General features: G+C 37.0%; 1 protein-coding gene across 4 annotated transcripts; it reads left to right on the top strand.

The window, feature by feature from the left end:
- The first annotated feature begins 13596 nt into the window (after positions 1 to 13596).
- Positions 13597 to 128074, top strand: ptpn13 (protein tyrosine phosphatase non-receptor type 13). Of its 4 annotated transcripts, none has more exons than XM_066710750.1 (49): positions 13597 to 13917; positions 35814 to 35933; positions 47711 to 47880; positions 48655 to 48720; positions 48944 to 49129; positions 51582 to 51675; positions 59008 to 59577; positions 68768 to 68863; positions 69800 to 69896; positions 70506 to 70725; positions 70928 to 71002; positions 71728 to 71902; positions 72313 to 72463; positions 73589 to 73727; positions 73876 to 74028; positions 74577 to 74759; positions 76269 to 76431; positions 76893 to 77319; positions 80063 to 80169; positions 80795 to 80851; positions 83417 to 83506; positions 84352 to 84459; positions 85305 to 85436; positions 90891 to 91336; positions 96226 to 96354; positions 97137 to 97230; positions 97856 to 97941; positions 99010 to 99172; positions 100755 to 100969; positions 104049 to 104147; positions 104509 to 104921; positions 106773 to 106950; positions 108542 to 108697; positions 108831 to 109002; positions 109717 to 109927; positions 111425 to 111516; positions 111936 to 111997; positions 114147 to 114302; positions 117391 to 117547; positions 119392 to 119457; positions 119783 to 119889; positions 119990 to 120045; positions 120313 to 120398; positions 122742 to 122890; positions 124224 to 124314; positions 124783 to 125120; positions 125756 to 125971; positions 126498 to 126560; positions 126997 to 128074. In XM_066710750.1, the coding sequence occupies exons 2-49, from the start codon at positions 35819 to 35821 to the stop codon at positions 127072 to 127074; spliced, it is 7653 nt and encodes a 2550-aa protein (XP_066566847.1). In that variant the 5' UTR covers positions 13597 to 13917; positions 35814 to 35818; the 3' UTR covers positions 127075 to 128074. The 4 variants fall into 4 exon arrangements, with proteins under 4 accessions (XP_066566847.1, XP_066566846.1, XP_066566845.1 ...); XM_066710749.1 differs by having other exon boundaries at positions 120301 to 120398; XM_066710748.1 differs by having other exon boundaries at positions 96226 to 96369.
- Positions 128075 to 130719: the final 2645 nt, after the last annotated feature.

The raw sequence follows: 130719 nt of genomic DNA, 5'->3' as shown, positions 1-130719 counted from the left end.
TATTATAGCGTTTTCATTTAAGTTGTGTTGGCTGAGTAGTATATTCTCTTTGTAGAACAAATTCATAGAAATGTGAAATAGAGAGGTAAACAATTAATATTCGTTTGGTTGTATTACTTTATTTAAATTTGTATTCGAATTATGTGTATTTGTAAATATTTTATTATCAATCTCTATATATATTTAGTAGTATTCAAGTTGGAAAACCATCAATAAGCAGCTGTTATGTGCTATTTAGTATTGTGGCAAGAAAGATAGTACAGCCACAGTGCTGTAACATACATATATAACGACAAGAGAATGGTCGTAATTCGAGACCAATGTGGATCATATATCTTATGTTAAAATTCATGCATTTAACGAAGCTTTCTACGCATGGGCATCAAGGCATTCGCTGAGCTGCTCGCGTCAGCGCATTGTGATATAATTTACATGTAAGTCAGCCAGGGGCTTCAATTCCTGCAAGTGAAAGAATGGTTATAACACTTAGCAACAAGTAAGAGGTTGCATTATCTTATCTTATAATTGTCTATTAATACTGGAGATGGATACACATATTAAGGTTGCCCATATCGAGGGCGGCTTGTTACAATATATTGTAAAAGCCTAAGTTTCAAAGCAAAGGAACACACTGCTTTTAATTAGCAGGAAATGCTTTTTTTTTTTTCATTCATCTTTATTCAGACATGAGTCAACACAGACAATTCCCCCTTCAGATCCACCATTAAGTCCAAGGCGTGGGTCCTCCCGGCATGCATCTGTCCCAATATGCTAATTGGACCGGAGACGGTGCTACAATATCATTCTTTTTTTACATATAATTCGTTACAGTTGAAGTGTTCAGGAGCAGTGTAGGTAAAGTACCTTGCTCAATGGCACGACTGCAGTGTTCCCTGTGTGTGATTGAACCCACAACCCTCTATTGAGGCGTCTAGAGCCTTAACTACTCCTCCACACTGCTGCTATTGTGTGTGTGGCAAAGAGGTGGCAAGATAATGACACTAATTGTGCCTCAGAAGGACATGATTCACTGTCTGAAATCTCCTCTCTATTTCTTTTTTTCTGCTTCTTTGCCTGTTCTTTGGGCACCTCGCACCGTTTTATTTTGTTATCATTTCTTATTGTCATTTCTCTCTTTCTCAGCTGTATCCTATCTGTCTGGTATCACACCTTGACCTTAGAAAAATGACACTATTTTATGACTGTAGTCATACTTATAAACTACATGTATGGGGGTATTTTCAAAGCTTTTGGGAAATTTGCAGACCTGAAGCTAATTTGGAGTAAGAAGAGGATCACATTTTTGTAACAAAATGTTTAGAAATTACCCTTATAGTGACAATTAACTATTTTAAACACCTTAAATAGAAGGATCTTCATTTTCTAGGGGGCCACATTGTCAAAAAAGTTAAGAGTAGGCAGGCCAGAAACATTTTATTATTTTATTATTTTAAAGCAACATAATACTTATTAGGCTATATGAAGTAATGTTAGTATAGTTACATCATTTTGCCATAAGAATACTACTTTAACAGAACACTTTAACATAATTGTTGTACTATCAAAAGACAGTGCACACAGTATCATTATTACTATTAATTTAGTAGTGTTAAGCACTTGTATTGCTCATACGGCATAATGACCCTCATTAAAGCTAGTAAATGAATGTAATTTTAAAACAATAGAGCATAAACAAATACAAAAAATACACTGTCCATACATTACATTTGTCATTTGAATATCTAAAATAGTCTAGTTTTATATTTCAGAGCAAATTAACTAAAATAAATACAGTACAGTATACATCATATACTCACAGCTGTTGAGTTGTGACTGTCCTTCTTTCTTATTCCAAAAATGCATTGAATTCCTTGGGGCACATGAATGCATCACGATGTGATAGCGAGTCTCTTAGTCTCTGTAAAATACCTACAGTCACTGCCCCTACCTGGCAGGATATCAGGAGTCACCAGGCTGTTGATGTTTTTTGTTTTTTTTGTTTTAGCCATTATGCCAGTGTAATTACCATAAATAAAACATGTATTTTAGTTTGAATTTATCTCCTCCACTAATGGTCGCCTGAAAGACTATCAAAACAAAGGTACTTTGCTGTCCCTTATGGGCCTGATTTGGACTGCAGTCCAACAGTTGAAGAGGCCTGCCTTAAAAAGTGCATGTGTATGGAACATGACTCAAGTCTCTAAGACTAATATTATCATATATAATATTATCAAGAATGGAACTGGAGAAGGCGGCTGTATTCTCCAGTCCTGGAAGGTGAACCATTTGCAGGGCGTGGATGTAATGCCAACTTATTCAACCAAGTTGCAGAAGACATAGTGGTAAGGCCTGGGAGGCCTCTGCTAACAAGCCCAGGAGCCTTTGAGACACCCCATACAGTAACCCTGCTCCCAAGCCTGAACTGAGAACGCAGCAATCTGAACAGCGGTGATGGACACTGTCATGGACAAAGAGTCCAGACACAGCCCCAGAAAAAGTATCTGTTGACTCTACTCAAACAGCTCTTCTCCTGGTTGACATTGAGGCTCAACCCCTGGAGATGTGCAAGGACCAGCCCTGTATGAGCCATCACTTGCTCCCTCAACTGGCACACAGCAGCCAGTCATCCAGATAACTGAAGACCCTCATGTCCTGAAACCTGCACTTCGAAAAAGTGCAAGGTGAAAGAAAGAGGCCTAACAGGAGGACACAGAACTTGGATACCCTGCCTTGGAAAGCGAAGCGAAGAAACTTCCTCTGACCTGGATAAAGTAAGCATCTTTCAGATCCAATCACTGGGTCGAATCACCTGGGTGATGGAGCATTCATCACCTGCAGGTGGAGGTTCAGTGACCACAGATCCAAGATGGGGGGAAAACAGACATCTTTCTTGAGCACCAGGAAGGATATTCACACATATTTTCCTCATACTGTATCTAAAACAATTAGACGCAGATATTCAAGGTAACAAACTTTTTTTTGTCATCCTGGAAGACACCTCTCCCAGCACGGAAGAAATACTGCATCGTGGGAGGCAGATGATTGCTCAGGACTGTAATGTATTGTGCTGCATCAACTCTGCCTTCTAATAAGAAAGAACATAAGAAAGTTTACAAACGAGAGGGGGCCATTCGACCCATCGTGCTCGTTTGGTGTTCATTAATATCTAAGTGATCCAAGGATCCTATCCAGACTATTTTTAAATGTTCCCAAACTTTCAGCTTCAACCACATCGCTGGGTAGTTTATTCCAGATTGTGATGCCTCTCTGTGTGAAGAAGTGTCTCCTGTTTTCCGTTTTGAATGCCTTGAAGCCCAATTTCCATTTGTGTCCCCGGATGTGTGTGTCCCTGCTGATCTGGAAAAGCTCCTCTGGTTTGATGGGGTCGATGCCTTTCATGATTTTGAAGACTTGAATCAAGTCCCCATGTAGTCTCCTCTGTTCCAGGGTGAAAAGGTTCAGTTCCCTCAGTCTCTCAGTAGGACATTCCCTTCAGACCTGGAATAAGTCTGGTTGCGCTCCTCTGAACTGCCTCTAGAGCATTGATATCTTTCTTGAAGTGTGGAGCCCAGAACTGTACACAGTATCCAGATGAGCTCTAACTAGTGCATTGTACAGTCTGAACATTACTGTCCTTGTTTTAAATTCTACACTTTTGACAATATACCCTAACATCCTGTTTGCCTTTTTTATTGCTTCCTCACATTGCTTGGATGGAGAAAGTGAGGAGTCCACATAGACTCCTAGGTCTTTCTCATGTGTTACTTCATCTAGATCTGTACCTCCCATAGTGTAATTATAGTGGATATTTTTGTTACCTGCATGTATTACCTTGCACTTGTCCACATTGAATTTCATTTGTCAGGTGTCGGCCCACAACTGAATGTTATCTAAGTCCCTCTGAATAGCCTGTGCTGCCGAGATTGTATCTGCTGAGCCACCTATTTTAGTATAATCTGCAAATTTGACAAGTTTGCTAACTATCCCAGAGTCCAGATCATTAATATAGATTATAAAAAGCAAAGGCCCTAGTACTGATCCCTGTGGAACTCCACTAACAACCTCACTCCAGTTAGAAGCGACTCCTCTAATTGACACCCTCTGTTTCCTTACATCAACCAGTTCATAATCCATCTACTTACATTACCCTGAATGCCTACAGCTTCCAATTTGATGATCAGCCTTTGGTGTGGAACCTTATCAAAAGCTTTTTGAAAATCTAAGTATATCATATCATATGCTTTCACATGATCCACAGCTGCAGTTGCATGTTCAAAAAATTATAATAAATTAGTAAGACATGATCTGCCTCGTCTAAACCCATGTTGACTATCTCCAAGAATATGGTTTTCATTAAGATGCTCCTCTATTTTCTGTCTAATAATTTTTTCCAACATTTTACAGGTGATGCAGGTGAGACTGATTGGTCTGTAATTTCCTGGCTCCCCTTTCTTGTGGATTGGTATGACATTTGCTGTCTTCCAGTCAGTTGGCACATCCCCTGTTCTAAGTGTCATTTGGAATATTTGAGTTAGCGGCCTATAAATAATTTCCCTCGTTTCTTTAAGTACTGTTGGAAATATCCCATCTGGCACAGGTGATTTGTTTGTTTTTAATTCTGCTAGTCCCTTTAGTACCTCCTCCTCATTTATCCTGATCTCTCTTAGGGTTTGACTGGACTGATTGTCAACCTGTGGCATGTTATCTGTTTTTTCTTTTGTAAAAACCTCTGTGAAATTCTCATTTAGAATATTTGCCACATCTTGTTCGTTTTCCAAGATACCTCCATTTTTGCCCTTTATCTGTTTCACCTCCTCCTTTATTGACCGCTTGCTGTTGTAATATTGAAAAAAGCTCTTTGCATTGGTTTTAGCTCCAAGAGCTATGTTTCTTTCTATTTCCCTCTTTGCTTTCCTGATCCCTTTCTTAAGATCTCTTTGCAGCTCAACATATTCTATGTATTTTTTTTCATCACCATCCATTTTGTATGCGCTATACAACATTTTCTTCCTCTTTATATTTTTTTGCATACCTCTATTAAACCATTTTGGCCAGTGTTTTTTGTTCCTCAATTTGCTAAGTTTTGGTACAAATTGCTCCTGAGCCTCAAGTAGTATATTCTTAAAATATACCCATTCATTTTCAACTACCTCTGTATCCAGTGTGCTCCAGTCTACCTCTTCTAAGTGCCGTCTCATACCTTCAAGGTTTGCTTTTCTAAAATTGTAGACCATTGTTTTAGACTTGGACCTTGTTTTTTGAAAGAATGCCTCAAAGCTAACCATATTGTGATCACAATTTTCCATTGGTTCTCTAACTACTGTCCCCCTGACTCTATCTTGGTCATTTGAAAAGATCAAGTCAATACATGCACTCTCTCTGGTTGGTTCCCTGACAAATTGAGTTAGAAAGCAGTCATTTACCATCTCAACCATTTCTATTTCTGCTTCTGTAGTCCCCACTGGGCTTTCCCAGTCTAAGTTTGGGAAATTGAAATCCCCCATTATAACAGCCACATCCTTGCTACATGCAGTCCTGATTACACTGTATAATGCAGCATCTTTCTGAATATCTGAGTTTGGTGGCCTGTAACACACTCCTACCGCTAATCCTCCAGATCTCTTGTTCACAAGTTTCACCCACAAAGATTCTGTTCCGTTACTGGGATCTAATACAAGTTCTTCTGCCTCAATGTCATTTTTCACATATAATGCTACCCCACCCCCTCTTCGATTTTGCCTGTCTCTCCTAAACTGTGTGTATCCTTCCAACTTGTATTCATCCCCATCATTTTCTGTAAGCCATGTTTCTGTCACTCGTACAACATCATAGTCACCTGCCAGCACTGTGGCTTCCAAGTCTAACATCTTGTTCCTTATACTCCTGGCATTGAGATACAAACATTTCAGGACTTTCCTACTAGCAGTTTCCCTTGGTTTTCTTTCCTTAGTGGTACATCTCCCATTGTCAGAGCTCCCTGCCCCCCTGGTTCCTAGTTTAAATGATTCTCAATTTCTCTGCACATACGCTCTCCCAATACATTAGCCCCCGTTCTGTTTAGATGTAGACCTTCCGGTTTGTACAGGTCCCATCTATCCCAGAAGAAAGACCAATGCTCCATAAACCTAAACCCCTCTTCCCTACACCAAGCTTTCAACCACGTGTTAAACTTTCTAATCTCTGCCTGTCTCCCTGGCTATGCACGTGGTACTGGAAGTATTTCAGAGAAAACTACCGTGGAGGTTCTGCTCTTTAGTTTTGTTCCTAACTCTTTAAATTTGTCTTGCAGAACTTCTGTCCTACCTTTTCCTATGTCATTGTTTCCAATGTGGACCATGACCAGTGGATTCCCCCGGCTTTGGCCAGTAGCCCGTCTACTAGTTTAGGGAGATCTGCAACCTGAGCACCAGGCAGGCAAGATACCATGCGGGTCTCCCTGTGTGATCTACACCTCTAAGAATTGAATCTCCTACTATAACTACCTCCTTCTTCTGGGGGGGAGTGGGCACCATGGTGCTCTGGTGCTCAACTGCCCCCCCATCACCCTCTGAGCTGACACTGTCCAACTCGGTGTCCAGCAGTTGGAACCTGTTGGGCAAGTCAAGCTCTTGGGGTGTCTCTAGGGGTTGTGCACACCCTTTTCTGTGGTTACGACCTACTGTAACCCAGCAGTTCTCTACGCTGTCCTGCTCTGAGGTCTCAACTCTCCTAGGTTTTGGCGTGCACACCATCTCTCTCATGGGCTGATTGACCAATTCTTCTATATCCCTAATACAGCGCAGATCGACAAGCTGAGCCTCAAGATCACGAACCTTGATCTCTAGGATTTCAACCTGCCGACAACGTTCACAAATGAAGCCTTCTTGGATGAGTTCATCCAGGAAGGCAATCATTCTTAATGGATTGAATAGACCCAGGTCATTGCCGTTCGATGATGATGTCTTTCTATCTTTCTCCCAGCCTGATATCACCTCCGAGACAGTTCCTTGTGAGACTGTGAAGTAGTGGCTTTGGAGGCCTTGACAATAAGCCACTACTCACGATCAAATGTTTGAAAAAATATAGGCTAAAAAAAGTCACAGTGTACAATTATTCCCTTTTATTGACCATAACGTCTCTCAAAACATGTTAAGATTACACAATTTATATATATATATATATATACAGTGGGGGGAAAAAGTATTTGATCCCCTGCTGATTTGTACGTTTGCCCACTGACAAAGAAATGATCAGTCTATCATTTTAATGGTAGGTGTATTTTAACAGTGAGAGACAGAATAACAACAAAAAAATCCAGAAAAATGCATTTAAAAAAAGTTATACATTGATTTGCATGTTAATGAGGGAAATAAGTATTTGACCCCTTCGACTTAGTACTTGGTGGCAAAACCCTTGTTGGCAATCACAGAGGTCAGACGTTTCTTGTAGTTGGCCACCAGGTTTGCACACATCTCAGGAGGGATTTTGTCCCACTCCTCTTTGCAGATCCTCTCCAAGTCATTCAGGTTTCGAGGCTGACGTTTGGCAACTCGAACCTTCAGCTCCCTCCACAGATTTTCTATGGGATTAAGGTCTGGAGACTGGCTAGGCCACTCCAGGACCTTAATGTGCTTCTTCTTGAGCCACTCCTTTGTTGCCTTGGCTGTGTGTTTTGGGTCATTGTCATGCTGGAATACCCATCCACGACCCATTTTCAATGCCCTGGCTGAGGGAAGGAGGTTCTCACCCAAGATTTGACGGTACATGGCCCCGTCCATCGTCCCTTTGATGCGGTGCAGTTGTCCTGTCCCCTTAGCACAAAAACACCCCCGAAGCATAATGTTTCCACCTCCATGTTTGACGGTGGGGATGGTGTTCTTGGGGTCATTCCTCCTCCTCCAAACACGGCAAGTTGAGTTGATGCCAAAGAGCTCAATTTTGGTCTCATCTGACCACAACACTTTCTCCCAGTTCTCCTCTGAATCATTCAGATGTTCATTGGCAAACTTCAGACGGGCCTGTACATGTGCTTTCTTGAGCAGGGGGACCTTGCGGGCGCTGCAGGATTTCACCACCTGTTGTCACCTTCTCACCAAGGTGCTTGGTGATGGTTTTGTAGCCCATTCCAGTCTACAATCTTGTCCCTGACATCCTTGGACAGCTCTTTGGTCTTGGCCATGGTGGAGCGTTTGGAATCTGATTGATTGATTGCTTCTGTGGACAGGTGTCTTTTATACAGGTAATGAGCTGAGATTAGGAGCGCTCCCTTTAAGAGAGTGCTCCTAATCTCAGCTCGTTACCTGTATAAAATACACCTGGGAGCCAGAAATCTTGCTGATTGATAGGGGATCAAATACTTATTTCCCTCATTAACATGCAAATCAATTTTTAACTTTTTTGAAATGCGTTTTTCTGGATTTTTTTGTTGTTATTCTGTCTCTCACTGTTAAAATACACCTACCATTAAAATGATAGACTGATCATTTCTTTGTCAGTGGGCAAACGTACAAAATCAGCAGGGGATCAAATACTTTTTTCCCTCACTGTATATATATATATATATATATATATATATATATATATATATATATATATATATAATAAGAAAAAAACATTGTATGTATTTAACACATTCCTATTTTTGTATCTGGTGTTGTAAAACATATGCCATTTTCCAGTTGCCCATACTGTACGTGTACATTAAAAATGCCAAATGTGTGCCTTTATTCTTTCAATATTGTAATTATAAAAAACTGCCAAAGGCTGTATCTGAGTGTCCAGTGGACACATTGTCATAGTACAACTAAGGCTAAAATGTAATCCCATCCATATCATGTTGGTAAAATGTTAATGTATTGTTTTCTGAGCTTGCTAAACTAGTATAATATCTATTTACTGTATAGTTATGTAATTGGTTTTCGTCAGGCATTCCTCAGTGTGTTCATAAACTGATTCCACTAATCTGCCTCAATGTAGAGAAAATAACTAGACGGATTATGTTTAACAACCCCTCATAATCATTATTATGTGTGGTAAATGAAATACATGGCAAACTGGCTTACACTAATACGATAAACAAGTATATAATACAATATTATAAATAACCACAAGGGGGCACCCATGAATCATACTATGTGGGCAGAGGACTATGCATAACTAGAGAGCGCTTCACAGCTCCGTCACAGAAAGGAAGGAAGTACTCGAAAGAAAATTGTTTCCTGTGCTGAATGGAAAGTCGGTTCCCAAACAGTTGTAAGTGTGAAGTGCTTTGAAGTTGAATGTTAAATAATGAAACATATATGGAGATTTTTATTTAAACCTTGTGCGTATAAAAATATCAAACTAAAAAGCAAGGGAAACAGTGCGTTGTAAACACAAACAAACTAACTTCAAAGACCTAATTGACAATGATTGTAAGAGCATTTTCCTTTTTCTGATTAGTTTAGCTCCTGTTCAGAGTCCTGCCAGTATGATAAAACATAAGTGTAGTCGACATATGCGTTCAGAAATATTGAATGAAATAAAAGTAATTTGGATTTACTCTGTACAGTTAATGCTAATCCCAGTTTTGAATGGCGCTGGCTTTGAAATTGGTGACAAACTACGTCACAGTTGTGTTTGATGAGACGAATAGACGCATGTGCAATTGTTCCATAATTACACTGTAGTACTAATGAAAACTTAGGAGCTTGTTACATCTTGTAGTCCTAAAGTACAGTGGTTTTTCATGTTAAATCTGCCCATTTTTTTATCTTGGTCACCGAAATCGCATTAAATATGCTAAATCTAGGTTTGTGACGCACTTTACATGTTTAGCAAGCTTCCACAAAGTAACACCAGAGGAACTGTTAGCTAAACTTAAGTAATTAAACCTTTCTTGAGCTTCCAATATAGGCACACTTTCTGAGTCTTTAGGAAAGCAACTCCTACTGTATTACACAGCAAGCAATAGTAATTGAACTGAGAACAGAATTGTGCTGTAGTATTTAGCTTTCTGTGTATTTAGCAAATGATATACTATATCTTTCTTCCATAGCTCAAAACAAGCCAGACATTGAAATATTTGTACTAGCTTATATTCTGGCCTTCTCGGAATTAAAAATGCCATGAAGATGGGTTGTTCTTAAATTTAATACTGATAAGATTAATCTCAAAAACAAAACTAAAACAAGAGGTGCATCTTATCACAAACTCTACTATCAATAAATGAATGATTATCCTACTTCTAATTTGCACAGTATAAAGACATCCATGTGTTTATAGGATAATTGATAAGTAATTTAGCTTAGAACAAAAGCCAGGAATATTAGATTTGTGTCAGATGTATCTTAAATAATGTGGTAGGTAGGGAAATGTCTCTGTAATTGATTGTAAATCACCTCTCAGTTATTTTGCATAATTGCATTATTTTGATACATTAAACAATTTGGCACTGACATCTACAACATATACTAAAAATGAACTGAGGGCAGATAGCCTATATTTTTCTTTTCTTTTTTAAATGCTGTAGGGCTGAAAACAAAATTTTTGTGGTCTAGTTTAAAATAGCAAGCATGGTGCATTGCCTGGCAAGGATTCTGTGAAGGGAAATTTCAGGGCTTAAGCAAAACAACAGTCTCAATGGCGACATTTTGTTCTTACCAACCCTGCGATTTGTGGTATAAGAAGAAGTTCTTCTACAGTTAGTCATGAAAGTAATGCATATGTCATAACTTTGCTGCAAGGACTCTACCTACCCCCAAATTAACTATTCTAACCCATAATTAAAGCTTAAAACATCATAGTGGTCTTTTACTAATCTCACTAAATATCCGTAAATCTGTAGCACACCTAAATTCTTCCACATTGATTATTGTGAAGATATGTTTTTCATCTTACCTGTAGATTTGTGCACCCCCCCACCCCCGTATTTTAATTCACATCATGTCCATGTGGCATTTATCTACTAGTTCAATAATAACATTATGATTCACCACAAGCACCATCATAAAGATCACATCACATTTCTGTGCTTGGGGCATAATATAGTACAAAACTGGTATAAACCATAATAAAGAGTAAACTTGAATTTGGTGAAATAAACATATACATGCAAGTAGTGTGGGACCACAGTGTAGTGATACAGTAAGAATAAAAAATGTCTCTGTTACCCTTGACCTGTAAATCAAAAGAACAGCAGAGATAAAGGAGTACAGTCTTTTAAGTGGTAAACCTTGGAATGCTGGAATGCTGCTGGATACAAACAAGAACATGTTGATCCTTGAGCTGTATTGGTGAACCTTACATTTGTAAATAATTTAACTTGTTTACATTTTGCATGACTGAAATGAATTGTCTGTGTACAATGTTACTGGGCAGCAAAGGTGATTTGCAGGTATTAGTGATTACACAGTGATATGAGAAAAAACTGTCTGAAAAAAAAAATGTTACTTATCTACATCTAGAGCTCCAGAATGCAAAACGTGGTCTGTAATATTTTAAACATTCAAGCAAGTATTCTGTTATGAAAAATACTTTTTTAATTTGACGAAAATGAAAGCAAGGTGACTTGGGGTGGGCCTTGGAGTCTGTGTGTTCACCTCCCCTAACCTTACCTGTGGCAACATGCTGATTGTAAGTGTACAAGTTAGTAAATATTTGTCTGTTATGTGCTTAATATTGTAAATACAATAATCAGTAAATATGTCACAAGCTAATGTGTTTATTATTTGTGATAGTATACTGCAACTAAAAGCTTCACCTCCAGAGGCTGTAATTACACTATGACTCTTGCAATGCATTTGAGGCATGTATTTATTTATTTATTTATGATTCGTGATGGAGCTTGTTGCTACCACTGTGAGGCAAATTAAGGTTTTTAAAATGCAGTGAAGCATCTACTGGACTTATGAAAAGGAAGGTCCACACTACATAATCAAGCGAGAACAAATACATGAGTTTCCCCACCAAAGCCATTCAAACGATACACTGATTCTCCAACAGGAGTTTATGTACAACCTTCCTACATTAGTGTTGCAGTGTGATTTCTTTCCAGGGTGTTGGCGCTGGTGTGTGTATGCATGCGTTAATGTTCAGATGTGGGACCACTCACGTTCTCCATTGGGGGATGGTTGAACATAGTTTTTACAACTGGACATATCTTTCTTTCTAGAGGTGATATATTTCTGACCGGTTCACACATGATTTTGATCAGGGGTGGCACTGCTATGCCACTGTTTTAGATCATGCTTTGTTTGATATACATATTGTTTCCAGATGATTCATTGTAGAGTGTCTTGTGACCTTTAATAATAATCATGGTGATACAAATACCATGCATTAACTTAGTACTGCTCATCATAAAGTGGTTCACCTCATCTACATCTTAAGGTTGTGCCTAGCAGCCCTGCTCCACTAGCAGCACAACTTCATGACGTATAAGATGGAGGAAGTGAGGAATTACTAAACCAGTTATACCTGGAAACTGAGATAGACCAGTTTGAGAAACCCTCCACTGGAATTTAGCAGGTAAAGGCAGTTTGTATCCTTACTCTTTCAAATAGTTTCATGGCATTTTAACTGCCTGTGTTCAGTCGAATAGATTACACAACCTACGTGTAGACTCCCCTGTCACTATGAGGGGGGGGACATTTGTGGTAAGAGTTCCTTTCACTTCTCAACTAACAAAACTTTCAGCTGCAATCCAGGATTTTCCATATTGTTGATTAGAGCCAGGCTTGCATTTCATCAGAGGGCCAACGATAAGGCATCAAGGTAGCATAGCTCCTGTTGTGTATGTTTACAAATAAAGGTAAGTTTTGTGTCTCTGTTAGCATTTTTTTGTATTACTTAAAATGTCTAAATTGCAAAAGAATTCCATAGTCCAAAACCCACAAGAAAAAACAACCTGTGCTTCCTGCTGTCTGAGACTTATTTCCATACCCTGAGAATTGTAAGCTTGGTCTGGAAAGAAAACCAAATTTCAAATATTTTGCATACTCCCAAGATCAGTTTTCAATCCATGGTGCACTGGTGTTGGGGACAGTGGAGAAGATGGCAGGATTTAGGGACATTCTCTCTTTGGATATTAGGACATTTCGCTCTTTACATTTAATTAGTTAACGTGAATGAAAGATTTTCAACAGTGTTCCTTTCCTGGAGGAAATTGTGATTGAATGTGGCTCAGTAACTCCCTCATTCAATCTGAGAATATCTCTATAGCTCCTTAAAGCATTTAACCACACAGAATAAACCCTGCATCCCATTTTAGAAAACCAAAAGCTTTCTGGCTTATGATGGGGACTGGGGGATTTTTTATTATTATTGTTATTATGACTGGAAACTGCAGGACAACCAGAGTTTTGACGATGAGTGTTTCCTCTTAACTTCAAATGGTCATTCAAACAATTATTGCAGCATTAAAGTATGCATGTAACTGCAAAAGATGCTTTAATGTTTAATGCTTGTTTACAGTTCAATGAAGAATGCATGCGAAGCTGCTGCAGTCACGCAGAGAGCTGTGCTCGCGCTGCGTGCTCCCCGGCGCAGGTCTCTATAGAAACGGGGCGCCGCGCTCAGCCAATGAGCGGCCAGAGCGGGGTCAGGTGACCGGGCGGAGACGCGCAGCACGACGGGCTGTCGGACCGCACCGAGAGGAGAGGAGGAGGAAAGAAGAGGAGGAAAGAAAAGAAAAGGAGCCACACGGAGGGAGGCATTCGGCGATAGGCGTATTTTCTGTGGACGCGGCGCACAAGAGCACGTCTGGAGAAGCCGTGGATATTTAAGCGGAGAGTTTGTTTTTCCAGGAATAAACCTGTTGCCCGGTCGCCAGCCTGGCTCTCGCATTTCAAGATGTTGCGGTGCGGAGGTGATGCTGCTCTGCCTCGTCCGCTGGCGCTGTCCGGAGCCGGAGCCGGAGCCGCGCTGTAGCTCGGCGGGAGTGTTGTGACCCAGTACGAGGTAAACGGCTCTTGCGTGTTAACCACGAGTGCTGAAATGAGCGCCTCCCTGAGCTGAACCGAACCCGTGTCCGGTCTACAACAGCATTAAACTAATAAAGCGCCACTAAAACTTTAGGGCCGTGAAAGTGAAATTGCATAGTAGAATATATCGGCTGGTCTGATGGTGGGGTGTTCTGGGTTGAGGTGGCAGTGGCAGCAGCGCGGCTCCTCCGAGTTGGGCTGGAATGCGACTTTCTGCAGATCCGCATTCATGTTGCAATCATTTTGAGCCTGGCTGGGTAGTGGAGCTGAGCAAACCTGCGTAGCACAATGCGTTTACAGAGGCATCGAGATTAGGTTCGTATATTTTATACGCTTGGTAATTGGATGAACTTAAATGTGAGATGTGTAAATGCTGTGATTTCCCGTGTGCGTGGGTTGTTGGCTGTTCCCGTACAGACACGGTATTCCGCGAATTCTGCAATCGACACTCCAGCTGAGTCGTGCTGTGTTTGTATCGCAGCTCTTTAACGTTGAAGCATGTGGGAAAAGTCTGAAACTAGTTGTCAGGACACTTTAATATATCAGCAGAAAATTCAGTTGATGTCTAACTAAATGTTTGTCAGCCACCGAGACCGAAATATTAAGAACAACACATTGCGTTGGAAAGTAATCAAAACCTTGGAAGTTTCCGCCAAACAGGGCATTAATGTTCATAATCAAACTTTATGTTACCGAAAGTGCTCCAAACAAAAGTCAGAAACCCATAGATTTAAAATGTCTTTTTTTATATAATATGAATGCGTATGATTACGAATCACGTATAACTAACTGGGTTTAGTTAAAAATAATACTAAAAAGTAAGTGCTTTGTTTTTGGTTGTTTATTCTAAGAAGAACATGCAGATTCCACAAATAGAATGAAGCTACAACTTTAAGAAACTGTATATATTAAAAAAAAAAAAAAAAAAACTTGGCTAAAAGAACCAACCAGCAAAAAACAGAAACGAAGCAACTTGTTTTGGCAGAAGTGCAGGCACAGACTTACTGTGATTCATTTCAGTGAAATCTTGAACGTGAGGGTCAGATCACACACAATTTCTACATTCCAGTTTGGCATCACTGTATTACAATAACAAATCAAAACAAAAACAACTATTAATTAGTTTTAGAGTCTATATGCGGAAATACACATACATATAGCCTACATATGTGTAATTGAAAAGTCTGATGGCTAAAACAATGGATGCAGTTCTGGATGAGATCACAAATGACTATCCCAGGGTCAATTGATAAGAAAGAACTGATTCATCTTTAAAAGATATCCTAGACACTGCTCAACAAGTATTAGAAGTGCTATGTGTCCTTATAGTTTCTCTGAACAACATTACTTTCTTATTCTATTTCAAAATATGAAGTCTCATAAAATAGAAATAGGCAGGCAGTTTTTATTTTTAGATTGTAATTTATCAATGCAGTGTTGTGGAAACATGTTTATTAAAAGTATGTAAGTATTCAAAAATAAACATGTCTATTCAGAGAAATGCACACTATATATATTAAAATGATATTTGGTATCATGTGTTCCCTCCCCTGTTGTGCAGCATTCCTAGTAAAAGCAAAACACACTGCACTGTCATTACACTTTTAAGACAACTTGTTTAGTAGCTGTTATAATATAAGAGTAGTCAAACTATGTTCTGGAAAAGGCAATTTGGATTTCAACTTTGAGATTAAGTTTATTCCATATTTCACAAAGACAACATAGTAGGAAAGCAAATGACCAAAACTAATTAAATTGCTTCATACAATAATACAGTAATATTAATAATGCCAGTATTCCATGGGCTAATGAGAAACACTATATACAAACTTCCATTTATTTGTTCAGACAATTTTGTGAAGCTATTGTTTACTTCTTTCAGGCATGATCTGAACTACAACTTCTCTAATTACTCAATATTCCATGCATGATTAGCTTAAATGCTGTGGCCACTGGTCCAGATTTAGGACAAAGCTTTGTTCTTGTGCCAGCTGGTCTCCCATATGCACTAAAATCTCTGGCCATAATGTAGTTCTTGTTTTGTTTGCTGGTTTCACAAGATCATCAGTTGTTCAGAATATGTTGGCCCAAGCCCCCATAGTATGCAGTTACTGTAGTGAAAATATGTATCTTTGATACAATGAAATGCATATTTCCAGACATAAAAATGCATACCAATTTTATGTTTGTTATGCATACTTATCAGATGTCTCTGTAACCTACATGCATGTAAGTGTTTTATAGAATAAAAATCAGGTGATTACCTTGTTTAGTCTTCAGGAGAATATCCATGTTCTTGCCAATATCCTAATGACTTCTTCCAGTATCTCACTGGCCAACTATGCACACCATTTCAGATTCCCCCATTCTTGGGATCCTCCTGTTTGTGACATGACTGTATGCAGAATTATTTTCTTACAATTAGTAATTATGTGACTGGTTTGTGGATCAGGGTTTATATTTATAAATATCCCACATTTTAAATGATTGGTAGACCAAAAGCTTGTCAGATCAAACCCCTAGATAGGGATGGTGAACCTTTTTTGGCTAGAGTCCCATAGTCTGGTATGTTTAATATATATACATGTCGCTGGGTGCCAATGATTAGTTAGGGAAGTAAAAGTTTATACTACACACAGGGCCTACACAGCAACTTTTTAAAGCAACTTTTTAAAACAATATTTAGTTTTATTTTGTTGTAATTATTAAGCTAACATACCAACAATACAAAATAAGCCACCCTCTCACCTCCTGCATCCACTGCTAAGTTAGCAGAGGGATGAAGGGGGTTCACAGTGAGGGGAGGTTAGCACTGACCTCCCCCCACTTTGAACCCCCCTCATCCCTCTGTTGTCTGGAGAGCATGTGAGCTCTTGTCTGCTAATGGGACTTCTGCGGCTCAATATAAAGCTGAACAAAGTGAGGCAACAAGAAAAATCTGACCAAAAGGTTATAAATATGCAGATTCTTTTTATCCCTCATTAAATTTTTGCTGACAGATTATATATTTTTTGTAAATGTACAGATCTAAAAAGCAATAGTAATAGCATTTCAACAGGTCAGTCATGTTTGGAATATGTCCCTTTTTATTTTGCACAATGAGAATCTTTAATCCTCATTCAAATAAAATCAATCAATCCTAATTGTATAGACAATTCCAAAGCATGTCACAACAAAAAGAAAAGTCCATCATACAATTAAAAACTAATTTCAATATTGTAATTTTGCTTAAGTGCAGTAAAATGTATGAATCACATTTCATCAATCAATACGTTTGAGAATTATAATGCTAAAATACATTAAAAGAAACAATCGCAATGCATCATACTGCAGCAGAGGGACGCATGTTTGTTGTCATCACACGTATACTCCTCATTTGCCTTCTATCAAACTCCAATCACAGCCACCTGATTTGAGTCTGCCCCCCTGTGAGCCCTACACAAAGTCCCACAGAAATGTTGATTGCCTTGCCATTACAATACAATACGTAGAAGTCTGTTGATTTGGCTGTGTCAGTACCACTTCTATATTTTGTGTTTTGTTTGCAATTGCACTCAATCATTACTAGTGTACCTTCATTTTTTTTTTCCAGTTGATATTTATTTAACCAGATCTACTGCCTAATATACTTCGTGTGGCACAGCTTTTAAGAAAATAAAAAATGCTGTGGTGTCAAACTACCCGAGATAAATGTGTATCCACACCATGTACTCTACCTATCGGAGGCATAATTTATTTACATTTGTGTATTTGTTGGACAATTTACTGCTTTATGAAGAGGAGTCCTGGTGTTAAGTATTTCTCCAATTAACACAGGATAACGGTAGCAAAATACTTCTTTCCCATGTGTCCAACTAACATGTCCATTGCTGACCTCAGTTACATTGGGACAGACTTCTTGTCTGTCTTCCTCCTGGTCCCAGAGTACAGCACAGCAGCACAAAAGTCATCATAACATTAAAACATGAGTATTCAGATAATAACGTTAGCGCTACTGGCGAGGCCATCCTTGCAAAATTGATTAGGCTAATTCCATATGAAATCAATATATATATATATATATTTCATACGTTTACCTTTGGATTAAATGGTTTCAATGTACATTTTAGTCCTTCCTGCCTATGAGAATCAAGTCTTCAACCTGGTTTGTAATCCCCTCATGCTTACATGGTCATAATTTCCTCTGCAGGTAATACAGAATGGTGTTGTGTGTGATTTCAAGGTCTTTACATATGGCTATCTTAATTAAATCACCTGATTTTAAATAAAAAAACATTTAATTTAAAATGTTTCACTGTAAAATCTACTGGATAGGCAGGGCATTATTGAACACATCCGTTAGATTTAGGGCATCTGTTCCCACTGAGTGGCAAGTTACATTACAGAGTTTAGGGTCTTCCAAACTACATCATATTGGGAATAATTTACTTAATATGATAGCAGTAAATAATATAGGCAGCAGGAGCATATAAATGAATGAGGCCCAACTCATTAAATATTTTGAGGGCAACCAAAAATATGAACAAAGCTGAATTTTGTACACTGAAATTCAAGAAGGGTCACACTAAGAATGCATCTTCTATTGCCCAAGTAAATGCTCATTCTAACGAGCTGTAACAAATCACACCTTTTGTGTGTTGTTGCTAATGTTGAAATCTAGTCACCTTAAAGGAATTCAGCACTTATTACCAGAAATAGGAATAATCTGAACACGTAGCATGTTTTGGAATTACAAGCTGTGTGCAGATTTGTCTTCTGCTCTGTAGAAATCTCCTGTCACATTAAAATAAACACTTAAAAGCATACAAGTTATTACTTTTTAAATACTTTTAATCAGCAATAAAATTGACTTGAATTTAAAGCAGACTATTATGTCTATTGTATATAGAGTGATTCAGATTGTTATAGAAAACATTTCTTACATAAAATTGATTTATTGTATTAGTTTTATTAATTTTGTTGTGGAAAATACATGTAACACCTTTATTAAGACACAAACTAATTTTGTAACTAAGAATCTTACTAGTGAGTATATTTAATCATTATGTCAAAGGATCTTTCAGCCACATCGTTATTTTTCTAGCTGCTTAAATGTATAGGCTAGTATTTGCAGGTAGAGCTATTACTACGTGTGGTGGGGGGGGGGTAGATGCAAACAAAAATGTAAACATGACAACCCTTATCACCTGCTATGCACTACATCTATTTAAAAACTGCCTGATACTATTCCAGGTTTAATTGTACACCTTAATATTTTGTCTCCTTTTTTTTGGCAAAAGCACCACAAAAGGCAATGGAAGAAATGTATAGTATGGATATTGTACAATGTTTTTTCTTCCTTTCTGTTTGATCTTTCTGTATTTGTGATTACACTCAAAACTGCATTGTGCTTGCAGAAGGGAAAAGTTACTGCAGTTGGTGAAAACATGGATTAATAAAGCCAAGCACTATTTTTAATGGTCCCCATAGCAACATCTCAATTAGAAGAATGGGTGGGTGAGGTTAAGGATGAGTGCTGGTACTGCAGTAGTTAGCTAAACTTGACATTTCTAATCTTGGAAGATCCTGTAATATAGAACTCTGAAAATGTACTTGGATTTACCTGAACTTTGCAAAAGATCTGAATCACTACTTTGCTGTTGTTCATAAGTCATGTAACCCACAAATGTTGCAGAAAAATGCGAGATAATACAAATAATCTAGGCTTCTTATTTTTCTTCTTATTTCTTAGCAGATGCCCTTGTCCAATATCTATCTATATTTTTGAGTCTGAATTGCAAACTGTAATTTTCTGAAAAAAGTCAAATATTTCCATGACTTATAAATATTTTGGTATGTTATATATAATTTGGCTAATTAAAAATGGTATGGTGTGTATTGAGTGAGAAGCTTAGTCCAGTGGATGGAATTCTCTTCCCAGAATCATAGTGAACTCACTGCAACTATGTTATGTCTTTGACCATGGATGTTGCCTGAGCAGGACACGTGAACACACATTCAGCTTTTTCTGTTCTTTTTTGACATTAAACTATATACTGTAGTACATTTATGGTTGATAAAAACTTTTATTTTACTGCAATATCATTGCCAACATTTCTCATTTTTAAGATTTGAAGGATTATGCCTGTAATGTATAGGCCTAATTAATCTTCTGGTGCTAATTTTTTAATCTTTTAGTTTATCAATTAAAGTTTAACATTTATATGCTGACAACATTCCAAATGTACCTTTAAAAAAAATAGCAATTGTTCATCACATTTAAAAATGTTCATTTAGGACAGGACTTAAGTGCGGCCCGGGGGCCAAATGCTGCTCTCGAGGATGTTTTGTGTGGCCCCCCAAAGCCAACTTCAACCCACCCCTTTTCTGAACCTTTACTATATTTGTACATTTTCTGTTACAAATTGCACGTGTGGTTTGGAGGGAAAATAATAAAACAACAATTACAGTTCATATATGTTCCCTGACAGAAATGTAAAGGAAATTAAAAGGTATGATTTGGGACATATTTCATTTTCATCTGTGGTTAATTTTCTGTTGTGGCCTCCCCCCATCCCACGCAACCTCCGGAAACTGTCCCTCCGTCACCAGACATTGGGAACCCCTGATTTAGAAGGATTCACTTGCCAGGATGCATGTTTAAATGTTTCCATATGAACATGCTTTTGGTATCAGGCTGATAACTATTTCTAACTATTAACAGATAGGCTATTATGTAAATGACATCATAATGTTTATTATGTTTAATTTTGAAAATAAATACTACTGTGAAATTAGTTTTCTCCTTGACCTTTTTTGTTTATTTTTGTGAAAAATAGTGATGTTTCCAGAGCCCTATTTATATAATCTGTTCTGTAGAACAAAGTGAGATTAAGAATATGTAAACAAGAATTATATTTTATTTGAAGGAGACTTCAACCAGTTATCGATGTACATGTGAAAAACTGACTGAAAATGTGTTAAATGATCATTTGTGGTGGATAGATAACTAGTTATGTGAACATCAGTATGGAAAGCGTTAGAATGAACATGTACCAAAATTAGTAATATCATAAACTTATTATCTTGTTCCTGTAAACATGAACTACTGATAATATAACTTTGACAGTTTCAGTATTGAATCGTTGGAGTGTCCACATCTTCAGGGTTATCCATTTAAGCTGTTTACATTAACATTGCCTGGTACACTTCAGGATTTGTACAGGTCACTGTTTGGGCCATTTTCATGTAATACCTCTAGGGGAAACCGGGGATTCATTCCATAGGAAATTAAACTCAAATGCTTGACTCCTGTGATTTTGATAATATTTTGCACATATGTTTGCCTTTGGGAGAAATTGTTAGGGTACATTTTAGACCTGACTGACCTTATGTTTATGAAATGGCCTAGGTAGTAGGTCATCAAAGTTCTACCTGATTTGGTCCCCTCTCAATTTACATCCTCTTAATTGTTTCCCTGATTTTAAAGCAAAGGTGGTTTTAGTAAAATTGTTGTCATTCTACTAATTGTTGTATAATAATAACATAAAACATGTATTTGACCTCATCCAATTTATATACATTGTAGCTTGGACTACATTTCCAGAATTGTTTCCTTGCCACCCCTTAAATTGATACTGCCCTCACAGTACGGAGTTCAATGTAAAGAATATAATAATTGCAAACAAAAACAATGCTTATTTGTTGGAATGAAGTATGCTCTCTGGTTACGTTATAGCTGGATTGGATTGCTGTATCTTTAATAGTCATAGTAATTAACCAACCAAGGTGGCCCATTAACACTAGTGACTGAAGCAGTTGTCCCAAACAGTAGTCTTGGAGGGCAACAAGACTAAACAGCTTTGTTAATTCCTACTGTAGTAATCTGTTTAAATAAGTTTGCATGAAGAGTGGTTGCAATTTTTTTTTTTTATATATATATATATATATATATTATATATAAAAATAAATGTTTAAATCATTGTGTTAATGTCTGTTTGATCTTTTGCAGTAAGAAAGCAATTGCACAATCCCACTTTATTGGAATGACAGGAAATGGTGGTTTATGGATCTTGGCCAGTGATTTGTTGAATTGTTCTGTTGTCATATGGCCAGGATAATTCAGAAAGGTATTTTTTTTTATTTGGCCTCTTCTGTGTATTTTATTACAGTTATCAGAATAGTGGATTTTCCAATAACCTAGATTGTTGTAAACATCTGTTCATATTCTGCCTTGATACTTCTACTGTTGTGAAACATTATTTGAAAGCAACGAGGTGATACATTTTATTATGGGATATGACTCCAGATGTTTCCATCTTTTTAAATGACTAAGCAGAATCTGGACCTTTTACCAATCATAGTTTACATAGCTTATTTTTTAACCCTGAATTTGCTGACTTTCTTTAGCATTAAACAACATTACAATTAACCTCAGTAATTCAGTATGATCACATCCCTGTTGTTTTCCAAGCAGAAAGAAGAAAAGAGACTGACTCTACATTTCAATTGAAATCTGACACAGGCGTATTTAGGTAGCTCTCATTTTTGCTTAGTCAAATTTAATCCCTTAAATCCAGTGCTTCCTATACTGCATTCGCCTCACTCACCAGGATTTTGGAATACTAAACATTTGAGTCTAAATGGTATAGCAACTGATGATGTGCATTTTTGTGAAATGGACACATTAATCCACTGGCTGCATTATTTTGTATAATAGCTGTGGTCATATTTTTAATAAAATGCTTTAGACAAGCAAGATATTTAGCTCAGTTTTATTTTCTTAATACTTTTGGAATGTGGATCTGCTATGTTATTAGCTCTGCATAACAGCAGGGCAAATTCAATGCAACATATCAAGTTTCCATCCTCAAATATGGAGACTTGTACTGTCTTAGTTTAACTTTTTTTAAAGGGGATTTCAGTAAATATAATTTAAAGGAAAAACAAAGTCAATGTGGAGTTTGTTTTGAGATTCAATCTCAAATTCAGATGTTAGTTTCAACTCGCTGCACCTTGAGGCCATACAGTATAATTATATATTAGTGGTATGATGCATGATTTTAATCGATTATGTATTTGTTTGTAATTTAATAATGGCACTCTTACTATATGATATTCTGTAATATGAACTCTACAGTAGTGTTGAATGGTATACCGCAAATTAGATGCGTTACCATACTAAAAAAAACCAAAAGGGTCAATACTAGACTTTTTGTTTCATTCAGACTTCTGTCAAATGTCTCTTGTCCTAATGATTGAGATAATTAAGTTTGTCTAGTTATTTCTCTGAATCGGTGAGTTATTATTGAGGGGCGGGGCAAATTGCATATTGTCGGTGGTGCCTGTGGATCTGGTTTAGCATTGGCGAAAGAGCATGTGCGCTTGTGTGTTAGTTTTTTTTTTTTTGTACACGCATATGCATGGGCAGGCAGCACCATTTTTCATTCACTGAGAAAATGCATAGATTTATAAGATCGATCTCGGGATTTTAAGAATCGATATCAGATCATCCAAACCAGAATCCCAATTAATCGGCAAATCTTTTTAACCAGCCCTAATTTATATATATTAAGAACATAAGATCATAAGAAAGTTTACAAATGAGAGGAGGCCATTTGACCCATTGTGCTTGTTTATTCAGTCTATTTTTAAATGTTCCCAAATCTTCAGCTTCCACCACATCGCTGGGGACTTTGTTCTAGATTGTGATGACTCTGTCTGAAGAATTCTCTCCAGTTTTCTTTCTTGAATGCCTTGAAGCCCAATTTCCATTTGTGTCCCCAGGTCGGTGTGTCCCTGCCTCTAGAGCAGCGATATCTTTCTTGAAGTGTGGAGCCCAGAACTGTACACAGTATCCAGATGAGCTCTAACTAGTGCATTTGTACAGTCTGAACATCACTGCCCTTGTTCTACACTTTTGACAATATACCCTAACATTGTTTGCCTTTTTTAATTGCTTCCCCACATTGTTTGGATGGGGAGAGTGAGGACTCCACATAGACTCTGAGATCTTTCTCATTAGAATGACATTATAATGTACAGGGTTTGTACAGGTGCCTGAAATCTTTGAAAATGCTTGAATTTTAAGGTGGTACTTTCAAGGTTTTGAAAATGCTTGAATTGTGTTAATTATATTGAGCTAAATTTGCTAATTACTGTCATAATAAATTGTTAATCTGATCAAATTAATTAAGAGGATATAGTTTGAGTGAGCCAGTTGATTGCTTTACGGTGTGGCCAGTACAACTGCTGTTTGATCTGTCGGTATGTTTTGATGTGGCTGTGAACCACTGAATGACGGGAATGAGAGAGAGCGTGGCATCAGCGCCCAATATAGCAAATTTGCTGGGAGGCTGCCGTTTTAATGATTGTCTCGAAAATGATAAATATAAACTATGGGTAAGACAGGTCCAAATCTACGGACAGTATATTGCAAGTTCCGCAAGAAAGAGATTCAAGTTTTCTCTACGGGAAAGCCAAAGGTAAACCACAATTTCCCTTATTTTTTAGATGTGAGTGGCCCTCTAGACCTGTATTTGATTGACAATTACTCTCTGTACATGTTAATTTATCTTCATTTCATTGTGTGTGTGCACGCACACTAGGGGTGGGTATTGGCAAGTACCTTGCGATACGATCTATATCACGATACACATTTCGATTAATTACGATATCACAACCAAATCACAATACTTGCTGAAAGTGCTAAATAAAACCAAGTAATATTAGGCTATACACTTCAAAGGACAATCTTTATCTAATCCCCATTAGCAACCCCTAATAAAAGACAACCACACAATTTGAAATTACTAAATTACTATTTCCTACATTTAATATTAAGGATTGACCTTCAGGACAGTTTAACCAGTCAACACAAAGACTTTAGCAGTGTACAATTCTGAAAAATACATTATTAGGGAAACCTTAAGCAACTTATTATTATTATTATTATTATTAATAATAATGCTGACGGTGATTTCTCCAGTAAGACCGGGGGGGGGGGGGGGGCTGACGGTGTTTTCGGATGATGTTTTCACACGTCAACATAATATAATCGCGCAGAAATGCCATTATGGGAAATAATCAGAATTGGATCAAAAGACCCGGGGCTATTACTAAGAGACCCGGGGCTTAATGCTGATGGTCTGAAACCATCGTTTTCCACAACGCTATATGGGCGCATGTCTTTGCAAATGAAATATACTACGGACTTTTTCTTTGCACGCTCTGATCCCGGACGTAATTTTGCGGTGTGCATTGTGTCTAATCGTTGTTGCATAGGATCAACACGTTTCGTTGCCTCGGTTTGCCATACCTCAGGATGCTGTCTTTATAAATGTGCACGCAGATTGGTCGTGTTTCCAGAATATTTGATTCTGGTATGGCTCGTGTCCAAATCATGGCTGTCTGTTTTTTTGAGGAATCCAAAATGCGCCCATACATTCGATTTACATGTCGCAGGTGCTGGTCGAATTATCTCTGCCATAATGGTGTTTGTGATGTTGGCTGATTTCTAGAAATGAGTGTTCCTGGGTAAGGGGGACCAGAACTCCAAGCGGCTCCCCTGCTTACTGCCATCTATAGGATTGTGCTTAATACTACATGCGTGTTACTTCAACAGCAAACCTCATTTCTCGCATATTAGCGGCATAAAAAAATAAATAAACATCAATTCTAGAGATCAGAGTATCGATACAATATTGTGAAATAAAAAATTGCGATTCTACATTAAATCGTTGTATCGGCATAACACTAACGCACACAGATGGGGCTAGTGTATAAGTGTTCATGCTTTTTGTTAGCCTACTCATGTTTTGTTCTGGTATACCATGATAAGATTACTCAATTAATAGAACTAATTGATAATATATTGTCTTTTGATATATATTTTTGGATATTGCTGCCTCAAAAGAAAAAAGTTTCAAGACAGTAGTTATTAGGTATGGGTAATCTTGCGATACGATATCATTACAGACAAAGAAATTAAACCTATTTCAAAGAAGCCTATTGCTTTTATAAGTGATTCCAAAAAATTTCAAAAATAACTTGTCATGGTACATAAATTATTCTTAAATTATTAACTTAAATTAAAGAGCAGAAACACTCACATTTTTGAATGACTGTCAAACTGGCATCTTGCAATTTACCGTTTAAAATTATCCAATATTTTTTTGGCTTTGTGTACAGCCTATCAAAAGCTTTGTGGGCACTCTTTTCATTGCATTTTATCAGACCATTCCACACCTCCAAGTCAATATCCACACCATACAGTTTATGCACTTTCTAGAATGGAAAAATTTGGGACCGCAAAATAGTCTAGAAATCTTGCGTTGCTGTGAAGCTTTCATTTGGTGATCTTGCTAAACTTTGGACCATAAACTGTAGTGTTAGCTTTGTTTTTGACTTTCCTAATCTAATGTCCTCTAATGTCTGGAATGACTACTGTAATGCAATAAATCCACAATTTTATATACAGCTCTCGAAAAATTGAGACCACTCCAAGTTCAGAAATCAATGTTAAGTGGTCTCTTAATTTTATGCAGAGCTGTATATATACAAATATATACAGTGAGGGAAAAAAGTATTTGATCCCCTGCTGATTTTGTACGTTTGCCCACTGACAAAGAAATGATCAGTCTATAATTTTAATGGTAGGTGTATTTTAACAGTGAGAGACAGAATAACAACAAAAAAATCCAGAAAAACGCATTTCAAAAAAGTTAAAAATTGATTTGCATGTTAATGAGGGAAATAAGTATTTGATCCCCTATGAATCAGCAAGATTTCTGGCTCCCAGGTGTCTTTTATACAGGTAACGAGCTGAGATTAGGAGCACTCTCTTAAAGGGAGTGCTCCTAATCTCAGCTGGTTACCTGTATTAAAGACACCTGTCCACAGAAGCAATCAATCAATCAGATTCCAAACTCTCCACCATGGCCAAGACCAAAGAGCTGTCCAAGGATGTCAGGGACAAGATTGTAGACCTACACAAGGCTGGAATGGGCTACAAGACCATCGCCAAGCAGCTTGGTGAGAAGGTGACAACAGTTGGTGCGATTATTCGCAAATGGAAGAAACACAAAATAACTGTCAGTCTCCCTCGGTCTGGGGCTCCATGCAAGATCTCACCTTGTGGAGTTTCAATGATCATGAGAACGGTGAGGACATTGAAAATGGGTCGTGGATGGATATTCCGGCATGACAATGACCCAAAACACACAGCCAAGGCAACAAAGGAGTGGCTCAAGAAGAAGCACATTAAGGTCCTGGAGTGGCCTAGCCAGTTTCCAGACCTTAATCCCATAGAAAATCTGTGGAGGGAGCTGAAGGTTCGAGTTGCCAAACGTCAGCCTCGAAACCTTAATGACTTGGAGAGGATCTGCAAAGAGGAGTGGGACAAAATCCCTCCTGAGATGTGTGCAAACCTGGTGGCCAACTACAAGAAACGTCTGACCTCTGTGATTGCCAACCAGGGTTTTGCCACCAAGTACTAAGTCGAAGGGGTCAAATACTTATTTCCCTCATTAACATGCAAATCAATTTATAACTTTTTTGAAATGCGTTTTTCTGGATTTTTTTGTTGTTATTCTGTCTCTCACTGTTAAAATACACCTTCCATTAAAATTATAGACTGATCATTTCTTTGTCAGTGGCTGACGTACAAAATCAGCAGGGGACCAAATACTTTTTTCCCTCACTTTTATATATAGTTTTATTTTCATGTAAAAACAGCAATGTGTGTGTAGATACACCATCAATACTAATTTAAACTTTTTCCTTATGTCTTGCCATACAAAACATGAAACCCCATTTTTCACAACCCCTCTAATGTCATCAGTTCTGTCTGCATGGAAAGGGTAAAGGCCTTTGCACACTGGATCCGATGATGCTTCCGAATTTTACGTGTGTGAAAAAGTGTACATTCCTATTTCACCTATAATTTGCAAAATTGACGCACCACTGTCATATGAGGCATCAATTTTTGCAATCAAAATAAGTTCGATTCGATCTAATTTTACATGTGTTAATGACATTGACCAATGAAAAATGAAAGGAGGACATTGCACTTTTTAACTAGCAGAATTCTTCTAGAATGTTCGGTATGGCACAGATCTACAACACAAAAGTGACATCCATTATTTTTTGACCATTTGCACTTAAATAGTTGAATGCTGAACCATGCTATCTGCTTTTGTGTCTTTATGGTGAGGTTTAGTTTGTGTGTGATAAATGTTAAAACGTTTATTTAAATTTTTTGTATACATGTTGAGGAGGTAAAGAAACCGCTTGTGAGACTTATCTCAGCGCAAGAAGGGTGAAAGGCTGTGTACCTGGTGTGGTTTTAATGGATCCATTTCCTTGACATACAACTTTTTGGATGACATACTACAGATGACGTATCCGATCTGGTGTGCAACGGCCTTTACTCTGTATATAAATTACATTCTCAGACTGAACTACTTTGCCATTTGTGTAAATGTTATAGAATATTATTGCAGGGAATTGGACCAATGTTTTTTAAGTGTAGTATATCAATGCCTGTATTTAGTAGATCTTGTGTAGAGTGGCTAGTCATGTAAATTTAAAAGGCAGTGCTTCATCAGTGTGAATTATTTTTTTTTTATTTGCTAAATAACTGAAAACTTTACAAACAACTAAAACAAATTGGCACACTTCCTGGAAATTTGCTGACTATTCTTTGACATATCTCATGAGTTTAATTGATAAAGGATGTGGTGCAGACAGATGTTAACATCTATAAATGCCATATAATACCATCATTATTTAAACTGGAATTTTAGAGGCACAATGTTTCAAATCCATTTTACAGACTACAGTCTATTTACAGTATATCTTGATGAAATTCTGTTCCGCATTAGTATTTCTAAAAACTATAATTGTTAAAGACTACTTTTCATGGGCCTCACTTTTGTGCATCTCTGGTATTATTCTAATTACAATGAGCCTTTAGAATGACTTGAGACAATTTACAAAACTATGTTTTGAATCTAGGTTTGTTGTCAAGGTTTATTCACAGTCCAGGTCTTTGAAGTTTATTCAATTTAAATGTTCTTTTAAACACAATTGTTGATGTAATTTTCAATAAATGAATTGATATTTCCTTTAATATTAATGAATAATGCCTTTCATGTTTCTCAGCAGTGGTTGTTTACCATATGTAACTCTTTCAGTGTGACAGATTTAACATATCCCACATAATTTGCTAAAGCGACCTTGTTCTAGACTTTATGGGTCACTGCAACTGCAGATGGGGAGCTGGAACAACTGATTACATACCCAACAAACTGACAGTCAAATCAATCACTTGCTATCATTCTAGTGTTTGAAAATTGTAGGTAAACCGAGGAGAGGCTTATTAAATCGGGGATAACAATATGGTGAGGCAAATTAATGGTTTTTGCAGCACATTTTCACTTCTCTGATTATTGAAAATAGGATGAAGCTGCAACTGTCTCAGATTATCCTTACACCAGAAGAAGTCATCCAGTGTCATACCATCTCCTTTGAAAATGGGCCCTTTATTTCTCTTTGGCTCAAAATTAAGATGAAAGCTTAACATGTGGCCGAATGAAAATCTTGTCACCTTGTACCTTGTCAATACTGGGAACACAGAATAAATGTAGCCTTGATGAACTCAAAATCTAACATCTAACATGTCAAGTAATTCGTTTCCAGACTAGCTGGTTTTTTGAGTTGTTTGACTTAAGGAAGATAAGGAAGTTTCTTTGTAAATATACACTGATAATTTACAGGCAATTGAGAACTGTAATGTAAAATAAAATATTTGCATCTCGGTATTGTCAATTATTTTGAAGACAAAATATCACTTTTCTACTTCTACTGCTAATTTTAAATCAACTCATGTTATTGTGCTAGCTATACCGTGTGGTTTCAAATGTAACACGTATAGCTTATTTTTATATTAAATTTAGACTGTTTTTTCACACACTTTGTCTCCCACAATTCAAGAGCTCTCAAGTAATTGAATACCAACGTCCATTTGAATATTTGTGCCCATGCCTACTCTCCATGGCTACCATTTAAAGAGACTATATGTATGTATGTATTTATTTATTTAGTTTGTGTGTATTGAAGTTTAAAACCATCTGTGAATGCGGCTCTGGTTTTTAATACGCATACAGATGAGGAGTTTATTTGTATTACAGAAATGCTGAAAATGCTTATTTTCTACCATTGTATCTGATTTAATAATTATAATTTATTTGGTCTCTGAAAACAAAGCGTTCTAGTGATTTATATGTATTTGTTTTCACTTTCTAGCTGCCTTTGTTGAAGGCCCGTAGCAGCTTGTCTGAGGCAGGTATACTGCAAATTTAAAGTTGCATAGTCTGGTTCTGGTATGACAAAGAGAACAAACAACTGAACAATCTGAGTGCATTAAGGACTTTGGGTTCACATAGTCTATTTGTGCCTTTGGTTTTAAAAATGAATAAAGGAAGTACAAACTGAAAACACATTTTGTTCTACTATGACAGAGTTATGTACCAGTTTAAAAGATGGACTGATAATCAATGGCAGAACACAAAATCATAAATTGTTTAAATAAATGAATTTACTTCAGGTGTTGCTGTGCAGTTTTGGAGAGATTGTATCTCCTTGATGTAGTTGTTTGCACATCTTGATTTTGCCAGTGTCTTTGTGAGTGAGTCTGAGATATATATAGATGAGATAGAGATAGATATATGAGATCGAGATAGAGATAGATATATGAGATCGAGATAGATATATAATATATTAGGGCTGTCAAAATTAACGCATTAACGCAATTCCATTTTAATGGCACTAATTTTATTAACACGCGATGAATGCAGCGCGCATTTTGACCCATAGCCTAGCCCGTAGTTGGAGAAATGGAGATGCAGCCATAGCGAGCCATAAGACAGGAAAGGATGCAGAAGCAAAAAGAAATGGAGAAAGAAAAAGTTCTTGTGAACGGAAAATTCATATACAAAACGATGTCTGATGGTTCTGTCGACAAGACAAAAGTTGTCTGCATTTATTGTCGATGTGAATTAAGTTATCACCGCAGCACGTCGAGTTTAAAATATCACTTGATGGCGAATTCAACTGATGCAGAGCTGTCCTCCCCCTCGCCAAAGGCAGAGCACACTAGATCATTTGCCGCGGAGATGGATGGGGACTCCACAAGCAATAGACTCACCACAGCGATAACTAAGTGGGTGGCTAAATAACTAAATGTACTTACACAAGCCTGTTTAAACTGCTCAGTGCAAAGAAAGAGAAGTAATGGGAACCTGGTATTTCTATGTTATTTTTTTCATGTGTGTAATAGACATGAACAAATTATTTGAAAAACATCTATGACCTTTGAAACACGTCTAGTCTTCATGCTCTATGTTGAGTATAGTTTCACTAATAATAACATAGACTTGTATAAAGCATCCGTATTTGTCCATGCCCATGTTGATTAGAGTAAGGTACATTTAGAACAGATAAAAATGTGCGATTAAATTGCGATTAATCACGAGTTAACTCATGACAATCATGCGGTTAATCGTGATTAAATATTTTAATCATTTGTAAGCCCTATTATATATATATATATATATATATATATATATATATATATATATATATATGTATATGTATATGTATATATATATATATGTATATGTATGTATGTATGTATGTATGTGTGTGTGTGTGTGTGTGTGTGTGTATATATACATATATATATATATATATATATTATATATATATATATATATACAGTGTATACGTATTTTTAAGTGTTGTGATATGTTTTTTAATTTGGTTGTCCTAAAAAGGCATTGCACAGTCAAAAATATGATGAAAGCATTTTTCAATAATATTTAAAGATTGAAATGTGAACATTTCATTTTAGGATCAACTGAAGATAATGTATTTTCTGCATGGAATAAGCCAATGAGGCCTATTATGTGTTTGTGTTGTCATCACAGAATGTGATCAATCTTTTTTTTTTTTTCTTATGGAGTATAATTTAAGCTTAATAACAGGTTCAAAGTAAAATACACATTTCAGATTTGGTTATTGGATTATTTAAAGATATTTAGCTGCAAATGGTTCAGCTGTACAGACTGATGTAGGCTAGTTCAGTTATGATTCAGTTTTACCAGAGTATGGAGTCATATTATACGGACTGGCAGTACATTTGTTGAACAGATTGGTATAGGCTACATATTATACCAGTGCAATAACTGAAATGGTGTTTAACTTGAGGGAAAGAAAATTGTGGAAGAGGTATAGGGAGCTGGAGCAGGAAGCGGTTGCTTAAGTATTAGGTTAGCTAGTTTGTCAGTTAACTGGGTTTACCATCTTAATTTAAAGTGTAAATGGCACTATTTCTAAAATCACGGTTTTATGTGTATTGTTGTTGGTTTAGTGTAAAAGTAAGAATCATACCACTCTTCCAGATCTGCAACATACTTTGCTGTGCATTTGCCAATTGATGCATACCAGCACAGATGATTGGCATGATCAAGTGATGCAAAAGTTAGAATGCATTGCAATCAAAGAGATTGCTGCAGATTAGGCTACCTTTTTTCTTCCCTCCCTTTTTGAATGTGGGATTGTCTATTTGCACAAACAATCTCCACTGTGAATTAATCTCTTCTGTTGGAAAGTAGAAAAGAATAATGTAGACTTCACGGTTTTTCCACAGTCTTGGACACAGCAACACTTCATGTCGTTTACTATTTAGAAATTAGGCCATGAAACCCTAACACTCGGTTGTTTAGTAGTCTTTATGCTGTCTAGAAAGTTATTGCACAACCAGTGTTGTCACGATACTAGACTTGTGACTTTGATACCGATACCAGGTTTAGTATCGCAATACTTGATACCGTTTTACAATAATACATGCAACCTTCACTGGGGGAGGAATAATTACATTTGTTATTGTTTTATTCTGCTTGTATGAAATGATCACTTAATAGGTTAATCATTCTAGGATACATGAAAAGCATTCCTTCTAGTTTAAAGCTGTTGTTAAAATACACAAAAGCTGTCCTAAAATTATATAAACAATTTCCTTTGTTATTGAAAACATCCATGCATTCTGTATATTTGTTATTTTGTTCCAGCAAGACCTAAAGAAAAAAAGAAAAAAGATTGGCTTCATGTACCTATGATTTTTTTTTTCCTCATTAGAATACCCCTTTTTCAGACCCATTCCAAATTCCAATTATTTTTGCCATTGATGTAATAGGTTCTACTGGAATTGAAATGTATTTGAAAAAGGAATTGCAAACAGAATTTGGAATGGAAAAACTGAAATGGACCCCAACCCTGCAAGTTAACTGATATTGAATAATTTGATTAAATTTTAAACATTTAAATTAATAATTTAAATATGTCTCATTCAGAATGCAGTAAAGTATTAACACTGGTGCTTTGCTGCCTGTCTTCAATATTTAGGCCTAAGTGTATGCTCACCTAATGACTGTAATCTTGGCCTGTCACATTCATACACTACAATTAAGAGGTTTGACTGTGTTATTGACTGCAAGGCTGTACCTTCAGGTTGCAATATTTTGCTGTTGCTTACTGCTGAAATGAGGTCTTATTACCCTGCTATTTTAGTGCTTGATTTCTGTCTTTGCCTTGTTTTGTCTGCCCTGCTACCAAAGAGTATTTTATAAATTTGATGTACACTGGACTATTCTTGCAGCCAATGATGTTTGATTTGACCCAAAATAGCATCCACCTATACAATAATAAATACATTTAAAAAAAAAAAAAACTTTAAAACATAAAAAAAAACATTCAAACATATAACATAACATAGACGCATCAATTCAAAATTAATCATCATAAAGTGCATTACCAAGTGCAATCTACATGCAAAACGATAGCTACACTATCGCCTTGTTCGTTGTAAAACCTAATTTCTGCTGGAATAAAATAGTTCCCAAAATACTTTTAGTCAGGTCAACTAAAATGTCAGTCACATTTTAGTCATGCAATTTTACTTAAACCTTTTGTTAGTTTTAGTCAACTAAAATTACATTAGTTTTAATCACATTTTAGTCATATTTAATTTGGTCATATTGACCTAAAACCTGCATACATTTAATTCAGTTTTAATTACTTTTTTAACTTTAGAATTAAGATAATTCTAAGAAATAAACAATCAATATTTCATTGCATTTGATGTACTGCCAGACTGCAGATTTATTTCTTCCTAGTACTGAATAAATGGTTACTCGCAATTTAGGTCAGATATTACCTGTTTTCAATTTTTAAATTTAAAAGTAAATTGTTTTAGTGTTTTTTTTTTTTTTAACCAAACCATAAACAAATGGTATTTGAAGAAAGAAATGTGAATTTTGGTAACTTAATTTAAATAAGCTCAGGGACTGTATTCAGCTTATTACCCATTTAATTTAACATTTAATTTGACTCATTAACATTCTTTGCTTAAAAAAAAAAGGGTTTGAACATTTTTATTTTAGTTCTTGAACATTGTTTTTGTTAAACAGCCTTGTTATAGTCCCTTTTCATCTGAACACATTTTAGAAGCGAGACAAAAGTGCTTGAGCTGTTAATACGCAATAAATGTGTATATAATTCATTGTTACACAAGACTTGTCCATAGCACACTTCAAAATAAATTTGAGAAGATATAATAGTAAAAGATCAACTTCATGGAGCAGCAATGAGAATTCTAAGTTTGTCTTGTTGAAGCTGACAAGACGGGGATCATTTTCTCTTTTTAGCTGTTAATTCTAACCATATGTTGGCCGCCCACAGAAGTTCCCAAATGAACACTGCAGAACAGAAAATTTGACTTTTTGTGTCAAACATGTCGGGGTGGGAGTTTATCTTATCACATGTATGGCACTTAACCTTTACAAACTTTTATTTTCATTCTGGATCAAAGATCCATTACTATAAACTTAGTCTGAAATGTAGTATATTTACATAACTGTGGCTGCCAATATTTTATATGTATTCATTCCAAAACAACATGCCTTTTACATATCCCTTTTACAGTGATAGTCTATATAACTTCCCATTCAATGCAGACACTTAATTGGCCCTTTTTAAGAAGGCCGGGTTAAGAATTCTGTGCTGGAATTCTGAGACGAGCTTATTTTAAAATATTGAATGAATCTACACGCCTGTGATTTAAGAGTTATAAACCATTTACGTCAGCTTATAAAATGAAGATTTTTATTGATTTTAGTGTTACCACCCAAAACATGCTATACATCCTCTTAAGAAATAGATTTAATACTTAATATTTCATACTTTTTTCGAAGACTGAGTAACTATCTAAATTGGATTATGATGGATTGTAAAAAAGACACAGAAATGGCATAATGTATTTATTAACTATGCAAGTGAAAGTAGTTGCGGTTCCACATTTCCTTTTCTTTGAGTTACACCACAAACAAACTAAATGGCATTTGGTGCTAATAAAAAATGCATCTCGGGGTTTCTGTACCACAAACAAATCTGTGGTTAAAGTTCACTTAGTCTTTCGTTCAGTTTTTGGGACCATTTTAAATAATGCAATTTGAAGAAAACAATAGGCAGTGCTATGAAAAAGTGGGTCCTGCATGTTTCGGCTCTGAGGTAAAGATTCTGGAGTCTGAATATTTCCTTGTCTTCATCGTTCATTTTGTTTTCTCCTTTTTTCCCCTTGTTCTTACTTTTCTCTTTATTTTTTTTATAAAAACAAACCTGTGTAGTCAAACTATTAAAACTTAAAACTATTAAAATCTATTAATTAAAAAATTACCTACACACATGTAATGGAAGGTTACAGGTGGAGATTGGTGCTTTTGTAAGGGAATTTAACCTGGAGAATGGAGATTAATTTCCCAATGTTCCCTCATTTAGGAAAGATGCACGTTTCCCTGGCAGAGGCACTGGAGGTGCGTGGGGGTCCGCTGGAGGAGGATGAAGTCTGGGCCGTGTTGAGTCAAAGTGCTGAGAGCCTGCAGGAGCTTTTCCGCAAAGGTAACTGTACCAGACGCAGAACATCACCACCGCACTCACTCAAGTGGAACAATTGTTAACAAATGTATTGTGCACATGCAATGAAACTACTGCACTAGAAAAAAATCAAATTATGGAAGCTATATTTTTAGTGACAACTTTCCATGTATTCATTGAATTTAATGCAGTTAGAAAAGGAGCTTGGTTACAGTGAGATTAATGGGAGTTTTTGGTAAGGCAGGGTTCCCAGGTTCAAAGCTTTGAGGATTTGTTTACTAGCCAGGTACTTCTACATTAGTTCTAAACTTCCAGAAGTTCGCTGGAAATGATCGGTGAAAAAGTAATACTTTTTTTGCATTTGTGGTAGATTGAATCTTCGGGCCTTATTCATTAATTCTCAGCAATATCAATTGAATTGACAATTTTCAAGTCCTGTTTTGTGATGATGTCCTGATACAATGTGCCTGTTGGCAGTCTATCATTCAGCAGCAAAGTATACGAACACATAGTAGTCAATTCTACCTACATTTTAAGTGGACCTATTCTGTAACCTGCTAATCAGAGATCATCATAGACCTGATAGTACTGTGACATAGTATGTAACGAACTAAACATAAAACTACATTTCTTGTTATCCCACTAATGATTACTTTTTAGTTTTATTCTACCGAAGAAAACATGGATGACAATTTAAAGTCAAGTAGATTAATGAATTGTAAACAGGTGTCAGTTGTCTTAAAATCAGTTATCTTAATATAGTTAATGTATAGGTGAACTTAAAATCATACTTATTTTGTGATTACATTTCATGCACCCAGCTCAGCACTAAAGAGGGAAAGAAATTTAGTCTTATATTTAAAGTAGAAATACAATGTTTTCCAAATGCTGAATACCAATGAGTTTTAATGAGCTCTAATCATGATGTCATCTCATCTTCTGTAGAACAATTTGATAACTTTCTACATCAGAAAAAAGTCACAGATCAATATAGATTGGCTTGTCTTATTTGTTTCTTGTTTGAAGCCCCAGTTGAGTTAGTTTCCTCCATTGAGAACTAAATAAGTAGGCCTATATCATAATATATATTTTCCAGAACCCTAAGAGACTGCTTAGTCTACTTACAGTGCCTTGCGAAAGTATTTACCCCCCTTGGCATTTTTCCTATTTGTTGCCTTTCAACCTGGAATTAAAATTGATTGTTGTGGGTTTGTATCATTTGATTTACACAACATGCCTACCACTTTGAAGATGCAAAATATTTTTTATTGTGAAACAAACAAGAAATAAGACAAAAATGAAAAGCAAATACAGCTCAAGTCTCTTGGGGTACGTCTCAATAAGCTTGGCACATCTAGCCACTGGGATTTTTGCTCATTCTTCAAGGCAAAACTGCTGCAGCTCCTTCAAGTTGGATGGGTTCCTCTGGTGTACAGCAATCTTTTAGTCATACCACAGATTCTCAATCGGATTGAGGTCTGAGCTTTGACTAGGCCATTCCAAGACATTTAAATGTTTCCCCTTAAACCACTCAAGTGTTGCTTTAGCAGTTTGCTTAGGGTCATTGTCCTGCTGGAAGGTGAACCTTCGTCCCAGTCTCAAATCTCTGGAAGACTGAAACAGGTTTCCCTCAAGAATTTCCCTGTATTTAGCGCCATCCATCATTCCTTCAATTCTGACCAGTTTCCCAGTCCCTGCCGATGAAAAATGGATGGTGTTCTCGGGGTGATGAGAGGTGTTGGGTTTGCGCCAGACAAAGCGTTTTCCTTAATGACCAAAAAGCGCAATTTTAGTCTGATCTGACCAGAGGACCTTCTTCCATATGTTTGGGGAGTCTCCCACATGCCTTTTAGCGAACAGCAAACGTGTCTGCTTATTCTTCTTTAAGCAATGGCTTTTTTCTGGCCACTCTTCCGTAAAGCCCAGCTCTGTGGAGTGTACGCCTTGGACAGATACTCCAGTCTCCGCTGTGGGGCTTTGCAGCTCCTTCAGACTTATCTTTGGACTCTTTGTTGCCTCTCTGATTAATGTCCTCCTTGCCTGGTCCGTGAGTTTTGGTGAGCGGCCCTCTCTTGGCAGGTTTGTTGTGGTGCCATTTTCTTTCCATTATTTAATAATGGATTTAATGGTGCTCCGTGGGATGTTCAAAGTTTCGGATACTTCTTTATAACCCAACCTTGATCTGTACTTCTCCACAACTTTGTCCCTGACCTGTTTGGAGAGCTCATTGGTCTTCATGGTGCCGCTTGCTCAGTGGTGTTGAAGACTTGGGGCCTTTCAGAAGAGGTGTTTATATACTGAGATCATGTGTCACTTTGATTGCACACAGTTTACGTTATTTAACTAATTATGTGACTTCTGAAGGTAATTGGTTGCACCAGATCTTATTTAGGGGCTTCATAGCAAAGGGGGTGAATACATATGCATGCACCACTTCCGTTTTTTATTTTTTAGAATTTTTTAAAACAAGTAATTTTTTACATTTCACTTCACCAGTTTGGACTATTTTGTGCATGTCCATTACATGAAATCGCCCCAGAAATCTATTTAAATTACAGGTTGTAATGCAACAAAATAGGAAAAATTGCAAGGGGGATGAATACTTTTGCAAGGCACTGTATAGCTGATGCTGGCCCAGCCTATTGATGTAGCTAGCAGTCTTGTTAAGCACAGATTACACACAATTTTTGTTCCTTGGTAGTAAGTGTTATTTCCTAATTGCTTATGCCTCAAAAGTATAGAAAATGGTTATTATTCCCCACAAACTTTGTTTTTGTGACCAGGACAGTGATATTTTGAAATGTAATTATTTCCAATGAGAAAACTGGCGCATTTGTGTCTTTTCGTTCACATAGTCAGAAAAAAACAACGCATGAATTCAAATTAACATGTATTTATACTAAAGTAATACAAAAATGACTACAGAAGATTTAGAAGTGAGTAGTTTTTTGAGATTTACGATTGAACTCGTAAAAAAAATTGTTACACGGTGTAATCAACAAAAATGTGACTTACATAATTTACAGTGATTTGTACTTTCAAATATAGGGGTATAGCTTGTTGTATCTAAACATTCCTCTCCTTAATGCATATGATCTTGAACTTGCAGAGAAAAGGGGGATGTTTATGATGATCTTGAAGCCTGAGTAGTATATGTTGTACATACTTTTTGGTAAAGCCATATGGAAAAAAAAATATAAATCATAATATACAAGGCAGTTATTGTTAGGTATAGGTTGTTTCTTAACACAAAATAATTCACTCTCTGGCAGAAGTTTTGATCAAATTCTTGAGGAATATAAATAAGCAAATTTACTGAAATAATCTGGAGATATTTCAAAATCTAAGTGATATTGTTTACTCGTATAGAAAAACAACAAAATAGGTCCGACTAACCACACAGGATTAAACAAAAAATAATTTACTCGTAATGATCCAAGAAAACTGTTAACCAGATTCATACAATTTGTAACCCAGCTAATTGATCTCATCTGTATACCATATTCTGGGGAAATAACCAGGACACTTGCGTGCTGAATCCATATGAACAATTCCATATGATAATGATTACCATGTTGATTTTGTAGCAGATATTCAAACATCTTGCATTCCTCCATCATTTGGAAGTAATTTAGCTAATTTAAGAATTTTGATATACCTTAAATATTCTTAAAGGGAAACTTTCAGATTTTTAAAATATAATCTCAAAGCAATAGCGTGAGTGATCTGTTATTGGTTCATATCAAGGTATATTGTGTATCAGTTTGTTATATAAGATTTTTTCATTAGTCTATTTGCATTTAACACAGTTTCTTTCCTTATGCATTTAAAAGCAGTGTATAGGCCTATCTGTGTGTGTATCAGCCTTTATTAACCCGCTGCTGTATGAAGGCTTCCCCAAGATATTTCCACTTGTATATATATTTGATGTATATTTTTTTATATATTATATGTAATAAGAGATCATCAGATCAGCATTAATTTAAAAAATGCATGCATTACCCACTTGACTGCTTCTGTAAAACATTCCACCTACAATTAATTTACTTTCTGTAATGAGAAAATGCTGAAGAGGCAAAAAACAAGATGCAGACATCAATAAATATAAATGAAATCGTCTTGGTAAGTTTGGTTGTGGATTACAGTGTGGTTTCCTTCACTGAAGTTGAAGTGTAGAGATTAAAGAAATGTATATGTGGGTGAGATGCTGGAACCTGATTTGATCTAACGGATAAGGATTGTGAGCTTGTGAATCATAATGCAAAGCACAAAAAAGATTGCTTTGTTAAACATTGGCTCCATTCATATGCTGGTGATATGAGCTGGTTCCAGCTTCTTTGGGATTAGATTCATGCTCAGTGAAGAACTTTACACATCTCCAATTGTGTGTCTAAAGTCTGTGTACCAGTCCCATAGCTGTCAGATGGAAAAACAAAAAAAAGTTAAGAATTCAACCATGATCGGCCTGGCAACATCAGGCAGATCTGTACTTTTTTTTTCCATTAAGTGTTTAATGAAACCTCAAGGCAATAAGGCACTAGCACAATTCTATTGTATGAACCCACACAATTAAAATAGATATTACTTTTTCAGTTTGACTTTTAGATTTAATATTTTCCTAAAGATACCCATACAATAAATGGGTTAACAGGAAGGGCAGTGTAGTTGGGCTTGAGAACGTTTATGATTGATTCCATTTAGATTTTGTGGGTGTGTATTGTATTATCCATTGTACTGAAAGGCTCAGACATTGTTGATGTTATTGAAACACTGGTGCAAGTAAGCTCTGATTGACTAAGAGCTAAAGACTTTAATAGTTTACATACCATAAGAGTTAGACATTGTGCTAGTTTCACACTTAAGCTTATACATTTCTTTGCTGTACTGTAACTTTGAATAACAGTTGTGGCATGACACGGTAAAACCTGTATGAAGGGTTTTGCAACAAACACATTTCCTCTGATCATGCTACTGCATTGGGCTACTGAAAAGTACCTCATAGTTATTTTTCAGGACTGTCTAGTAGGCTACATTTCAGTACCAGTCTAACCACTTTTAAATTTCTACAATACCAATATTGGAAATGTCCAAAAGCAGTACTCAAGTACTTTTAAAAGCCACATAACACATTAACCTCTTTTGGAGCCTGTTCTTGGAGTACCCATGTGTCAGCTGAAATGAAAACCAGCAGAGAGAGAGGTCCTCCAGGCTACTGCTATAGAGGATCCTTTAGTAATACTATAGTTATGTTTTTTTTAATAGGTTAGAATATCATCACAGCTCATTTACAGTTAAATCCATTTATTTCTGATCAGCCTGTTTTCATTCTTTCTTCAGCATTACACTTTCATGTGAAATTCATGAATGCTGATTCAAGAGTAGGCTGTTACTTCTGAATGTTTCTGCCTTGTGATAACTTTGAAATACCAAGCAGGTCAGGTCATTTTAGCTACCAATCCCCAGATAATTGTAACCATAAAATACTATTGTGGTTTAAAACTGATGTACATACATCTGGTATGCTAGATATTGTGCCCAGTATTAGAACCAGCTGTTAAAATAAACTTATCTGGAAATACTAAAATTTGCAGATGATGGTGGAGCCATGTGCATTTTCCTTACTAACAGGCCACAGCGATCCAGCAAAATCCAGATGTAGATCTCTGCTTTTTCAGAACAAATATAAAAAAGATTTAAAAAAAAATGATCATCAATGAATGTTACATTCTAACAGAAAGATGTTTTGTTATTAGTATATAGGATATGGTCATGCAGTGTGACTGCTTATTTACTTTCATCCTGCTAATAAACAAAGGCACAGCACAGGTTTTGCACTTTCAGATCACTGTTTTTCCATGATCTTCACTCAGTCTGGAGTAGAGTTGAGCTTATTTTACGCTTGCTTACACTTCCTAACAATAGCTATGTTTCCATCCACTTATCGAACATGTTTTATGTGAAAATTCTGAAGTTCTCATTCAAATTATATGCGCATTTTACAAGCCAAGGTGTGTTTCCATCCAAACTGACTTATAGTGATCAAAATATGTAAAAATATTTACATAATTTCTCGTAAAAGCACTGTCACATGCATTCTTTATTGTCGAATAAAATATTGGAAATGTTCAGTGTTTCCTAAAAGTTTTTGTGTGTAGAAATATTGTTGACACATTTCGACCTGTAGCCATTCCTGATGGCTGGCCAGTTAGCTTAAGTTCCACAAAACATCAGATTTATTAATTTTGGGCAAGTCGATTGCCACAGTTCAGGTCATCTTCTGCAGACAACAGCACAGTAACAAAATACTTTGCCATGTGATCGTGATGCAGGCAATGGACATTTCAAAATGCCCAAGCCAACCTTTGAAAGATTGCGCTGAGTGATTGGACCCTTTGTTGGCCTGAGAATGCCAAGCCTGCAGTTCTCCATTTTCAACCAGAAAGTGCATAGCCTTTGCTCTCTAAAAGTTGTCCAGTTTCAAAGAGTACAGAGTGGTGGCAGAGACGATCGGAGTCCGCTAGACCACCATTCACCACTGTGTGCACTGCCATATGGGGGACACTGAGCTGTAGCCCCAAAATGTCTTCAGAAGACAAATCTGAATTAAAATATTCGTATGCAGAGAGAAACATTCAAAAAGACAAACCCAACATAACAAATTTACTTGGCAGGAGATAAGATGACTCTGTGGCAGGTATTTGTTATTGCAACATAATAGCTAATTACAATAAAATTATTAAACAGTGACTTTTAATTGGCCTATTATTTTTATTATAGTAGGCTATTGACAGTATAGTAGGCTACTGAAAGCCTGTAATGAGGTTGTAAAATGATAGAATACACTTACTTATAAATACAACTAAAAGGACTTCCAACAACTTCTTAAATCCCCCACTTCACATTTAGGAATTCAGCAATATTGTTTTATAAAATAATGTTTCTTCTCCGTTTACCCTTCCCAGACACCTGAACAAATCATAACGCATGACTGCAAACTTATTCAAAAAGGCATCAGTAATCGGTAAAACACGTTCCCACTGGCGTTTGTCGCATGACCGACTATATCAACATATGAAAAATCCACCTCTGTTGAATGAAAAACTTTGTCGATGTTTACAAAATTCAATGGATGGTGAATTTGCGGTTTCCATCAAGCCTGTCGTAAAGGTTTTTTTTATTGGACAGGACTTTTATCGCAAAAAATGCCTTGATGGAAACCTGACTAATGTGTAAAATGTCCCTCTTCAGCATATGTGAGCTAAGCCTATTTCAAGTGAATATGGCGTTGAATAGAGTTTTCATTCTTAAATTCTGTATATGGGCTGTTGTCAATATTTTTTCACATGCATATTTAGACTTCCTAATTTAAGATACAATTTTTTCTGTACTTTATCCTACCTCCACATCCCAGATGTGAATGACAGAGAGCACTCCTTAGCCTATAGCTGTCTTCCTTGTCTGTCCAGAACCTCTTATTTAAGAGCTTGTACAGGCTTGCCAGTCTGATCCTGTGACCCGGTGTTCTGGTAGGCTCTGGGGAAGTGGGACACACTGGAGCATAAATCTGTGGGGACACTTGTTCATATGTAACCCGAAAAAAAGGATTCTATTTGTTACATCTCCTGAGGTACATCTAAATTCATGGGCATTTTATTCAACTCAATTTGCGTATATACATTTAATTTTAGTTTGAATGGTTACAGAAATAAACGTAGGAGGCCATGAATGAGTGTCACACAATGTAACCTACATCACACTGGGGCTTTCACTAACACATGTTGCACTTCGCTTTGTCTCTCTGCTGCTACTTGGCAACTCTTAGAGCAAAAATAGCAGCAAGGAGATTACATCAAAATTCCCAGAGCTTATTTCTAATTTTACTGAACTTGAGTTTTAAAACTGTAATTATTTCTTGTAACCAGGTTATGAAAAATTGGCAAATATGGTAGTTCATGTTTTGTTAAAAGTTTGTCCTGCTATCCCACTAATTTAGTTTTATATGCTCTTAATTCATTAAGGATTTGTTAATTGATTGGTTGTCATTTCTTCTTGGTCAACCCAACCCAAAATATTCTCTGGGTGGAATGGAAAGCTGTGCCTCTCCAGGAACAAGATGGTTTTACTACAGTTTAAATTGGCCTAATAATCTTGACCCCACAGTTGCAGCCAATACTGTTACTGTGGCTAAGGGAAGCTCTTAATCTATAGTTCAACTCTGTTCCACCAAGCATTAGTTATGTATTTTACGTATTTTAAGAAGTTTAGGTACTGAATGTTTTGGAAACCCTCATTTTGATTTAGCTAAAATATATTTACATATGTGGCTTAGATCTCTGATTGAACTACACTTCTTATAAATCTTTAAATGAGAAGAAAGCTACGAAGCTGATGTGATCACTTGTGTACCCGTATGTATTTTAACACTTTGGAAAACTGACTAAATGTTATGGTGAGGGCATGTACACCTATCAGCACAATAAATCACCATTCGCACAGCTGTTCAGATTTCTGACTTAAATACCTTGGACAACTCTGTACAGGCCAGTCAAGTTCTTCCACACCGATCTAAACAAACCATTTCTGTATGGACCTTGCTTTGTGCACGGGGCATTATCATGCTGAAATAGGAAAGGACCTTCCCCAAAATCTAGAATGTCATTTAAATGTTAAAAACTAAATATGTGGTCAATGACTTTAGAAAGACACAGCCTAGCCCCACCCACACCACCATTAGTGTTAAAGAAATTGAACTGTTATTGACAACAAACACTCATTCCATGTGTACAATGTAATGATGACCTTGTTTTGTAGAAGTTTTATTGAATCTGTTTTAACCTTTTGCATTGTTGTTTGGTTTGGTAATTTGACAATCTTTAACAAAAACAGACATGGCTGGCTTGTTAGAGTAGCCAGTAAGGTTATCAGGGTGAGTCAGGTCCAGCTCATGGTCATTAGGAAAGACAATGCTATTCTGGACTGCACTGACCACCCTCTGCTGAATAACTTTTGAGCTTTTACCTTCAGCACACCGCTTAAGGGTGCCCATAACAAGAACTAAGAGATCTAAGGACTTGTTTATATTGGTGGCTATAAATATATAAAACAGACTCCCTTGCCTCCATAGATTTAAACTTTTGCACTTTAGCCATGCCACTTATGCACTTTATTTTTTGTCTTGTCTTATGACTGTTTCTCAATGCCCTCTGTTGTTGCTCCTAGACATTTCCACATCACAGTGATAGCACTTCAAGTTGACCAGGGCAGCTCTAGCAGGGCAGACATTTGACAAACTGATTTGTTGGAAAGGTGGCATCTTATGACAGTGCCATGTTGAAAGTCACTGAGCTCTTCAGTGGCTCTGTAGATATTGGAACATTCTGGTAACTCGGTACATTGTTCGTAACTATGTAAGGTTTCCTGCCAGTAGGAAAATACATCGTGTAGCTGTCATATTTTCCTTCCTCTTCAAATTTTCCTACCTGCATTGGAATGTTGTTCCAAAATATAAATATGCAAAAACCTTGGAACACAGTCCAAAAAGGATTGTAGTTACATAGACTACTGTTTCACTGTACAGTGTGATTTAAAGTGCAACACAGAAATCTAAAATGTTCAGTGGTACTATAATTAAACTTAAATACATGTGTAAGTAAAGTATGAATACAGTTATATTTAGGTCTTCAAGATGTCAGTTGTCTTGAATGTTAGTTAATTTTTACCATTTTTCTATTATAAATAACCATTTTTCAGTTTCTCTATACATACAAAAGATATAAAAGTTTGATTTTCATGCTTCTAAAAATGAATACCTAAGTGTTTATTCAAATGCATCCTGTACATAATCAGTATAGATATTTCAAGCATTTTAAGTAAAGAGCACAATTCATTACTTGCCTAGGTTTCCTTATTCTATTGCCCTATGGACCTGCTCACTCACATTTGAGTGATTTACAAATTATATCATTGCCAAATATTACTTAACGTGTTATTGTAAGACTTGATGGGTTATTATACATCATCCCTCACCTCTGAAAATGTATTTACCAGATGTAGGGGGAAGGCAGTACTGACCTATACTACCCAGTAACCCAGGTCTCCTTTACTTTCCAAAATGCTCAAAGGGGTACTTGAAATTAGATTATATTTTCACATTGGTAATTAATTGAAAATCCCACTTTGAAAATTACTGAGCAAATTGTTAACACAACAAAAGCAAATGGTTGTAAGTAAATGTATGTAAAGTGGTGACTTATTGGGCAATGGGGATCTAAGCATCTAAGGTATTTAGTTTAACTTATTGTTCCAGGACAGCAGTGTTTATTTGGTCTTTGTTTAAAACAGTCAGTCTCAATCTAAAATCTCATTTTGAAAGTACCCTTGAACACTGGCTTTTTTAAATAATAATTATATAGTATTTCAAGGTTTCTGGTCATAACAAAGCTTCTCACAAAATCCACATAGCATCTCTCATTTTTAAATGCTATGTTGATTTGAGGAACTCTGGTGATCTATGGAAACAGCATTTTATTACATTTCAAACTACTACTTTGAAATGAGGCCAGGGTTGGTGTCAATTCAATTTAGATTGAAATTAATGGGCTAATTCCAACTCAAATCTTTTTCAATTGATCATTTCCAATTTGAAGTCTTAATGAGTCTTGTAATTCAAATTCATGAATTGGAATTGTGAATGTTTTAGTCTTTGGAATTGAATTGGAATTTTGACATTTTAAGCTAGATTTGAAATTGTGATTTTCATTATTTCATACTTCAGAATTTGAATTGGAAGTGTTTTTCATGTGCCTTGTTTTAATCGTTTTACCCTTTTTAATCCATTATGAATCCTCTATAATGTAGTTATTATCTGATCTTAAACAATTTTATTTTGTAATTGTATTTATCAAATTTTCAATGATTTAGACAATACAATGTTTACAAGACAATGTTTTATTATTAAAATTACACAGCAATGCTTCTCAGGTCAATTTTTCCTGGCCTCCTTGCAACTGAGGAATTCCTATTATCTGAATCTCAGCCAATGAGTTCCTCATCCACCTAACAGACACTCATACAAGACAGTGTCCTAGTCCTGCCCTCTTGTTGGGAAGGATATATCGCAAGAACCATCTCAATTACTTGCAATTACCCACTGTTTTAAAACTTACTATATAAGGACCTACCTCGCTCTCCTTGTTTGTTGGTGTGGAAGGATTGTGGTGGTTTTGACTGTTTTTTAAGGATTGCTTATGTTTTTGACTTGGACTGATACCGAGAACCCTGATTTTGCGATTTAACCTGGACTGGCTGAGGACCCACTGCCTACTGATTTGGACAAACACTTTCACAATGTCAGAGAAGCCTCTGGTGTTTGATCACTTTGAAAACTTAAGTTATGGTAACAAAGAAGGAAACTGTTAAGGATTAAGGAATTGGTGTGGTTAGAAATATCGAATTGGAATTGAGCCAGCAGAATTGATCCGAATTTGGAATTGAGAGGAATTGAATTGAAAAGGAATTTAGGAAAGTGTTTTGGATAATTATTTGATGGAATTTAAAGGGATAAAGAATTGATTTGGAATTGAATTTAATTAGTGGAATTGACCCCAACTCTGAATGAGGCAGATCCAGACATTTAGTCAGGGGAAGACTGTTAATAAAGCCCAGCTGTAAGGAACCAGTGTCCTGAGTAGGTAGAAGCTTGCGAATGTGTATTGAAGTTTGATGGATATACCATATTTCAGCTGGAGCTTCCTATGTGAGGGGGAGAGTGTTAACCTTACACTTGATGCATTTCATTCTAGCTGACCCATCTGCCATGGGGTTTATCATCTCCCCCTGGTCTCTGCTACTTCTTCCCTCTGGGAACATCTCCTTCACGGACGACAATGTCACTACACAGGACCTGCGAGCCTTCACTGCCCCAGAAGTCCTGGAGGGCATATCCTTGTCTTCACTGTCAGACATCGAGAAGGTACACGACTTGACTAGGCTAGAGTAAACTTCTACAATGTTACAGTGGAACATTCAAATTAATAGAATAGCTTATTTTATTCCTCTGGCACTGAATATAAGGATCAGCTTACAAGAATGGAAAAAAATGAAGTTCCAAACATTTGTCAAATGGATTGTAAGTGAAAACTCTCAACTCACTGTTAAAAATGCTACCTATACATAATTAAAACGATAGGTCAGAATGTATTCATTTAGAAGGACTTAAGTTAACCAAACTATAATGAACTTTGAAGTACTTGAAATGTATCTGTTAGGAGTAAATATGTAACCAGTCAAAAACCACAGAAAGCATCATACTGAACCAGTTGTTCCTGTTATTGTGGAATCTTGCCTTTCTGCATAGTTTTACTTTACTTTTGTTTTCACTATCTTTGTCATGTCAAGATGAAGATTTCATCAGTTTTGCCAAGGGCTGTACTAAAAAAATAAAATGCTTTACCAGACAATTCCATAAGATTCTTAAAATTGTGCTATATTTTGGATTTTCATGTATACCAATAGTATCATAAAACATGATTAACTCACTTTTCAACTTCACTTGATTTAGTAAACACTTTCCTTGGTTAAAAAGGCATTAGGGTCAAGAATCCTTAGTGGTGTTCCATTATTCCAAATTAATGGTAGTCTTGCCTCTCTTGGTAGGATGGTATCCAAGATGTTATAATGATTCTGTAGTTAGGTTAATTGTGTAGGTTTTACCTTTACATCTAATTAATTTACATATTTATTACAGATGCATATTTACTCTCTTGGGATGACCCTGTTTTGGGGAGCAGACTATGAGGTACCGCAGAGCCAGGTAAGATAGTCTTTCCTAAGTCAACATTGAAATTTGAATCTTGAATTGAAGCAAGTTACTGTTGGCATATTTGTGTTATACTTCCAAAATTAGATCTTTGGAGAACCAAGCAATCTGATGTAATTATAACAATTAATCCCAAAATTAAAATGCTATGTGTATAGGTATCCAGAGAGCCTTGAATAGAAACTGGTTAGATGAACTGTCTCTTTGCCTCTTTCAGCCAATCATGCTGGGGGAGCATCTCAACAGCATGTTGCTGAGCATGTGTGAAGATGTCATTCCTACTCGAGTAACTGTGCGCAGTGTGCTAGATGCCTGCAGTGCTCATGTGAGGAACACCAACTGCGAGCCTTCCTTCTCCTATGTCAGGAGGCTGGTCCGGCTGGTGTTAGGCAGCCTCTCTCAGGTAACGCTTCTTCGATACATACATGTTTTCTCATCCTGCCTCTTTAAATCCTTCTGAATATACTGTGAAACTTATATAACATTGTACAGAAGCAGCAACACCTTTTAAGAGCAACATTTCTCCTGGGGGCATTTCCTCTTCTCGCAAATAATTATCATTGTGTTGCCATTGTGTAACAGCAAAGTTGGTGAAGTTGTGACTTCAGTCTCAGCTTACTACTTAATGATCATAGTGATTGTTTTGACAAAACATACAAAATGTCAAGACATCTCTTGTTAATGTTAAGTATGAGTTTTGTAGGTTGGTTCAAAGCATAATCGAAATGTATTACTTTGTCTGATGGCTCAAAACTCAAAGCAAAACTGCAACATTAACTAAATTCAGATACTTAAGTTTTATATAATATAACCTAGAAATGTAGAACTATTTGCAGCTTTAACATATATGATATCATGTAAAAACTGTTTAAACTGTTTAAGATTCTTATGTGAATAACCGATAAATGCAAATATTTTATTCAGCATCCACTTATATGTATGTAACACAGTGGATTAAATAAACAATTTGACCCACGGGCTATACAGCAAACTAAAAACCCGTACATCATAGTGGTTACTATTCTATTGCATGTGTAGGAAGTTTAGTTAAATCCCAGTCATGTGAAATAAATGCCTTTATTGTAATGTAATATGTTTATTATCATTGTCTGATGATAAACAGTTGATAGCACACCTGTGCACTTGTCATATTTTCTCCAAATAATGTTTCTGTGGCCACACTTACAGTCAATGCAAGAAACCACTGTTAAATGTTTAAACATACATACACGTTTACCATTGTTTAATTTGCATTAAATTCCAAAAAAGTGAAACTACTATATGTAAATATACATTAATTTTCTTCTTCAGATTTGAGGATTTTATTTTCACACCCCTGAATTTTACTATGCTCTAATATAACACAGCGCAGGAATTAATAAAATACATTGAATGTGTTTGTGTGCCAAATTCTCAAATTCGAATAAAATGATCACCCGGATTAAGTAAAAACTTTAACCTTTCTGCCATTTGCCATGATTGATGTTGGCAATGATCTATAGAAAGCATGACAAACTAAACATTTCCATTAAGTAATAACTGACTTTATTATAATAATTACAACAATAATAATAAGGTGCATTTGTGTAAACAGTTTAATTATTCAGAATATGGCTTACTACTTTACACTTTAAATTAAATATTGCCAATAGTAAAAGCTCGCTTTTTAAGATAGCCTTGGGACAAAATTAATGATATGTGACAGTGTGGGGGGGAGGATGTCCACACTACCAGGGCTCTAACACGCGGTTTAAGTGAGTCTAACTAAACATGTAACAGGTCCCGCTCTATTATCTTAACACAAGCAGCATCCAAAACCGCAACCAGTCCAGAATCCGTAATCCAATGTCATCGTCAGAGTCCATAAGCAAAAGTCCCCTTTACCCAAATCAATCCTCGCTCTTCTCAAAACTGCTGTCCTTTGCCTTCCCAACCACGGAAGTCGGGCGCTCACTGGTTTTATGGAGCCGGGTAGCCAGTCACGTAGAGCCCAGCGGAGCAGCTGATGCACCGCTTGTTTCCTCCCCCAGAGTCCGTGGAAGTGCAGGGTAGTTCAGGGTGGTGCCTGAGCACCTTGCCAAGCACAACATCACAGCTAGGAAATGCATATCATCAGAGTTTAACAGAGTTCAGAGTTCCTTTCTAACTTTTGTTAATTGTGCAGTCATTTTCTTAAATTAACAACTTTTAAGCACTGTAAAAAAGTTTTAAGTGGTATTGTTATGCTGCCAGGTAATCAATTTAATCTGTTTATTTCATTTCTTCTAACGTGCTTAGCATTGTTATTATATTATATATTCATAGTATGAATCTCTGCGAGTAATTGTGATTTAATGGGAATCTGACTCTCAACGCCCACTCTGTATATTCATTATTTTAATTCTCATACTATTTTCCTTACTCAAGGCTACACCTTTATTTTAACAGCTTGTTGCTTTACTGACCAGGACATTTTGTTAGATTTAATGAGACCAAACATTACACAATCTTAGAAACATTGAAGACAATGCATTGTTTTCTACATAAATTAATTTAAAACACAAATTTGAGTTTTATTGCATGTTTTTACTTGTTCATATTTTACAATACCATCACTTCATAGCTATTGAAATTCAAAACTGAGAAATATGACTATATACAAACACAAAAGACTGAAATTATCAATGTGTGATGGATGCTGTAGCAGTTCAAACTAGTCGGCTTTTCTAATTATCTCTCCATCACTTCTGATTATTTTCCAGCTTCTGAGCTGACCATATTTACATTTATATAGATGAACTAGTTTGGATATATATATATATTTTTTAAATGAAGTTATGATGTTAATTAAAAACAATATATTCTATTTGTTCCAGCTGGATGGGCTCTTATCAAAAAGTGAAAGGGAGTCATTGCCGGAACGAAGCAGAGAGATCCGAGACCGATTAAAGGGCAAAGGTCTGCCATCAGGTAACCTGAACTGACTCTCAGACACTGTCTATCAGTAGTTCATTAGGAATATTGAATGACCGCAGGAGCCTGCCTGCAGTGTGTGTACAAGCCAATGTGCTTCCCATAGTGATGTGTGGTTTGTGAGGCATACTGTGATGGGTAGAATCTCTCCATTTTACATTTCCTCTTTCTATTTAGTGGTGAGTTCAGTGGAATAGTCCATACAATCAGCTTGAAGCTTTGCCATTTTACCCAGCTACTGTGTTACAACAAATTAGTTTATTTAAAAATATTATTTAAGCTAAATAATTGCTAATTGTTTCAAATTGTGCAAATACTATTGACTGCTATTGTATATACACACACGCTAAAAGTCAAGACTCATTGAGTTTAATTTTTATAAATTTAAAATTGGTTTGGTTTTGTCAATAGGTCTTGTCATTTTGTACTGTTGTCAGTTTGTGAAAGTATTCGTAGCATTGCCTCACCACATCTGGACTGGATTGAAACAAGTTATTATATCATTAAGTAAGCTTACCATTATTTTATTTTTAAGTGCCTTTCTTGATGCATCTTCAGAAAATGTTGCTTTTTAACCCTCCAACTTACAATACAAGTAAAGGAGTAAGTGGAACAATATTTTTCTATAGTTTAGTATAGGTAATGCTTTGGTTTTCTTTAAACTCCAGTATCTGAATTGTCCCAGAATTTGGTAAAGGGGGTGTGTGTTGATATAGTGGCAGGTCATGCATACACTACCAGTCGAACATTTTAGAACACCTACATTTTTCCAGTTTTTATTGAAATTTACACAGTTTAATGTCTCAGTTTTCTCTGAAATTAAAGCATAGTCCAAATAAACAATTGGAGATAAATCATGGAATGGTTTTGTTTAACCCTTAAAATGACAAACCCCTCTGGTACCAGATTCAGCTCTTTAATCCCATGAGTACTTGTGTTGTTTGCCAAGTGTCTAGTATCTCTCCGCTTTCTAATGATGTGAAGCATTCTCTGATGTGAAACCCCCCCCCCCCCCCCCCCCCAGTAAACTGCGCGTTTACCCCCCGGGCGACACGGAAACTGTAAATCAGATGCGTTTGAGAATGAAACGTGTTGGTAGCCAAGAGAATAAGCTTCCAAATGATGTGCGCATTGTAGGAATACATAGTAACTTCTATGCACAGGAGCTGTGAGTAACACTGTCAAATAATGCTTAAGAGGGTGTAGTAACACAGTATATAACTGAAATTTACATTATTTTTTGGTTTTTGGTAACTTAAACTTTTTTTTTTTAACCTGGCAGTTTACTGCTTTCATTTGTACCTTTTCAGGTTATTTACACAAATTTCAATACAAACTGTAAAAATTGGTGTATTCTAAAACTTGTCTGGTAGTGTATACTTCAATTATTAAATTAAACGTAAACAATAGGTCATTTACATAACATAACTGGTTGATTTATAAGAAAGAGAGGGTGTCAATTAGAGGAGTTGCTTCTAACTGGAGTGAGGTTGTTAGTCCCCAGGGATCAGTACTAGGACCTTTGCGTTTTCTAATCTATATATATGATCTGGACTCTGGGATAGTTAGCAAACTTGTCAAATTTGCAGATGATACTAAAATAGGTGGCTCAGCAGATACAATCTCGGCAGCACAGGTTATTCAAAGGGACTTAGATAATATTCAGTTGTGGGCCGACACCTGGCAGATGAAATTCAATGTGGACAAGTGCAAGGTAATACATGCAGGTAACAAAAATGTCCACTATAATTACACTATGGGAGGAATAGAACTAGATGAAGTAACGCATGAGAAAGACCTAGGAGTCTATGTGGACTCCTCACTTTCTCCATCCAAACAATGTGGGGAAGCAATAAAGGCAAATAATGTTAGGGTATATTGTCAAAAGTGTGGAAAAAGGGCAGTAATGTTAAGACTGTACAATGCACTAGTTAGAGCTCATCTGGATACTGTGTACAGTTCTGGGCTCCAAACTTCAAGAAAGATATCGCTGCTCTAGAGGCAGTTCAGAGGAGAGCAGCCAGACTTATTCCAGGTCTGAAGGGAATGTCCTACTGAGAGACTGAGGGACCTGAACCTTTTCACCCTGGAACAGAGGAGACTACGTGGGGACTTGATTCAAGTCTTCAAAATCATGAAAGGCATCGACCACATCAAACCAGAGGAGCTTTTCCAGATCAGCAGGGACACACGCACCCGGGGCACTCAAGACGTAAAACAGATACTTTGTCACACAGAGAGGCATCACAATCTTGAACAAACTCCCCAACAATGTGGTTGAAGCTGAAAATTTGGGAACATTTAAAATCATACTGGATAGGATCCTTGGATCACTTAGTTACTAATGGACACCAAATGAGCACGATGGGTTAAATGGTCTCCTCTCGTTTGTAAACTCGTTATGTTCTTATGTAACATGATTACACAAAATAAATATAGCTGTAAAGTAGTGATGCACTGGTGGTCAAGCAGGTATGGCACAGGAAATTATAAATTAAGAAATTGTACAAACTTGAAAGCGTATTACTTGGAATAAGAAGAGCAAGAGGGCTAACTGATCAGCTAACATTTGCATTCCACGCTGCTAAGAGATTAGGCAAAATCTGCTGCTTTTTTAATGTGTCCTTTATTCAAATACTTAATGTAAAAGATGCCGGTCCTGATTAAGAGAGAACTATAGCCTAAAGGTATGCAAATGCTCACATACTACTCTTAACAATAACGTTATCGGACTTGCTCCGACTCTGCCATCCTAGTTGTCCTCCAGTGAGTTTCCTAGCTAAACCTGTCCGTAGTACAACAAAAGCAACTGTTTAAACTGCATTTAACATTTAACAAATTTGCGTGTGCTGTTTTGGTCTGTGCTCTAATAGTCATCCCATTTATTACGTTTACATTTATGTCATGTTCCTTAAAAAAATATGAAGCAGGATTCTGATCTGTAGAGTTTTATGAATCTTCTGAAAATTATGATTCATAATAGGATAAATCAGTATATGAAACTTAAGACTCAATTGACGGATTTAGGTATAAGGACAGTTAAAGTGTAATAAGTTATTAAAAAAAAAATCTACTTATGTTTATTAATATTATTAATTTTATTAGCTGTTACGGACCACATTTTAGAGCAAGTTAAATGGTCCACCTTTCTTGGCATAGTGCAAGATTTCTGAATAAGTTGTGGACAAATTTTGCCTATATTTATGAATATTGTATTTATTTTTCCTGATCATAGAAAATACTTTCTATTTTGGCTTATAGTTTATATTGCATCATATTAATATTTCATCAAATGTGATTAAGCAAATTCAAGAATAATTACTTCCCTAATGCAAATTGGTAGCATATGAGTAGTTTTTATTTGTGTAGAAATATTAGTGGTATTTGTAAGTGTGTGTGTTTGGTATAATTTTAAATATAGATGGTAGTATTTAATTTTAAACTTTCACTTTTCACTTTTTTCCTCCCCCCTTCTCCATGTCTGCTGACCTTCTGGCACTTCCACGTAGCTTTCACTGCTGCACTAGACTGACAAAAAAAAGTCTGGTTCTTAGATATTTTTTGGAAATTCCATTTGCTAAAAAAAAAAGAAAAAAAGCATCTGCTCTATAGATTAAGCCACCACATGTGGTAATGGAGTGTAGGCCACTGCTGGCTGCTGAGAGCACCATGCTTCCTGGAACGAAGACAAACACTGAAGCAAGTCTTCTGTGGAGGTCTGTAAATCAAAGAAGCCTTTAAGTGACGAGGAACTGAATAAGGATTACCACAGTATCATCATCGTCTGTCTGTACAGCATCTGTGGACTCAGACACACTTGCAGAGTATTAATCTGCATCCAGTTATATTGTTGTGTGTTGAGGATGAGAAAATGTCAGTCCTGACACCAAATATTTTGAAATGGCAAATGTATTAAATGCATAGGCCCCCCTCCTTAAATCTTAATTGTAATTAAGTATTAGGCGTAATTTAAGTTTGTCAAATCTCACCCCACACTTTTCAGATAATGAAAGGCTCAATCATTCATAGACTAATTGAACAAGGTCTATAGGTAAAATAGGTTATATATAAATAGGTAAAATAATAGATTCCCTGTGTTGGCTCAATACTTGTCAACACAATCCCCCCGAAACAAGGTCACTGTATTACAATAGACTATACCTAAATGGCAGTGGAAGAAGCAGACCCTAGTTATCAGCCACCTGAACACGAAAACTACAATTTACACACTGCTATTTTCAGATGAAGCGAGAAACCTCACACCATTCTAGTACTGACTCAGAAGAATAGCACATGCAAATGTGGACACACCCATTATTATTTGCATAAAACTATACCGTTTCCATACTTGTTATCCTGGAAGGGTAAGCTGATGAACTACCTCCTAATTAAACTGTGATTAAACTGTTTAATTAAAATTAACATGGTAGATTGACAGAAACAGAATAATTCTAAACTAGAATGTGTTTTAATTTTGGTCAGTGCTTAACACTCCATGCAACTTTGTTACTTTTTGTGTCTCTCCACCTGTCCTTACAAGATACTAGAACATTTCTAATAGCTTGTTTTGATTTTTTGTTTTGATTTCTGCTAGCCCGTACCATGGTTTTGCAAGTTATGACTGACAAGAATTGTATTTTATTTTTGTTTAAACTTTAGACCATAGCTAGGTTTCTTAATATGTTTTAAGTTCTTTCAGTAGTCATTACCATTCAACTTAGTTATTTAATATATCTTTAGTTATAGACAATCACAGATTAAAAATAAATGAACAGATGAAAAATTAGTAAGTGATTTGTATAGTTTGCTCTGTTGAAAGTTATAAATTAGTTAATCTCAAAATGGCATTGAAGGTGAAACTACCAAAACAAATGTAGAAAGGTTTAGTTTGCTGTTACAAAAACACTGTAGGTTATTGAAAGATACATTACAGCAAAAACTATTGGAAGTGGTTTAACTGTGAAAGACCTAGCCAGTTTTTGAAGAAATATTAGACACATTGTTTGAGTATCCCAGTAAAATCCATCGATAACTGTAAAATATCCAACATAAGAATGGAGTGAAGATGGTAGAGAAATTCAACTACAGTTATATTGTTATAGATTGACCATGTCAGATTCCATTTGACAATTTGAACATTGAGCTTATAAAAAGGAAAGCTTGTTCACTGAAATCAACAACTGCATGTGCATTAAATAATGGAATAAATAAAGATGCCAGGAACTGCTTTTAAATGAAAAAGTCAAATGATCATAAGCAAAGGAAAAGAAAGGCTGCGCAAACCAAAATAACTAAGTGTTCAGTTAGTTTTGTCAAAGTATAAAATGAGGTTTTGTTGGTTGATTAGAAATTATTCAGATGCCTTTCCATACCTTTTATCTGTAGCTATATAGTCTTCCAAAATTCATGAATATTGTAATTGGTATTATAAATAAGTCGTTTTCATTGTTCTTGTAATAAAAACCTGAGACATTATGTAACTGTCTGGATCATGCAATATAATGAACATAACATCCTTCATGTTTTTAATAATTAATTTCTCAAATGTTTTATTTTGTCCAGTCTCAGGAATGTTAATGCTTTTAATCACAGTAAAAGTTGAGCTGGCATGACCATTTTTTCTCTCTCCATAATCTATAATTACTGGAATACCTGGAAAAGTGTTAGAGAACCTCTATTGTACCTTAAGGAGCCAGTTCACCTGACTGACAAGATTGTAATTTTGATGTCTAATAGCCGTAGAAGGACTAAGGGCAGGCTTACTGAAGTGCTTGGTTGTATCTCTTTGCAGGGATAATGGTTTATTGTTCTTGGACTTATTAAACCCATAAATAATCTTTCTTTGAGGAATTTATTTTAGGACATCATGTTGTGAGCTACATATTTTCATTTTATCTCAAAATCCTAGTTACAGGAATGCAGCCTGACATTTATTGGCAGTTTTGAGTATAACTTTTTATATCTTCGGTGTAATATAATCTTACGTTATGTTTTATCATTTACTGGTAAAGGTTTCAAAGACACCTTCTCAGGTAGAATTCAGTCAAAATCCTAATGTATTGTAGTTGTTTAGTACAGTGGTCAGTAGTTCGCTCAGTTGGTAGTTTGTGGTTTATTCACAGGAACCATTCTATGGATATCATACTGAAGCTAAAAAAATGTTATCTGCATTATAAAATTCCTAAAGTTTCTAAATTTGAATGCATATGTCCTCATGTGTTGGTTGGAATGTATAGGTAATGCATTTTGTGTTTTTTCTGTTCAATTATATAATGTTAACTTTTAACACTGAAAAGTGAAACCTTCACAAAAATGACAGTGCTGCATAAATCCCAAAGCAGTGCTCTATTGAAACATCAAATCCTCATTCACTGAAATAGCACTGCTTTAGACTTTCAACAGCTGCTATGGTTTTGGTGCAGGGTATGCTTTTAAGTGTTAAAACTTCCTAATAGAATTGTTTTATACACTTTTCTCCTGTCTCATCGACCCATGTGGTGGCAATTAGTCAGTTTCTCATGTAATTTCATTGAAAGTTTTTACATGGTCTGATTGGCACACCTTTTGCACCACTATGATTTCCTCAGGGAGCAGATGTATTGGTGGAGTACAGCCCTTTTGTGCAATTGTATCTCTCAGATGGAATTTTCTGCTTGAACAATGTCTAAAAACCTTTCACGGTTACTGTAAGCTTGTCTGGCATTATCTGAGACAAGTCCAATCACACTATTAAGTCCACTTCAAAAGTGTGTAAGCTTTTCACAATGTCCTATGCCTCAGACAGATTTTTTGTTCAAACCAGGAAAATCTGTATTAGGCCTATACCAGGAATAGTATCTGAACTTATATAGTATAATAACGTACTGCATGAACCACACTACTAGACTCACTTTGGTTATATAAAGAGGGGAGAGGGGCCTGTTCTCATTGTCATTCTCATACTATATGTTAAACTCTGCACAGAACGTGAAGGGCAAAAGCCAGGAACAAACAGCCAAACAAAGTGCTTTTTAAACCTTGGAAAACATTGTTAACTACATACAGAGGAACTGATTTAATCGGGTTTCTTAAGAGATGTTAACATTAGTTTTATTTATAACTTTTTTTGCAGTTTCATAACATTAATAATAATTGGGGATTGCAGCAGATTGTTTAGAAGTTCAAGTTACTTTATTTTAAAATATATTATCAAAAAGTTTCCTGAAATATAAATCTTTCACACGGTCTGTCATTTTTGACAGACACCACAGGAAAGCTTATATGTTACATTTTATTTAAAACAATGATGTAATCATTGGAATGACAGATGGTTCTGGTTTCTATCTGCAGGGAGAAGTGCAGCCACCCGAGTGCTGGAAAGGTATAAAGCCCGGACTAGTGAACAGACTGCCCTCAACAGAGGTCTTAGCAGATCCATGGGTTCCCTGCCCATTAATGATATCCTGAAAGGGGAAGAGGCAAGAGTTCTACAGTACACATCCATGGATTACAATCCAGGCTATGAGGACATGCCAGAGCACTTTTATCAACCCCATGGCAGACAGGCTGCTCTAGAGAGGAAACCACCAGCCTATCGTGGAGATTTGGGATACCCCAGGAAAAACTGGTCCTCCTCTGTGGATTTGGTGGCATTTGACCCGGACATTGTCAGACAAGGTGTGATGGAGGACGCATGCCGAGGCAGTGCCATCTCTCAGAGGTCGGAGATCAAGGCCAAATCTGCATCCAGAATCAGAGAGGCCAGGCACTCTGACTTTGTTAGCTTGCCAGGACTAGAGCCTAAGAAAGCCCATCATACATCGGCCACCTCTATCAACTTGGCCCTCTCAAATGCTTACGACAGGATTAAGGAACGGCAGAGGAGCTTACAGGTTCTGAGGCAGGCCATGGATGTTGAAGGTGAGTGTCTTGAATTGTCTAGAATGTATCTATTTATTTGCATTTATTAATTATTGGCAGTTAGTATTTAGTATGTCAGTATTACCAGCATTTTTTAAATCTGTTACTTTTCAAAATAGTGACCAGTTTAGTAGTGTGCTGCATGATAATTTTAATTGCATACATTTTTTTAATGAATTGATTACTTTATGTATGTTTGTTATTTAATAATGGCTCCCTTACTAGATGATATTCTGTAATTAACTCATTTGGTTGTCTTACTCTGTTCATTTTCTCTATCCAAATAGTAAGTATTAGCCAAAAACATTACATCAATTTAAATTTAATTAATGAATGAGAATCAGAAAATTCTCCCAGTTCATAGCATTAGGCTACTTGTTTTATAGATGCAGGATCTAACTGCAATAAGGTAACAAACAAAATATTAAAACATTGAAGAAATGTAAACCGGCACAAAACGCAACATAGTTGTGTAAAATTTAAAAAAATCTATAGAAATGTATGTGAAAAAATAAAAGGAGACATTGGCTTAAAGGTATAATTAGTTTTACAAAAACAGTAAACCATTCCAGAAAGGAACAAAAACCAAGTATTGTTGTGGAAATTGTTTCCTGAAAACGGCTCATATCAACAAACTGGAACTTATATATATATAGAAGTGGAGCACCGATTTCTAGGGCTGTAACAGGAAGACTTTTGATATAGATACGCCATTGAAGAGTTTACTGCGGTTATCGGTATTACCGTCGAGTGGGCTTGGCTATTCTGAAGAAGTAGGAGGACTTTGTTTTATTGTTCAATCAAACGGTAGAACTAGATACTACACAAATGCAACATAAAGGTAATATATTAAATGCACAATAAAACAGATATAAAGATTTAAAAGGATGTGTAAATAGTTTTTTTAAGTGTTATAGTTTCAGACTTAAAATCCCAACTTTAAAAGGAGTATTTGAAGAACTATAAGTAAATTAATACATTTCAATGTTATGGTTGTTGTTTTAAGTTTTAAAAACGTATGCTTTCAGTTATATTGTGTGTGGAGGTTGTCTGGCTTTACCGATCGCATCGGAGTTGCAGTGTTTCACTATTCATTTTGAAAACAATTCTTAAATGGAGCCTAAGGTATCCCATCAATTTGTCACGCACTTTTCATCAACAGCTTTTAATCAGCAGCAATAAGGTCATGACAAAAGATTGTCATCAAGTTTTTATTTTGGAAATCACTCCTTAAGCTGTGCTATATTCATAAATAACAGATACAGTACATATTCACTTACAAATTTACATACAACCTCAATAGAGCCATTTATACATCATGAATAGCTGATAAAGTATATATTCATTTCAGTAGCTACATAAATAAAATCTCATCACTGATGGTCTCATTTGATTTAGATCGAATACTTCTTATTGTCCTACAATAATTCCACAACAACGATTAATTAAATCCTACAGTTTCCCATGACAGTTGTAGTCTTTTCAACCCTTTAATCTCACCCCTTTTTAACTCCAGCTACATGGGTCCTCGCAGGCTTCCTATAGAAAACTACCTACTACCAGGCATCACTGTCAGTTTGTTTACATGGCGTGCAGTTCACGTCTTGCACACTTTAGTCATTCTGCACAGAATCTGACCATTTAGCCAATGAATGCTCAGACTTCCCGCAGAGTCTGTGCAGAATGACTAAAGTCTTCTTGTTGCATCTTATGTAATAAATAGCTCTCAAGTTTTCAAAACATCAATGTGAGATTTGTCACTTGAAAAAACGAGATGTATTAGATGAGCATGTGGGTGCATGTAGTTTGTTGAGCAGGGGGGTGGGGGTGCATAGCATAGTTTGTTCAAAATGCGTGATGTTTTTGCAACAAGGCGTGAGGTAGAGCCTCAATGCACGTGACTTCAGAGCTATGTATAAAATGCACACATCCTAGCATAACAATACTAAATACTGAAACAAAGCCAAAATAGCCCCCAATGATACCAAAATGAATGTCTATAATAGGAAAATAATACCCTAATGTATTTTCCTGTTTATGAGGCTATACTTACTATTGGTCACCACTCTTAGGTGGTATACCGTTTACTGGCACAGCCCTACCAATGGCTCTCGTATATACAGTACTGTGCAAAACTTTTAGGCAGGTGTGAAAAAATGCAGTAAAGTAAAAATGCTTCCAAAATAGACATGTTAAGATTATATTGATCAATTAACAAAATTCAAAGCGAGTGAACAGAAGTAAAATCTACATCAAATCAATATTTGGTTTGACCACCCTTTGCCTTTATTAAATGTTAATTGAAAAAAATAATCTTTAAAATGCATGTTGTTCAAGTACACATTAGATGCTATATATGCTTCTATGACATACAGTAAATTTGCATTAAGGGCAGCCAATCCAAAGAACTGAAACTCACTAAGGCAAGACAAATCTGTAACAGTCACACTTTGAGCAGGTTAAAAGCCATAGTCTAATTGTTGATTTAAACCTAAAAAGTAAATGACAAAACATAGTAACTAATCAATTAGAAAATAAATCTGACTTTCCATATAAAAATAGCTTATTGGATACATTGTCCTCATTTATATTTGTTTAGTAAAAAGTGAAATAAATCTGTGGTCTATAATAATCTTTATGTTCATATCTAAGAATTATAAATCAAATAATGATATCCAAGAACTAATACTTGATTGTATCGCAATGAAAAGGGCACTAATATTATTGCATATAACATGTAAATTGAACATCTACTACCTTTTGTCCTGACCCTTCCCCCCAATATACATTTTCAGCTAAGGCACTTCACTCGGCAAAGTCTTCTAACAGCCCAGAGGTCTGTAATTAAAGTCATGTGTTGAGGATAATGGAATTCCACACATTGACTCTGCAGTGTTTGGCATAATGTCATGGGCTATAGGCAGGGTTGATGCTGGGTGTGGGTGTGTGTGCTATAAAGCTGAGACTCCTGGGTGAGGCTCTAACACACTTAGCTTGTCTGGACTTGCGTATTACAGCTACAGCTATAAAGCAATGTTTCAAAAGAGAAATCAGTATGTGTAAGGAATTATTTCTATAGCTGTTGTCAAATAACAAAAGCTTAATCTTACAATATGTGAATAACCACAAAGTTAAATGAATGTTTTTTTTAAAAAATCGATGTATAATTACTGAAAATATCTTCAGTTCATATTAGGTCACAAGGGTGTTTGTGTAACAACACCAGTAGAGCTTGATTGCAAACAGACCTTTCAGATCTGCACTTCTGACTAAACAATTGAGTCATATCCGTATGCAGTTACTCAAAATACTTTGCTTTATTCTGAATTTGTTTGAATTTGGCACATTTGTTGCATTTTACATTATTTTGACATTTAGAGAAAATACAGCAGTTTAAATTAAGCCATTTATGCAATTCAGCACAATAAATATGGAAAATGTATTTTCTTGTCAATCAGTTCAAGGAAATTTGTATAAAAATTGAATGAAATTTAAATGGAATTTGTAACTATTGTTGCTTTCAAAATGCCAATTAAGCAGAAAGATCATGAGCCCTTTGCACATTTGTTTCTGCAGATGTTTGTATAATGTGATCTAATTTACCTCCACACCAGCAATCTCATTTAGATGCGCATCCAGCACTGCTACATCATAATAACTTCAACAACTATGTAGGTATTGCAGGCACTGCTGGGCTGCAATTCACTTTTATTCTCCATTTGTTGTCACAGTGAAAATCACTTGCATACTTGGTTTCTGGATGTTGTTTGCATCCAATTTTTCCAGACTGTGAGCCCATTTACCCTGACAGAACCAATCTGATTCAGAAGCACTTTCTCCTCCTTCACTGCTACTGTGGTACTGTGAGCATTGCTGCGCTGTAATTGTCCCATTATATTTGTTGTACATATTTATAAAATTACCTTATTCTTTGTGTGTGTAAAATATGAGAAATATGTTCTATTTAGAGCAGACTGAACTTTTTCTTTCTACTGGTCATAAAGGCCACTAAGAGTCCTAAGAGTTTTAAGAGTTGTGCAGGTCCTTTTTGCATGTCTGCAGTAACTCTGTCAGGATACTTTGCATATTTAGGAACGATCAGGAAAGTACAGCCCTACGGTCTTGGAGCAGATGTGGAGAAAAACTCCAAACACACAGAGCAGAAATGTCCATCATGGTTCTTCTAGTATTATCAATAGGCAGAAGGTTTTGTTGAATGAATTAATTCAAAATAAAAATGTGCTGTACAATTTTTTTTTCTGAGCTCAGTGAGCAGCATAATTGTTATCAAGTTATCAATTAATATTCTTTTGTCTTTGCTTTATTTTCAGTTTGAATGAGGTTACGTACTTGACAAAGTAGTATTACACAATAGTTATTTTCAAATTTGACTGATATTTTTTGAAAAACTGGTCGGTTGAGTTGAGTGACCGACCGAACCTTTTGCAGTCTTTTCTGTACTACTGTTACAGTGGCAAGTCAATTTGTATTTTATCTCTGGTGTAAAATAAATCCTTTCTATTTTTGGGAGGGTAAATTGCTTTTTTTTCAACTGCAAAATTACAAAAGTACACCCCTTATATGGAGCACGGTTGATAATTGATTATAGCTTCTACCAGTCTACTATATCTGCACTTAAACCTATAATTAAAAAAAATATATAACAAAAGAAAACACAGAAATCTTGGCCTGTTAACTGTACATTGCTTAATTCAACATTTTTTAAATGTCTGCAGATTTATGGTTTTCAATGCTAGTTTAAATCATGTTAGTCTTCTAGTTATTCAAGCAGCAGTCTGGTGCAATTACCTCCACTTGAACAAAAGCTTCAGGAAAATACATACCATTCCAATCTGTTGAAAAGGAATGGTAGAACAAGGTCACAATCTACACACAAGTTGATCTAATTGAATGGTTAGTAACTTTATTACTTGTTTTTTTTCTTCTGGTCCTTAATTCAGATTTAATCAGTTTCCATCTACACTATATAGTAGGTATAGGTAATTCCTGTCCTTGCGTGGCAAAAGCGTTTTCTGGTCCCTCGCACCCCCGGTATAATGGTAGGGAAAACACTGATGAAGAGCCAACAACCCACACCTTGCAGCTAGAGTACAGCTAAACTACCACTTCATTGTTTTTGTTGAAAGAAGTCTTGGGCCGTGTGTCCACCAAAGCGTTTTCCGCAGCTGAAAGCGCCGGCTGCGAGGCTTCAGAGCTCTGGAGGCGCAGCGCTGTTTCAGTGCAAGTCATTTGTTGAAGTGCCTGATGTCGCAGGTAGTTTGTGTTGCTAACAAATACTGACTGTACAATGTCAGCACAAGGCAGAGGGAAGACTGAAGCGCGGAGAGAGAGAGGACAGACGACCAGAAAAAAACACTCAGCGTGAAAAAGACGCTCAGCGCCACGTCCCGCTGCCGGTGCGTTAAAAACGTGGCGCTGCCATTGCAAACAATTGAGAAAACACGCCGACCTCAGGAAAAAACGCTTTGGTGGACACACATTACTACATGTAGTGAAGTGAAAGACCTCAAATCTGGTCTTATGATTGTATTGTTATAGTTGTATACTGAAGAGTAAGATACATTTCTGGCTACAGGTTGTTTGAGAGAATCTAGGAACAGGTTGTTAGAGCAAAAATATTGCTATCAAAAGAATTGTTGGTTTCAGGTTTTAACTGATACACAGTAATGAACAAACATTGCACAGTGAGTTTTGTGGTAAAATTGTTCAAATGTTTTCACCATTACATTTAAGGAAAATACTGGACTGGAATGATATGAATTAGCATGAATGGCTTTTGGTAGTTCTTTAAATGGTTTGAAAACTACATCGGAGGAGGAAGTTGCCAAACATTTAAATGACAGCATGTTTACCTCAGGTTCTTTAACTACTCTTCTCTTCAGGGGTTAGGGGTTGTGGGTTCTGTCCTTTTAAAATGAGTCGCAGGGGCTGAGTGGAAGAAAGACAATATAATCTAGAGCTGGTGGGCTGAGCTTCCTTGGGAGCTAAAGAATTAGATCATAACCTATGAGGCATGAACTGGACAATGGAGGATGTACTTTGAAGACATGCCCCCACTTTCTTTACTATCTGGTAATTTTCAGAATTTGTTTCAAAATCCCTTTGAATTGTTTACAATATAGTTTCACAGTCTTATAACCAAGTTTCAGTTGTACAATGTGGTTCAATCAAGATTGGCCTAAGTTGTATAGTTCTGCTTGTTACGACAGTGCTGTGCAGTATTTTGTGTAAGCTAAGTGGAACGAATACCATCTTTTGAACAGTCGAAATTAGTCATTAGTCATTAAATTCTCCTCTCAGATTGTACCTTCTCTTGTAATACATAACCTTCCCTCACAAAAGTGAAATATGTAACCACACACCTTATGCATTCCCCCCGCCGCCTATACAAACATAAACATTTCCTTTGGGTTTAATGTAGCTTTAAAGGAAATCTTTGTTCTAAATTTATAAACTACTTAATTACAGGACATGCTTCAGTTTCTTTTTCAATAAAATGTTTTTTTTGCTCCTTCTTGGATGTATTTGAAAAGTATGAAACCTGCAATTACATGCTCTGTTTACACCTAAGAATGACCTTTTGATGCTGGCATCTTAGGTTTGTATTTAAATTTAGGTGATCTGGTTTTGTCATAGCAATCTTTCAAGTTACTCTATCACATTTGTTATTTACATCTAAATTAACTATGGAGTCACCATACAATATCACACTTATTAGAATAAATCTATTACCATTATCATAGTTTGATCATGACCAAATATCTCTGTGAATGCTGCAGTTTGTGTTTTATTTAAATGCATTCTAATTGAAATTTCACAATAGAAGTTAAACCTGGAATGGATGGCTCTTCAAGAAACTTCACAGATCTGCTTAATGATTAGTAACCAGTGAAGAATGCTATGTATTTCAAGTATTTGGCACGGATAAATATACACAATGGGCTTTCTGGTTTTGATCATTGTAGACTGTAAATATAAAGTTGTTTAAATCAATTAAGAAATAAAGGGTACTATTAAAGTAAAAGTGTGGAAAAATTCAGAAATGTAACTTCTGTACTTCATGGTAGTAAAATGTTTTGGAAGACATTTTCAAACAAATACCATTACATTCTGATGTGTATTTTACCATGCTTGATCTAATTAATTGTCAACGGGAGTAAACATTTACAATGGACTTTTTATAGCAATTTAGCAACAAGTGAGATCAGGCACCACATTTACTCAAATCAGCTCCACTTTCACTCAAATCAGTTCATCAGACATGGCAACTGTTGTCACTGTGGATTGCTGACTTTTGGGCTAGGCTACTCTGAGAACACAAACTCAGTTTTTCTAAAACATTAGGTAATAATGGCAATAGTTGTATACAAATATTGCTGTTGCTTAACAGAATTTGTATTAATTTCACAATTTGAGTCCCCCAAAACTGCCATTTACAATTTTTTTGTGATTTCTGTATTAAAATTAATTATCAATTCCAGATTGTATCACACTTTAATTGGACTTGACCTCTGAATTCCATTTCAGTTCCAAATTCTCCATAACTATTGGATGGAAATACAAAGCAGTTTGATCCATTCGAGCTTTTACCAGCTACAGTCTCTTGTATGCATTGTACAAATGCACATATGTACATTGTTAGTGCTGCAGTATTTAATCCTCTCATGTCTGCCCGTGCAAAATACACCTAATTAGATAAGCAGACTGAAATGCCAAACGTGTTGCTTTATTAAAACATGCTGCATAAAACAAAATTGGATCCATAATTGGCAGTTTGATTTTTATCCTCCTTATTACTTCTGAATTGTTAAAAAGTACACAAAACTAATTTCAGGTATTTACTGTGACACTCACACAATGGGAAGGTGTGATAAATGCTGAAAATCAGGTGGAAAGTAGAAAAGAACATTGTAACCTATTAATAATAAAAGAAGGGCCTAAGTGAACTGCTTTTATTTTCAGAATTCTTCCCATTATATTTTTACTGCCCCCCTCATTTAGATTCAGAACAGTTATGACTCCCGGAGGGATGTAGACCCGAAATGTGTTTTGTTCAGAATATCCGCTGCCAAACCATCCGCTTATTTTCACACGGGGAATCTGTAGAAGAAAAACAATTGAGCTATAGCAGTGTAGGGAGGATTAATATAACTCACTGGTAATGCTGCACACTGCTAGGTGTCCAATAGACTGCTGCACAACAAACGGAGGACATCCAAGCTGACTGGCAGTCCCCAGGGATCTTGTTCACAGTAAACTAGGATGTGGTTCATTTGACCCTTCTCTGTATAGACTGTGGGGACTACTGCGGGGGGAAGGTGGGATTTTAATGAGTCACTTGGGGGTGGGGGGTCCTGTTTTGTTCTGGTATTAATTTGTATTTAGATTTAGGTTATGCTTCGTTACTTATTTTATTCCTTTGGGATTATATCCCTAGGAAAGCAATTGAAATAATATTTAAATTATAATTCAACTTTTTTTTTCCTCTCTTTATACCTGGTCCTTCAGGAAGGCTTTCCTCAAATGCCTTCATAACAAGATCTAATTATAATCTATCAGTGCCTTTGTCCATGGTGATGGTTTAGAAGGGTACATTTTAAACAATGTAAACTGCTTTATACATTTTTAACACTGGGGAAAGCAATACAAATTGGCACTGCTTAAATTGAATTAAGTAGTTTATGTAGTGCAGTGCATGAGTGTAATCTCCGCAATAAAATGGAAAGAAATGCAAGAGACCTACACGAAATGTAACAAAACATACAATACGATATGGAGTATGTGTGTAATAAGGGCATTGCAGAAGACTTCAACAGCTAGGAGGTAGCGTACATGTCAAGAGTAGATTGTAGTGGGAGTGAAGGGATTTTGGAAGGTGGTGAGAGACCAATGCCAATGTTGGGCTAACAGAGTGGCATGGGAGAGTAAGAAGGATGGCACATCTAGTTGTCCAGCAGGTAAAGAAAATAGACAGTGGAGAAGAGAGCAGTCATTCAGGACACAAGTCTTGAAATAGTCTTATGTACGAATGGGGAAACTAGTGTAGAGTGCAAATGTTTCCATAAGAAAAGCTAGAATGATTAAAATGAATGTCCTGCTAGTTACTACTTCTGTCCTGAATTTGATTTTCATGTAAATGGGTTTGATGTAAGGTTTTTCTATGTTTTAGATCCCATGAATACCCTTCATAGATACCAGAGTGATACATACAGCACCTCCAGCGAAAGTCCATCTGTCACTTCTTCAGACCCAGACTACAGACAAGGTAAAGTATTTTGAGATGCACTGAAGGGTTTTTAGCTGACATCCATTTGACATGAAAATTTGGCCATTCAGAATAAACTGATTTGAGGGATAGTTTTTGGGTCATCGGACAATTATCAGTCTGCATGTTTAAGTATAGGAAAAGGAGGGAGCTACAAGGCTGTGTGTGCATCAATGCTGTAATGCTGAGGGGCAGTATTTATTTTGTAAAACAATCTGCAAAAGGATCATGTTATTCGGTTGCATCTTCAAGATAAAAACTATTGTAATCTCCATTTTAATCTCAGAAAAATAAAGGGTTTGCTGAATTGCAACAGCCCATTGCTGCTTTTAGATTTCTCGTCTTATTTTCTTTAATGACCAGAATATATCACATGCTTTACTGATTTAAAACTAGAAAGGGGACACATAGCTACAAATGGTACATTTTATGTGACTTTTTAGAAATGTCAGTTATATTTTATAGAATAGATACAATTGTTGTTCACTAACTACTACATTAATTAGGTCAGTCATATTTGATCTTGTGAAGCTTTTTGTCTGAATTTCATATTCCAGGAAAACAATGACACAAAACATTTCATAGAAATGATGAGCTGTGTTTGGAATTAATTTAATCTGCAACCATTAGTAGTATGTACTGTATTTAAGAAAGGAGTCAACCAGAGGGTGGTTCTGCATTGGTTCTGTGTGTCCATGATGGCTTGCATGTGTGGACGGTCATGTTTTGCATTTGAATGAAACTGAATATTATTAAAGATAATTTTCACATGGTATGTTTGCCATTTGTATGTATACTTACATTCCATTGCTCTGCACTCTTTACATATTCATGAGTGTCAGCATATTGCCAGTCTATGCAATGTGAGAAAATAATTACAGAAGTCTGTATCTAGCTTACATCGTAATATATAAGCCTTTTATTTTATTTTTTCAGGAAGGAGATCAGATGATGTGAGACACTATAGTTCTCAAGCAGGTGTTCCAGAGCATGATGCCATGTCTCTAGCCAGTCATACATCTCTCAGACACAGGTAAGGGGAATGTATGAAGTAGGTTTTAAAAAGAAAATATATCATACCTTTATTCAATATTTTCAATGCAGTTTCTTTAAAGTATACCACAATTCTAGTATTCACCTCTTGTATATGTTCAAATACATTACCCAACCGATCTTAAAAGTCTTTACTTTGGATGTTTTAATTTGTAGGTTGAGGGCTCCCTCTGCTGGGTGATCTGTAATTCATATGTTTTGCAACTAGCTTTGGATTGAATGTAGTGTAGTTCACTGCAGGTTGCAGTACCATAGAGAACTGTGGAAGCCTGCTGGCTATGATGGTGGTCTGCGTACACTCTTGCGGGGCAGTTTCTTTTGGTGGGCAGGCTTTTCAGTGTCATGTTCCCGGACTTGGGAGCTCTCTGCCTTATGAAATCAAGAATATCTCATCTATTTAATAATTAACGATTAGATTGAAAACTGTACTCTTCAACCATGGAACATTAGTTACTCTAAAAAAAAAATGTATATTCTGAACCTCAGTCGAGACATATGGAGGGCAAGGGCAAAAATAAAGTGTAAAATAGTTAAAATCAGTTGAATGAATGCTGAGTAAGTTACAAGATAAATTTTTTTTCCTGACCAGGCCATATGACTTCTCCTCTGAGGAGGGCCTGGTGAGTGCAGAGATGATGCTGAAGAGGCAGGAGGAAGAGATGCAGAAGCTGCAGGCTCAGATGGCCCACAGGCACTCCAAGGTCAGTTTGTACTCTGGGGATGTGTACGGGACCTCCATGCTGGACATCACCCGAGACCCACGGAGAGACGTGGCACTGGAGGACACTATGACTCAGAGGAAGTTCAAGGTACTGTCACTCCAAATATGATACAATCTTCTCACAGTAGCTCAGAATTGTTGATGGAGGCAATCTCAATTAGACTTTTTTTTTTTGGGTGGGGGATAATATATTTCTACAGGTGGTGAAAAGATTTTATGTAAAAAACATTTGCAAAGAATTGGGGAGTTCTAAAATGTATTTAATGTTTCTGAATTTGTTTGATGTTTAGAATTTCTTAGGTCCGGAGTTTTTGAAAATGACCAGCGAACCGTGCCTTTCTTTAGATGTTCCTACATCAATCTTGGTAAGGTTTAGTTATGTTAATTCCTGTAACTTATGAAACGTTGTAAAGGCTTTGAATAAAATACTTTACATTTATATAGTGTCAATATCTGTTTTAATGAATTAAGCCATGTGGATATTGATATGCTTAATAAATCAAAGGAAGTCTTACTTTAAATTAAACCTTAAATCCCTAAAGTGATGTGAACCACAATGTTTCTTAATAAATTATTAATACAATGATCTTTACATATGATATACATGTCAACATTTATATAAACATATGTATTTATTATATGAGGTTAATATGTAAGATTTGAATAAGTTTTAAAAATGGTTATCAGGAAGTGTACAAATGAAGTATATTAATACAACACAATCCCTTTAGTCATTTTGGAACAGCTCGATCTAGATCACAAATCCAAACCAAAATACTAGAATCTGTCAAGTAACAAATTAAATAATAAATAATGTGAAGTACCACTTTCATGAGGTATTCAAAATTAAACATTTTAAATTTGCTCTGAGACAGTCTGAAAGATAATCTTAGAAACTGATTAGGATCTCCTTAAAATAAATTGCAGAAATCCACTATTTCATTGGATTTAAATCTAAATTAAGGGACAATATTAGCAAATTAAATTGAGACTTTATGGAATACCTTCAGGGACTGTTCAAGGGTTATGTTACAGTAAATTTTTATATGACCTGTGTATAAAATATTTTTTCTCTCTTGAATGAAAATAGAATAAAAAAGTGAAGGGAGAAGACATTCGGGGGAAAGTGAACATTGTGCTTCTGAGTGGACAAAGACTTGACCTCACCTGTGACACCAAGTCTATCTGCAAAGATGTGTTGGCTATGGTGGTGGCACATATTGGTCTTGTGGAGCATCATCTGTTTGGCTTAGCATACTTAAAAGGTAACAGACCATTTTTAAATGGCTACATGTTGACTTTACAATTTGAGAACCTCATAGTCAAGTAATGATTCTTCAATACAGAAAGGATTAACCTAAATCAAATAAAGTTTGTGATTTGATAGTGTAATTATTAAAGTTTTACTTCTGGGAATAGAATGTACTAAGTTAATAAAATATATTTAATTGATCAAGTATGTTCCTTTTTCTGTAGCAGCTAAATATATGCTCTATGTATAGACAGATTTAATTGCCTATTGCTTTCCCTCTATTATTTTAGGACTTGCTTTAGTACTAGACTTTTTAAAGTAGATTTAAGCTGGAATTGATCTTAAGGACATCATTGAGCATTGGCACAGTGTTCAGATTCACTATATTGAAATGAGAGAGACCTGTGTTTTGTATCATTGCAGATAACGAGTTTTTCTTCATTGATCCTGATGCAAAACTTTCTAAAATTGCCCCAGAGGGCTGGAAAGATGAACCAAAGAAGAAGAAGCCAGATGTCAACTTTACTCTCTTTTTCCGCATTAAGTTTTTTCTGGATGAGGTCAACCTTATACAGTAAGACTTTTTTTTCTCTCTACACTGTTATGGGGGAAGATATTTTATTATGAAATAAATTGTATATTAAAAAATACAAACAGAAATATCATAATTGGATAAGTCTCCACCGATTATAATACTTGGTGGAAGCACCTTTGGTACCAATTACAGATATGAGGGATAGGGATAGGTCTCTACCAACTTTGCATACCTAGATTTGGCAATATTTGACCATTCTTTATTATAAAACTGTTCAAGCTTTGTCATGTTCGTTGGGGAGCATTGATGGACTGCAATCTTCAAGTCATGCTACAAATGTTTGATTGGATTAAAGTCGGGCCTCTCTGATCAGTCTCCTCCTTGTTTGGTCATCCAGTTTCTGATCTAGCCAGGGTCTTGGTGGTGCCATGCACCTTTCACTTCTTAATAATCATCTTGACCGTGCTCCAAGGAATATACAAGGCCTTTGATCTAGTAATTTTTTTTTTTTTTTTTCCCCCATCTGATCTGTGCCTTGTAACAACTTTGTCCCAGAGTTCTTTTGTAAGCTTCTTGGTGCTTATGGTTTAGTTTTTGAAACCTGCATGAACTGCTGATTTAATCTTGAAATCATGTGAATCTCTCATTGAAACAGGTGTAGGCCACTTAATTTGGTTTCTAAATTTGAAGGGGATTTGTGACACCTGAGCTAATTTAGATGGACACTTATCCAACCAAGCTATTTAAGTTTTTATTTATAATACATTTTCTGCACATTTATAAAATCTCCACTTGGAGGTTGTGGGGTAGAATGTGTAGATAAAAAATAAAAACATTTTAATTCCAGGCTATAAGGCAACAAAAGGTAAAGATTTTTGAAAGGTAGTATCGACTTTCTATAGACTCTGTATATATAGCCACATACACACATCCATGGATGTCTCTAACAATTAATACATTTTTAAAAACTCTTTTTAATCTCTTATTACAGCATGTTTTCCTTCAGTCCTGATATATGTAAGATGCAGAGAAAATAGAATAATACAGTATATAGATATTGTAAATAGTCCGGTTTAAAGGCATGTGCCAATAAATATTAAACTACAAGATTAACTGGTTTTATTTCTCATTACATCAGCTTTGTTTTTTTCATGCTCTGACCAGGCACAATCTCACCAAACATCAGTACTACTTGCAGCTGAGGAAAGATATCTTGGAAGAGAGACTGCGATGTGACGAGGAAAGTGCGTTACTATTGGCATCATTGGCACTGCAGGCAGAGTATGGTGATTACCAACCAGAGGTACAGTAGAAATACATTTAAATTTCACTTATTTGCCATATGCCAGTGAAAGTCAGTGAAATACATATCACACCATTTTCCACAGATATTGTTTGTGCCTTTCATTAGAAACAAGAACAAGCTGACATTTTGTATATTTCTTTCCTAGATTCATGGGAAAACTTACTTTAGGCTCGAACACTACTTGCCTGCCACAGTGCTTGAGAAAGTGGACCAAACTTCTATCAAGGAGGAGCTCCCTAAACTGCATGCCACTTACTTTGGAGCTTCTGAAATGGAAACCGAGTTCGAATTCCTAAAGGTAAGAGACCTTCAAGACCTTAAAAATTGAAGGTTAAAGTTGAGTGGAAATGTAGGTGTTTTGAATGCTTAAAGCAGGATGAAACCCCTTCATGACTTGGTTTCTGAAGAGTTTTTATTTTGTTCATCCAATAATATACATATAGACTGTATGTAAAACAGGCACCTATTTGGACTTTTGCAACAAATGTGATACCCTTGTTCATTAAATATCTCGCATTGTTCTGATAACAGAAGTTGACTGTTTTAAAATATACCTAGATTTGAGTGAGAAGGTTGTGCCAGTGGTGAGTGACTCAGTGGTGCCAATATGATATAGTTTTGCTTATAAATATTTCAGTACTCTTCACTAGAACATAATGTTTTGCAAGAGACACCAGATTTCTAAACAAATGAAGAAAGTGAAATAATAATTCAAGGTATGCAAGCCTATTTTACAGGGCTTTTAGCAATCAAATGTTACAAATAAAAGCCCTGTTGGTAGGTAAACTAGAGGGTTTAACAAGTTCTCAAGCAGACATTCAAGTACATTCTGTCCCTCCCCTCCAGGTGTGCCAGAAACTCACAGAGTATGGGGTGCACTTCCATCGGGTCCATCCTGAGAAGAAGTCCCAGACTGGCATCATGCTTGGTGTCTGCTCCAAAGGTGTTCTTATCTTTGAGGTGCTCAATGGTTCTCGCACCCCAGTCCTCAGGTTTCCCTGGAGAGAAACCAAGAAGCTCTCTTTTGCAGTAAGACTTCACATTGTATCTCTCTCTTCAAATATCTGGTGATTGAGCAAAAAATATATAATAATTGCTTGTGGTTCCTGCTGTACTTTTGGGAACTAGACATCTCGGATATGGCCACAAATAAATAATAAAACTTAAGGACATTGTTAATGTTCAAATAAGTAATGATAAATAAACTGATCAGAATGTAAATATTAGATTGGTTAAGTGCTAGAAGGAAATAAACTACTAATCCCATCTCATTATTACGCTGATCATTACAATGATCCATGTACAACTTGGATGATTTTTTTATTTATTTTTGTGCCCATGGAACATTTTTCTTTGCCTTTTACAGTAGTTTTTTTCTCTAGTTAACACCCTTTCCCAGGGCAACTTACAGTTCTCACAAAATATAAAAAGTTCAATAAATCAGGGTTTCAGGGTGTATTGTTTCATCACTTAAAAGATAGTGATACTGAAGGGATAAAAGAATAATAATAAGCTCGGGGATTGTCTTCCGAATAGAAACTTAGGTAATTACATTGTTGTACCTCAGCATTATTATTAATAATAATTACAATAACTGTGAAATAGTGAATTTTACTAATTGTTTAGACTCAGCATTGTGTAAAATCTGTCTTCAAGTGTGACCCAAAGCAATCGAATGCAATTCAGTTCTTATAACACAGTTAGCTTCTGCTGCTTAATGTCTATTTGAAAATAATTTGTACTGCTCAGTTATTGTCATCCCTCACATCTCGCCTTGTTTAAAACATGAAAGCCCTATTTGACTGGTGCCTGTAGCTATACATGGGAAGAAGAGGGGGCTGAGTTTAGGTGATTTTACAATCTAAAGAAAGAGAACACACATGTTCCACAGCTGCTGCTCCTTAGTCATCGTCTTCTGCTTAATATTATTAGTAACACTAAGGAAACACTGAATTTAATTACCTGAGTTTACATAGTGAAGAAAACTGATGCTTTTGTAGTTTTTTCTTGGCATAGTTTTCACTTCTCGTGTGCTAAAATGCTGAAATGGCACTTCTCTGGCATTCAGACACCATGTTTTTGGAGAGGGTTACACTTTTAAGTATTAAAAGTTGATAAGACAAAATTGAACCGAAAAATCACAGCTACTTAAACACTCTCAACACAGGAGGACATGAACAATCAGTTTGGAAGCTTCGATATTTGTCCTTTCAGGAACAGTAGTGGTAGGTCGGCAACAGCAAATGTCATAGATAACATCAGTGCTATGTACATTGGATAAAAAACAGACACTTCTTAAATATTGAAGTGCACACCATCAGAAAAATTTCAACACGTCTTTAGAATCATTGTAATTTTTAATAGGAAAATGTTAGCTTCTAAGCACATGAAAACACCATTGAAACAAGCTACTTAAAGCTGTTCAAAATCATAATTTAATGATTCACACGTGCACATGTGCTTATACTTAACCTCCTTTACTTTATTCTGCCTGCATATTATTCAGACATTTTTTTTCTTAATTTTATTCTCTTTTAGAAAAAGAAGATCAGCCTACAGAACACATCTGATGGGATCAAGCACTCTTTTCAGACGGACAGCAACAAAACTTGTCAGTACCTCCTTGACCTGTGCTCTGCTCAGCACAAGTTCCATCTCCAGATGAAGGCCAGGCAGAGAAACCAGGACCTCCAAGAGTTTGGTAAGAGAAGAGTGCTGTTGATTCTGAGCATGTTCAGGAAATCTGTTGAGTCTTTCCTTCTGGTTTCCTTCATTTACAGTTGTCGAGAGTTTACATATACTGATGGAAATTTATAATTTCTCAATTATGTAGAGGGGTTCTTAAATTGCTCTACACTTTTCCTACTTAAATTACTTTTCTGTGTAAGGTCTTCAGATAAGTTTCCTATTCTAACTCATTGGCAATGACAAACATCTTGTGCCTAAACCATTTTTTTTTTTTAATCTTTAAGAATGTTTACCTAAAATGCAATGGATTTGTTTGATAGTTTTAAACTTTTACTGTTTAAACACATACTGTATGGTTTTAATATTGTTAAGTGTTCTGAATTGGAAGTAATTTCCCTCTGTTATCTAAAGATTTAAGAAAGTGTGAGCCACAGAACAAAAATACAGGTTTGTTTTATCTTTCCTTCCTTACAGAAAGCTCTCCACTAGGCAGTCTGAACTATGCTGCTGGGTTCAATGCCTTTGGTGGAATGGGGAAAGCGGTCAGCCATGCCAGCCTGGCCCCCAGCTCTGTCTCTCATGCTGACCATCTGAAAAGGATCTCGTACTCTGAGCTTGCCCTGAACAAACACACGCTGGGGAGACTGCAGCTAATGGGGGGACAACCACCCTACCCAAACTTGGGACCTGACCCACGATTGATAAGCAGATCCCACCATAATCTAAGCCAGGTTGCCGAGTCCCCTGAGGCTAAGGTCACCTCCTTCACCAGCCAGTCCCAGAGCCTGAACCTGAACGGGAATAAGCAGCTGGCCAGTGCTGATGGGGGCAGACAGCTGGCATCACACCACAGGGCCAGATCTGACACAGACTCGATCACCTTGGCAAGGAGACAAGAGAAGTGAGTAAAGATGGCAAACTCTTAACATAAGCTGCAGTCTGTTGAGTTGGCTGCCACCACCCTAGCCATGAACTTCACTGGATTTGGAAGAATTGCACAACAACAATACCACCTGCCTGCTCTCCCTGCTGAGTTTGTCAGAGTAGACCGTGCCCTGCATTAATAATATACATTTTATTCTCAAAAACACGGTTGATTCATGTAATAAATGTACATTAAATGAATATAAGATATAAAGTGGATGTAGATTATTATTATTTTTTCTCAATTAACATACTTTACACTTTGACGGAGCATAATAACTTTTATTGTGAAAATGTTACGAAAAAAACGAAAACCATAAAATCCACCTTGGATAAACATTGATACCCCTGAGTCATTTAGTATGTAATATTTTGTTGCTCCTCCTTTTGCAGCAATTACAGCAATTTGTGGTATATACTAACCAGCTTTTTGCATCTTCGAGATGTAATGTTTGCCCTCCTTGCAAAATTGCTCTAACTGCTGTATGATACTTGGAGATGGACGGTGTACAGCAAAATTCAACTCCTGCCATAGATTTTCTATGGGATTTAAGTCTGGACATTGACTTGGCCATTCAAGGACTGCCACTTTCTTGGTTTTAAGTCACTCCAACTTCACTTTGTGTTAAAGTATTTCAGTATGGGCATTGACTCCACAGGTGACTGTGTATGGATGTATAGACTGTTTTTGTTGAAAAATAGACATTACATGTTGGTGTACAAGGAAACCGTAAGATAAACGCATCTCCTCCTACAGTTTAGCTCTGTTCCATACCAAACTTAGCAATCTTTTTGCACTATATCCTGAATGGTGTGCTATTGTTTTTATTGTGGTTTTATGGATCTACTTTTGGACCTCAATGCAACATGCTTTAAAAATGAAAGCAGTTATTAACTCTAAAGGTTGTAAATACAGTCATCATACTTGTTATCATATAGGAAACCTTATGTGCTCTATTGGACTATCGGGCTCTGATGCAAGATGCCATCACATATTGAACATATCATTATGCCTTCTAGGATGCTATTATGGCTAAACATACTATTGAACATTAGTAGGAACTCCTGTATGATGTTTCCAAAAATGCTGTCTGCTTTCTACTAAGAGCTATGCATCATGGGATATTGCAAAAAAAAAAAAGTCACTTATTATTGGACACACATAGGAAACATTAAGTGGGCTGTCTATAAATGTCCTTCAGTTTACTTAAGAAATTTCTTAATTTGGTTTTCACCTTTGAGCTTTGCATAAACTCATTCAAAATTTATCATAGATCCATAAGGCCCACTTTGTTACAAATTGGCATGCATGACATAGTACTACCATAGTCAATGTCAATCAAGGTGGTTGACGTGACCAACGATAACTATTGTATGTGCTGTGTCATACTGCAACTGTGATTGTACACCAGTCACAATGACAGCTTAACATTTGAGACATTTAATGACATTCCTTATGTAGACCGCTGATGCCGTCATGTGGATAAGTTTTGGAATTGCATTCAGCATCTTAAATAACACAGGCATAAAGCTACACATATGCTAGAATTAGTCTGAAAACTAATACTGATATAATGCAGATAGATCACTGATTGCAGCACTTAGTTCTTTTATGAAGCTATTTAAGCTTTTTAACTGTATTCATATTATATGTTGCATGCAGCAGCTATGTTTTCATAGTGTAAAAACTCTTAACAACACAGACGAAGATTCTCCAGAAACTTCCATTCTAGTTTTAATTATTATTTGTAAATGGAATCATGATGGCCTGAACATACCGTGATGTTTGACAACAGTAAACTGAAAATCGATAGATTTTTTTTACAATTAATGGCATTTCCTTGAATTAAAATGTCAAACTCTAGTGTAACAGTGTTTTAAGGAGAATATGGCTGTTAACATTTAATTGCCTGCAAAGTCCTGACCTAAGTGCCCTAGAACAGAGGTTCCCAAACTGGGGTCCGTGGCAAAATTACCCCAAACCCCCAAACAAAATTGCCTTCATGAAAATACCGTCAGCACCCCCGCGCTTTCGTGTAAGACCTCTGTGTAAATACTGTCAGCACCCCCCCACCCCCTGGTGGCAAAGGGGTCCTTGGACAAAAAAAAAGTTTGGGAACCCCTACCCTAGAACACCTTTTGGAAATTGTAAGCTGAAAAGGACAATTGGGAAGAGACTGCATCACCAGCTTTTATAAGCTGCATTAGAAAATGTATAATGGCCAATATTTTCCTAGCCATCTTTTTAGGAGGACTAAAGTCAGATTTAAGATCAAGAACAACAACTGAGATTAAGAGCAATTTAAAACCAGAATTTCATTTGATCTTACACTGTATATTATGTTTTTTAAGTCAAAAGTTTACATAGTTTAAAGTATTTGTAGAGTTCTCTAGATTAAATCCATATTTGACAAATTATGAAAAGGTGATTTATTTTTTTGGACAACATTTATTAAACAATCAGTGGTTGAGTGACCATTTTTAACGAAGGTTGTGAATTATTTCAGATGCAGCAACGTGTGTGTGTGTATTTATGTGTGTGTGTATATATATTTATATTTGAATGTCAAGATGATAACCTGCCTGTTCCTGTAAAATGCATCCCTTATAGCACTTCAGCTATAACTAATCCAATTTCTAAGATTTTAACCACAACTTAAATTACATATTGTTCTGCTCCATTGGCTCGGATTAATTGCTTTTCCTTTCCATTCATTTAGTGCTTTGAGCTCCAAGTCCCTCACAGGCTTGAGCCGGAGCCCTGAAAGAGTGAACATGGAGTCTGACTCTTCCTCCATTGAAGATACTGGACAAGCTTATGTTGTAGGTCAGGACAAAATCTTTAATTTATATTTTTTCTTATGGTAAATTCTGGTCTAGTCTTTGATTTCATTTAAATCCTGCAGTAAATGTGCAAATTGTGTCAATAATTTAACAATTTGTTTTAATTTTTCATAACATGGGATGGTGTGAGTTGTAGGACTTTCATGAAGAGGACCAGCAAAAAATGTATTAGAGTTTGTGACTATTGGTTACTTTCCTCTTACTATATTAAAATAACTTTTTATTTTTTAATCAATCAATGCTTTACCTACTATGAACATTTTCCAAGATTTCTAGTCACAGTGGTTCTATTTCATATGCAACAGATCTCGACTCCAGCAGCAGTTACTCCTTTAGTTTAACAGCTTATAAAGTCTGTATCTTTAATTCAGACCTGTAATACTATTTTTACATAATAAATAAATTACCGTGGCACTGTCAATCCAACATTTGGGACAATGTTTGATAATTTGACCAATATTAATTAGTTAAAACAAAAACATAGTAGATATGAGCCATTCATTTAATTGCAGAACCAGTATATGAATCACTTTTTCAGTTTTCAGTAATAACAGAATTGTACAGACAAGGTGCTGACCTGTGAATCACAATGCTGAATCTTTTTTCAGGCATAAGCATGCACAGTTCTGGCATGCCATCAACCCCTGCCTCTCTGAATGTGAATGGTAGGTTTTAGTTTTTTGTGCGTTTTATTTTATTATCGAGGATTAAATTTCATGTATTCTTTGCGCTGTTGAATATAATCTTGCTTTACTGTCTTCTGTCACTATCTCTCACTTTTCCTTTCTCTACCATCCTTGCAGACATCTACTTCAGGTAAAATTTCTGTTTCTCTCGCTTGTTTGCCTTGATTTTGTTCAACTAAATCCAAAGGACGATAGGACAAGTTTTAGGATTATTGCGATACTTTTGCAATTGGTGATTTGAATTAAAAAATCTACATATATGACATGTTTTATGCATTTTTTAAATAGTTTTAAACGGTTTAATACCTAGAATTCTGATTTAAAAGGGAACCCAAAGATTTGACTAAAGCAAATCAAAATCTGCTTATGTTTTGACTATTAAACACACTTGTTTGGATATTTAAATATAGGTTTTCTTTTTACAAAACAACTATAAAAAAAAAAAAACTGGAATAATTATTGAAAATGTAGTAATCTATAAACTACTTCCTACAAAAGTGGACTTTTTTTCCTTTTTTTTGCTGTTGTGGATTTGTAATTTGGTATTTTGTAACTTAATAGCAGATTTTCTTAAATTCTTTAAGAATTTTCTCTATTTCATACTAGGTGGAAATATTTTATTTGGTTTTCAAATGAAGGTGACACATGAAAAGTGTGTGATCTTGAACTCAATCTTGGGTCAATGAATTCAGAATGATTAGTTTGCTTAATTTGAAAAATCTACCTTTTTCTCAAAATAAATGAAAACAAATCTGATTCCTATGATACTTTCTCAGCATTTAAATGTATCTTTGTGTTCCCCTTTATGAATTCTCAACATAGACTGCATAGAACTTAGTAATTGAATTCCTCAAGATATTTATACATTGCAAATCAAATGATTAATCATACTGATTATCTATATTTTTTTAAATGTAGAATCAGCCACTTAAGTTTATATATATATTACACTTATTAATATTAATTTAGTTTTAAGTAATGCTTTAGAATCTTGGTCGTTAATTTGTAATCACATCAGTTTTTGTTATTCATCACCATTAGTTTTAAAACTATTCTGTAAGTTTAAATTAATAAAACTGTCAATTTAAATCATATTTCCCATTCAAATGTGACAAGTTACTAATACTGAATGAGTTACTGAACTAATTGCTCAGTGAGTATCCTATGTGAAGCTTATATTGCATTGAGACAGATAAATCCTTTTCTTTCCTTCCTTCTCATTACTGAAATAGAAATGTATTCCTGTTATTGTATGTTTCCCCTCTTCACCTTGCACCTTATTGAAGTGTGCAGTGCTTCCTTATGAAATTGTCAAATTTGCATGTGAGTGATGCCTTATAAATGCACTTGCTCTTAAAGCACCAATACATTCTTACAATACACATGGACATCACAAAGGTTGCCTTCAATTCCGAGATCTACAGTGCTATGAATGTGTTGGCATGGAACCATGTACTGTACCAAACTTTTCTTTGTTAGTTAGGGCAGGCACCTTGCTGGTATCGTAACTAAGGTGCAGAGGCTTACTGAGCGACTTTAATATACATGTTCAGTCAACTGAGTAAATAGGGATATTAAACTGTTAGGTAATTATAACATTTTGATTTATGGAAACCAAGGTTACATTCATAATCTAACATTTAATGCTGTTACTGCAGATCACAACTAGTCATTTATTTATCAGTACTGTATCAAAAATGCTTACAGAGCTAGATACTTGTATTGTGGCACTGTTAATGTGATCTGTGTGCTTTGCAGATTTTCTTTTAGAAAAAAACATTCAAAATCTTTCTAATGCATTGTGTGCAGTTTGACATGGTGCATTTTCAGCAAGATCAATTTATACACAAAAATTAACTGGTCTGTCCCTCAGTTGCCTTTTGGATGTTTTCATACTTGTCTAATTAATTGGGCTCTTGGACATATTTACCAGCATGTCTCATTTCCTAAGAATTAATTCACAATGCAGTGTACAACTGAAACATGAGATGGTACCTGATAGAAAATGTATTAAGTTTACTTATTCTGCTAGCTTATCTGCACCTAAATGAATAGTAAGTCTTGACATATGAAGACCTGTGAGACTCATGAAGCACAGAGTGAACAAATTCATCTGAATAGCTTGTATTTTTTTTTTTTTGTTTAATCATGTGATTTAAGATTGCTTTAGATTCCCAGTTATGAGTTGTCAAGAAAGGTACAGTATAACATGGTAAAGGTCAGTAGCAATGAGAAGGAAGATGAGCTACCTGCTTGTGTTTTTCATATTGCCCCTATATCAACTGTCTTGCTGATTTTAAGTATCTTGCATGGTGTTACTTTTGCATGACCATATTCTTAAATCACAATAAAATGTGGCATAACAATAACTTCAACACTCATATGGATTAATCACATCATTTTTGTAAAGCAAATCAAGACCAAGGAGGCCATTGTATTCTGATATAAAAGATGAGAAGCATTGGTTTTGTCTTGCACACTGTAGATCCCTGATTGTTGAAAGGTGGCATGTCTAATACATTTTTCTGTCTTGCATTCAAATAGATTCACTGAAACAGAAGCTCAATGCATTACCGTCTCCACAGAGGGAGATTAAAGTTGTGAATCTGAAGAAGGATGTGAAATATGGTCTTGGTGAGTCTTGTGTATTTTAATGTGACATGTCAGGGCAGGTGAGTTTTTGGACTACAAAATCATAGAACAGGAAATCTATATATTATTAAATAAAATATATTATTGATCATTCAGCAGATGTCTACTTCTACTTAGTATAATTTAGTATAATTAATCATCAACAGAGATTTGATATTCTAACTAATAAAAATAATCTAAAATATATTTTAGGTGGATTGGTTATACTTTGGATATTTCTTCTGGAATCTTTCTTATCAAATGCACAATGAACTAACTGTAGTATAGTGTAGACCCTCCTAACAAGGTGATAGGCTACAATTTTGAGGATCACACTTACATTTTCCATAACATACATGTCTTCATTATAATGTCTTCAAATATATGGATTTCACATGTTTAAGCATCACATTAGTTTTTTTTTTTTTTTTTTTTTTAATGTTTAAGCACTATTTAGTGAGGGTGATTTCAAAGATTTGGGTGCCCTACTGATGAGCAGTTTTTATCATGTTATGTTTCAAAAGTCTTCTAGGAGCATGAGTTAGGCACATTAACTATGCGTAAATGTGGGTGTGTGAAGAACAACAGTCCTCAGGTTTGATTCTGAGATTCTTCAATCAAACAGCAATTTCTTCTCTGTTGTATATAAGTGTTAGAAAGAAACCTCCAAAGTATGATCAACAAAATACACATACAAGTCTGATACATCACGGAATATATTTACATTTGTTATATTTTGGATGACAAAGTGTCTCAAGCTCATTCTATCTGTAGTACACCAGGGGTGCTGTACAGAAAGGATGTGAATCATGCTGAAGGGCAGATTTTCTGCATGCATGCCGTTTCAGGTTTTCAAATTGTGGGGGGAGAGAACACTGGCCGCATGGATCTGGGGACATTCATCAGCTCCATCACTCCAGGGGGACCTGCTGACCTTAATGGATGCTTAAAACCAGGTAGATGGCTTGTCTGTTCAGCACAAACAAGTTTTGTTTATGATTAGGGATGCCAATCCTTGTCTTAGACAGTGGTAGTGTTTATTTTTATTTTTATGGGTCCTACTGGTAAAAATTTACATTTTGTTCCATTACTTAAACATTGAAACTTATGAGAACTCATAATTAGATAAAATAGTGAAAATTATAGCTCTCTGGGAACATGGGTGGCCACGATGTGTTAAAAGAAACAGCGGTGAAAAATGGAGTAAAAAACATCAAGGCAGACAACATTATACAGCTGGTAAGTTGTACAATAATGGGTATAATTTATTTTTCTAAACTGAAATGCATCTTTAGACAACACTGGATTTGTTTGTGATAATACCAGATAGATGATAGGCATACAATCGCATTCTTTGAGGATTACTGTCAACTTCAATAAATTTGAATTGTAATGCCCATGTAATAGCCCTGGCCAGCAAATATTTTTTTCAAAAACAGACAAGCTAGTTGCAACCATTACAAATATTTATACATTTCCAAAGCAGAAAACAACTAGATTTTTATGACCTCCTGACAGAAGCAATCCAACAAGAAATCTTTTACCCTTGAAGTTGCCACCTGAGCCATGCATTCATGTTATGCAGGCTTGTTGAAAAGGAAATGCACATTTCAGCAAACATTGTAGTGTTCAAGAACTTTTTGAAATTGCTCACAGATGTTTAAAATAAGTTTAACTTGAGTTTGCATTAAAGCTGAAAATGTATTTCCTAATGTAACATGAAAGCTAGAAGATATTTGTCAGTAGATTTTCAGTTTACGTCAATATGTAAATCTTACAGATGTGCTTTGATTTCCTTAAGGAGACCGTGTGATATCTGTGAATGATGTGAATCTGGAGGGAATATCACATGATGCTGCTGTGGATATCCTCCAGAACACTCCAGATGATGTGACACTGGTTGTCTCCCAGCCAAAGGAAAGGCTTTATGAAGGTACTGTACAGACTGTGTCAAATGCATTTTCAATGGTATTCAAATTTTTAGATTGATAGACTTTGTAATCACAGCTTTCTCAATTCAGCCTACTCAAATTCACCTGTTCCTGATCTTCTCCACCTTTAAAGGTGACAGATCTGAAGTGGTTGAGAAGATCACGAACGGGTAAATCTGAACTGATTTTAAGGGAGGGTGATTGGTAGAGGAGAGAGATGAAGGTCTCGCTACGATGAGTAAACCTATTCTTAAGTGTCTGAATAGCATTGCAAATGCATTTCACCCCAAGTCTGGTAGTTTTTCAGCAACGTCAGAAGAAATGGTATATAAATCACTTATTTGTCTATTGTTCAGTGTTTTTGTCATTATTGTTATTCCTTTGTCTTGTTTATCCATGAGTGTACTGTAGAAGCACAATGTTATCACGGTTCAATGAGTTATGTTTTGAACCAAAATATTGTCAGACACGCTAATGTAAAAGGTGTTAAAAGCGGTGCCTTAGTCTTCATTGTATAGAAAAATCCTCTATAACCACAATCATGAGGTATTCTTCCCAAAGAGCATTAACCCCAATTATTTAGATGAATCCTGATGTATAAAATGATAGGTTGTGTATGCAACCGTGGTTATCTGAGCAAAGAAGCACTGCCCAAGGGGGAGGGGTTATCAGCACGCATCACTGGAACGCATCGAAGACATTTGTATATCAAAGCTGCCACTGGCCCTTGTGCCCATCACTCAAACAGGACCCTTCCACTTCCTGTTTGTATAAAAGGTGATGTCTGCACAAGGACTTCCTGTTTTTGTCAGGAGCTAGAACTCCTGTGTGACCTTGCAACCTTTGGGCAGTGCATCCTTTTCTCAGATAGCCACGGTTGCATACGCAACCTATTGTTATCTTTCAAGTTAGAAGCACTGCACAAGGGGGAGGGGTTACAGTATAACCAAACCATTGCAAGGGAGCTTGCCCCGAGGCGTACCTACTACAGGCCACATCCTGGATGCCCAGACACGAAGACCGCATTCATGCTGACCTGGGAAGAAATAACGAATGGTGTATCCATGGGGCAACAAGAACCTTGTGCCTACCGCGAAGCATAGTAATAGCGGCCTCCTGCTCTACTAGCAGGGGTAGGAGTGGGGCCAAAACCAAGACCACACCATATAAGCACAGGATGTAGTCTCGCACCCTGTACTCAACATACAGCAGGCTAACCAGATTGGATAGCCACTGCTGGATAATTCAATTAAAAATTGGAACTATGAACACAGAGGGTTAACAAGAGCCAACTCAAGTGCCTTCCGCTGGACACCGCAGCAGTGGCCCCACAGCCTGCTGGCAAAGGAACTATATACATAGCGAGGCACAACGTGCCCTCACTAACAACAGGAGCAGTTGTCCACACTCAGTTTAATAAGGAGCGGACAAGCTCAACTGTCTATTCCAATTATCTATATACATTGCAGGATGCAGGAGCCAGCTCATGCACCGCACGCAGGACACAGGAGCACGTTACACACTGCCGACCAGCAGATAGTGGCAACAGATGCTCTACTGATGTCAATAAATTAACTATATACACAGCGGGGCACGAGTAAACTCAAAGCCTCCCGCTAGACACAGCAGCAGCGGCCCTCAACACAGCTAGCATAGCTAGGGCAGGGTCATAGGCCTGCTGACAAAGGAACAGGGTATGGGTATAAAAACACATGCACTCCTGCCTACAGAATGAACTATATACAAGTCACAGTCCGTTAGGAAGGGAAAACGGTTCTGCATCACTTTTCCCAAGCACGCTCAACAGGCGCAGACAGGGATAGAAAAGCCAGGAGCCAGTGCTTGATGAGCTGCTGAGGCTCAACTGAAGCCAACACTGGATTCCCAATAGAAGGAACCGGGCCCATCACATCCAGCCTGTAGAACCGAAGAAAGGTGTGTGATGAGACCCAACTCGCAGCCGCACAGATGTCTGCCAGAGGGGCACCTTGAAAAAGGGACGCGTAACCCTGAAACCATCTCCTGCAAAACAGACATACGCAGGGTGAAAGGACAGGTCGTATAACTCATGCGTTTTGTCTAACAATAAAAACACCGTCTTCAGTGACACTAATCTGAGGTCAACTGACTGCAAGGGCTCAAATGGGGCCTTGGAAAGTGCGTCCAGCACTATATCAAGGCACCATGCGGGCAGAGAAGGAGTGAGGGTAGGCCTCTTTTCAGAAAATGCGCCTCCAAAAAATGAAAGCCCGGAGGCTCGCCATCAATCCTGACATGACATGAGGAGATGGCAGCCAAATAAACCTTGAGCGTGGATGGGGACTTGCTTTGGTCCAACAGCTCCTGCAGGAATTGCAGAATGACAATTAACTGGGTCATGAGACTTCTCCTGACACCAAGTTTGAAAAGTCCACCAGCAGTAGGAGTACTGCGACCTCATAGAGGGAGCTCTCGCCAACTGAATAGTAGCCACTACTGCGTCTGACAGACCACCCCATGCCATCAGGCGATCCCGCTCAGGGCTAGAGCTGGAGCAGGCTCGGGTTGGGATGCCACAGTGTGCCTTGCACCTGGGACAGCAAGTCCGCCCACAGGGGAAGCTGCCAAGGCTCTCTGACCAAGAGAGAAACCAGGTCCACACACCGTCTGCGGGGCCAGCAAGGTGCTACCAGCAGATCTCTTGTTCCTGCCTGATCTTCTTCAAAACCACTGTGATTAGTGGGAACGGTGGTAATGCGTAGAGGAGACCGCACGGCCACGTGTGGGCTAGCGCATTGATCCCCAGGGTCTCTTACTGATCCCGAACAGAGAATCATGGGCGACAATGTGTGGTCCACCTCTGCCCTGCCATAGCGGCTCCAAAGCTGCTGAATTAGCAGCAGGTGGAGGCACTATTCCGACAATGGGGGGCCTCCCCGAGAGAGGATGTCCGCTGCTGTGTTGGAGATGCCCAGGAGTTGGGCTGCTCTTATGGAGCGCAGCTGAGGTTGTCAGAGGAGGAGGGGAGAAAACCACATCTTCCCTCAGATCCGCCTCCAAATTGGACTCCCCCCATGAGGGCTGAGGGAGATGACATCATCTCACCAGGTCGCCTGCTGACTGGACAGTCTAAGGGGAGAGGACATATAGGCTCCCCTTAGACTCCATAGACATTGCCGGTGGAATGGCAGATGCAGTAGGAGGAGGGGGGAGGCACTCGGGCCGCCTGCGCAGCAAGTAGTGCGCAGATCTGATCCATTCTAATGTTGAGAGCCAGAATGGCAGCATCTCGCCCCATGTCCGCAAAACCTGGGGCCCCTGCACCGACGTCTTGGAGGAGATGAGACCGATGGTTAAGAAGAGGAGGGGGAGGGGGCCCGGGGACGCCTCTCTGCGGGCCTCCTTCTCTGTCCCCTAATTGTCACTGGCAGCAGTGGGACAGAAGCCCCAGTAGTCAATGGCCTGACAGAGGCGCTAAGGCCGTGTGTCCACCAAAGCGCTATTTCAGTGCTATGATACGGAATGTCCACAGAAGTCATGTGTTGAAGTACCTAATGTCGCAGATAGTTTGTGTTGGTAACAAATATTGACTGTACAATGTCAGCACAAGATAGAGGGAAGGCTGAAATGCGTAGAGAGAGAGGACGGACGGTCGGTGTGGTATTTGTCCCACCCCTCCTCCACTGTGATTGGACGGCTGGGTGAAAAGTGACAGTGACGAGCGCTGAATTCACCCAAAGTTGAACATTTTTCAACTCTCGGTGACCAGAAAAAAACACCCAGCGCTCAGCATGGGCCCTGTCACGCTGCCAGCGTTTTAAAAATGCGGTGCTCCCACTGCAAACAATGGAAATAATACGCCGACCTCGCTTTGGTGGACACACGGCCTAAGGGCAAGGTTGAAAGCAGGATCCACCGAAGCCCCACCCTCGCTTAGAGAGGAGGACAGCCTGACGACGCAGCGGCGAAGCTGGCTTCCAGGACGTGACTGGGACCGGTCCCGGACAGCAGGGGCAGACCACGTCGCCACTCCAAGCGGGTAATGTGTGGCACAGTTGCGGGGGCGGGAGGAGGAGGAACGGGGTCTCTCCATCCCGTCAGTACCACGCACGCGCACTACAATGTGAGCGCAGCAAGTGCTCCAGTCAGTGCAGGTACCGAAGGCACATCAGCAGCCGAGGTGCTCTCGCGACAGTGGAGCGCCTAGCAGCACTTTCCTCTGTAAGCACGTCTCCACTGGCAACACAACACAACACAGTGGGGGAGGGGCACTACATGCTGACCACACATTACTGGACTGGGTCGAGAAACCAGAGAACACTTCTACCTCTAAGTTGTGCCTTTTCTTTTTGTGGCAACAACACGGGAGGTCCCGAGGAGTGACATCAAGCACCGCTGAAGTGTGCCGAACAAAGCACTGCACACTGCAAGCGCCGTGTGGGCCGTACAGGCCTAGTCGCAATGTGTGTGCCGGTGCCTGGGGGTAAGGGGTTGTACCAGGGACACTGGGCGACGCACTGTTCAGAATTCAGAGGGCTAACAGTAGAAAAACCACCAGCTGAAGCAGGGTTTAACACACCAGAACCACTACACTGATGAGTGAGCTCAGCAGAGCTGAATCCAGTAAACTGGAAGAGCGAGACCTCCAACAGCTGCAGTCGTGGGTTGTAGTGCGGGCGCAAGCCAGCGGAGGGTCACCTCTCACAGACAAGGTCTCCTACGTCAGACTGAGGCTTAGGCCGGGTGGCCTGGCCTCAGCTATTACTGCCACTGCGTGTGCTCTCGCTGTGGAGGAAAAAGTCCTGTGGACAGAAACCAACACAGCGAATTAGCCTGAATAATAATATTATTATTTAACGACTAGTAGTCGTTTGAAAGCCGAGATGAATCGAGGCCCGGACGGACTTCCATGGTGTGGACAGAACTAAACAGCATGGCTAATTTAAATAAAATTAAAATAGCACAACAACACAACTGTATAGAGTAGGTGGAAGGAAAGCACAGTATGTACTGCCAGCCAACCGAAACGCACAGATTTCTGGTTTGGATAAACACAGAGGGCTCTCTTATGCGTCTTGATGAACCAAGGCAAAGGGCAAAAAGAGGAATTCTTTGTGCAGACATCACCTTTTATACAAACAAGAATTTGAAGAGTCCTGTTTGAGTACAAGGGCCAATGGCAGCTTTGATAGACAAATGTCTTCGATACGTTCCTGCGATGTGCGCTGAAAACCCCTCCCACTTGGGCATTGCTTCAAACTCGAAAGATAACCTTCCATTTGTTCAGTTCCCCTACCATGAGTCATATTAGGCTTTACAAGTGCTATATTTACTAGTATACATTAGGAAAAAGTATAAAACAGGATAATAAAAGAAAAGCAAAACTGGGTGACTGGGGGCTCAGTTTATATAAAAATGCAGATAACTGAGTTTGCCCAACCTTGATGATCCCTTTTTTTACCTTTTTTTCCATTCAGATTCTTCTTCAGGTGTGTCCCATAACAAAAGCAGGAGTCGTGCAAGGTCACCTAAGTGGAGAGAAGAGGGTGAAGACAATTCCTCATCAGAAGAACTCAGCGGGGCTCCGAGTCCCCCCAGACCAGCCTCTCAGTCTGCAGTGTCTGTTGGCCGACTGAAAGAAAGCATGAGTTCCCAGGATTCCAGAACTGAAAGTGCAAATCTTTCTCAGACTCGCATGAATGGTTTTAGTAGGTACCAGATTCCTGATGGAACAACTGACCCGCCCCCTTACCATTCCGAAATGGCTATGGCTCCTGACACGTCTGCACCAGCTTTGCCACCAAAAACCTGGAAAGGAAGAATTCCAGAGACTACTAACGATCCAGATGATTCAGACAGAGGTGACTCGGACATGGATGAAGATACATACTCAAGTAGTCGGGAGAAACAAAACCTCAAAAAGGTAATGATAATCCCTTATTTTAAAAAGTGAGGCAAGATTAAAAAAATAATAACATTAACATAAATAAACACAGCTGGGTGAATCTTGGTTTCAAAGATTCCAAACATGAAAATTTTAAAAATGTATATCAACTAATTTCCTTTTTAGGCTTTAATAACAAGGTCTGAAGTGTTTGTGAGTGTTAAATTATCAGTAAATGTTTTTAAATTAACACCTTTTTGAACGTATTTTCCAAAACAAGTCCTTAAAAATCTCATTACCGCAACTGTCTGAAAACATCAAGACTATTAGGAAAGCTAATACATTTTCACATTTTTAAAAAATTAAGTCATGCACAGTTACTTGAAACTCTGAAATAATATATGTATTTAAATTTATATTTTTATTTGATTTTGACTGATTTCTTTCATTACCGCAACACCTTCCGCAATCAACAACCTAATTTTTTTTTATATTTCATTGAAACCTGACATATTTTCAAAATGACGTGGCAAACCTGAAAGAACATAACGTATAGATTCTGCACATGCATTTAAAAGCAAACTACTATTTTTCCATTCATTAAATGAACACATGTTGCGGTAATGATACATAGGTTTCAGAAATGAGGTTGATGATTTTGGTAATGATAATAAGTGTACTAAGACAGAGGTATGGTTAAAAACATTATAAAATTTAATGTAGAAAATAAATGAGATAATATTGGCACAATCATGGATTCAAGTTCAATCAATTTCATTTTGCAGTGCTTCAAAAGTACATAACATACATAGGCTAAAAACAGAGAACACATAAAAACACATACAACAGCATTAGAACAGTGCTAAACAGGGCAACATTAGAACATATGCTAAAAACACATATACCATATTACCACGGCACTGAAAAATAACCGACCACCTAGGGCAAATACCACAGAGGAGATGTGTATAATTTGTGCACAGCTAAAATATCAAACAAGTATAAATGCACATACCATACACTTCTAATTCATGGAAGTAGTCCATTTGGGAGCAGGTACTATTTTGTCCCCCCAATGTTGACTGGTTGTGTCTCAAATACATTTGTTTCTAAACTTCAAAATGATTGTGAACTAATTACTTTGGCAAGGTAGCTGTGGTATAAGCAGGATAAATCAGTTAACCACACTCCAGGGGGTTAACTGGCCCTCCGCTTCACGGTAATGAGATCAACTTGGAGGTAGGGTGCACTTGGCCATTGTATGGTGGTAACCATCACAGTCTAGTCACCACCCCAACGCCTCCTGCTACCTTGTCAATCCCCCTTCCAATTCCAGTGTTTTACACACATTTGTTTGTGTACTTTGCCCAGATCTCAGGCAACACACAGAAGTGTCGAGCTGAGGATGTGGCAGGTTGTGGCTCTGGGATGATGGCTTTTCTCCCTCAAATCTGATGGATGGAATGAAAAATGTGTTCGCTTCAGTACAACTCATAGTATCGACCTCGTATAAGAACATAAGAAAGTTTACAAACGAGAGGAGGCCATTCGAGCCATCGTGCTCGTTTGGTGTCCTTTAATAACTAAGTGATCCAAGGATCCTATCCAGTCTATGTAAATGTTCCCAAATTTTCAGCTTCAACCACATTGCTGGAGAGTTTGTTCCAGATTGTGATGACTCTCTGTGTGAAGAAGCGTCTCCTGTTTTCCGTTTTGATTGCCTTGAAGCCCAATTTACATTTGTGTCCCCGGGTCCGTGTGTCCCTGCTGATCTGAAAAAGCTCCTCTGGTTTGATGTGGTCGATGCCTTTCATGATTTTGAAGACTTGAATCAAGTCCCCATGTAGTCTCCTCTGTTCCAGGGTGAAAAGGTTCAGTTCCCTCAGTCTCTCAGTAGGACATTCCCTTCAGACCTGGAATAAGTCTGGTTGCTCTCCTCTGAACTGCCTCTAGAGCAGCGATATCTTTCTTGAAGTGTGGAGCCCAGAACTGTACACAGTATCCAGATGAGCTCTAACTAGTGCATTGTACAGTCTGAACATTACTGCCCTTGTTCTAAACTTTACACTTTTGACAATACACCCTAACATTGTGTTTGCCTTTTTTATTGTGTCCCCACACTGTTTGGATGGAGAAAGTGAGGAGTCCACATAGACTCCTAGGTCTATCTCATGTATTGACCATTGCCAATCTGGAAAAAAAGTAAAACAAAAAATACTTAATAGGACTGAGGATTTATCATTAACAACATGACGTGTCCATACCATAAAATATTACCATACCTGTGTGATGGTGCCAGGGAACAGTTCTCCATCATATTGTACAAGGACCCACTCCTCCAATACGATTGTTTCCTTTCATTGAAGGATCCAGTGTTGTGTGAAATGTCTCTTATGCTTGCAATTGCTGCATGTCCTGTGCATGCAGGACATGTCATTGTCACTACACACACTGGCCTGTACAGTCTACCTTGGGGATGATGTTTCTATGACTTCAAGCTGGTGCAGCTTCTTAATCTTCAAGCCAAAGTTTTCATGTGTTTTGCAAGCACATGTTTCTGTCTGTGACTCTTCGCTGGCCAATCCAAAATGGCTTAGGTTTAAAGAATTAAGCCTTGGAATGGTTGTGTCTTGGATTCTCAGATAGAAATCTTCTATGAAGATTTGCCATAGTGTCCGCTAAGGCTCTCTCACAGAATATCTGGCCCTTTTTCTCAATTTAAAGGAAGCGGCTAACAAGTGTGCACATTAGTCTTCTCTGGCTGTTACTGGGAAATGTTCTCTGATGACCTCTCTAGTTTTCTTCTGGACCTCCCTGCCTTCCATGTTGACAATTACCTGCTTCCTCATCTCAGGTCTTTTCTATCAGGTTGACTATCTGTTTGGTCTTCTCTTCTGTGTAGCGCAGCTTTGACCTCAATTTTTATAGTTTTCTTTCTTCTGTTTCTCTTTTTTTGTGATTCCTTTGGGGTAGATGTCTTCATTGGTCCTGGTGTCTATAGATATGTCGCTCTTCTTTTAGGAGTTGAGTTGATGGCAGGGACATTTTCCTGCTGAGGTGAGAATGGCTGTTCTCTTGGGGAGGCTGTGTCTTCTTGAAGATTTTGAATAACTTCATTTGCTTCTTGAACATGTTGAAGTGTATCATCTTCCTTGCTAGATGGTGTTATGTCCAATACAGCTTTTAGCAGTTTCTTTCTTCTGTAATACCTTTGTAACCCTTTCTTAACTATATGGGACATTCAATGAATATAAAGATAAACAAATAAACAAGAACCTGGGCTCCCAGCAGAATAGTGAGTGGGCTGGAATAGATACATAAGCTTACCAATTTCCGGTTACTATTGTTTTAGCGCGGTGCCTCCACTAGAGAAACTTTATGATCAATTTAAATCACTTATGAGATCTCTCTAGAAATATATATGAAAAATTACAATATTTATTCTCTTTATGCTCTTCCCCTTAAACCCAATTTTCCCTTCAAATCTAGATTCAAAAATTAAAGAAACAAAATGAAATAAAATAAGAGTGATAAGTTTCTTAAATTTGTTTCACTTCCCAAATTTTAAATATACCTTAACCCAAAATTACCTACAGTATTACAATTCAGTTAACAGTAATCTCAGAACATAAGCCTCCCGTCCCACGTGGAATGAAAACGTGGTGCACGTCTGGAGAATCAAGTCTCAAGGAAACTCACTCCGATCAATCTGTTCAGCTGTCCGATGCCCAAAGTGAATAAAATGCTATAGATGATCAACTGTTCAGCATACACTGTTTGAAGTTCTCTTACTGATAGTTATCACTGAAATAGTCACGAACAGTCATTGCTCTGCACTCACTCACATGGCAAATGATGTTGCGAGCACAGTGTTCTACACAAAATTCACAATACCTTCACTCAAGGTATGAAATAATGTTTACACAAACGCTCTTTTACTCATGGCTCAGTTTCTTGTCGTTTTGGGCCTTTATATTTGAAATATGTTAGTCTCCAAAACGAACAAACTGGAGAAGAGGATCAGATGCGTGTTAACTTTTTCGTTTCCCTGGAGAAATCACTCCTTCCCACATGAACAGGTGGAACCCAACCAATAAACTACTCATTGATTGGTCAGTAAAACACTACCTCAATTGAATAATATTTCATATTGGTCTAACCCCAAGAAACAAACCCAGGAAACTACCACAAAGCATTTTGGTAGATTACATATTTCACATGACATAAATCGTCATAAGAAAATAAAATGAAATCTAATTATTAAATAAAGAACATTTTAAACACTCTTCAACTATTTCGCTCAGTGTGACAAGTTACATTCAAAATAAAAATGCATTGTAATTCAAAATAAAACATTTTAGGGATCCCTACACCTTTTTGAGTTTTCCCGCCACTGTTTTTTCTTCATGTTGCTTCTTTGTCAGATCATGCCACAATTTTTTCATTATTATTATACATGAACATTCAGTTAATAATTTTTCTGTCATTTGAAAACATGTAGTATAACATCCATTTATTTTTTTCAGAATATTTTCATTTTACTCTGTTTAAATTACAACATAACATACATTCAGACATAGCGGGACGCATTGCGGTAATGAGAATTTCAGCAGAAAATGCAATAAAATTCAAAAATAATTAATTCCAATGTTGAAATTACTCTTTGTGCAAGGTAGATAACACTATTATCTTTATTATGATATTTTGTTATACTATTAAATTACATTTTTTGTATTTTAAATCATTACTGCCATGGTATTCCAATGGTTTCATGAGAATGACCCAGCTAGGGGGGGTTAATATTTTTGTAAATCTATAATCCTTTTAGAAAAAAATACTGAAACACTTTTAAAAAACTGTTTTTTTTTATTTCTAACTCTATTGAAATGCCAGCTTTCTTTCATTTGTGTTGTGTTTTCTGTTCACAGGGGTTATCTCCTACCAACACCATGGGAAAATTAAATGGTAATGCCCAAGGTGTCAAAGATCTCAAGCCAGGAGATCTTTTTGACGTACAATTGTCCAAAAAGGACAACAGCCTGGGCATAAGTGTCACGGTACTGTTCGGCAAGGTTTTCACACTTCACTTTCTTTTTTCTTAACTTGTAACTGTGTGTTGTCTGTAGCCTTGCTGCATGTGAAGTGCTTGGCCTTGTTTGATAGTTGTTGGGGGGGGGGGGAAGAGTGTGATGTTTGGCACTTTGCATGTTATCATTTAAAGACTGAACACAACAAAAATCCATATTAAATCTTCAAAATGAGTACGACGACTTATTTAATTGCACAAGCATGGCATAGCATAGTGCTTGATAACCCTATTAATACATTTACAACATGGATTTCTGTTGCTGGCTATTTAAAAAATCTGGAAAGTAGAAAAACTTGAATGTCCCTCTGCATGACACTTTTTGTATCTTACAGATCTAAAGCGTGTAAGATACAAGAGCATTATATTTCTGTTACTTAATTGCATTCTTCATGCAATTGTTTTTCAGCAGTAAGATATGTGAAAGTAGTACATTCATCACACAGTTGATTTTTTTAATGTTCGAGGGAAACCAGAAATATATACATTTGATAATCTAACTTCACTACTTTTTTGATTAGGAAAATATCTTCTCTCCAAACAGAAATGAGGTATCAAAACAAATCCTGTCATGTGCTTGCATTTGAATTATGTAAATGCATTGCTTTTGACTTAATTTTGCTTACAGAAATTAAAACAAATTGTACTTAACTTGCTAAATCAAATCAAAGTGGGATCACTTGACATTTTTAATATGATTACTGACAATTTTGTATTTGCTCATGTGAGTAGTTGTTTTTTCTTCCATTCCAGGGTGGTGTTAATACCAGTGTGAGGCATGGTGGGATTTATGTCAAGGCTATCATTCCGAAAGGAGCCGCTGAACTTGATGGGAGGATACAGAAGGGTGCGTTGTGATTACAGATATTTAAATAAACCTTTCTCCAGGGTTAGGCATCCATTGTCACTTCCATCTTCCATTCTGACTTTAAAGTGGAAGGAATGAATTCATAAATTGTTAAACCTTTCCTGAAATGTCTGTTGGTCTAAATTTTGATTTTTGGTCTGGGCTTCAATCACATAGTTTTAAGAGACTAAATGAATGATCACAGGTTCAAATACAGGTAGTGACACTGACCTGCTGATCCAGTAAAATGGATGTAAGCCCATTTGTAGTGTTATGTGATATTTTAATCCGAAACCTCAGCAGTAAAATACCGAATATATATTTTCTTTTCCTTTGAGAAAGTAAATGCATTTCAATTATAATCACAATCTGATTCTGTATGAATTGTTTTGTAATAGTTTCCAGGTTTGCCTGCAGCTTTCACTGTCAGCCTTTGTGTTTTTGCAATCATTCTGTGATTCTGGAAAGGGTTTTCTGTTGTAACAAAAGGTCCAATAGTACACTTACAAGTAGTGTCATTTTTAAAATGGCAATCACAGTCAGACAACTCGACAATAAGAGAAAGGTATACTTATTACTAGCTCATTAGGAATTCAGAAATTCAGGTTGCTTTTATTTCTGTCAGGTGACCGAGTTTTGGCTGTTAACGGAAGCAGCCTGGATGGTGCGAGTCACAAGCAGGCTGTGGAGACTTTGAGAGACACTGGCCAAGTGAGCAATAATTCCAGCTGATAATCATCCCCTTGCTTCTACTCTTATTTTTCTTCTCTTCTTTTTATGAGTTGGTGATCACCTCTACAGTAACTGCATATCTTTACAACACTCAGTGGGTGGAGAATTCATTATTCTGCTCTGATTATCCTGAGGGTCATCTTGCAGCAGGATGATACGTTTCCTTCTGACAAATCAGTATTGCTAGGGAAGCTAGCTCATTGAAGCATAAATCATATTTAAGTTTAAGTGAGTGTTTGTATGGACTTTTACAATAAAATAAAAAAAATCAATACATTCCTTACTACAACATTTTTTGTTCATTAACAAAATTCTTAACATAATTTACACCCATATTAATGTGTGTGTGTAATATATACAAGACAGAATATACATTTTGACCTATAGGAGATGTATTTGTTTAGTTTTGTTTGTTTTTTACCCTGAAAACTTTCCCAGGTTGATCCTCTTTAATTTTTGTACATAAATGTGTAGCAAATCATGGTTTTGTAACTTAAGTCCTAAAAATAAGCTATTTGTCAGGTTGTCTAAAATGTGATTGTGCAGTGGATTATGAGATCAGTTTACACATTTACAGTGTCTACCTAATGTACTGTAAGTTTGGCAGAATTGTTTCTAAAACAAATTCATTTATAACAATGTTATACTATTAAACCTTGTACACATGCTAGATATTTGCAGTATATAAAAAATAATCTTAAAAAGGGGTGTCTTTCCAACTTTTTTTTTTTAACTACTACCAAGATAGGGTTAAAGATGCTTTGAAGCAAATATAGCCATGGATCTTCAACCTTATTTCAAGCATATTGTACAGTGGCAAGAGCTACTTGAATTATTAAGGAGACACGTTTTTGTCTCCAAGTCAAATGTCAATACAATATTTTTTTGTTATGACTATGTATTATGTATGAAGTATGTGTATATATTGAGAAAATCCCAAGTATTATGGTTTGAGAAATTCAGTTACATTTCCTAAATGTAACATGGTTTTACAAGCATTTTGTTTTCATTTTACAAGTCTTTTTTTCTGCTTGACATTTACTTCAGGTGGTTCACCTGTTGTTGGAAAAAGGCCAGCTTCCTTTGGCTAATGTACATGCTCCAGTCACCCCACAATGCACCCCTCCATCAGTGCCCAGTGACCAGGCTGAACAAACAGAGAAACAAAAAGCACATAGAGATGCCAGACAGTACAGCTTTGTTACTGATGGTGAGGAAACAGCAATCTGCTGTAATACATTATCCATGACACTTATTCTGCTATGAACACTGTGATGTCAATGTTAGTTATGAAGTAATGACAAGGATAAGGTTGATTTTATAGATGTTCCTTATAAAGAAATGACAAGCCTAATGCCGTGTGTCCACCAAAGCGTTTTTTCCTGAGGTTGGCGTGTTTTTTCAGTTGTTTGCAATGGGAGCGCTGTGTTTTTAAAACGCCGGCTGCGTGACGCGGCACTGAGTGTCTTTTTCACGCTGAGCGCCAAGCGCCGCACGTTTTTTTTCTGGTCGCCGAGAGTTGAAAAATGTTCAACTTCGGGTAAAACGCAGCGCTCGACACTGTCACTTTTTACCCAGCCATCCAATCACAGCGAAGGAGGGGCGGGACAAAAACCACACCGCCCGTCCATCCTCTCTCTACACGCGTCAGCCTTCCCTTGTGCCGACATTGTACAGTCAGTATTTGTTAGCAACATAAACTATCTGCGACATCAGGTACTTCAACACATTACTTCCGCGGATATTCTGTATCACAGCAATGAAACAGTGCTACGCCTCCAAAGCTCTGTCAAGTGCTCGCAGTCGGGCGCTTTCAGACGAGCGCCGGGCGTTTTTCAGCTGTGGAAAACGCTTTGGTGGACACGGCCTAAGGCCTTCAGATAGTGTTTTTCTCTTAATTGACTGCCTAACCCTTTGAAACTCTAAGAATTTCTCCCCTTTGTCCAGAAATGTTCATGACTCTGCAGTATCATATTGAAATTTAAACAGACCATTTATATATTATATATATATATATATATATATATATATATATATATATATATATATATATATATTAATAATTTATATTACTTTTATTTTCCAATTAAATATTAGATACTTTTCAGAGTATCACTATTGTTGATGTTCTTGTAAGGCTGGAATTGGTGCTTGGCAAGCGAACTAAACTGCTTGAAGAGTTCCTGCAGCAAGATACCAGTTTATAAATCATTCAAACACAATATATTGTATTTATTTATGGACTATCCATATGACCTTTAAATCTCCCCTTGATTAATTTGGGAGGTTGCAATCCCCCCGAGACCTACTGTCTCACCTCCTAGGACTCCCGTTTGATTCCAGCCTGTTGAGTTTGCATGTCCTCCCCATGTCCATGTAGGTTTTCTCCCAGTGCTCTGGTTTCCTCCCAAGTGCCATAGATCTGCTGCTTCAGTTGATTGGCTACTTTAAATTGCCCTTTTGTGCGTATGTGGCGTGTGTGTGTTTTCTGCCCTGTCATGGATTGGCATCCTGTCCAGGGTGTACCCTGCCTTGCACCCTTTGACTGCCAGGTTAAGCTGCAGATCACTGTGACCCTGTACTGGATATAGCAGATGACCACCTCAAACTTAAGGCTGCTGTAAATTTATTAAAAGTACTGGATCTGTCTTTAAAATGTTAAAATAGATTTCACAGCTTTATTCAAACTAATATGATAGTTAATTTTTTGGAGGGGCATCTGTAAGACCTGTAAGCATCCTCATTATTTATTGTAAAATTCACTTAGTGCTGCGTTGCATTAATCTTCACAGACAACATTTTTGAGGTGAAACTGCTGAAGAATACTTCAGGCCTGGGGTTCAGTTTCAGCAGAGAGGAGAACCTGCCCAATGAGCCAACTGGGGCCAGCATGGTGAGGGTGAAAAAGCTGTTCCCAGCACAACCAGCTGCTGAGAGTGGTCAGATTGAAGTGGGTGATGTCATCCTCCGTGTTAATCAAACTCCATTGAAAGGACTTTCACAACACGTACGTCATATTGTTAACTGCTTGACTACATAGAACTGTTATAGGGTCCATAGTAATCCAGTAAAAAGTAGAAGGGTTATGTTTGTTGGAAAGCTATTTGTTTACAGTGCAAAATATTTGGGCGTATACTAAGTTAAAACATTGTCACCAGTTAAAAATCATATTTTGATAGCCCCTAAAACCCCCATATTTATGTCTGCAGCTTTGCATTTACAACTGCATAGGACGCAGACTCCACTAATCATCACAAAACAGGAAATGCACATCAGGCTCACAGGTTCGCAGCTCTTTCTTGAACTGCACGCATCTCTGCCACATTGCTCTTCACTTTATAGTTAATGTGCATTATTTGAACTATTTTTGCTGTTCAGCATGTCTGAGAAGAGGAAGAGTCCCCTCCCTTTCTGTTTTTCTCTAACAATCCTACATAATAAAATGTTTAGTTTTAGTTAATAAATGTAAAGGTGCATACATTACTATTATTACATTTCCTAAGTTGCTGTAGTCACTTTGGGCAGGAAATGGGTTTCCAGGAATGGAGCCATCATTTATAACATTTCGCTTATGGGAATAAGAAAAAGGATTAGTATGATGACATCTTTAATTACAACAGTTTTCCAGGAACCAGATTGGTCATAAATGTGTGGGTTGCCTGTAGTTATTTTACCGTATACCAATTGCTAAAAAAAAAAAAAAAAAGATCATATAGATGTGTTGCTTGTAATAGAATAGAAGTTTCTTGAACATAAATATCTTTCAATGTATTTTAACGTAAAACCTACCATTTTACCTATATTCCATAAGAATTATGTAGTTCTCAATTTGGACTTACTGAGTCATCGAAGGTCACAGTTGAGAAAATCTTTGGATACACTTTATAAATAACACAGAAACTAAGAATAATTTATTGAGATTTATAATGCAGACAATAAGAATTATAACATTATTTTTCACTTTGGTTGTGCTAGTGTCTTTTGTAAATGAGGAATTGGTACTAAATATTTTTTAACTGAAGGGGAAAAACACCAAACCTGTCAAAAGTCAATTTAATATTTCTTTGTGAGCAGATGAAATCTTTATTCAAATTAAGGTTTAACTGATTATTTCTACTATCATACTAAAAAAGGGTAGCTTTGTGTTAATTTTTCTGAAAAAACATCTCAATTTAAAAATATATTACTTAAAGGTAGGGTATGCAATCTTTTCCAGAAACATTTTTTGTTATACTGGTTGAAAGTCTCTTCACATCCTGATAGTAATCAGTAATTTAAGTGGTCTAAATGTAAAAATACACTCACCTAAAGGATTATTAGGAACACCTGTTCAATTTCTCATTAATGCAATTATCTAACCAACCAATCACATGGCAGTTGCTTCAATGCATTTAGGGGTGTGGTCCTGGTCAAGACAATCTCCTGAACTCCAAACTGAATGTCTGAATGGGAAAGAAAGGTGATTTAAGCAATTTTGAGCGTGGCATGGTTGTTGGTGCCAGACGGGCCGGTCTGAGTATTTCACAATCTGCTCAGTTACTGGGATTTTCACGCACAACCATTTCTAGGGTTTACAAAGAATGGTGTGAAAAGGGAAAAACATCCAGTATGCGGCAGTCCTGTGGGCGAAAATGCCTTGTTGATGCTAGAGGTCAGAGGAGAATGGGCCGACTGATTCAAGCTGATAGAAGAGCAACTTTGACTGAAATAACCACTCGTTACAACCGAGGTATGCAGCAAAGCATTTGTGAAGCCACAACACGTACAACCTTGAGGCGGATGGGCTACAACAGCAGAAGACCCCACCGGGTACCACTCATCTCCACTACAAATAGGAAAAAGAGGCTACAATTTGCACAAGCTCACCAAAATTGGACAGTTGAAGACTGGAAAAATGTTGCCTGGTCTGATGAGTCTCGATTTCTGTTGAGACATTCAGATGGTAGAGTCAGAATTTGGTGTAAACAGAATGAGAACATGGATCCATCATGCCTTGTTACCACTGTGCAGGCTGGTGGTGGTGGTGTAATGGTGTGGGGGATGTTTTCTTGGCACACTTTAGGCCCCTTAGTGCCAATTGGGCATCGTTTAAATGCCACGGCCTACCTGAGCATTGTTTCTGACCATGTCCATCCCTTTATGACCACCATGTACCCATCCTCTGATGGCTACTTCCAGCAGGATAATGCACCATGTCACAAAGGTCGAATCATTTCCAATTGGTTTCTTGAACATGACAATGAGTTCACTGTACTAAACTGGCCCCCACAGTCACCAGATCTCAACCTAATAGAGCATCTTTGGGATGTGGTGGAACGGGAGCTTCGTGCCCTGGATGTCCTATCAATATGGGCCAACATTTCTAAAGAATGCTTTCAGCACCTTGTTGAATCAATGCCACGTAGAATTAAGGCAGTTCTGAAGGCGAAAGGGGATCAAACACATATTAGTATGGTGTTCCTAATAATCCTTTAGGTGAGTGTATATATATATCTATATATATATATATATATATCTTCTGTGGAAGGGACAGGACTAAAAAACGATCGACCAATCATTGCATTCGATCCAAATGTAATGATAGGATGTCCTTCCTGTCTGTCAATCTATATTTGCATACCGCCGCGCAACTTGTTCACGCAGACAATCACACGTCATCAGCGCGGGAACCTTGATGCTTTGCAGAGCGAGCGTGAGAATGAAAGGCGAGCCGCAACTACTATTTTTAAAAACATAATAACCGTAAATAAGATGTTTACGTTCATTCTTATTGTAATGTCTAAGCTGTGAAAGAGACATGAGGTAATCTGAAACCACTGCGCTCGATTCCACCCACACATCTCTCCTCTTGGCGCTGAGACTCTGCTCTGTTTATGTGTTCATGTGTGATGGAGGGGGCGTGGCTTTGGAGACGCCTCTGAAGTGAGGGCGGGCTCTATGCTTTCATAACAAGCTTGCTAACTGCTGGCCTCTCAGCATTGCATACCCTAGCTTTAACCTGTTAGATGTGATTTTACCATTTTTAAAAAATTGTATTTTGGTATTAACTGTTATCTCACTGCATTACTGTCTTTGTTGATTTTTAGGAAGTCATATCAGCACTAAGGGGGTCTGCTCAGGAGGTCACTCTACTTCTGTGCCGACCGCAAACAGGAGTTCTACCAGATATAGATGCAACATCAATGGTAGGGAGATAAATACCTTAATCAATATGATGTTTATTAGATATGCAAATCTGACCCCTTATATTTCCTTTCTGAATAATAATCCAAGAAAAAACATGACAACTCATGACAATTAACATTAATATAGGTATTTATTATGCCTTTTAAGAGTTTAATACTTTAAAGTACAAGTCTTGTATGTTTCCTGTTGACATTTAATTTTTGAACTATAGAGTATAATTCCTGCTCATTAGAATTGACATCAGTAAAGTTTTAAAAAGATGTATGCAGAATTTCAGTTGATTCAAGTAAATGCAATCTGTCAGGTCCTGCATTAATAACAGCGATTTATAGGTTTGAGCTTCTTTTCTACATCTTCCAGACTCCTATGGCTTCCCTCAGAAAAGGGCTCTCAGAACCCTTTGACTCCAGTCAGAGCAGAGTGACCTTGTTGCAGGCGGACCAGAGTAATCGCTTCCCTGAGGAGGGGGAGGGGAAGGCAGGGGAGGGGAAGGCAGGGGAGGGCGAAGAAGCACTGGAGAGACTCCAGCTCAAGTCTCCATCACGAAGGGACAGTTACAGTGACAGCACAGAAGACGACGAGGTGGGGAAAACTTTCAGCTCATCACTGGAACAGAGCAGTCAAGCCTGGGAACAAAGTATCTACAAGACCCCCAGCAGCAACCCGGTCTTAAACACTAGTCAGTACGAAACCCCGTGCGGAGTGGAGGACACAATCCGCACCCCTTGCTACTCTCCTCAACGATCACCCAGCAAGCCGGAGTTTAATGACAGGTTGGAATATCTAAATATGCTCCACTTTTTTGGCAGTAGGTAATCAAGAGACTGTGTAAAATTAGTTTCATACTGGAAGGCAAATTGAATATTTTTGGATTACATTTATGCACTTTAACTTTAGTCAATTATTTTGATATTACTATAGAAATGTTACACTTTCAATTTCTTCTGTAACTTTTAAGGAATGTGGAACCATAATATTCAAGAACTTATGGTATTCTTCAGCAGCAAGTTTTCCATTATGAATTCTGGTCTATAAAGAATTTCCCAGTGATAAAATTACTTGGTAATTTAATAAGCCACTTATAATAAGCCAGGTTTAAACTTTGCAGTTTTGTGGTTTGAGACTGCATATAGTTTTAATTTTATATACCATTACATCTATCCAATGCATCTAAATTTGCACTGTCAAACAGGAATTAATCACATGGTGCACATGGTAAAAGTATTGTTGTTTTGCATGAGCATTGATGTCAGGTCAGACACAAGTGCTGCTGCCTGCTTCCAACTTTGTGTTGGCTCTTACATACCATATCATAGATATACACCGATCAACCATAACATTATGACCACATGCCTAATATTGTGTAGGTCTGCCTTTTGCCACTAAAACAGCCCTGACCCGTTGAGGCATGGACTCCACTAGACTTCTGAAGGTGTGCTGTGGTATCTGGCGCCAAGATGTTAGCAACAGATCCTTTAAGTCCTGTAAGTTGCGAGGTGGGGCCTCCATGGATCGGACTTGTTTGTCCAGCACATCCCACAGATGCTCGATTGGATTGAGATCTGGGGAATTTGGAGGCCAAGTTAACACCTTGAACTCGTTGGTCTGAGGAACACAACATTCCTGAACGATTTTTGCTTTGTGGTAGGGCGCATTATCCTGCTGAAAGAGGCCAGTGCCATCAGGGAATATCGTTTCCATGAAAGGGTGTACATGGTCTGCGACAATGCTTAGGTAGGTGGTACATATCAAAGTAACATCCACATGAATGGCAAGACCCAAGGTTTCCCAGCAGACATTTGCCCAAAGTATCACACTGACTCCGCCGACTTGCCTTCTTCCCATAATGCATCCTGGTGCTATGTGTTCTCCAGGTAAGCGACGCACATGCACCCAGCCATCCACGTGATGAAACGGAAAACGTGATTCATCAGATCAGGCCACCTTCCTCCATTCCTCCGTGGTCCAGTTCTGATGCTCATGTGCCCATTGTAGGCACTTTCGGCAGTGGACACGGGTCAGCATGGGCACCCTGACTGGTCTGCAGCTACGCAGCCACATACGTAACAAACTGCGATGCACTGTGTGTTCTGACACCTTTCTATCAGAACCAGCATGAACTTTTTCAGCAATTTGAGCTACAGTAGCTCATCTGTTGGATCGGACCACACGGGCCAGCCTTCGCTCCCCACCTGCATCAATGAGCCTTGGCCGCCCATGAGCCTGTCGCCGGTTCACCGATTTTCCTCCCTTGGACCACTTTTGATAGGTACTGACCACTGCAGACCGGGAACACCCCACAAGAGCTGCAGTTTTGGAGATGCTCTGGCCCAGTCGTCTAGCCATCACAATTTGGCCCTTGTCAAAGTCGCTCAGATCCTTACACTTGCCCATCAACTTTGAGGACAAAATGTTCACTTGCTGCCTAATATATCCCACCCACTGACAGGTGCCATGATAACGTGATTATCAGTGTTATGGCTGATCGGTGTATATGTATATTTCAAGGTTGCTTGTATTTCTAGAAGGGCTCCCTAATCTGGTATGATGGTGGATGGGACAGACTGTTTTCATATTTATTTTCATTGTTCTTTGTTTTTTTGTCCATGTGCCCTGGCGTATAGCAACCCTCCAACCCCAGTACCCTCTGAGATGGATTGTCAGTCTCAATCAGAGGTCCCCTCTCCAAGACCCATAGACAAGGACCAGATGCCCACATCACTACCACGCAAGCACCAGCAAGGGGGTACAGGAGTACTCTCAAACACTTTCTGTGACAAAGAGCTTGAGGAACTCGAACCTGTAAGAATTTTGCATTACTCATATATATATATATATATATATATATATATATATATATATATATATATATATATATATATATATATATATATATATAGATTATTATTATTTTTATTTCTTGGCAGATGCCCTTATCCAGGGCAACTTATACCATAAGTTTAATGTCTCAGTGTACTCAGAAATTAAAGCATAGAACAAATAAACAATGGGAGATAAAAAAAAAAATAATGGAATAGTTTTGTTTAACAATGTAACCCCTTAAGCTGACAAACCCCTCTGGTACCAGATCCATGTGCTTCTCTTAAATCCCAAGTGTACTCTTCACTGTTGTGTTGTATGGCAAGTGTTTGGTATCGCAGTAAAGCTGAGACTCTCAGCTTTCTAACGATGTGAAGCATTTGCTGAAGTGAACATTTTGATTATATCCCCCCGCCTTTAAGCCCCCCCACCCCCCTCCACATTCTGAAATGGGGCGGTGGGGGGATACTTGGTCTGAGTAGGAATAAAAAATCTCAGAAAATATTGACAATTATGACATATTCTGGAACCAGACAGTCTACTGATCAAAACAAGACCATCCACGTTTTGGTAGAAGCAACACACACCTGTAAAGAGTTCAAAATGTCAAGATGTAAAACTCTGTTTACAGTGTACTAATACACAACGATTTTACATAATTGGATCTGACCTTCTCTGTGTTTGATCAAAACAAGCCTATTTGCAAAGAAATCCGATTGAAACAGAGATCTATCACCGTCTGAATGAGACCCCCCCCTCCCGGAGCAGACTGTGCATTTACCCCCTGGGCTCTGAATGACAGTGGGCAACATGGAAACTGTAAATCGGATGTGTTTGAGAATGAAACGCACTGGTACCAAAGAGAATAACCTTTCAAACTATGTGCACATTGTAGGAATACAGTGTAACTTCTGTGCACAGGAGCTGTGTGTATCACTACCAAATAATGCATAAGAGGGTGTAGTAACACAGTATATAACTCTGAAATGTACTGTATTTTTCAGTTGTTTTTTTTTTACCTCCGGCAGTTTACAGCTTACCTTTGTACCATTTCAGGTTATTCACTGGACTTGAACTGCTTAAATTCCAATACAAACTAAAAAAAAAATAGGGTTGTTCTAAAACTTTTGACCGGTAGAGTGTGAGTTTGTGTATATGTATGTATGTGTGTATATATACACATACAGTACTGTGAAAGTTTTAGGCAGCTGTACAGTAAGAATGCTTTCAAAAATATACATGTTAATAGATTATATTTTTCAATTAACTAAATGCAAAGTGAATGAACAGACAAATCAATATCTGGTGTGACCACCCTTTGCCTTCAAAACAGCATCAGTTCTTCTAGGTACACTTGCACAAAGTCAGGGATTTTGTAGGCATATAGTCAGGTGTATGATTATATAATTTATATATATATATGTGTGTGTGTGTGTGTATATATATATATATATATATATATATATATATATATATATATATTTTTTTTTTTTTTTTTTTTTTTTTTTTTTTTTTCCATCACAAACATTCACATCAGCATAGCAACACTTTACTTTTCTCTGTTTTTCCATAGGAAGCTGAACTCACTGTCTCATTAACTAAATCAGAGAAGGGAAGCCTGGGTTTCACTGTAACGAAAGAAAATGATCACAGCTGTTACATTCATGACATCATCCAAGACCCAGCTATGGGTGATGGCAGGCTAAAGCCTGGAGACAGGCTTATTATGGTATGTGACTCCCGAGTTGGCAAATGTTTTGATCGATTTGATTTTCTTTGTAGCTTCAATATCTCAGAACACTTTAACAAGTATGTTATAACACAGTGTGGCAATGTGTTTCAAACCACTTTTCTTATTGCAGGTGAATAAAACTGATGTCACCTACATGAGTCACACTGAAGTAGTTAATGTTGTTCGAGCTGCACCTAAGGTGGTTGATTTAGTTGTTGGGCGTGTCTTGGAAATCCCAAAGTCTCCTATCGAACCCCACAGGCTGCAAGACATTACATTTCAGTGCCACGAAGAGATACTTGGTAAGGGTGTCTATGATATTAAACATACTGTTGTGTATTGAAAGTATTGAATGTGAGTCAGGAATCAGTTCAGACACAAGATGCTCATAAAAAGTACGTCAAAATTCTTTAAACAAATGTTTTAATTGTACACATGACCGTAACACATTAAGTTTAAAAATATATAAAAACAGACATACCAATAGATATATCTAATGTTGCATGCATGGTAAATTATAACTATCCACATACTATGCATAAATGGCATAACTCTTCCAGACTACAGATTCTTTCAAAGTTGTACTGTATTGGGCTTAGTCCTCCAGTCTTAGTAGTTCAGTCCCTTCTTTTGACAAGTTTCACTTTCTGAAAAAGAAACATTTGTTGGTGAGATCAGGTTTCTAGGATCTCCACTGACACTCTTAGAATTATTTTGTATTTAATTATATTATTTTATTGCATTTCATATGGTTAAAGATTAAACATGCTTAGTCTACCATGACCTTATCTAGAGTTACTCTATAGAAGCACCAATTTGGGAAGTTCAATGTTTTGTTGCATAATGTCTGAATTTGAGGGTGCAGTATTTCCCCTGTATAAAGATATTGGAAGAACATTCAAATATATTTGTCAAATGCTTTTTTTCTTCAATGATTAAATCATTTACACATTAAGCTATTTAAAAAATATTATTCATTAAGATATTAAAAGTGTGTATTGTATCTTCTTGTGTAGGCCTGATTCTAGGAGGGGGCAAAGACAGTCCATATAAAGTGATCTATGTGGCAGAAATGATTCCTGGATCAGTGGCTTCAAGAGATGGCAGTCTGCAACAACTTGACCTCATCCATTTCATTAATGGGATCCCTACTAAAGACCTGACTCTCAGTGAGTCCAAAAGGCTTCTGGAACAATCTCATCCCAATATTATGCTTAAAGCCACAAGGTAACCTTCATAAAGTTGAATGGTCAAAAAATAAAACTGCCGAGATATTTGAGTTTTGGTACGTCAGAGTTTTTGTACAGCTTAACATTGTTCAGTTAGTGACTCTTGTTTATAGGTTTATTTGTATTACTGAGTGAAATGAGAACTGAAGAAATATTGATTTAAATGTATGGTCCTGGTGACCTTGTTAGAATCAAGGCACATATGAATGTTTTAATTAGCTTACTGCCACAAACAACTGCCCTAGTTATTTGAATATGACTGAACTATTGGAGTTAGTCTCAAATACATTCATACATTAAAAAATTAGTTCTATGGCTCTACAATACGTTAATGCGATTATGGTTACAAATGCTCATTCAGAAAATGTATAATGGGGGCAAATTGAGCTGCTTCCGCACTTTGACCTCTCAGGCAAAGTTAGTACATCATTGATTCACTTGTCCTGCCCTTCGAGAATGATTGATGCTAGGAAGAAATTACAAGTGTAAAAATATTGTGCCAAATTTTTAAACGTAAATAAATAAAATGAAATCAATAAATATATTTTGATTTTTCCTTTTTGTATCTATTTCTATATTTATTCGTATTATATATATTTTTTTAATTTTGTTACAAATTATCCTCCATAGGAGAATACATAAAATACTGATATATTGGATATACTATTTGTAAAACACATGTTGCTGCGCTCTGCAGTGTTAATAGTATTACAGTTTGCATATCTTAATTTGAGCAAGAAGTAAAATGCACTGCAAGTTACATAATGTCTTATGATTATTTTTTTTTAAATGTTGGATGTGAAATAAATGACAAGCACTTCTCATTCTGGAATATAACTAATATTTGTTATTGATTTTTTTTTTTTTTTTTTCTTCTCCTCTGTGTACTTTTATTTATGCAGGCAGCACATCAATACAAATAAGATACTTTGTAATCAAATTTGTCTTTCACAATTACCATTTAAAACAACATGGTATTGTTTTGTTTGGTTGAAGCTGATAATATAAATAATTCTCTGTATAGCCACTATGGTATATGCACCCTCAGCACCGAAACAGTGTGTCACGTGGTATTATATGAAAATAGTTTTTTATAATCATAAATCATAAACAAACCTGAAAATCTAACATGGAGATTTAACATGGAGATTTTTCAAAGCGAAGTGTTGACTCTGAAGAATATGATGCATGTGAATGGTAATGTGATGGGGAAAATAAATACCAGGGAATAATGTAGGTGTGGAATCACATGGCTGCTCCTGTACTTCAGCTTAATCTCTTTGCAATCCTGATTCCAGTCATGCACAGCTGAGTGTATATATTTCTAAATGTAAATGTGTTTAATGTACAAAATGGTTTTACATTACTTTTCAGTTGTAGTTTTTTCAGAATATATTAATCATTCACTTCACCAATATACTAGTAAACAAAATTACACATTCATTTCATAGATTTTTTTTAAATGTGAAATACCTCATATTGTGTTGCTTTTCAGGGATGGAAAGCCAATTAAACCTGGACCAAAAAACCTTGCATATCTGAACAACAATCTAAAATCCAAATTAAATGGATCCACCAGTGTGAATGGTAAGCTCTGTATTTAGGCACATACAAGGGATAGAACAAGGTGGCGGTGGGGTGATTAAGTAAATTCCAAGGACTTGGATTAATAATGTGACTCTCCAATTCTTTTAAAAGCTCATTGATTTAAATGTTTATAAAATGAACCAACAGCATAATAAAGCAGTGCAACATAGTGTTCAGCTCCCAGAAACTGAATGTAATATTAGAAAAGCCAGAACACTTTGGTAGCAGGGAATATATTATTCACACTAACATTAACATTAATTAAGAATCACAATATTGTGCAACATACTTATTAAATATAAACCCTGGTTCTTGGAAGAAAATGAAATGCACCCTGATGGATGTTTCACAAGCATCTCTATACATCAATTATATGCATTTGTAACTGAAGCTGCGCCGCCTCTCCCACTTCTTTCCAGGTTATCTCCATGGAGATGAGAGTAGTGAATCTGAAGCCGTTACATCTGTGTGTCCTTCTGAGGTAATACGTGATCATCTTTTTGATCCTACTGCACAGTCAAATCTTAAAATAAGACACTATTGGTATGATAACCTGCAACTTATTTACGTTCAGTATGGATCCTTATATCATGCTGCTACTACTACTACCACCACCACCACTACTAATCAATTATATTGGTTTTACTTTGTTACTTCATACATTTACAGTGAGGGAAAAAAGTATTTGATCCCCTGCTGATTTTGTACATTTGCCCACTGACAAAGAAATGATCAGTCTATAAATTTTAATGGTAGATGTATTTTAACAGTGAGAGACAGAATAACAACAAAAAAATCCAGAAAAACGCATTTCAAAAAAGTTATAAATTGATTTGCATGTTAATGAGGGAAATAAGTATTTGACCCCTTCGACTTAGTACTTGGTGGCAAACCCCTTGTTGGCAATCACAGAGGTCAGATGTTTATTGTAGTTGGCCACCAGGTTTGCACACATCTCAGGAGGGATTTTGTCCCACTCCTCTTTGCAGATCCTCTCCAAGTCATTAAGGTTTCGAGGCTGACGTTTGGCAACTTGAACCTTCAGCTCCCTCCACAGATTTTCTATGGGATTAAGGTCTGGAGACTGGCTAGGCCACTCCAGGACCTTAATGTGCTTCTTCTTGAGCCACTCCTTTGTTGCCTTGGCTGTGTGTTTTGGGTCATTGTCATGCTGGAATACCCATCCACGACCCATTTTCAATGCCCTGGCTGAGGAAAGGAGGTTCTCACCCAAGATTTGATGGTACATGGCCCCGTCCATCGTCCCTTTTATGTGGTGCAGTTGTCCTGTCCCCTTAGCATAAAAACACCCCCAAAGCATAATGTTTCCACCTCCATGTTTGACGATGGGGATGGTGTTCTTGGGGTCATTCCTCCTCCTCCAAACACGGCCAGTTGAGTTGATGCCAAAGAGCTTGATTTTGGTCTCATCTGACCACAACACTTTCACCCAGTTCTCCTCTGAATCATTCAGATGTTCATTGGCAAACTTCAGACGGGCCTGTACATGTGCTTTCTTGAGCAGGGGGACATTGCGGGCGCTGCAGGATTTCAGTCCTTCACAGCGTAGTGTTACCAATTGTTTTCTTGGTGACTATGGTCCCAGCTGCCTTGAGATCATTAACAAGATCCTCCCGTGTAGTTCTAGGCTGATTCCTCACCGTTCTCATGATCATTGAAACTCCACGAGGTGAGATCTTGCATGGAGCCCCAGACCGAGGGAGACTGACAGTTATTTTGTGTTTCTTCCATTTGTGAATAATCGCACCAACTGTTGTCACCTTCTCACAAGCTGCTTGGTGATGGTCTTGTAGCCCATTCCAGCCTTGTGTAGGTCTACAATCTTTTCCCTGACATCCTTGGACAGCTCTTTGGTCTTGGCCATGGTGGAGAGTTTGGAATCTGATTGATTGATTGCTTCTGTGGACAGGTGTCTTTTATACAGGTAACTCCCTTTAAGAGAGTGCTCCTAATCTCAGCTCGTTACCTGTATAAAAGACACCTGGGAGCCAGAAATCTTGCTGATTGATAGGGGATCAAATACTTATTTCCCTCATTAACATGCAACATTTGTTTTATTCTGTTTCTCACTGTTAAAATACACCTACCATTAAAATTATAGACTGATCATTTCTTTGTCAGTGGGCAAACGTACAAAATCAGCAGGGGATCAAATACTTTTTTCCCTCACTGTATAATCCAGAACCTCTGTGAAATTAACTCCACTAAATGTCCTATATAAAATATTTAGTGTCCTATTTAATGTGCATTAAATCAATTTATTTTTAAGCTGCCTTTAAGTAATAATATTTAGGGTGTGATTCAATATAAACTTTCACTCACCCACTAAAAGCAAACTACTGAGTTGTACATCAAAGTGGTTACATTTAGGATTAGAAGAAAGTAGAATCTTACTAAAAATGAAGCCTCACAGTTCTGTAGTTGTCTTAGCTGGTCGGTCATTTTTTTTTTTTTTTCTTCTAAATCTCAGTCTTAGTCCTCGTCGTGAGTTTGTGTGCATAGTATGAGAATTAGCAGTTACCAACTAGTTTTACAATTAACTATTAAAACTAATACTTGTGCTTATGTATGGTAGTTAATATGCCACCTTTGTTCTGCTTGCATTACAGGAAAGAATAATACACCTAGAACTAGATAAGCCTGTTTCAGGAGGTCTAGGGTTTTCTGTGATCGGTGGAGAAGAGGGCATTTTTGTGAAGTCGATCACCCCAGGGGGTACAGCTGACACTGCAGGAACTTTACAGATTGGAGACAGATTGCTTCAGGTAATATACATTTATTTATTTAGCTACACTCAAAGATGGTAAAAGAAATAGTATTTAATTTTCCTTCAGCATTCATAAATCAAGTTTTGTACATCTATAGGTGTTGAGGGCCTACAAACATTATTGGAAGGCTATTACTAAATGTATATAATGTAATACAATTTCAGCAATTTTAATGTAATCTTTATCAGAGGTTAAGGACCAAATTGTAGCATCAATAACAGATTAACAAACATATTAAATCAATTTTTAATTCAGTAAAAATCCCTGTGTGTTTGGTTGAATTTATACTTAATAGTGTGCATAGTTGTGTATTTAATGTACTGGGAGAGCTACACACTTGTACACTTTATTTAAAGCAACATTTATATTGTAGAAAGTTGCCCTTTATAATTCCTGCAAATTACAAGAAAATGCTACATTATGTACACTTGTTATGCATCTGTAATTGAGTAGAATTTGAAATTTATGAAATGGAGTTGATGGAAGTTTCTGCATTGTTTAAATTGAATAGGCAATTTTATAGCTCCTATGGGGTTTCTAGTTTTAGTCTACCTCAGTTTGTAACTTAATTTAATAATTAGGATAAGATGACATCACTAGTATATTCCAGGTCTTAATCAGCTGCTAATTTGAAAGGTAAAAAGTAGTTTTTAAACCATCATAAAATGTACATTAGTTATGTTTAAAGTACATAGTATTGTATTGTTTTAACTATTGAGTAGCTGCATTTTTTAAGCCTAATAGTAAAAAATGCACATTGTTCAATGTTTTATCATAAATAAATCCAATACATTGTGCAAAAATCTGAATTGTGTGAAACCTGTTTTAAACCATTTGCTTTTTAAAAGTAAACAATACACTGTATGCTGACAAGTATATTATAAAAATTGTGAGCAGCCGTTTTATTTTTAGCCTACTCAATTTGTTTTTCCTGTTTTCCATCTTTCATTCAATGAAAATTGAGACTGTGGACAAACTTCATACGAAAAGATTATCAGTCGTTTTTTTATGGACTAGTTTCTGAACTAGTTTCTTCAACTATTGTTAACTTTCTATTCCAACATGTGCAATTAATGAAACCATGCAAAGCACTTGAAAATAATTACCTCTATTCTTTCTCTATTATGCAAGATGAAAACGATCCATAGACTACCAACGTATTAAAAGACAATTATACAACAATAATACCATCTGGTTTATTACTTTACATCACCTGTTTCATCCTCTGCCTCTGACTGCTGGTGTGATGGTGTTGCTTGTGGTTCCACTTCAACTCAGAAGTAAAGTCGCCCAATTTCCTTTGCCTTTTTTCTTGAAACACCGAAGAGCACTCTAGATTTGCCAACACATCATCACTGTGTTCGCTTGTCATGATGATTTAAATGCCACCTTTCTTGGTATTGAATGGCCTTAAAGTAGGTGATTTCTAAATGTATATCCTCTTGCTCTTCCTCACTCTTATTGTCCACCTCAGTTCATCTATTCCTCATCGTGGGACTGCAATACCCTCCTCACGTCTTCCAAATACACCTCTTCAAAGTGTGCTTGTAGTTAAAGCCCTGGTACACACAACCTACCTTTGTACACTGTGAGTGGTTTCAACTTAGTCACCAGTGGTGGTCAAAGCTAATAGCAAGTTGAGCTGATTTTTTTTCTGCCATTTTTCTGTCTCCGGGAATTCACTTGCAGCTTGGATGTCTGCACTCACTGTTTCACCAGTAAGTTTGATGCTGTGGAGAATACTGCGACGTTTGAAATGTTTAAACCACACCTGACTTGTTTCACGCACTGAATGTTTCTTCCTTGCATTCATGTATTCAAGCAAACTGTGGACTTTAGCCTGGATCACTTGCAAGTGAACATTACATTGGTCCCATTCCTCTATCCACAGTAATAATAGACCTTCCATCTTCTCCAACACTGCACAACATGAATGTAGACTGCATTATACACCCTTGGGAGTTGCAGACTGCCATAAGTCATCGTTTTTCCTTGTTACCTTGTATGGTTCTCACAGATATCCATGCTACACTCGCCAAACAGCCTTAATCTCCACCTTCACTGCAGTGTGTTTTCTAGCTGTATTCTAGCAGTTCCCTCTCTAGCTGTATGCTTTCCACTCATATTGTGGAGTAAAAAGTTTTAAAAATCATGACCAACACAGCTGAATCTAGAATAATACACTGCTTATTCATTGCTTATTTCAGAATGACCTGTTCATGAGATTTGTTTATTTTCGTTAGATTTCAAAGTGTAATTCTTCTTTGATCCAACAGAGCGATCTAGCGATAATTATATTAGTTGATGTATGTACTTAATTGTCTGAGACTCTCTCTTTGAAAGTACAAATCATTTTCCAGTATTTCTTGAGTTCTGCATTTAAATCTGGGCTCTCCCCCACCATTATATACATTTAATGAACTACTTCTGCTTTGTGTTTTCACTACATTCACGCTGTGACATGATGCAGCATTATCCTATCAGTGCTAGTCCAAACTAAGCTGCAATTTTTGTGAATTGCAATTTCTGCAAGTTATTTTCTAAATTATTTGACTTATGAGAAGTCAGTTCCATTTAAATATTAAATACAAGATGCATATTTTTGCCCCCTTATGTGAATTGTGATGCCATTTTTATTTTAACAGGACTGTATTTAGGAATTAAGGTATTATGATGGGTATATAGATAATACATAAATATGTAGAAAATAGTCCTTTTCTTCCTAATTGATATTTTTCATAATTCCACTTATAAGTAATTTTACAAAAAATATGTATATACAGTACATCTTATCTTTATTTGTTTTAAAATATACCATACCATATTTTGTAAATTGTTTATATATATATATCTCTCTCTCTCTCTATATATATATATATATATATATATATATATATATATATATATATATATATATAGAGAGAGAGAGAGAGAGAGAGAGAGAGAGAGAGAGAGAGAGAGAGAGAGAGAGAGAGAGAGAGAGAGAGAGAGAGAGAGAGAGAGATCTCATAATTGTTTTTTTTTGTATTTACAAATTCTGTAATCATGGAAAATCATCAGTCCTAAGCACTGATCTTGCCAACAGGTAAATGATGAGTCAATGATTGGAGTGCCCCACACCAGAGCTGTAACCACAATTCGCAAAGCTCAGGACCTCGTGCGCCTTACAGTCTCAAGACCCCCAGGACCGAGTCCGTGTGACTATCACCTCATGAGCAATCACAAATGCAGTGGAAAAAAAGGTTGAATTTACTTATTCCATAATAATTGGGCAAAAATATTGTTGTAGAATAATATGTTTGACTTTCAATACATCTGTAATTACAAAATCTAACTCCTATAATATATTTTGCTATATATATATTTTAGGAATGCAGATGACTTCCGTTACCGCTTTTCCACCGACAAGGAGCCGGTGCTGGTTCGGAGCCGGTGCCTAATTTGGAACCGTTCCGCTCTTTTCCACCTTAAAAGTACTGGCTCCATGCCGGCACGGAGCCGCTTTTTCTGGCACCAAAAACTTGCTGGTCTGGAACCTAAGAACCAGTGACGTCGGGCCGGGGCGGGTAAAGTCGTCTCCACAAAAAGTGATTTGCCGGAGTGCAGCCGCCATGTTTAAAATGCCAGCAGAGACGCAAGCAGTCAGGAGAGTTTTTATTAGAAATGAGCGAAATCAGCAGCGAGCAGCGGACTGTCAGAGAGACACTACAGTGACAATATGTCTCACACGTCAATAACGAGTTAGTTGTTGGCAAATGGCAGCAATGAGAGACGACTGAGCGCAGCTTCCGTGTCAGGAAAGCCGTGTTACAGCGAGATTATGATGATGAGGGTTAATGCGACGATATAGATTGAACAGAAATGTTGTTTGTTAATGAACTGGTCATTAACTGGTCCGGTGTCGAATCCAGCGCCCCTACGAGTCACGTGTCCAGGGTTGGTTTGCGCATAATAATTTATGAATAAATTCATTTTCTTAGCACAGGGCGAATTACACAAACCGTACATATTCTACAGTAAGAGAAGATCAAATACACAGTAAGCGCTGTTACAGTGATGCGCTTATTATTATTAATACTAATATTATTATTATTGTGCATCTGTTAGCAGACGCTCTTATCCAGGGCGACTTTCAGAACATAAGAGCAATGCAACACTGATGTGGGACCATCATCCCAGACTTCATCAATAAGCACAATTTCCCATCAAACCATTAACATCACCTGAGATGATCCGACAGTTTATTGATCTGCCACGACTGCGCCGCAAATACCCCCAAAACAGCCGCATCCATAATCGATAGGCTGGCCTATAGTCATTGTTTTTTAAACAAGAATAAAATTAAAAATACGGCACAAAATGAATGAAAATGTGAACTGTGTGCGCAGTGACGAATGCATGTTAACTCTAACTTGTATTTTATTCAATACAGTAAAAGTGTCTGAAATAGCGAATCGGTGTAAATCCCTTAATGCATCAATAAAAATCAATAAAAATAAAAGGCTGAGTTATCTTACCATATTCGTATAGTTGTAATTTCGTTTCTGCTTGTCTACATGCGATTTCGTGTTTGTTGTTTTGTTTTTTACAATGTATCTGTTCTGTGTGCAGACGCTGAATGAGTTTGATTGTGATGGTTAAATAGGGTTTAAAGACGCAGTCGCCTCGGTGCTGATTATTAATATTATTATTGCCGTGTTTCTCTTCTACTCCGCGCTTGGGAACGCCCACACCAGTGACGTCAGCGTTCGGTTCCAAAGCCGGTGGAAACGCGGGCCGGTTCATGTACTTCCCAGGCCGAGCAGCGGCTCCGGCTCCAGCACCGGCACCATGTCGGAGGAAAAGCGCTATGTGTCATGGTAGATTCTGATCAAATATTTTTTGGAAATTATTACATTTAATGATGTAAAAGCAGCTCAAACAGATGCAGTGGTTGTGATGTATATACATACAAAGAGCGAAGAAGGGAAATATTTGTATTGTAAATTTCATGCAAAAGGCGTCTACATGGTATGTTTAATATCTAAATGTTTTTTTTTAATTGTGCTTTCTCATTGAAATTTAATGTTGTTGATCGTTGGTACAGATGCTTGTGTGGACAGTGGAGTGAAATCTTCCAGAGAGAGAACACCACCTCCTCTACCAGCTATAGGTAAGTCAACTATTGTTTGTTAAGCTTAAAAGGCAAGTCGTTTCTAAAATATATGGTTTATAAGTCATGATCATTTGGTAGGTGTATATACATTAAGTGTATAGTCTAAAGTCTTCATCTGGACCCTACAAGCATCCTACTCCATATGTGGACACTGAATGGCTAGAGGTAGAACTGGGTTATTCACACCCTGGTAAAGGCCAGAGGAACAGAAATCCACAAGAACGGAAATATTGTGAAATTAATAAATCAATTTAACACAATTATTAACAAAGGGGAAAAAAATTAAAAAGCAACAAACTTGTCCTTTTTGTTTCTATTCCAGATTATGACTCTATGATTTTGCAAGGTCTGAAAAAGAATGAAGATGACACTAATGTGTCTGAAGATACGGACTGTGATGGCTCCTCTCTGCCTGAAGACTCCCCTGAGGTAATTAAGTGTGTGTGTGTGTGTGTGTGTGTCGGGGGGGGGGTGCTAAAACATGCTACTTAATAGGAAATAACTACATTTTGTCTATATTGTATTGTAGACATCAAGAAAAAGTGACTGGAAAGAAGAAAGTGTGGATGACCCACCACCAGGAAGGTAATATGACTTTAATTTAAGCTTATTTTAAGTTTGCATTGCAGTTTAACATTTATTTTTCTGAGTCGGGCGTCATAGTTAATTGCATTTACCCAATAAAATGTGATATGTAATGATCTGTTTGAAATCTGTCTCTTAAGTAATTCATTAATGTATTTTAGGAATATACACACAACATGGTTTTATTATTATTTCTCAAATTCTAGGCAGGTAGCTTTGTCTTAAGTTCTTTAGTAGCTATTTTTTAATGTTTAGTACCAACAACAGTTACCCACAGTTACCAGATGAGGATGAAATCACATGGGGAAGTGAAGAGCTACCGATTGAGACCATAAACCCCAAATTCACAGAAGGTAGGCTGTGTGCATGGTTATTTTTGTTTAAGTGCTCAAATGATAATGTGAAAGTGGAAAAATTGTCTCCTGAGCAGTTCAATCGATGGAAGCCATTTCTCTGCGAGTGGTTTGTGGATATCCTCAGCTTTTGGCACAACAGCAATTCCATTTGCTTATTTGGGTGCCTGTTTCCTCTGTGTCATCAGTGAGAACGGCATTGGTCCTCCTTAGGATGCAATAACTGGAAATAAAGAGTGAAAAGGGGTTGATTTAGGCAGCACATGATTAGAAGGATTCATTGTTAGTAGGGCTTGGCAATCTGACTTTAAAATAATCTCTATTTTTGGAAGTTTGGGCAATATTCGATGTGTACCTCGATATGCCTTGTTTTTATCCAATCAAGCTACAAAATAAGACCGAAGACATTTAAACAACAAGACTTTATTTAATCATTAAATATGCAAAACTAACAAATACTATAATGCAGGCTGTCATGGTAAATATATGCACAATGCAACATATAACAGCGCAAGTGGTGTGTGATTACTATTACGTGTGTTATGTAATGGGATATATATATATATATATACATACATACACATACACATGATTTACTGTCACATAACAATAACACAAGTAATAGTAATCACGCAACACATGCTGTAAAATGGTATAGATTCAGTTATATTTACCACAGCCGGGTTTACAGTGGGGCATTAACATCTGCTAGACAGGGACATTTCTCCTCTGACTGTCGCGTCTCGATTCTACTTACCGGTACAGCACGTGTTAATACTAAATAGTTATAATAATAATAAAAGCTGTTGTACCACTTCACCATCTAATGAAACTTTCTGCATCTGTTTGCATTGCTTTCCAATTTATTAAAATGCAAACAAACTATTATTCTTTAATTTTATACAAATTATATCCGTCTACATTAGCGGGAGTGGGGGTGCGATCGTGTATTGTCGTGGGTGCTGCTTGCAGATTGAGTTTAGCCCGGTGACGAGAGCGCGGCGGACCATGTGCGCTTGTGCACTAAAGTATCTCTTGGTTGTGTTGGTTATTGTGTGTCAGGTCTCTCTCATCATGTCTGTTTCTGTTTCTAATGCACATTTCTTGTCGCATCCGACACGTGTGGAAGAACTGTGGAGAACACAAACCGTCCTAATGAAGAAAAATACTGCCGTAAAGAGTGTGATTTGCAACAACACGATATAAACAATAGAGCATAATATGAAACGATAGACGTTTTTCTATCGTCATACAATATATATCGTCATATCGCACAGCCCTAGTTGTTAGTCAAGGATTTAGGAGTTATTTTATTCACAATTGCTGATGCCAAATTGTGAGGATATACAAATCATTTTTTTTTTTATACACTACAGGACAGAGTTTTGGAAACAATGTGTTGTACAGACTGGACAGCTCACACTATGGGAAATAATTAAATCTTTATATAATATGAAGAAGCAAACTGTTCTATTCAGAGAGACAAATGTAAAATGCAAACAATCCTACAAGTACTCTAAAATATATAGGTGATTCAGGTATTAGAGGAAACAACCAACAATTCTGTGTTCTTCCCCAGTCCTCCCTGGATTATATTTTCCAGACTTTTAGTTTATATTGTGTGAGTATATTATTAATGTTTTATTAGGTGTCCTACCACTGCAGGTGCCGAACACCCAAGGTCAATTGCAATGAACAAAATAATCTGAGTAGCTGAGGATGATCTTGTAGTTTGTCCTCCAGGTCTAGACTAAGTTAGTTAATTAATATATCTAAATAGCAACAAACCCCATGTCCAGTCTCCAGCTGTGGACTAAAATGTTACCAATTGCAAGAAACTCCAAATGCTCACAGCTGCCCCCTAGATGTTCCTGATATTGCGTGCTAAATTAAACCATTACTGTACTAACTACAGTTAAATTTGAAATGCAACACTGCTGAAAATATTATGAGATTAGTGCCTTTAAGAAAATGTTCTACCACTAATCAGAATGTTAAAACAAATCTATACAAGAAAAATAACTAAGATATCAGTTATACATTGAAACAAAAAAATTAAACCGTAAAAATGGAAGCTCTAAGAAAACAAAACTAAGAGCAGGATGACTTTCCAGAGCTGTAATCTACTGTAGTATTTACTCCGTTTGTTTCATAGTTTATAAAGTATTAGGCTTAAATCAATTCAGGTTAACGGATCAAAGTGTAATCTAACCATATGAGAGAACCTTTAAAATCAGACACTTGTTAAAAATGAGAGGATTCATTATTTTTGTGGTGTATGTATTGGTACTGATTAAAAAAAAAAAATCACTTTAAAAACACTTTCAATGTTTCTTTTTACAGATGGTCCTATAATAACTGAAGATGTGCTCACTTCACTTCCTCTTGTCAAAGTGGTTCCTGGGGGGCAATATACTGGCACCAAGCTCAATGCGGTTATTCGTATGATGCGAGGTCTGCTAGACCAGAAGATACCCTTACAAGAGTTTGAGGTACCAGTCATCAACTCTTTATAATGTGTTCATAAAAAAAGTTTATAAATATTTCGTTTTTGCTAATTTTTGTTACCCTACCTTCCTAGCTAGGGTATGCAATGCTGAGAGGCCAGCAGTCAGCAGCTTGTTTTGAAATCACAGAGCCCGCCCTCGCTTCAGAGGCGTCTCCAAACCACGCCCCCTCTATCACACATGCGCACACACACAGAGCAGAGTCTCAGCGCCAGGAGAGACGTGTGGGTGGAATCGAGCGCAGTGGTTTCAGATTACGTCATGTCTCATTCACATGTTAGACATTACAATAATAACGAACGTAAACATCTTATTTATGGTTATTATGTTTTTAAAAATAGTAGCTGCGGCTCGCCTTCCATTCTCGCACTCGCTCTGCACAGCGTCAAGGTTCCCGCGCTGATGACGTGTGATTGTCTGCGCGAACAAGTTGCGCGGCGGTATGCAAATATAGATTGACAGACAGGAAGGACATCCTATCATTACATTCAATCCTTTTTTAGTCCTGTCCCTTCCACAGAAGATATATATATATATATACATTTTTACATTTAGACCACTTAAATTATTGATTGCTATCAGGATGTGAAGAGACTTTCAACCAGTATAACAAAAAATGTTTTTGGAAAAGATTGCATACCCTACCATTAAATGTGTATGTAATTTATTCAAATGCAGAAGAATCTCAATATCCAAAACAGTGTGCTTGTACATACATTTTTTTTTTTATTATCTTCTCAATCTTTACTGTGTTCCTTAAATGATTGATACTACTTGATCAACAAGGTTCCTAGTTTTCCTTGATAAAGTAAAAATTATCTGATGAAAAAAGTGAAAATCTGTGTTTTTCCACTATTAAATTTTAATTTTAAAATAAAGTTTTCCTTAGCAGCATATATACAAATACTATGTATTGAGTTAAACCAAACATTTTTACTTCATTAACAATATGTTCAACGTTGGAGCCCACAGAGAACCATTAGCCTAATAAATAAACATGTTTTAAGTAGAAAAAGAAATGGAAGTTAAAATGCCATTTACAGTTTATCCTTAGTCGTCGTCAACATTTTGGTTGCTTCTGTAAATAAAGCCACAGCATTCCAGACACATTTTGGTCTTTTACACATTGACGTTGAGCACAGAGAAGAACTCCAGGTTTATTAGTTTTTCCATGTTATTTCCACACCAAACTGATTTCTAGGAACTTTTTTTTGGTCAGTAATAGGATTAATAAACCATTTTATTGTTCAGCATCCAATTTAAATGTACAGGAATAATGGAGCAAGCAAAACATAGATATGTATTGTTTTCTTGACAGAATCTGCAAAATTTGCAGCCATTAGATGACTGTTTAATTGGACAGACGAAGGAGAATAAGAAGAAGAACCGCTACAAAAATATTGTTCCCTGTAAGTTGAACAGATTACTTATTTATTGCTAATAATCACTCTAAACTCCAGCTGAATAGTGACGAGACATTCCAAATTAAATAAGCTAATTCATACTTCAGTTACATGCAACTGTTTTTGTTTACACAGCACAAACCTCTGTGCTTGGTAGCAAACCTTACCTAGTGGAAAACAAATATCAGCATCCAAAGGATATGTTATTTGTTTTTTGAGCATTAAATATTATTAATAAAATTACAGATCACATTATTTTGGAAAACTATAGAGTCAGTGTTTTGTACAATTGTGACCCAATATATATGCATCTAGGATCCTGTTGGACATGTGATGTAGGAAGGACTTTTAAATTTTCTTAGCAAGACAATTACACACACGTGACTATACAGTATACATTGATCATATCCATGCCTATTACAGGCTGTTTTCCAAAGGAATATCCCAATCTAAGGTATTTTTCTTGTTTTCCAGTTGATACCACGAGAGTTGTTTTGGGAAAAGATGGAGGCTACATCAATGCCAATTTTATAAAAATGCCAGTTAAAGATGAGGGGTTTCTGTACATTGCCTGCCAAGGCCCCCTCCCTACGACACTTGCTGATTTCTGGCAGATGGTTTGGGAGCAGAAGTCCAATGTCATCGCCATGATGACCCAGGAAGTGGAAGGAGGAAAAGTGAAATGTCAGAGATATTGGCCTGATACCCCCAGAATTGCTGAAATGGTGGATGACAGGCTTCAAATAACACTGATCAAAGACCAGCATCTGGACAACTTTGTAATTCGCCTCATTGAGGTTAAAGATGTACAGGTATATCACACGAATTCCTACTGCTATATTTTATGCTTAATGAATTTCAGATGCTTATTCTGTGTCTTTTTTCAGCCATCAGGGAACCGTTTTTTGAAGATTGATTCTGAAACCTACAAAACATGATTTGAACCATTAAAATGACACAGTAATATAACTATTTCACTGTTTAAAGCAACGTCAATTTGAAATACCCTTAGTCTCTCATCTTGGGTTTAATTTGTGGAATGTCTTAAAATATGTACATGTGAATTTTACAAGCACCGGTTTTTATTTTGCTTTGAAATAATTAACTATTAAAATTAATATTTTTGTATTTAATACCCTTCTTAACTAGTTGCCACAGAGTACTTCACACAAAAACAAAGAAAAGCATTAGCCATGGAGGAGAGAAACAAAATCTCATCTAGGATATCCTATATATAATATTACAAAAATTGTTACTGTCCATATACTTATGGCCTACACTGTATGTCATGGGGTGCCACATCTGAAGGCCTAGGCCTAAAGATTGCTTCCCTTACAGGCAATAAACTAAATCAGATCATTTTTAACATGGAGATCAGAAAGCTCTTTGCTTGACATTTAGTTAAATTATATAAAAACAAATATATGTTTTGTTAATGTGCTTTCAGACCAGTGAAATCCAACATGTTACCCATCTGAATTACACTGGCTGGCCTGATCATGGCACACCATCACAGCCAGAACAGCTGCTCACCTTCATCTCCTACATGAGGCACATCCATGAATCGGGGCCGATCATTACTCATTGCAGTGCTGGGATTGGACGATCTGGAACTCTGATTTGCATTGATGTGGTTCTGGGTCTTATCAGCAAAGATGCAGATGTGAGTACTATTAAGTCTGGGAAGACTGCTTGGCCTATATAGTCTTTTGGAGAATATTGAATATATACAATGGTCTTCAAATGTATTGATGCATTGTAATGTGAAGATGATTTAACAGAAGATTTCTCATAAATAACTATGAATTAACGCATCTTAACGCCCATACATGGTATCGCCCGCGTCCCGTCTCCTACACGTATGGAGCTGGCCATACATTATTGGGGGGACAATTTAACGTTCTCTCAACACTGGGTGGGGACACGTCCCTCCATAAACCTACACCCATGATTCAAAATATTGATCTCATTAAAATTATTTAATTTCTTATATCCATATACCAAGAAATGTATACCCAAATATTTTGAAATAAATAGTAAATACACTGCATGTAGTGACTAACCTGAAGGATCCAGTAGAGATCACACTTCATGTTCAGTCCACTACATGTCAGAGAGAAAGAAGCACAGGCACAAGGCTGCAGTGCACAGCATTATCAGTAATGTGAGCTTTTTTTTTTCTTTTCAAGTTTGACATTTCAGATGTAGTGCGTACAATGAGACTGCAACGGCATGGGATGATCCAGACTGAGGTAATATATATATATATATTTTTTTATTGCAATCCAATCCAGTCAGTAGCCTCAAATGTGTCCTTGTAGCCAGTCCAGTCTAACTGATATAAACAATTTAGCAATAACCACATTAACAGCATTAGAAAATGCTCCCCAAATACAATTAATTATGGCCATTGATGGAAACTGAATTCTCCCTTCACATACAAGCTTATTGGATTAAGATTTTTCACTTCCAGAATTTGAAGTAAATTTGTCAAAACGTACATTACTTGACCTAAACATTCATAGTATGAAAGCAATACATTGTTTCAATATAAAAAAAAGCTAAATTAATCATATTTTAATAAAGCATTCAATAATCTAGACTCTAGAAGTGCTAATAAAATGTTTAGTAGCTTAGTGTGCATCAAATGTCCTTCTAACCCACTTCTCACCCACCATTTTTCAACAGGAGCAGTATGTTTTCTGCTATCAAGTTGTCTTGTATGTGCTCAGATGTCTTCAAGCTGAGGAGAAAATCTCAGGATAGTGCATTTCTGTTTGGAAGTGATATCAGAAATTTCTTTCTCCAATGGAAATAATGCAGCAGCCTTGATAGTTATATATAGAGTATGTTTTAAATCCATTTGCTTTTGATGCTGAAGGACATTCAAATTAAGAGGAAATACGAAGGTGGCCTTGCCTTTCACAATCATACAAGATCAATGGAAAACCCAAAGGATAATTGTTTTTAGTTTTGTCTGAATCATGTATATTGTATCTTGGACTGTTGATCTAATGATAATGGGGATTTTTTGTTTGTTTTATTAGCAATGTACACCTCAGTTAAATGGTCTTCTAATTATCTATTAATTCTTCAAAAAGGTGTATACAAATATGGATTCATATTTGATCAATATGGAAGAAAATCAGATGTGGAAGTATTTTTTAAAATGCAGACAGAATACAATAACAGTATTTGCTTTGTAAAGTTATTACTCTACTTTCTGTGGTAATCAATGGAATTAAATTGAAATGTACATATTTATTAAAATGTGGATACGTTTTTAAACTGTCAATTACAGGACATTTTGCAATTTGTAAATAAAAGAGTACCATACAACCAAGTAATTTGTCTTGTTTAAAAAGGTTTGACACTGTATATAACCATACCTTATGATACAATCAGCATGGGGAATATACAATGACACTATATCAGATCTAAAGCCTGGGTTTTAAGTACAGTACAGTAAAACTTCACTTTCGGTCTTCAAGAGACTTGAGCTAGCCATTTCTGATGAATAATGTAACCACATCTGAAAGAGTGTACATAATTACCATTAACTGTTATGTCCTAAGTCTTATTTCTGTTACACTGGAGTCTTGACAATTAATATTAGTTTTTCTTTTAAATGAATAAATAATAATTTACTGCCAATACACTTGTAGATGTTGATTTTCATTCTGTCAAAGTGCTAACTGGGGATTTCTTTAAAATTTAATTGTTTGTTGCATTGATGTTTTGTAAAAATAAATGCTTTAAAAACTTAGCATACTGTCAAAATGATTTCTAATTTTGACTTCTCGAAGCTCGGGGTCTTGCTCCTGGCGGGCCTGCCAGTCAGGCTCCAATAGTGAAAGATCGGCAAGTGAGTGCCGCTTCCACCTGTCAATTCTTACACCCAGGCTTCCTTCCGCGTGCAGCCAGCACAAGGGTCAGCAGCGCAGGGCCTTCTTGACAGGCCGTCCGCATTCAGGTGCGCTGCCCACTTCCGGTGCTGGATGGTGTACTGGAAGGACTGGAGTTGTTCTATCCAGTGGTGCAGTAGTCAATAGAAATGGGCACTTGTATCACACATTTTTGGCTCTGTTAATATTACCTTGACACCCAAAAACCTAATTATTTTTATTTTATTTACAGTGTAAATGAAATGCAGAGGAAGAAATGTAAATAGCAAAGAGGAAAAAAATGTCAGAGCAGAAATGTAAATCCACAGAGGGAAATGTGAACATGAAATTGGTGATACATACACAAATACATATATTTGTAAAACAATGCCTCATTGAATGCATACATAAATTATTTATATATATATATATATATATATATATACATATATATATACACTCACCTAAAGGATTATTAGGAACACCTGTTCAATTTCTCATTAATGCAATTATCTAACCAACCAATCACATGGCAGTTGCTTCAATGCATTTAGGGGTGTGGTCCTGGTCAAGACAATCTCCTGAACTCCAAACTGAATGTCTGAATGGGAAAGAAAGGTGATTTAAGCAATTTTGAGCGTGGCATGGTTGTTGGTGCCAGACGGGCCGGTCTGAGTATTTCACAATCTGCTCAGTTACTGGGATTTTCACGCACAACCATTTCTAGGGTTTACAAAGAATGGTGTGAAAAGGGAAAAACATCCAGTATGCGGCAGTCCTGTGGGCGAAAATGCCTTGTTGATGCTAGAGGTCACAGGAGAATGGGCCGACTGATTCAAGCTGATAGAAGAGCAACTTTGACTGAAATAACCACTCGTTACAACCGAGGTATGCAGCAAAGCATTTGTGAAGCCACAACACGTACAACCTTGAGGCGGATGGGCTACAACAGCAGAAGACCCCACCGGGTACCACTCATCTCCACTACAAATAGGAAAAAGAGGCTACAATTTGCACAAGCTCACCAAAATTGGACAGTTGAAGACTGGAAAAATGTTGCCTGGTCTGATGAGTCTCGATTTCTGTGGAGACATTCAGATGGTAGAGTCAGAATTTGGCGTAAACAGAATGAGAACATGGATCCATCATGCCTTGTTACCACTGTGCAGGCTGGTGGTGGTGGTGTAATGGTGTGGGGGATGTTTTCTTGGCACACTTTAGGCCCCTTAGTGCCAATTGGGCATCGTTTAAATGCCACGGCCTACCTGAGCATTGTTTCTGACCATGTCCATCCCTTTATGACCACCATGTACCCATCCTCTGATGGCTACTTCCAGCAGGATAATGCACCATGTCACAAAGGTCGAATCATTTCAAATTGGTTTCTTGAACATGACAATGAGTTCACTGTACTAAACTGGCCCCCACAGTCACCAGATCTCAACCCAATAGAGCATCTTTGGGATGTGGTGGAACGGGAGCTTCGTGCCCTGGATGTGCATCCCACAAATCTCCATCAACTGCAAGATGCTATCCTATCAATATGGGCCAACATTTCTAAAGAATGCTTTCAGCACCTTGTTGAATCAATGCCACGTAGAATTAAGGCAGTTCTGAAGGCGAAAGGGGGTCAAACACAGTATTAGTGTGGTGTTCCTAATAATCCTTTAGGTGAGTGTATATATATATATATATGAATAAATACATAAACTGGGATGGTTTGGCGATCTGTCCAGCCTGTACCTTGCCTTGTGTTGTGGGTTAGGCTCCGGCTCACTGTCATCCTGTATGAGATGAAGCGGCTCTTGAAAGCTGTCGGGTGGATAAATACATACATGTTCTGCAATACGTGTCATGTATTAAAGAATTTCTAGTCTCAGTTGATCATTTATTTGATCCGGTACTTAAGTTGGTTTGGAATGTCGTCAATAGAAGTGGACACTTGTATCACACATTGGCTCTGGTAATACTACCTTGACGCCTAATGACCTGGAATGATTCTTATTTATTCATCTTTTTCAAAGTTTCTAACATTTCTAACACAACAAACAATAATTTATAGAAATGATGGGAACTCTTATTTTAAAGAAATGCTTTCTAATGAGAATTGGCATACACTTTGGAATTATATAAAACTTTCATCCCCTAAAGCAATATTCCGATCAAATATATAATCTTGTTACAAAATGTAATATATTTTAGTAAAGGGCTAACTAATATGATCTGATACAAAATTTTATAATAAGTCTAATATCCTTTAGTTTAAAATAGCATACACTTTAATGTATTTTTTGTTGTGTATCAACTGGACTGGATATATTTATTAATGGTATGGTAGGTGTGATAAAGAAATAAAAATGTAATGGCCAGTCGTATAGTGATAAGAGCACACAAAGTGAGGAGCCTCTGTGGGGTTGTCCTGCGAGGTTAAGGTGCATCCTGGTGAAGATGAAGGAGCTCTGGAGAATGCGGGCATCGATCCCACTACCGCTCACATGCTAAGCGAGTGCTCTACCATTCAAGCTAA

The sequence above is a fragment of the Amia ocellicauda genome, chromosome 8, assembly GCF_036373705.1.
Source record: "Amia ocellicauda isolate fAmiCal2 chromosome 8, fAmiCal2.hap1, whole genome shotgun sequence".
In the NCBI taxonomy this organism is placed as follows: domain Eukaryota; kingdom Metazoa; phylum Chordata; class Actinopteri; order Amiiformes; family Amiidae; genus Amia; species Amia ocellicauda.
This window is presented reverse-complemented; position numbering and strand designations above follow the sequence as displayed.

Coding starts and splice junctions, on each gene's coding strand:
- ptpn13 (XM_066710747.1), top strand. CDS start 35,819: ATGCACGTTTCCCTGGCAGAGGCACTGGAGGTGCGTGGGGGTCCGCTG. Junction 73,728..73,875: donor ATGGTGATTACCAACCAGAG/GTACAGTAGAAA, acceptor TTTCTTTCCTAG/ATTCATGGGAAAACTTACTT. Junction 97,231..97,855: donor TGATGGGAGGATACAGAAGG/GTGCGTTGTGAT, acceptor TATTTCTGTCAG/GTGACCGAGTTTTGGCTGTT.